This window comes from Phocoena sinus, chromosome 5 (genome assembly GCF_008692025.1).
Source record: "Phocoena sinus isolate mPhoSin1 chromosome 5, mPhoSin1.pri, whole genome shotgun sequence".
Lineage (NCBI taxonomy): Eukaryota > Metazoa > Chordata > Mammalia > Artiodactyla > Phocoenidae > Phocoena > Phocoena sinus.
In genome coordinates, this window is record NC_045767.1 from 52854695 (window position 1) to 52998873 (window position 144179).

The 144179-nt window shown below is 43.8% G+C and overlaps 1 protein-coding gene across 1 annotated transcript; it reads left to right on the plus strand.

The window, feature by feature from the left end:
• Positions 1–52362: 52362 nt before the first annotated feature.
• SLC34A2 (solute carrier family 34 member 2) lies at positions 52363–114205 on the plus strand. Its single transcript, XM_032631747.1, has 13 exons — positions 52363–52526; positions 98143–98257; positions 98361–98495; positions 99545–99673; positions 101139–101282; positions 102711–102822; positions 105530–105725; positions 106500–106595; positions 107031–107151; positions 108314–108481; positions 109918–110034; positions 110134–110258; positions 111821–114205. The coding sequence occupies exons 2-13, from the start codon at positions 98146–98148 to the stop codon at positions 112460–112462; spliced, it is 2097 nt and encodes a 698-aa protein (XP_032487638.1). The 5' UTR covers positions 52363–52526; positions 98143–98145; the 3' UTR covers positions 112463–114205.
• Positions 114206–144179: the final 29974 nt, after the last annotated feature.

A 144179-nucleotide genomic window follows, 5' to 3' on the forward strand; every position in this document is an offset into this window, starting at 1 on the left:
CAAAAGTCCTGCTAACATTTTTTGGGGGGGTGTGGGTGGGGAGGAGACAATAAGTAAAATAAACATGTAAATTATATAGTATAGTAGAGGGTGGTAAGTACTATGGAGAAATATAAAGCCAGGAGAAGTGACAGTTTTAAATGAGGTGATCAGGGAAGAACTCTTTGTGAAGGTAATATTTAAGCAAAGACGTCAAGAAGTGAGGAAACTAGCAATGTCAACATCTAAAGGAAAAGCTTTCCAAGTAGACGGAATGGCAAGTGCAAATGTCCTGAGGCACTTCTTTGTCAATCACAATTTTTAGAATATCAACATTTACTCCCAAGAATCTCTAAATTTCCTTTCAACGTTAGATGGTTCTTGCTACAAATATAAAATTCACACTGTGTTTACAACCAAAAGAGAAACTTCCTGTAATTTGTGAGTCTGTCATCCTGAATGTGCATGAGGGAGTAATTTTGGGTAAAGGAGCACTTGAAGTCACATCGTGTTATTTTATTAATTTACGTCAGTTCCTTTTGGCCAGCATGAATTACCATACAGAACATAAACACGAGACTCTGGCAGACCCAGGTTTGAACTTGAGCTCTGCCACTCTGGGGACTTAAGCCACTTATTTAATCTTCCTGGGTGTAAAAAGATGAAATAATGCCCATCTCGAAGCATTGTTGTGAAGACTGGGAGAAAATACAAGTTCAAGTCTTTGTGTCCTTCAATAAGATTTAAATTTTTTCTTGGGACCTCCCTGGTGGCACAGTAGTTAAGAATCTGCCTGCCACTGCAGGGGACACGGGTTCGATCCCTGGTCCGGGAAGATCCCACAGGCTGCGGAGCAACTTAAGCCCGTGTGCCACGACTACTGAGCCCACGTGCCACAACTACTGAAGCGTGTGCGCCTACAGCCCGTGCTCTGCAATGAGAGAAGCCACTGCAATGAGAAGCCCATTCACCACAAGGAAGAGTAGTCCCCGCCCGCCACAACTAGAGAAAGCCCACGCCCAGCAACGAAGACCCAACGCAGCCAAAAAATTTAAAACTAAATAAATAAATAATAAAATTTTTCTTTACACAGCTTTTATACATTTCTAAATTTATTAATACTCTAGGTGTGCAACATTTTTGGTTGAAAGGGAACATTCTAAAAGTTCTGAATGAGAAAAGGCCAATCACTTCACAAGAAATCTGGGGTTGAAACTCAGACCTGGTGTAATGGCTCCACAGCATCGTCAGTATTTCTGGTCCTTCATATCTCTTCCTCGCCATCCTTAGCAGGTGGATTTGTCCTCATGCTTATCACCTTATGGTTGCAAGATGGCTATTTTACGTCCAGCCTCAGATCCACATAAGGAAGAAGGAAGGTGCTCATAAACACTGTTAAATCTTGCAATAGTCTTCTACAACATCACTTAAACTGCCTGCTGTTGAATACATGTGCCAAAATTTATTTGGTGTGTGTGAATTTTGTATATATATATGGTGTATATATAATGTATATATACATGCACGTATGTGCATATATATTACTAGTAATAACATGTATAATAACCATAATGGTATATATGATAATATTATATATAATTAACAATGCTGCAGTGAACATCTTTGTAATGAAATCTTTGCACCTGTCCCAAGTAATTTTCTTTTTTTTCTTTTTTTTACAATGTATTCACTTAATAGACTTTATTGAGCACCTACTATGTGCCGGGCACCATGAAAACACAGAGCTCACATGCAATGCATGGCCCTCCCTTCATGTATCTTTCCTTTACAGTCAAATGGGGGACAGTATATAAAAATAAATGCACAGTAAATGAGGCAGAGAAGAAAAAAATGGAAAACGAAAGGAAGAGGGAAGTAACAGAAATTCTTAGAGGAGCCTCAACATCGTACAAGTTCATGTATCTTGCATGTGAAAGGAAATATAAAAATGATATATTTGACTATCACAAACAGATATACTGAAACACATTGCATTGATAACTAATAAATTGCAATGTGCTTCATAAAATGTTGATGTGGCTATATGTAATATATTTTCATCTCAAAATTTATCGCTAAATTATTTAACAGTTTTTTTTTAACATCTTTATTGGGGTATAATTGCTTTACAATGGTGTGTTAGTTTCTGCTTTATAACAAAGTGAATCAGTTATACATATACATATGTTCCCATATCTCTTCCCTCTTGCATCTCCGTCCCTCCCACCCTCCCTATCCCACCCCTCCAGGCGGCCAAGTAATTTTCTTAGCACAAATTTCTAGAAGTACCTTTGAGTCAGAGCGTATGCCCATTTCTAAGACTTTTGATGTATTTTGCCCAATTCCTCTTGAGAAAGGTGGAGATTTTTACTCCTTTTTTTTTTTATCATCTTTATTGGAGTATAATTGCTTTACAGTGGTGTGTTAGTTTCTGCTGTATAACAAAGTGAATCAGCTATACATATACATTTTACTCCTTCTCGTGTTGAATGTGAGCACCCTGCCACATTGTACCCACCTCCATCACAACACTAGCCATTGTCAGCATGGTTTATTCAATTATTTAATGTATATAATCATTTAATAAATAAAAAATGATATTTTTTGTTCTAATTTCTTTGATATTAGTGAGGTTGATCACATGACTTTTAACATCTTTCTGTTCAGTTTTTGATATTTATAAAAGATTTATAAGATAGCTTCGAGCACTTACTTTTATCCTTCCAGCTCCAGTAAATCATATGAGAAAAGGAATTAATATATACTATAAGCTGACTTTGCTTCTTAGTGCTGTACTGTGAAATAACTTATCTGTGTTCCGGTCTTTAAAATCTCACCCTCTATGTCTAATACTAGTGTCTTTGGTTAACACCTGTATCATTTTAGTGTATTAAGGTTAGGGTGCTCTCAACTATAAATATAAAATAATAATAGTATACTAGTCATAATGTTTTATGCTTACATAATTTGTTTCTTGAGAGATCAGAGAACTGGGATAATATTATTTTAATGAATCATCTTCGTTAACCCGCCTGTTATTCCATTGAATGGATGTCAGTACTTAAACTGAAAAAATTCTTCCTTGTGTATCTGAAATTCAAATTTAACTGGGGGTTCTGTTTTGTCTTGCTTTTCCCCTAAATCTGGCAACCCTGTGTGAGGAGGGTCTAGAGGTTGAAGTCCTGGGTGGGGAGGTTTGTAGGAGTTGAAAAGACCAGAATCTGCATCAGGCAGAGGTGTGAGCCAATGCCCAGGAGGTGAGGGTCCCAGACCCTTTTCCTCCCTCTTCCACCTGGCTCCTAGTTACCATTCCAAGTCCTCCCTGTGTTTGGGACTCGAGCTGGGGGTGTGATAAAGGATACTGCCAGTGCCCCTGGGGTTGAGCTGGCATATCCCTGTCTGTCATCCATCTCCCCTTATTCCATCCCCAGGGAGATTCCATCTGGCATGGAAGAAAAGAGTTTCGGAGGTAGGCAGTACTGGGTTCAAATACCATCCCTCTTCTAACTAGCTTCACGATTTGTGGCAAGTTGCTTAAGCCCTTTGAACCTTGGTGTCATTGGAGAAGGATGGCAATGAGGAAAGATGGAAAATTAGGAAGACTGATGACAGATGGAACCATTGAAGCAGCCCTGACCTTAACTCCAGACTTATTAAGTGACTTCTTGTAACACAGAAAAAAATAAATGCAAACTCACAAGGTCATTGTGAGGTTTGCATGAGATGATGTTTGAAAAGCTCTTAGCAGACTCTTTGGTGCCTCATAAGCAGCCAGGACATGGGTTTTAATGAAGCCAGGGATTAATGAAGGCAGAGTAATTCCTCAGGGGGGAAGCACAGTACTGTCCCTGGAAGAAGGGACAACAATAACAAAGCATGAGGAGACTGCAGACCAGAGACACCGGGAATTCTAGTTTTTGGTGACACAAGGTTTGGAACCCTTTAAAAAGAAGTTATTTCTGTTTTTCTATGCGTGTTTTCCTCCAGGAGTGAAACTAAATCTGTGAAGGTGATGTTGAATGTGAGTTTGAAAGAGAGCAGCCTGGCGGCTACAAGACATGACGGGTCCTAAGAAACCCAGCTGCCCATCCTGGTTTTCCCAGTCCAGCCACGTGCTTTCCTCCAGGGGAAAACAAACCCGTGACCAAGACTTCTATAGACCTACCAGAGCCTCAACAGCTCCCTCCTGATTCAAGATCTTAACCGAAAAGCTGAAGAGTTACCTATTTGTAAATATTGCCAAGGTAGGTATCGCCGCCCAGCCAAGCCCTTCCCTCTGTCTCTAAGAGCTCTAGCCAACAGCTCAAGTGCCTTCCAACTTCCCGGACAAGGGACTTGTTAACGGTTATGTGGGGAGTGGACTTAAAAGGCCAGAGGAGCCATTAGGGCTTCTGCTGCCTGGGGTCCTATCATTAGTGGGACAGGTGGTGTCTTCTCACCCACGCAGTTATCATCACCTGCCTGACAGGTGTGGTTTAGGGGGAGCTCCCTCCAGCTCACCTCTAGATTAGAGAGTGGGAAACACACCCTTTGCCTCTTCCTGAGGGCATGTACTTGACCCCGGAAACAGCACAAGCTGAAAAGGACAGGCTAGTTTCAGGAAGGGAATGGGACTTCTTTCTTGACTGCAGAACAAGGCAGAGGTGGGCATTTGGAAGAAAGAACAGGGAAGACACCTACTAAAAACAGGCACTGCTTGACCGATTTGGATCTAGAGCAGTATTTTCCAGTGTTTAGGCAGTTATGTTCCACCTTAGTATCAAGAGTTTGTGCTGCAGTCATTTTAAAGTCTATGCTATTGTTTACTTAATCCTTTTTTAAACTGACTCTATATTTTTACTTAAATACCATTATTGTCCTTAATTTAGGCAATAATAGCAAAAGTATATGGTTTCTTTCTAACATGCATTTAATTTTACAAATGTGCACTATGAACTTAAAAATGCTATCCTTGTGAACTTTAAAGTCCTTTCGTGATAGTAGCTAAGACTTATTGGGTGTTGTGGGCCAGGAACTGTTCCAGTTGCTTCCTTCCTGGGTGTAAATTTATTTAATCCTCATGGCGAGGTAGGGGGGAGGGGGAAGAAGAGGAGGTTAATAGCAGTGCTGACTTCTGTTGCCGTGTGAGGATTAGCTGGTTGATACGTGGAAAGTGCTCAGAACTGTGTCTGCTGGGGAGAAATGTATGCAAGTGTTTGCTATTATTATTATCATTATTTCCATTTTACAGATGGAGAGGTGGAGGCAGACATAGGGACATTAGCTTGTGCATAAGGACACAAGCTGGTGGGAGGCTAAGCCAGGACTCGAACCCAGACACTGGGTCTGGAGCCCAGCCTCTTGACCCACGATGCTGTTCACCTTCCATGTTTTTGGAAACATTACTTAGGGATCAATTCCCAACCCACTACAAGAGATGCCTGCTACCTGAATGCAAAGGAGGGAGGGGGTGTGGTACCAACTTCCCTGGCCAGTGAGGGAGGGCTGAGATGTTCATAGAGGAGCGGGGGATGAAGGGACCAGATGTCTGCTCAGTGATGCCAGGACCACACCTACTAAGCTGGCCCATGGAGCCTGGCCAGGGACGGCCAGGGAGGATGCTGTATTCAGCCAAGAGTAAGTCTTCGTCCGTTTGGGACACAGTCTCTAGAGGAAGGATGACCTATTTCGCATCACTGTTCCTGCAGTTCAGAACCAACTGCCCTAGCTTTGAGCAAAGGCATAAGCAAAGAGTCGTTTGCTGGCATATTCCACGTGCCTAATCAAGAAGGAGGTGTGATGGGCCTTTGAAATCCATCCTGCCCCTTAAGCATGCAATGCCAGACTGTCTGAAGGAGGCTGCAAATGAGGTTTTTGATCTTTTGGGGTAGACTCTGGTTTTGGCCACCCAGAGGCAGTCATGTACACACAAACATGTTGATTTGGTAAATAAGACAGTCCCATTTTCTCCTTATAACAAGCAGATCCCTAAAGGATTGCAACCTGATGGTGGAGCCCAGTTTGAGTGACTCTGGGGACCCGAAAGTGCCTCCCTGCCTACATCACACAGTTGGACTTTGAGCTTTCCATTAAGTTAGATTTCCAGATATAAAGTACCATTAACGCTGAGTGCATTTTTCAAAGATTCAGAAAATGCTTCTGCTATCAGAACCCCTGCCCTTTCTCCTCTGCCTTTCAGACAAGAGTATTAATTGTAAACTTCATTTAGAACATGTTTCTAATACAGAGTCATGTCAACACACTGAGTTAATTTTATCATTGACTGGCCCCAAGCAGAGTTGTGACAATGGTGAATTGATCAGAGATCTGATACTTAAAGAGGACTGTTGCCCCTTGACTGGTCCATATTCCCCGTGTCTCCCACGATGGCTAATAAGAGCAGCCTACTCTACACCAGGGATTTTATATAAACTGTTCTAGTTCCTACCAGAGACCCTGCAATGAGGGGACTGTCATGCCCATTTTACAGATGTGGAGCTGAAGCCTGCCACCACTCAGCAGACTGAGAGGCTGAGCTCAGATCTGAAAGCGTCCAGCTCGGAAGCTCTAGCTCTTGCCTTGAAGTGGTTCTGCCTCTCACCATAAGTTTATGAAGGGTATTTTGAGAATTTGGATTCTGCTCTCAATTCACCAGCTAAGCCGCTGCACGACCTTGAGTGAGTCCCTGCATTGCTCTGGACCTCAGGGTCTTCGTCTGTTCTGGCCACTGTAACAGAATCCTCTAGACCGGGTGACTTGAACGACAAACATTTATTTCTCACAGGTCTGGAGGCTGGGAGTCTGAGATCAGGGTGCCAGCATGGGTGGGTTCTGGTGAGGAGCTTCTCACTGGTTTATATATGTTTGTCTTCTCACTGTGTCCCCACCCACAAAGAAAGAGTGTCTCTCTTGTGTCTCTTCTTATGAAGGGACTAGAAAACCCATTCAAGGCAACTGTTTGGGATTAGAGTTTCTACACATGAATTTGGGGGGACACAAACATTCAGTCCAGCACTTCCCTGGTGGCGCAGTGGTTAAGAATCCGCCTGCCAATGCAGGGGACACGGGTTCTAGCCCTGGTCTGGGAAGATCCCACATGCCGCAGAGCAACTAAGCCCGTGCACCACAAGTACTGAGCCTGTGTGCCACAACTACTGAAGCCCGTGTGCCTAGAGTCCGTGCTCCACAACAAGAGAAACCACGGCAATGAGAAGCCAGCGCACCACAACAAAGAGTAGCCCCCGCTCGCCACAACTAGAGAAAGCCCACATGTAGCAACAAAGACCCAATGTGGCCAAAAATAAATAAATTTTAAAAACACCACAACATTCAGTCCATTACACTCCATTACCCTATTTATGAAATGAAGATACGGAATGGCAATCCCCCAAAATGCTCTGACTCTACAATGCTTTGATTCTGCTGAATCTTCATCTGTTATGATGGGGATTCTGCCCGTTAATCTGCAATGCTGAGTGTACTCCTTGGTACCTGGTAGATACTTGGGAAATGTTTACTGAATATCTATAAGGAAAAAGGCAGGAAACTGTCTTCCCCTAAAAGCATAAATACTCCCACTCCCACCAGCCATGGCTTCTTGACAATGGATCCGCTTTTTTGTGTCCAAAAACATGACCTACGGTGGAAATTAACACAACATTGCAAATCAACTGTACTTCAATTAAACAAACAAACAAACACAAACAAAAAAACCCATGACCAATAGTGGGACCCGGAACCCAGGTGAAGGGGGAGGGCAGCCCAGAGGTAGGTTGGTGGAACAGAAGTTTGTAGCAAGTGAGGCCTTCAAGGACGCCTTCCTGTCTGGCTGTCAGGGCAGGCGCTGGCTCCGCTGGCACAGGGAGACCAACATCCCTGCAGTGACTCTGAGAAAGGAAGCAGATGCAGCACGGGCCCTGGAAAGCATTCCTACTATGAACACCCTGAGGAAAACAAGCTTTCCTCTTAGATTTGGTGCTCTGATTTGCTGCCTACTTTTTTTTGCTTCACCCTACCTGTCTCCATTTGTACTCATCTCACCTTTCTTCCCTGTTATGGGCAAGTAGACAAACCTAGGGACAGGAAGGACCCCCTTCAGGCCAGTAGAAAGAAATATGGATATGATGCGAAAAAACAAAGTGTTTCCTTTTCTTTTTCTTTTTTAATCATGCTTATTGAGGTATCGTTTCTAAAGAGTAATATTCACATTTTTTCAGTGTAGAGTTGTAGAATTTTGACAAATGTATACAGTTGTGCCACAGTCACCACAATTAAGATATAGAATATTTTCATCATCCCCCAAAGTTCCCTCATGCCCCTTTGTAGGCAGTATCCTCCCCTGCCCCTTGGCCCTGGCAATCACTGTTCAGATTTTTGCCTCTATAGCTTTGTCTTTAGAATAGGTATTTTTTAAATGACAAGGCAGCTGTGATTTTTGTTTTTCTTTTCTTTTCAAATCACACTTTCCACTGTCTCTACTAAAAATGTCTGGAAAGGAGCTGCTATTTAAAAATTAGCTACACTCCACACTTCTTATTCCAAGAAGGATGTAAGGTGGCAATAAAGTCACACAGGGAGAGAAATCACTGCAAGGACTTACAGGCAGAGAGTCTCCTTCCTTCTATTAAAAAAAAATGTTTGGATCTTCAAATAAATTGCAAGATTAGAACAATGGGCATCCCTATACCCTTCACCTAGCTTTACCAACTGTTAACATTTTCCACACATTTATGCTCTCTTTCTGTATATGTATACACCCTGATTTATCTGTTTGCTTGTTTATTTTTGCTCAACCATTCGTCTTACTTGCAGACATCATGACAACATCATCCTAAATACTTTAGCAAGCATCTCCCAACAGCAGAGGCATTCTCCCTCATGACCACAACATAATTGTTTCATGGAGTGAATTTAAATTAATGTATAGTCCATGATCACATTCCTCCAGTTGTCCCAATGATATCTTTTATCTGTTTAAGTTTTTAAAAAACATTTTTAATCCAGGATCCAATGAAAGATCAGGCATTGCATTTGTTGTCTTAACTCTTTAGTCTCCTTTATTCTTCAACAGTTGCCTGCAGCCTCTCTGTACCTCTCTCAATTTTGCTGTGAACCTAAAACTGCTCTAAAAAAATAAAGTCTTAAACAGTTTTTAAAATAAAAGAATATCTTAAAACTACCGCACATCCATGAGGATGGCTGCTATCAAAAAACAGGAAATAATAAGTATTGGTGAGGATGTGGAAAGATTGGACCCCTTGTACACTGCTAGTGGGAGTGTAAAATGGTACAGCTGCTATGGAAAACAGTATGACAGTTCCTCAAAGAAATAAAATTAGTATCACTGTTTGATCCAGTAATTCCACTTCTGGGTATATATCCCAAAGAATTCATTTATTTGTAGACCCATGTTCATAGTGGCAAAAGGTGGAAGCAACCCTACTGTCCATTGATGGATGAATAGATTAAAAAATGTAGGCGCTGTTGTTAGTTCTCTTTTACAGATGCGAAAAATGAGTCTTAACATATTAGGATATAGCCCAAATCCAGAACATCTGACAACACCAAATGCGGGCAAGGACGTGAAGCAACGGGAATTCTCATTTATTGCTGGTGGGAATGCAAATTGGTACAGACACTTTGGATGGCAGTTTGGCAGTTCCTTACAAAACTAAGCACACTCTTACTATACAGTCCAGCAGTTGTACTCCTTGGTGTTTATTTGAATGAATTGAAAACTTAATGTCCACACAAAAACTTGCACATGGATGTTTATAGCAGCCTTATTCATAATTGCCAAACTTTGGAAGCAACCAAGATGTCCTTCAGTAAGTGAATGGATAAATAAACTATGGTATATCCAGGCAATGGAATATTACTCAGTGCTAAAAAGAAATGAGCTATCAAGCCATGAAAAGACATGGAGAAAACTTAAGTGCATATTACTAAGTGAAAGGAACCAGTCTAAAAAGATTACATACTGTATGATTCCAACCATATGACATTATGAAAAAGGCAAAACTATGGCAAAAAAATGTACTGGGACTTCCCTGCTGGCACAGTGGTTAAGAATCCGCCTGCCGATGCCGGGGACATGGGTTCAATCCCTGGTCTGGGAGGATCCCACATGCCACAGAGCAGCTAAGCCCACAAACCACAACTACTGAAGCCCGTGTGCTTAGAGACCGAGTGCTGCAACTACTGAGCCCACGCACTGCAACTACTGAAGCCCGTGCGCCTAGAGCCTGTGCTCTGCAACAAGAGAAGCTACCACAATAAGTCTGTGCATCACAAGGAAGAGTAGCCCCGCTCACCACAGCTACAGAAAGCCTGTGTGTAGCAACTAAGACCCAATGAAGCCAAAAAAAAAAAAAAGGTGGTGGGGAGGTCTTAAGCCTATCCTGCAGGAAGGTCTCAAAAAAATAAGGAAAAGAAAATGGACTTTGAAAAAAAAAAGTATCATTCTGGTGAGTGATGTGCTGATAATGAGAGAGGCTATGCATGTGTAGGGGGCAGAAGTACAGGGGAAACTTCTGTTCCTTTTTCTAAATTTTGTTGTAAAGCTAAAACTGCTCTAAAAAAATTTCTTAAAAACTGAAACTGAGTCTTAAAAGAGTATGTTTCTATTTGAGCCACACAGAGAGAAAGTAGACTGGTTTCAGATCAAGGGTTGGTTGCCTGACTCTGGAATCAAGTTTCTAAATTCTTAATTGCTTTGCTTCATGCCTTTTCAAGTAAATGAAATATATATATTCATTATTCTCTATATAGATATAGTTCTCTATATAGATAGATAGCTATATACATATGTATGTATTCTTTTTCAGGGAAGATTACAGGGGAACTGGGCATCGGCTGTTGAGATCCCTGTCCGTTCTGGGAACTCAAGCAGGTCACTTTCCTCTTGAGGTCTTAGAATTTCCATTCGTAGGATGCCAAGAATAGACTCAATACCCTGCTTAGTCTGGGCCACTTCATCTCTTCTGGGAAGTCCCCGTTGGCACCCTTTGTGACAGCCTTCAGCAACAGCAGCAGGAGGGATTTATTGTGGATCTATAGGGCTCTGGAAGGTTCTAGGCCAGATGTCGGTTACAGTGAGTAGAGAGATGAAGCCTGGCCTTGAAGAGGGAAGATGATGCAGGCGAGGGTCCTGGATTTGGACCTGCCATATACCTGTGTGACCTTGGGCAAGCCACTTCACCTTGATTCTCTTCAGTTTCTTTAATGTAGGGAAGGAGCACCATGCTTACTTTGCCACGTTGTGGGCATCTGTGAGATTGTATATGTAGAAGCACTTTAAGACTATAAAATGTTACATAGATATAAGCTGTTCTTAATCATGTACATTTTTCTCCCTCATAAGGCAGAAAAATTGATTGGGTCTACCCTGACAAAGTTTGGAGAGCCACACAGGAACTTTCAAGTTTCTTATGACTGATTTGGTCTTAGCAAAATAATTAGTGCTTATGCTGCAGTTCACAGGCCTCCTTATTCTTGCTTGAACCAACCCAGGGCCTTTGCACAGCTTCCTGAACACCCTTCTCCCAAATATTAGCACTGTTTGCCCTCTCACTTTATTCAGGTTCTGCTCAAAGCTCTTGTTAGAGAAGCCTCCTCTGACTACTCCATTTATTTTGATTTAAAATATTTATTTATTTATTTTATTTTTGGCCACGTCGGGTATTAGTTGCAGAACGTGGGATCTTCCTTGGCATGCGGGATCTTTTGTTGCGGCATGCAGACTTCTCTCTCTAGTTCCGGCCCGCGGGCTCTCTAGTTGTGGCTCACAGGCTCCAGAGCACATGGGCTCTGTAGTTGTGGCTCACGTGCTCAGTAGTTGCGGCCACGGACTTAGTTGCCCTGTGGCACGTGGGATCTTAGTTCCCCGGGCAGGGATGAAACCTGTGTCCCTTGCATTGGAAGGCAGATTCTTAACCACTGGACCACCAGGGAAGTCCCATCTGACTACATTTAAAACACACCCCACCAGAAACAAAAAAAGCAACCACGCCCCACCACCCCACTGTACTACCTGCCCATCACTTTCACTCTGGTTTTATTTTCCTTCATAGCATTTAGCACCACCTAACATATTATCTATTGCTCATTACTCCTCTGAGCCTACCTACCAGAATTTAAGCTCCATTAGGGTAGTGAGCAATGCCTGGCATGGAGTTATCTCTCCATCTCTTCAAATACTTATTGAATGAATGCTTGAAAGTTCAAAGACACTGATTCAGTTCTTCAAAGGCATCAGAACAAACAGGCAGGGTCGGTTTTTCAGATGGTGGGGTTGCTAAGGGATTTTCCCTCTTTCCAGCCCCTGTGCTTAGGTTTCTGGAATGAGAAGGCAGAACTGCGTTTGAGTAACTACAGCTTTTTCTCAAAGGATGCCGACCCTCCACTGGTTGTGAATGGCCCTGAGACATCTCTCGACTCTGACCATCCACCAGGCCATTTTAGTTAACTGCCCACTTAGAAATTAGTCATTTCCTTTCCTCCCATGACCCCTGTCATATTTACCAGTTAATACAATATTTATTAATTTCTTACTGTGAATACAGAACTGTGCTAACCACTATGGATGATTTAAAGAAACACGAAGTGACTCTTCACCCTCCGGTAGATAAGAGACAGTATGGCTCAGTGGTTATAGGTGGGGGGGATATTGTTTACTGAGGACAGAAATTCTAGGTTTAAACCCCGGTTTTACTATTTACTAACTGTGTGACTTGTGCAAGTCACTTAAACTCCCTATACCTCAGTTTCTTTATCTAAAAAACGAGATAATAATAGTACCTACTCGCTAAGGTAATGAGTTTATTAAGGGTAAGCTCCCACAATCGTGCTTGGTACATGCTACCACTTGACAAGTTTCAGTTGTTTTTGTTGAACTGCATTGTGAAGACTGGTGATGCATCCATGGAAAGTAAAATAACAATACGTGGGCTGATGACTCAGTACAATATTTATACCCACACGGACACAATGTATACCCTGGTATAATGGAAAGAACACATGCTTTGGGGTCAGCTGACTTGGATAGCAGCGCCCACTTTGTCTTTTGCCAGCTTTGAGGCCCTGAGCAGGTGACCAGACCCCTGGGGGCCCCAGTTTCCTCATTGTTAAAACAGGGATCCGAATTTTTGCTTCACAGGATATGTGTGAAAATTTACTGAGATGCTAGTTCCTTGCCCCATCAATGCCTACTGCTGTTCAGAAGTCCTGCTGCAAAGGCAAGCACTGTCCCGATTCAGGTGGGAAATGGATATGAAGTCAGTGCCTCCCTTGGCAAATCAGGAAGACTCTTTGCGGCAAGAGGGCTAAGAGTTTTGATTTAAAAAAAAAAAAAAAAAGCCCAAGAAAATGTGCTTCATCAAAACAGGAAAAAAGGCAGAAGATAACGATTTATTTAAGGAATGTATAGACCTCTATATTATGAACATCTTCGTCCTACACGCTGATGTCATAGAATTCCAGAAACCCAGTCACTGTGAGGGACCAGAGGGCTCATTGCAGAGACCCTCTGCCATCCCCCTAAAGGGGTCATCCCACCCGCCTCCACCTGAATACTTCCAGGACAGCCAAGTCTCCGCTGCATGGGGTTGGCAATTTTGCTCTTGATCAGTTCAACTCTTAAGATTTGCCCCAAGCTCTCCCTTCACCTGACTTCCACTCGTCTCTGGCAGAACACAGTTTCTTGTTTCTTCTCTCTGTGACTTGGCGGGGATTGGATTTTAATGCTAATCTATGGAGCAGAGTACTTTACAGTGTCTAATAATGGGTCAGTGTTCAGGCAAATCAATACTACTAACAGTTTAAGCTTAAGAAATATTCACAAAGCACCCATTTGTGGTGGTTTAATAGCATTGCATTTGTAATTCTCAGCACGATGTGCGAGGCAGAATGGTGGGACCGGTGGTTAACGCCAGCAATGATAACAGGGATAATATATTTCTTCGTTAAAATATATATATATTTTTAAATTTGGCCACACCACTCGGCTTGTGGGATCTCAGTTCCCTGACCAGGGATTGAACCCAGGCCACGGCAGTGAAAGCTCTGAATCCTAATCACTAGACCACCAGGGAACTCCCTAAAATATATTTCTTAGTATTGCATCTCGAGTCCAGTTCATTTCATCGTTATAGAGCATCCACCAGGCTGTGGAGGCACTAAATCCAACATAAGCCTGCCCAGTGGTTTTCTCCTTCAGTTTCTGTTACCATTGTTCGGAACCCTATTCCCAAGATGTGAGAATAAAATAACATGATTGATGCTTTTAACAAAGCCAGGGGGCAGAGGAAGGCAGCCTAAACTTATGCTAGAAAATCTTGATCCAGGGCCGGCGACTAGGGTGAGGAGAGTGAGGCACCTGGGGCACAAACTCCAAGGAAGTGCTCACTGGGGATTCCTCACCCTAGTCCCAAGCTTGTCTTCAAGGCTTCTTCTAGGCTTTGTGATTCAGTGCATACAAATGAGGTATGTGGTCTTAAAAGTCACTGCCTTATGGGGCTTCCCTGGTGGCGCAGTGGTTGAGAGTCCGCCTGCCGATGCAGGGGACACGGGTTCGTGCCCCGGTCCGGGAAGATCCCACATGCCGCGGAGCGGCTGGGCCCATGAGCCATGGCCGCTGAGCCTGTGTGTCCGGAGCCTGTGCTCCGCAACAGGAGAGGCCACAACAGTGAGAGGCCCACGTACCACAAAAAAAAATAAAATAAAATAAAAATTAAAAGTCACTGCCTTAGAAAGCTTCACTTTCAAGAAATGCTTCTCTGGTTCCCATTTTAGAAACCCTTTCTTGAGAATTATTTTTCGGAGCCTGCAGTGCATTTTTAATTACAGTACATCCTTGGGGATGGCAAATCTTAATCTTTTGAAGGTGGATTTGATTTTTAGAAATAGACACAAACCATTTGTAGTCAAATCTCCAGACTAATAGAGGAGACAAATCATGTCATGCTACTTGGGGTCCAAAGTAGATTTTTATGTGTCTTGTAAATTGGCTTTGAAGGCAGTTGTCAAAGAGGAATTGCAGAATGTGTCTTGAGTTATAACAATACTTTTCAAATTGGAACATAGTCTCTGAAGGTAACCACTCTGAAGCCAACACTCATTCTATTGAATATTATGAAAACTTTGGAGTGTTTAAAAGTCACCCTTATTTCTTTCTAGTCAAACTTTGTATTGTTAAGTTACAGTAAATAGAAACCCTTTAACTTATCTCCAACCTTTTTTCTTAAAGTTTGGAAGTCTAGAGAGATTACATAAGAATAATATATTACAAAATACAGATGTATTTACTTTATAACTCAAAGAGTTGACCCTCAAGCGAAATTGAGCGGGGCCAAAACATCTTAAGTTCTCTCTTAACTTCCCGAACATCTCAATTTCTCTTCAGATTCGACTCAAATATTTAGTGTTGAGAAAATCCCAAGGAAAGAGTCCTTCTTGGCAAATCATCTGAATCAAAACATTTGCTAAGATATTCTGAAGGGTCTTAGAAACAGAGGGGAGAGAGCCCTTCCAATATTCCTACTGCTGATCTGAAAAAAATCTTGGTTGGCAGAGAAATGAAGGAAGAACTGAAGGTCTTGCTGTCTGACCAGTAAGGCAGTTCCAAGAACTCAGACTCATTGACTTCTTTGGGGTCATGCAGCTTGGACCAAATGTTGAAAACCAGAACTCCTGAGGTCCATTTCCTGATCCTGCATGGGGCTCTTAATCTCTCCAGATTTCTAGTCACCTGCGTTCAAGTCCTTATTCCTCCAACTCTCCAGAGAGCTTTCTATCCCTGGGGAGAAACCAGTGGCCTCAGATGTCAATCATCAGAATTCAGTCTCAGCTTTTTCAGGGCCCAATTCTGTTGGCCACTTCCTGGTGGCATGGCCTCCAGAGGGATGTAGCCTCCAGCTGTGCTTTCCTGCCAGTTGGGTTTCCAGGAAACCATTTGGTTTGAGCCTTCAAAGAACTGCAAACTTCTATACCCTCTTATTAGCCTGTAAATTGGAACCCTGAGCACTTGTTTACACTCCTCATAATTAATTGTTTGATAGCAGTTATGGCTAATTGTTTTATGGCTTTGCAACTGTGTGGTAGCTTAGAACTGGTTCGAAGCCAAGATCAAAGGATCATGTGCCTTCCAGATATTTTGAGAAAAGAAATTATCCTTGGATTTCCCTGGTGGCGCAGTGGTTAAGAATCCGCCTGCCAACGCAGGGGACACGGGTTCGATCTCTGGTCCAGGAAGATCCCATATGCTGCAGAGCAACTAAGCCCATGCACCACAACTGCTGAGCCTGTGCTCTAGAGCCCACGAGACACAACTACTGAAACCTGTGTGCCTGGAGCCCGTGCTCTGCCACAAGAGAAGCCACCGCAATGAGAAAGCCACGCACTGCAACGAAGCAACTAGAGAAAGCCCGCGCGCAGCAAAGAAGACCCAACGCAGGCATAAATAATTAATTTAAAAAAAGAAATTATCCTTGAGTAGAGGGATTAATAGAGGGAAGGTCCAAAGGTTTATGCTTGAGGACAAAAACCCTTTGAGCCCCTACTATGGGCCAGGTCCTGTCAAGTGATTTTCTACATTATTCTTTTTGATCCACTGCTATAAGAGCTATGAGCTCCTATTTAACAGATCAGAAAGCAGAGACTCAGAGAGGTTAAGACATTTTGCACAGTCACAGAACTAGTGAGTGGCTGAGCCATGATTTTAACCCAGAGTCCAAATGGGGCTGGGGATTGTGGCGAGGAGGGGGAAAGGAAGAAGTGTCCGATGGTGGAAGTGGAAAGACAGTGGAAATGAAGACTTTCTGCAAAGGTAAGAAGTGTCCTGGGGGAAATGATGCTTTGAGAGAGCAGCCAAGGGAAGAGGTAGACAGTGAAGGAAAATGAAGCCCAAACCAATTCTTATTTACTCATTGTTTTGTTCAGCAAACATTTGTGATTTAAGCTGTTAAAGTTTGTTCCAGAGCCTCAGCGGCACAAAGGTAGATGCAGGAGTGAAAGGCTGTCTAGTTTTCAGATCATCATTAAAACCCGCTTACAAGGTGTGTGTATAGGGCCCCAGCTGTGCTGAGATAAGGGCTCTGCAGAGGAAGTGAAATAGATATAGCTCCTGACTTCTAACTCTTGACCTCTAGTAGCAGATTAGCAGAATCCATATCTCAGCTTCCCACTTCCTAGCTGGACGACCTTGAGCAAGTTACTTCATCTCTCTGGGCCTCAGTTTTCTCACCTGTAAAGGGAGATGATGGCCATAGTACCTATCTGGCACACAGCAAATACTTGTTTTCTGGGCATGAGTTGAATTCCATGGCCTAGAGTCTAAACTGGCTCCTGAGAGCTATTTTCCCCTCACTAACCTACAGCAGGAACTTAAGACTTTTATAATACAGATTCAGCTCACTTCACTCTTACCACTGTAGCAGGAAATAAGGGGGAAGTATGTGCTGGTTTTCCCTAGAGCTGAGCAGAGTAGAAAGCTGAATTCTCTCTACCACATACATCCTGGACACATGAAGTCCAGATCTTGTGTCTCCCCATTCTGGGCTGGTGAGATGTGTGGAATCAATTCCTAGGCGTACCTTGGTGGAAGGAAGATCCTTGGGAAAATGTGTCATTATCGCTCTTCTGGGGGACTCTGGGTGTCTACAGCCCCTCAAGCAAGCTGTGCCTCTGGTGTGCCCTCCTGCACTGGCAGAAAATGAGCCCAAGTCCATGGGCTGCAGCCTCAGTTCTCACCCTGCTGTGGGTGCTGGTCAACTGGGGCCCTGTGGGTGGGGCTGCCTTGGTGTTTGCTGTGGTTTCTGACTGAAAGATTCTCTGGGTCCAGGATGGAAATTTAGGTCAGCTCTGAGGTGGACCCAGATTGTGGGCTTCACCTAGAGTCAAGGACTCTATGGGTGAGAAGGAACTTGGAAGTGTGACTAGTCCAGTCTCCCACTAGGGCATCCTTTGTGGGGAACGCTGGATTATGTCTCACCTTAATCTGATTGCTCAAGGGCCCCTGGTGTGGCCTGGCCTTTGCAGGTATAACTTCCTCTGCTTTGAACACCCTTCTGCCATCACTTTGAGTAATGCCAACTCCCTCTTCAAGTGTCAGCTTAGGTGTTGCTTCCTCCAGGAAGTCCTCCATGATTTCTCCAAGATGGGAATTTGCTTCACCTGCTCTGTGTTTCCCACTACCACAATTTCTTCTGTTAGGCCACATGCCATTGTAATATACTTGCTTGAGTGATAGTCTGTGTCTCCTTCCAGATTGTAGCCCTGTAGGGCAAGGATTAGGTCTGTCTTTTTCACTCCTCTAGCCCTAGTGCCTAGGGTGGTGAGCTTATAGTAGGTACCCAGTGAATGTTTGTTGAATACATGAACCAAAGATGACCTAGGACAGGGTGAGTCTCTGGGTCTGAGGCAATACAGGTGGTCTAGAACAGTACAGAACTTTGGGGAGAAGAAAGACAAAGGGAGAGGGCCCCTGGGCACCCTGCTTCTGCCCCCTCCACCTGGCGTTTGTTTGTAAGCAGACAGAAGTTCAAAAGCAATGGACTATTGGGATAGTTTCTTATTTGGGTTTCCCAAGCCTTGGCCAGTGTGGGTCAGTTTTATCAGGGTTCGAGTTGAGCATGTTTGGCTACAAGAAACAAGGATCCCCTGGAATGCTCCCCAGAAAAGAAAAAGAGCTGGGCTCAGACCTATCTGTGTAGTGATGATGTAGATAGACTCTCCTAGAAAGGTAAGAAGTGGGGCTACATTGGGGTCCAGGGTTCCTGAGAATGGACCTGTCAGGCATCTGTATCCAAGATGGTGCATCTGTATCTAGCATCCAGAAATGCATGGATCTGCACTTCGGGATTGCAGCATCAAATGTGGTGGGGCTCTCCCTCTGTGTCTATTCCTCTCTGTCTCCTTGTGTCTGGTGGGGAAATGCTCTCCCAGGAGAGGCTGGCATTGGCCCAGATCATCATGTCATGCCAGGCATAGACATAGGCTTAGTTCAGCTAACAGACTGACTGCTCTGGGGATGGGACCCATTCCCGGTCCAATGCATTGTGGCTGGTGAGGGGGAGTGCAGAAGGAAGCAGGCTCATAAGGCACAAAATGTGGTCCCCCCGGGCTTCCCTGGTGGCGCAGTGGTTGAGAGTACGCCTGCCGATGCAGGGGACACGGGTTCGTTCCCCGGTCCGGGAAGATCCCACATGCCGCGGAGCGGCTGGGCCCGTGAGCCATGGCCACTGAGCCTGCGCGTCCGGAGCCTGTGATCCGCAACGGGAGAGACCACAACAGTGAGAGGCCCGCGTACCGCCAAAAAAAAAAAGAAAAATTAAAATGTGGTCCCCCATGCAAGCACGAGCTGTGGGTGTGTGGACCCGGGAAACATGCCTGGAACAGTCTGTTAGACCAAACTTCTACTCATCTCCCCACTCCAGGGGTCCTCTCAGAGGCTAAAGCCACAACACAAATTTCACTGACAGAGTCCTCAGTCCCACATCATAAACATCAGAACATAATATTTATTGCCCTCCTACAGACTAGGTGTCAAGATGAAAAAGAAATAATAATTCTAAATCTTACTCAAGGGCTTTGGAGATCAATGAGGTAATTTATATGAAATAGTTTGGGCTCCCTGGGAAACAAAGTGTGACATAAATTTAGGCTTTTTCACTGGATGGACCCCATGTCGATAACTCACCCCATTTAATGAAAAAACTCATTTGGCGGTATAGACCGTGCAGGCAGCTGTCTGAATTCAGAATGTAGTATTTTGACCAAGCGCAGATTTGTTCTAACCATGAGGCAGATACCTGTCTCAAGTCTTTCTCTTCACAGGGTAGGGTAGAAATAAGTGGCAGGCGCCCGTGTTTGGGATGTGTAATACAATGGCCTCTGGGAATGGTGCCTGCGCATCACTCCATCAAATTCCAGCCATATTTTAGTGGCTTCTAACTCAACTCTAGACCCCAAGGTTCTGTTTTTCTTGTGAATCCAAATAGCCAACTTGAGTTACTTGAAACTTATGTGAAAATGCTCCGTTGCCATCACTGTATGGTCCCAACGCCGTGCACGTGCCTTGTAAACTCTGCAGTTCTGGAAAAGGGATAACCATTTATTGAACACCTCCTTTTTGCCAGGAACTAAAACTCTTCGCAAGAGGTGTTTATGCCCACGCTCTCTTACCAGCTTCTTTTGAACCCATTCCAATCAGGCTCCCTCATCACTCCAGTGAAAAGGCTCTTGTTGAGGCCATTGATGACTGATGTGTTCCTACAGCCAACGGCCGATTCTTCTTCTTCATCTGACTCAACTTGTCAGCGGCGTTTGATACCATTTATCCCTCCAAGCCCTTGCAACACTTTGTCCACTTGGCTTCCAGAGCATCCTGTCTTCAGTCCACATTGTGTTGACCAGGGTTTGGCAAACTACTGTAGGCCAAACTACAGGTTTGGTCTGTAGGCCAAATGCAGCCCTTTGCCTGTTTTGCAAATAAAACTTTATGGGAGCACAGCCATGGTCATTCATTTACATATCATCTATGGCTGCTTTCATGCTATAGTGGCAGAGCTGAGAGGTGGCAACAGAGACCAGATGGCCCACAAAGCCGAAACTATTTACTATGAGTCCCTTTATGGAGAAATCTTACCAACTGCTGGCATAGACTCCTTGGGGACCCTGATTCTCCTTCTACCACACCAGCCACTCCTAGTCTTCTTTGCTTCTTCTCTTCATCTCCTTGACCTCTTAAGCCCTGGAGTCCTTGAACTCTTCTCTCCTCCATTTGTTCTTAGTCCCTGGTTGAGCACATCCAAACCCATGGCATTAAAAACTGCCCTGAACTCCAGGCACATATAGGCAACTGTTGACCCAGCATTCCCACTTGGTTGTCCAGTAGACTTCTCAAACTTCAATATGCCCCAGACAGAACTGATTTCTTCTCTGCAAACCTACCCCTCTTGGTTTTCCTCATTTCCGTAAGTTTTGACTCTGTGCTTTTAGGTGTTCAACCCAAGTGCCTGAAACAACCATCATCTCTTGCCTGGATTACTTCAGTAGCCTCTAACTGGTCTCCCTCTTTTTGCTGTTACCCCCTACTGTCTCTTCTTCTTGCAGCAACGTGATCCTTTCTAAATAGAAGCCAATCACATCCTTTTGTTGGCTTCCCAGCTCACCCACAGTAAACTCCAGATTGTCTTTCCTGCCTCCTGGCCTCAAACACCTTCTGACTTTATCTCTTTCTTCACCCCACCTGGGTCCATCTGCTCCAGCTATGTCGGTCTCCTGGTTACGTGAACACAAGCAGGCTCCTGCCCCAAGATCTCTGCTTTGTTGTTCCTTCTGCCAGGAACCCTCTTCTCCCAGGTATTTGCATGATTCACTGCTCATGTCTCTTATGTCATGAGCCTTTCCTGACTGCCTTAAATCAAACAGCCTCCCTCTCACTCCTGCCCATCCCCCCTCATCACCATCTGATCTACTCTGCCTTTTTTGGTTTGTGTGTTTCGTGTTCATCTTGCCCCTCTTGGTTATAAGCTCCACGAAGGCAGACCTTTGTTTTGTTCATTCTGTATCCCCATTGCCTAGAATAGGGCTTGACACATAATAGGTGCTCAATAAATATTTCAATGTCCTTATCTCTTACAACTCGATGAACCCTATTTTACAGCTCAGAACACTGAGCCTTGGAGAGATTAAGGCACTCACACAGGGCAATTAGGGTAACAGTAAGGCAGAGCTGGAATTTGTACCTGGTGCTATCTGACTGCCAATTCAGTGCTCATTCAGCAGCTGTGTGTTGTTCTGTCTCTGATAGCAGCTCTGAGGATTGTTTGTGAAAAGACCATTTTTCCTAGGATGTAAAGAATTCCTGGATCTACTGATGACTCACTGTGAGTCTATGTCTTTCTTACCATACTTATATTTTTGGTTCTGACCACCCTAGGGGTTTGAGGTATGTATGTGTATGTTCTATAAGTTGTCCTTAAAATAAAATTTCCCTTGGTTTATACCGTCATTAAGCGTTTCCCCTCCCCATTAGCTTACACCATCAGTATGTTGGTTTGAGATTCAGTGATCTTGTGTGGATGACCAAATGCCTGGAATTTTAAGGTCTTTTGCCGTTTTGCCCCTCTCCAATGTACTCCATGAGGTCTAAACATATGCTTAAGTGGAAAAGAAGAGTTTCTAGTTAGAGAAAGCTGTGGTAGATTTGAACACTTTTTTGTGTGTGTGTTTTGGGGGTAGAAAACAATATAACTTATTTTTAAACTCGAAACTAACTTCCTGTCTCCCTCCTTCCCTAACTCCCTCCTTCCTTCTTTCCTTCCTTCTTCCCATCTTCTAAACTCTGGTTTCCAGAACTGCAGGATCTTATCTTGCAGCACATTTCTTCCAATTCCTACATGATAGTGTCAAAGTCCCCTTCTTCAGTGTGTCCTGGGAGAAGGAGACCTCTGGGCTCCTGGGAGGTGGGAGAGGGAGCCTAGTACCCAGGCTGTGGGCAGTCAGAAGAGGTTGGTTCCCATCTCCATTCCTGATTCCTGGGTCCTCTGCAGAAAGTTTGGCTGGGCTTCTTTTCATCCTGGCCACCTTCATCCGGGACATCTCCTTTCCCTCCCTTCTGGGCCACTTGAGTCTTCTGTCGCCATCTTGGATCAGGTTCACTGCCAGTATCTTCTGCCCATCACAGCTTCCCACCTCAAGAGCGCCCTCGCAGCACAAAGAACCCCCCTGGGGCACTGCCCGGGAAGACACATTGCCCTCCCTACCCTCTTTCCACATACCAGTGGCCAGGGACAAACAGGCTGTCACAGTCAGACTTTGCTCTGAGAGTTTGACTTTAATCACAAGGGTCACATGAAAAAGCAGGATGTCAGGGAGAGATTATACCCCAACCCTGACCCTGACTTGAAAGTTCCTGGTCTGCTGTCTCATCCCCGTTTGGTTGCTCCTAGTCTTAATTTCAGAGACAGTGTGGATGATTCAGGGCTCATTGTTTATTATCCAATCCTCAGAGTTTTCTAGACTCTTCTCTCCTTCTCTCTCTCTGTCCCCGGCAGCATTTCTCCCTATGACTGTTTGACTAATATTGGGAAGCCGTGTGACGGAAGGCTCACAAGCCCAGGCAGGGAGTCCTGCCCTGGCTGCGCCTCGAACCTGCTGTGTGACTTTGGAGAGATGCTCTCCCAACACCAGTGTCCTAAGATGGAGATGGGGCGTCATGGCACGCACTTCAGAGGGTTGTTGAGGATTAAATGAACAGTGATCACCTACCGCTTCGCCCAGGGCATTGTCATTGCTACTGATGTGGTTCATATTATTGTTGGTGAATTTGAATTTTCCTCCAGGAGATGAGTAGGTAGAGAGGAAACTAGTCTCTAAGCTTTAGAGGCCCCCCCACGAGAATGGGCTTGAACATTGGAACAGAAGCAGAACTGCTGCTTGTTGGGAAATGTCTAAGCCCAGCCTATAGATATTGATTTACTCTGTATTATTATAAGGGATTTAATGTATCATCATGGTTCACAATCACACACGTCTTCTTTTTCCTCTTCACACCTGGGGACCAGAACCTGCAATTGTGTGTGGTCAATGGCTCAGTCCTGACCCTCCCTGAACTGTCAGTTTGGAGATGTTCAGAAAGAGTAGCAATCGTGGTCTTTTGGCTACGACATTGGACACGTAGTAAATGCCACTCAACTGGGCTAAGCCTGGTGCATACTTGATCTCATTTGGTTTTCACCGCAAATCCATGAGGTGTTGCTGTGACTGTCACCATTTTACAAATGGGGACTTGAAGCTCAGAGAGGTTAAGTACCTTGTCCGCGTCCACACAGCTCGTAATGGGCCTGCACTGAGCGCCCAGATGGATCCATCGCCAGAGCCCAGGCCCTTGCTCAATCCTGCTTCCTGCTCAGTCTTCAAGAAGCCCCCTGCTTCGTACCTGCATTCAGTTGGGTCACATTCTACTTTCCTCATAGATCCAGGACTTGTACAACAAGTTACCGAGGAAGAGCATCCTTGCATTTTCTCTTTTTACAAAACACCTCCCAACAAAGTCCTGTCAGATCTTATATTCTTTACACTTTCTGTGGAATTGCCTTCTCCTCTGGCCCACGTTCACGTTCCTTATTCTGGCAGGGTCATGGTACCCTCCCGTGAGGAAGAGAGCCACAATTTGGGCCCCAGAAATCCCGCTGTTCTCACCCAGCCTTTGAGAATCTCCTCAGGTACACATTTCTCTCCATTTATCACCCCTCTGTCCCCCCGCCCAATCCATAATCAGTTCATGAAAATGTGTAGGTGTGGCGCGTGGGGTGCGGTGGCCGTGCATCTAGAAAGGGGCCAGGAGAGAAATACGAGGTCGTCGCCTCCATTTTACAGATGAAGAAAAGGCCATCATGGTGTCATGGGGTAGAAGGGGTTCAACCTGACAAACGGGAGGGGAAAAAAGAGGGACAATCACATGTGGGAGAAGAAGATTTTGAGGCAGAACGCAAACCCAGCAGCACAGCTCACGGAAGACTCGTGGGACCTGAGTTCACACCAGCAGAGTTTTGCAGAGGGAGGTGGGCCTGGTGCCTGGGCAGGAAAGGCCTCACGGCTCTGGGGCCAGGGTTCTAAGAGACGGGGGTGAGCCTGGGTCCGGGGCAGGAGGTACGGAGAGAAGGTCAGAGGAGCTAACCCATCTTGCCCCCATCCTGCACAGGGCTGGAACACAGGGATCTCCCCTTTGAAGCGTCGGAATCCCCTGGGGTGCTTGTTAAACTCAGATTCCAGGCCTCTTCTCTCAAGATAGGGATTCAGTACTTTGGGGGCCAAGACATCTGCATTTTAATGAAGGCCTCTGGGGGTTCTGAAACAGAGATTCCCAGAAAGCATTTGTAGAGACACTGACTTACATCACTGGGCACAGCTTAGAAAAACTTTAAACCTGTTCCTGGCTACCGGGGCCTCCTGACACTGGGCAGGTCATCAGCTTCCACTGGTCACTGCTGGGCCTTCTTGCTCCCGCCGTTTGGGGGGGTAGACGAGCTCATCCCTGGAGTTGGCCACTTGCCTGGATGGATAGAGTAACGGTGGACGATGACACAGTGTGAAGGGCCGAGCTGGGGGACCAGATCTGCCCGAGAAACACCTCCTCCTTCCTGTCTAGGGGGCAGCAGCTGGAAGCCCTAGGCTTGGAGGGCCTGGATGGAGGCTCCCGCTCTGATTCTTCCACTTACCTCCCTAAGCCTTAATGTCCTGATCTGTAAAATGGATCAACGATATTTTTAGTTTAGTGGGTGGTTGAGAAGATGCCATAGAGAAGTATCAGGCACTGCACCTGGCAAGTTTGACAAGGAGAAATCGTAGCCTCCAGTAATAATAGAAGATAGATCAGAGCCTTCACCATGTCCCCGCTGCCACCCCCGGTGCTTTACACGTACAAACATTTAATCGTCACAGCAACCCTGTGAGGCAGCTACTGTTGTCATCTGTGTTTTACTGTTCAGGAAATAGCACAGAGACATGAGCAGTTTGCCCAGGATCACAGAGCTGCGACCTAGGCCATCTGTCCCTAACATTTGTGTTCCTTAACTGTATGCTATTCTGACACTGGGGACATCCCTTTTCATTTACTTTTTTCTCCTGCCCCTAAAATGTGTTTTTGAAGCATCTGTAAGCCATTGACCCTTCCTTTGAAGTGAAATCTGTAAGGAAATCTGATGTAAAAATAGGTACACGAGGAGCAGTTTTGGTTGAAAGGGGATGCTGATGGCCACACTCTGGTCCCCTTCCCCCAGCAGTGGAATCTGGATCCCAGAGGGGCTGCACAGGGCACTGGATGAAAGACAGAACAGCAACATCACCCGAGGGATAACTACTTGAGCTTCGGCCTAAGGAGTTCTTGGAATTTGTGATTTCTTCCTGACCTCAAGGCTGGGACCTTATCTGTCCACCCTGGCGATGAATATACACACACACACAGTCGTACACACGTTCACACATACACACACAGTACTCTTGCCCCCATAAATATACACACTCTCACATGCACATTCACACATGCTCTCACACACACACACTTACACAAGAGCCTAATCTCTGCTTTCCCCCTCACGTCGCCCCATTTCCTGTATCGCACTGGATTCCAGCTGAGTGAGGGAAGGGGGAAGCCCCCAGCCTCCTTAGTCCACACCTGCCCCTGCCCCCCCCCCCCCCAGCAAACTCAGAACTGGCCCCTGAGCCAGACCAGTCAGCATCCTGTCCCATCACAAGCCTTTTCATCTCACGAACTCTGTAAACAAGTAGTCTCATTGACGCCCATTTTACAGATGGGGAAGCTCTCATCATCGTAATGACTTCTCAGGGAGAGTGGCCTTTCATCTGTGGATCACAAAGGACTCTTTCCGCACACTATTAGAAGTCCCAGAGGAAGATTCGCCACTGTTCCTGAAGAGCGACCATGAGTGGGTGTTTCCTATGTGAGCAGCACAGTTGCGAGCAAATGTTACAAATCACAGGATTGTTTTTTCCCAGGGGTAGGGGCAGGGGGCAATATTTAAGCATTTTCCAGTACACCAGCGCTTGGAAGACACTGGAAGTTTCCCAGCCAGTGAAGTATAATGCTTCAGGATGATGGATCTTAAAGGGGTGCATGAGACGGGTTGAGAAGGGCGTGCTAGAAAAGGCTCAGGGGCCATCGTCCAAGTGCTGGCTCAGGCCTGGGGTGACCCAGGTGTGATCTATTTTAGGACTTGGCAATGGAAAGAAAGGTGGTTGTAGAGCTATCCTAAAGCAACACAGCAAATGGATGCTGGGAGCACGGACAAGAAAGCAGCTGTTTGCCTTCACAGTTTTGAGCCAGGTTTTCCAGGGGTCTGGAAAACAGGTGCATCTGACCATACCTCGGGAGATCTTTAAAAATGCTTATGCTCAGGGCACACCCCAGATTCTGATTCAGTAGGCCTGAAGTGGGGTCAGATGTGCCCCAGACGTGATCCCAGACAACAGCCAGAGCTGAGAATCACTGTTCCAAACCCTCGTTGCGCAAGGTGTGGTCCACACGCCGCAGCCTGGCACCCGTTGGAAAGTTGCCAGAAATCGGGTTCTCGGGCCCCGGCCCCTCAAGGTCCACTGAATCCAGATTTGTATCCTAAGTGTTTCTCAAACTTTAATCTACCTGCGTATTACCTGGGGATCTTGTTAAAATGCAGTTTCTGGTTCTCGTTTAGTTCTTTTGAATATTAACCCTGAGATCTCCTGAGCCCAGAAGGTTGTCAGCATGATGACAACTGAATTTTCTAGAGACTTGGAACTCACCAGGCACTTTCAGTGACTTCTTACATTTTGCCCACTTCTTATCTTCATGCTGCCCTTTTGCAAAGCAGGCAGACGAGTCACCTTTAGCTCTGCTTTAGCGGTTCCATTTTACAAACTGGAGGCTGACATTCGGAGCCATAAAAGCACCTCTTGCTCAAGGCCTTACAGCTAGTATGTGGCCAGGTTGGGAGTTGCAATTCCATTTCTTTTGGCGACAGATACCAGACTCCATTGATTAGGGCCCCTGGCCTCAGTTGCTCCTTTGCTAGTTGAATGGCAGGTTATCACACTCTGCAAAAGCAGATGATTAGCATGTGACTCACGCGAGGGGAGGAGAGGTTGTAGGTCAGTGTTTCTCAACCTTAGCTACACAGTGGCATCTTCTGGTTGGGCGGGGGGGGGGGCCTTAAAAAACACCCAAGCCTGTATCCCAGTCCCAGCGATTCTGATTTAACTGATCTGGGTGTGGCCTGTGCTTTGAGATGTTTTTAAAGCCGCCCCTGTGAGTCTCACATGCAGCTGAGATTGGGAACCTCTTTCTGTTTCCCACACAACATGACCCAGTCTTGTACCCTCAAAGGAGACAACTTCTGACTGTTCAAACCCCTCCTCCCAGGCCTGGAATCCACACATTATCCCTGGGCAGCCTAGTGGCAGAGGGGGCCTGCTGAGAAAACATGCCCATTCTGAATCCCAACCCCCAACCTCATTTAAGTTGCCAGATTTAGCAAATGGAAATACAGGATGCCCCGGTAATGTGAATTTCACGTAAACAATGAGTCACTTTTTTAGGTTAAGTATGTCCCAAGCAGTATGTGGGATATACTTATACTACAGATTTATTCATTGTTACCTGAAATTCACACTTAACTGGGTGCTCTGTATTTTATCTGGCCATCCAGATTCTCTTTCCCAGCAACCAGGCCTTCTAAAAGGAGGGTATCTGAGGTGAAGATACTGTCTGGGCCTGGATTGGGGCATCCAGTTTTGTCAGATGAGGCTACTGAGAAGGATTGGTTTTCAGGTTCCTTTATTAAAACTGCCCCAGATGGACAGACACAACACCCTCCTTGTCTGTTTTGCTGCAGAGTCAGCTTTCCATGAATGTGCCCCACTTGAATGAGTAAACTGGCTTCTCCTCTCCCTGGCACCAGGCCATGTACGCCAGTGACGCAGCCCGGCTAGAAGCTGGGAGCTCAGAATTTGGACATGGAAAGATATTTTTCCCCCCTGGAACCAAGTAACACAAACGAAACAGCTATGTATAAAATTTGGTAGAAATGCCATAGATTGCACGTTCTAAGAAAGTTGGTTGTAGGTGATCCTAACTTAAATATGCAGCTGGCACTCACAGCCTACAACAAATGCTGTCTAATAACAATGCCGAGTGAGGTCAGGGTGATGGGAATCTAAACTGCAAGGGTATAAATTAGTATCAGTTGCCTGCTTATTCATTAACTCATTCAAAAAGCATGTCTTGGGGCTTCCCTGGTGGCGCAGTGGCTGAGAATCCGCCTGCCAAGTCAGGGATCAGGGCCCTGGTCAGGCAGGATCCCACATGCTGCAGAGCAACTAAGCCCGTGGACCACAGCTACTGAGCCTGCGCTCCAGAGCCCGCGAGCCACAACTACTGAGCCCATGTGCCACAACTACTGAATCCCATGCGCCTAGAGCCCGTGCTCCGCAGCAAGAGAAGCCACCGCAATGAGAAGCCCACGCACCGCAACGAAGAGTAGCCCCCGCTCACCACAACTGGAGAAAGCCCGTGAGCAGCAACGAAGACCCAATGCAGCCAAAAATAAATTTAAAAATTAAAAAAAAAAGTATGTCTTGTCCATCTTTTATGTGCCAGGCATTGGACAAAGGTGCATCCTGCACTCAAGTTGCTCCCATTCTGCTGGGGGAGACAGATAGGTGGAGACAATTACAATTCAATGAGATGATGCTTTGATGAGGACCCTTGGAGGGAACTTGCCCGGAGGTGGGGGCCGGAAAGGGTCTCTAGAGGAAAACCTGAAACACAGATGTGAATTAGTGGGATGAAGAAGGTGGAAAGAACAGAAAGTACTCCAGGCCGAGGAAATAGCATATGCCACAGCAGGGAGAAGGGAGAGAACATGGCACATTGTGGGGTATAGCTGAAGGAGATGAGACTGGGGAGCTGAGCAGAGGCCAAAGAGGGCATTAGTAAGCCTGGAGTTTGGAGCAAAAAGAAAGTAATGGAAGGATATTTAAGCAGGAGAAAGATAAGACCAAATTTGCCCTGGCAATAGTATGGTGGTTGGATTGAAAGGGGCAAGCCTGGAACAGAGTCCAAGCTGAAGGCTGGTATAGGCATCCATGGGAGAGATGATGGTGGACTTGCTTAGGATGGAGGTGAAAAGGAGAGAGAAGTGCACATGCTATAGAAGCTTCATGGAGGGAGGGCCTCCAAGAGTTGGAGATTCCATAGGATATGAGGGGCCATGGGAGGGGCAGTGTCTAGTATGGCTCCTGGGATAGGAGATGCATCTGGAAGTGTACTTGATGGTGTAAACCCAACCTGGCACGTGAGCTCCAGGCTTGAAGACTCAAATGACTTCCTTTTTTTTTTTTTTTTTTGGCCACACCACGCAGCATGTGGGATTTTAGTTCCCCAATCAGGGATGGAACCCGTGGCCCCTGCAGTGGAAGCATGGAGTCTTAACCACTGGACTGCAAGGGAAGTCCCTCAACTGATTTCTTGACCATCTTTATAGATGACTAACAGGCTCTTCTAACTGCATTTGGCTGTAAGGGAGTGAAAAACTGTCCTCTACCCTTTTAGGTTCAGTATCTAGAGTCCTGCAAATTAAACTGACACAAGACAGATTAACAGGAGAAAGGGCATAAAAATGTTATTGGTTGTTAATATTTTAATTTTTATATGTACACAAGGGTCTCACAGAAAAGGAAGACAGTTAGCCCTGAGAGTTTGTATACCAGTTTAACAAAGAAAAAAATAATTGTGGAGAAGTGATAAGACGAAGGAAAATGGTTGAGGCTTCTAGGGGTGGTAACTTGTGTGAAGGGATACATACGCGTGAAACTAATGGAAGATAAGTGTTCTTCCAGTAAGGTTTGTTAATGCAGATTCAAGTTCTATTATCTCTAGCAATGAGTCATCTCCTCTTCCTAGTACAGAAGAAGGGAGTGGAGACATCTTCACAAAGGGAAATTTATGCCCTGCCTTTTTAGACAGAAAGGAGGAGGATACAGAGCTTTTCTTGCATCTGCTGATTCTCAGTTGCCTTCAGCTCAGAATAATCCTTATGCCAAAATGGTATATTTTGGGGTGGCATATTCTCAGCCCCTTCATGACCAACGTAAGAAGTCTAGGGCTCATCTTCCCACCTCTCCTCTGGATCTCCCTCATCTGTCCTTCTTTTCTTTCCTTTAATCCCAATTCTGCACTCATCTATTTCACCTCAGGTGGGTCACACGACCCCCTGGACCTGAGTTTCAGTAAAACAGAGGCACCAGTGAATTTTCTGTAACTCATCTTCGAGGTCTCTTCTTGTTCTAAATTGTGAAGACTTGGGCCTTCGAGGAAGCAGAATACAGCATTTATAAGGGTGGGATTTCAAGTCTGACCAGCAGGGGTTTATCCTGGCTCTCTCATTGTTAGCTCTTTAATCGAGGGCCAGTCATGTCAACTCTCCAAACCTCAGTTCCCAACATATAGGTATAGAGTGGGAATAATAATAATATGTACCTCATACAGTTTTTGTAAGGAGTGTAAGAGTTAATCTACTTAGTATAGTGTCTAGCACACACTAGGCTCCCAATATATGTTAACTATTCAAACATATGGTATATTAATAATTGCCATTATTATTATCTATGCACTAGCAAATGTGAACAGGGAAGTGAGAATAACAAAAAAAAATTTATTGAGCACCTACATAACGTCAGGAATGTTTCTACATTTCACAGTGTAGTTGTACAATTCATTCTGTACAACTCCTTGAGATGAACACAATAATTATCTACATTTTATGTCAAAGAAGCTGAAGCATAGTGGAATCAAGTAACTTGCCCAAGGTCACATCACTAAGAAGTAGCAGAACCTGGCTTTCAAAACCAGGAAGTCTGGCTTTGAGGACTGCACCTGTATTCAGTATGTGGTACATGGATGAGTCATAATACACTCAGCATCTTACACCCTCTCTCTTTTTATTCTTTTGCAAAACTTCAAGCATTTCCTCAACCAGGAAAAAAAAAAAAAAAATCTGACCTTCATTTAACTTAGGTTACTTTCTCCACCGAGAGCTCCAAATAACCTAGATCTGTGTTACTGCAATTGTGTTCCATGGTCCACTACATCTGTAACAATAACATGTTAATAGAAGTTATGCCTCAAAGGATTCCATGGCCAAGCGAGTTTGGGAAATGCTAGACTAAGCAAAGTTTACTTGCTGAGTAAACTGCAGAACTTCTCAGGGACTTTAAAATGATAGTGTACACTGTGAACCTCTGGGTGGGAAATATAAAGCAGTGTTTCTCAGACACATTTAATTACGGAACCTTCCCTTTTCTTTTCACAGAACATCCCAAAGGGCTTGTATTCCATGGAACACACGTTGGGAAATACTGACCTAGGTGCTAATGGTGAAATAGGATACCAGAGAGCTGGAAAGACTGAAGAGGAACAGGGCAATTAAAATCTCTAGTTGGCAGTAAAGGCCAGTTTGAGTACCAATTCACAGAGATCAGAAACCCTGTGTAACTTAGAGGTCACAGACAAGGACAAACTGGAACAAGGATTGTGTTTGACCTTCACTATTAAAAAAAAAAAAAAAAGGTGGGGGGAATTTTACATATATATCCAATATCAGAGCATTTGATACCACTGGGTTCACATTCCTACCTAACAATAATTGGCTGCCCTACTTTCATTAGGCAAACATTCTCCAGTTTGGCACAGTTCTCACCACTCCCTATTATATTATAATTAGCCCACTCCCATCATTTATGTGACATGGAAGTGTTTGAGTTTGTGACCCCTGGTCCCACTGCATCTTGTAAACATCACAGAAGCTGGAATAGTGGTTTATACTTTATAACTACCACTCAGGCATTTTTTTTTTTTTTTTTTTTTTTTTTGCGGTACGCGGGCCTCTCACTGTTGTGGCCTCTCCCGTTGCGGAGCACAGGCTCCTGACGCGCAGGCTCAGCGGCCATGGCTCACGGGCCCAGCCGCTCTGCGGCATGTGGGATTCTCTCGGACCGGGACATGAACCCGTGTCCCCTGCATCGGCAGGCGGACTCTCAACCACTGCTCCACCAGGGAAGCTCTAGGCATTTATTTTTATAACTAGTTCTTTGTTCTCATTGTAAAGGTACTCCTGATTGCAAAAAGTTGGAAATACAGAAAAGCATGAAAAATAAAACAATGGCATACATAATAATGACAATTCAGAGACCGCTATTGCTAATCTTCTGGTATATTCCTTCTCATATTTTTGTTTGCACTTACGTATCTAAGTTTTCATCATATTTTGGATCATTCTGTATATGTGATTTTGTATCTTCCTTTATTCAGAGAACATTCTATTAGTTACTAAGCATGGTTTATTCTGCTAAATTGTAATAGGTGAGTTTCTAAGAAAACTCACTTTAAAAAAAATCACTTACAATGAAACCAGAGAGGTTAGGGGCTAGAAAGCTTTAGACTCACAATAAAAAAAGGTATTTTTCCTGCAAGAATGTCTATCTTAGAGTCGTTTTTTATAGTCACAAAGGCACAGCTCTAAAAGTTAAACATTGTTGAACAAATCCAACATTACGTAGTTCAAAAGTGACTCTAATAAAGAAACTAGTGCCAAAGTGCATGTGAAGGGCTTGAATGTTATTTCACTAAATGTGAGAATGGAAAAAGCAACTTTTCAAAATTCACATATGATAATTTTATATAATATACAAACATGTAGCTTTATGTAGCTGATATAATAAATTGAAGGTATGAATACACGTTTGAATATTCCTCCATCTTCCTAAAAGTTTTTATCCTCGAATTGCTCAAAACCCCTTTTCAATAGAAAAATCAGAGATACTCTTACATACATATATATTTTTTTAACAAGCATTTTAAAAATTTATTTATTTGGCTGCATCGGGTCTTAGTTGCGGCACACGGGATCTTCGTTGAACCATGCGGGCTTCTCTCTAGCTGTGTGTTGCAGGCTTCACTCTAGGGCTCCAGGGTGCGCGGGCTCAGTAGTTGTGGTGCGCTGGCTTAGTTGCCCTCTGGCATGTGGGATCTTAGTTCCCCGACCAGGGATCGAACCCACATCCCCTGCACTGGAAGGTGAATTCTTTACCACTGGACTACCAGGGAAGTCCCAGAGATACTCTTATATTGAGGGCATAAATAGTAGTAGTTGTATTTGGCACTTTAGAATTCTAGCATCCTGTAAGTGAGAGGGCTTAGTGGTCATCACCATGTAATTGTGCCCTTGAAGTAGGAGTAGCAGTAGGAGTCCCCTCTACAAGAGTCAGTGGCTGTCCATTCTCAACATGATCGTCTCCTGTGATGGGAAACCTCTACCTCAGAGGTGCGATTCAGAGCTTGTTACTAGACAGTTTGTCCTCACATCGAAGCCATGCATCTTCTGCTGATTTCCGCCCAGTCGCCCAATACTGCTCTTCAAGTTGAAGTCTAATTCTTTTCCCTATGACAGCTTCTTAAGTATTTTGAGAAATCTATTATTTTGCCAAGCAATCTTTTCTAAGCTAAGCATCTTTTAAACTTTTATTTAATTTTTTATTGAGGTATAGTTGATTTACAATATCGTGTTAGTTTCACGTGTACAGCAAAGTGATTCAGATATATATTTCAGATTACTTTCCATTATGGGTTATTATATGATATTAAATGTATTTCCCTGTGCTATACAGTAAATCCTTGTTGTTTACCTATTTTAAGTATAGTAGTTTGTATCTGTTAATCTCATACTCCTAATTTTGACCCCGCCTTTCCCCTTTGGTATCCATAGGTTTGTTTTCTATGTCTGTGAGTCTGTTTCTGTTTTGTATATAGATTCATCTGTATTATTTTTTGATTCCACATATAAGTGATATTATACAATATATGTCTTTCTCTGCCTGACTTCACTTAGTATGGTAATCTCTAGGTCTACCAATGTTGCTGCAAATGGCAATATTTCATTCTTTTTTATGGCTGAGTAATATATATATTTACATACTACATCTTCTTAAACCAGTCATCTGTTGATGGGCACTTGGGTTGTTTCCATGTCTTGGCTATTGTAAATAGTGCTTCTATGAACATTGGGGTGCATATATCTTTTCAAATTAGAGTTTTCATCTTTTCTGGACATATGCCCAGGAGTGGGATTGCTGGACCATATGGTTAAGGTAAGCATTTTAATTTTTTTCAAGTTTCTAATATATCATAGTTTTGAGACATTTCTAGAAGCCCAGAATGATTTTAGAATTACATAAATTTTTTTTTTTTTTTTGCCGTACACGGGCCTCTCACTGTTGTGGCCTCTCCCGTTGCGGAGCACAGGCTCCAGATGCGCAGGCTCAGCGGCCATGGCTCACGGGCCCAGTCGCTCCGCGGCATGTGGGATCTTCCCGGACCGGGGCACAAACCCACGTCCCCTGCATCGGCAGGCGGACTCTCAACCACTGTGCCACCAGGGAAGCCCTAGAGTTACATAAAATTTTTAAAGGTGTTAAATGAAGGGAACTCCCTGGTGGTCCAGTGGTTAGGACTCCACGCCCTCACTGCCGAGGGCCCAGGTTCAATCCCTGGTCAGGGAACTAAGATCCCACAAGCCGCACAGTGCGGCCCCCCTCCCCTCAAATAAAAGAAGGAGTTAAATGAAGATAAATTTGGATCAGAACAAGAACAAGGCAGGGAAAGGGAATCTGTTCCATAGTAGGCATCATTCATGTCATCTCAATTAATCCTCACAGCTGCCTAAGGAGACAGTGTTGGTCAAAGCTTACTATCCTGTAAGTGACAGAAAGCCCAGCTCAAACTGGTTTAAGTAAAACAAATAAACAGCTTAATAAGACACTAAAAATCCCAAGAGTTGACCTTGGCCTTCAGTATAACTTGATCTAGGCACTCAAATAATGCCACTAGGACTTGGATTTTTTTCTACCTCTAAACAATGCAGTCTGTTGTATGGCCTTCCTTCTTGTAGGAAGTTTGATGACTCCCTGCAACTCCAGGCTCCCAAGTTCAAGTTTAGCAGGAAAGAGCCCCAGAAGTGCCAGCCAAAGTATCATTGCATCTCATTGACACTGACTGCATCATGTTCCTGCCTCTGAACAAATGGCGAGGACCAGGGCCGTGGGTGATCTTGTTACCCAGGCCTGAGACCCACCCACATCCACCTCTGAAGCAAAGGGTGGAGGCACCACCCAAAATGTATGGACTATGAGTGGGGGAGGGGTTGTTCCCCAGAAGGAAATCTGGGTGCTGTTACCCAAAGAAGTGGGAATGGGCTACCAAGTCAACCACGTCCACTTAGTATTATTTTAATATCCCATTTAGAGACAAGGTGACCAAAGCTCAGAGACAGGAAGCTGTTTGTCCAAAGTCATACATAGAAGGTGAAAGGAAGGGGTGTACTCCACTGCAAAGCCCTGCTCTTTTCTCCTCTCCCCACAGTGCTATGCAGGGGAAGTTCTGCTGACCGGAACTGAATCATAGCAAATGTATCTCCACTTTTTATGATTCAGTAACTCTGGGTGACAGAGTAATTAACTAATTTTAAGCCCTGGGGATAAATGCTCCTGAATCCTTTCATCCAGATTTCCTGGCAAAAGTGTTGGAATTTCTCCATGATTGGTCAGTGAGCTCATCAACATCTTCCCAGAACCTGGGGGACATGGCTTCGGGGACTTCATAAGCCAGTTACCCACTTCATCTTGATTTTCATTTCCTGGTAGCAAGTCTGGTTCTGTCTGTCATGAGGCCTTGGCTATCGTGGACAGCCTCTGGTATGTCTTGGGGACAGCAGAGTGGAACTCCATGATGATGACGCTCTAGAGATTTGCTCAGCCAAGGCACTTTCCTCTAACCTGTCTGTTCTGAAGACATTTGAAATGCCTTAGAAAGTTAAACTATGTCCCTTATCAATAGCAGACTAAACTGTGATAAAATCATGCATGAAATACATTCATGTATGGAATACCATCCAGCCATTTAAAAAATGAAATGAGGGGCTTCCTTGGTGGCGCAGTGGTTGAGAGTCCTCCTGCCGATGCAGGGGACACGGGTTCATGCCCCGGTCCGGGAAGATCCCACGTGCCGCGGAGCGGCTGGGCCCGTGAGCCATGGCCCCTGAGCCTGCGCGTCCGGAGCCTGTGCTCCGCAACGGGAGAGGCCACAGCAGTGAGAGGCCCGCGTACCGCAAAAAAAAAAAAAATGAGGCAACCAAATATCAGTACTGGCAAATCTCAAAAACTTAATGTTGAGCAACAGAAAGTGTTGTGGAAGGACACATGCAAAATCATGCTATATTTGGTGCAGGACTACATAAGAAGTAAAACTATAAACACATGTATAGGCATTTCATGATGGTAGGTGCTTGGGGTAGGAGAAGGGGCTTCAAATGGTAAAAGGGAAACAGGGTATCATCAATTTTATTTGTAATTTTTTTTCTTAATCTAGGTGGTGGATACAGAGATATTTGTCATATTTTTCTCTATACCTTTTTTTTAATATAAACACTTTTTTCTTTTTAATGAAAACACCTGACTTTGTAGGAGAGCACTATTTCTTGTCTTGTTTTATTTATTTATTTATTTGTTTGTTTATTTTTGGCTGTACGCGGACCTCTCACTGTTGTGGCCTCTCCCGTTGCGGAGCACAGGCTCCGGGACGCCATGGCCGTGGCTCACAGGTCCAGCTGCTCCGCGGCATGTGGGATCTTCCCAGACCGGGGCATGAACCCGTGTCCCCTGCATCGGCAGGCGGGCTCTCAACCACTGCGCCACCAGGGAAGCCCTCTCTATACCTTTTTTAAAAAAATATACAATATTTGATAATGAGACATGTTACCCCTCAGTCACGGTCAAGTTTCCACCTCTCTGATGCTGTATTGGTCAGGATTCAATGGTGGAGACATAATTCACTCTAGCTCCCTAGCGAGAGTTTAGGCTGAGGGAGATTTAATAGTGTTTACAGAATTACTCAGGAGGCTGGAGGGACCACGCTGAGCTTTTAGGAATAGCTTTGAGAACCATCCTGCAGTACGGAGCGGGCACCAAGGGCAGCGCTGTCTTTTATAATCGGGACACTACCAGTTGGATTGGAAAGAACACTGGAAATTCCAGACTCTGCAGCAATGGGTCTTGTCAGCAGAAACAGTGGAAGCAGCAGAAGCGTGGCTTTCCCGTCACTGCATCCGTTACCTAAAACTCAGCTTCTCTATTACACCGGTGCAGAATCAAATCCCCAAGACAGAGTCTTGGGTGAAGTAGAAAAGGATAGCTTTATTGCTTTGTCAGGCAAAGCGGAACACACCAGGCTTCTGCCTCGAAAAACTATGTGTCCCAACCCGAGAGGATTTGATGAAGGGTTTTATAACAGTGGTTCAAAGGTGGGGTTTCTGACAAGATTAGGCTGTGAGCAAAGCTTGCACGCTCTAATCTCGTCTCAGGTGGTCGTCTCTTAATCTTGCCTCAGGTGCTCCTCCCTTGATGAGCAGCTGTTCAAATCCACCCTTTGGAACTCAGGGAAGGTCGTGAAGGCTGGAGTCTTGCCTCTGAGAAATGGAGGACTAAAAGAGGCCTCCCTGCCCAGGTCCCACTCGGTTTCACTTCCTTCGGGTTGCTGGAACCCCACGTGCATCTGGGAATTATAGTTCTTAAATTTCAGCTTCTGCAGTGGAGGAAGACACATGAGGAGAAGGTAGGAAAAGCTGATCCACCATATTTCTCCCAGGAGCCATTATTGTTCCATCACATAATCTCTTACTGCCCCTACACCACATGGGCCCAGCCCTTAATTCCCCCCTTTACCTCCACTCTGAGCTCCTATCCCAGCCTCCATAATAGATTGGGGATTGGCAGTCAGAGGACTCTGAAAAACAAGAGGCAATTCCATAGGCGCTGTAATAAGATGGCAGGTTTAGACGTGTAAGACCCAGGCACAGAATTGCAAAGAATGCGTTAGACCTGGAAAAATATCTGGGGTCACAGTGGACCACAGTCAGCTAGATGTTCCCCAGGGGAAGGTGGTGGTACTCAGTGATGAAAGAGCTTGGCTCCAGACTGAGACCATCTCAGGCCATTTTTGATGGCCTCACTACTTACTAAAGGGTGACCATAGGCAAGTTGCTTAATCTCTCTGCCCTTCAGTTTTCTTATCTGCCAAATGGGGGTGATGATGATAATAATAAAACCTCCCTCAGTGGGCTGCTGTGGAGGTTAAATGTTGCAGCATTAACAATAATAGCAAACACAGACAGTGCTTGCCAGGCACTGGGCTAAGTGTAGCATACACTTTAACTCATTTAACTTCACACCAGCCTGGAGATGGGTGCTTTTTGTTGTTTGCATCTCTCAGATATGGAAACTGAAATTCTAATCCAACAGTCTGGAGACAGACTCTGAGCTCATGGTGGCTCCAGGCTGCTCCTCTCAGGACACATGCAGGACTCAGGGCAGACTGAGCACCAGGGCAGACTGAAATAATCCTTAGCTGTTATTACTTAGAAGAGCAGGTAGAGGAAGAGAGGTGAGCTTGGGAACTAACAACAATACCTAATTCCGTCAAATGGCAAAAAATGTCCCGCCTGTGGGCCTGGGGCCAGGGCACTGGGAGGCTGAGTGTGAAGGCGATGTGTTATCTGTCACCGAATGTCCCCACCTCCGATGCTGGGAGTGTGGGTGGGTGAAAAGAAGAAGCTCCAGCAGAAGTGGTTGGCTCTTTCTAGTTCCTTAGGAGGAAGTCTCCCCCACTTCCTCGATAAAAAGAGAATCTACTGGACGTCGGTGGGGCGTCCCCACAATTAGTGGGTGCCCAAAGGTGCAGGCTGGGAAAGCAGGCAGGAGCCTAGGAGGAGCCTGAGAGGGATGGGCAGTACCCTTTCTTCTCTTGCTGAAATCCACTGCCATGGCCGCCCCAAAAGAGCATCTCATCACCCCTTCATCTCCTGGGTGGGAGCTGAGGTGAGCCTGGGCTCCTGGCTCCCAGGGGGTGGGAAATACCAGGGTGTTCAATCCTAACCAGCTGTTTCTGCTTGGGGAAGACTCTGAGCCTGCAGCCCCCTTTGTCCTAGACAAAGGAACACGGTGAGTGTTAGAAAAGTAGTAAAGATATGCTAGAAACCAACTGAGACTTTCTCTTGTACAAACGAAGTAAAATGCTAAAATGCCGCTTTGAATTAGGGAACTCTTTCAAATAAACATGTATTTTATTAAACTCATCAATGACTAAATAGCTTTGAAAAGTAATGGTAGATAGATATGCAGGAAGTATTCACTCAGCCTTCAGATAATGAATGCTTGGTGAATCTATACATCAGAGGACAGGGACTTGGTCTTTGTTGCCAGGGGATAGAAAGTAGGAGGATCTGAGCCCCCAGGCCCCCTGATTCCCTACTCAACCAGGCGGGACCAGCTACCTAATTTGTAAGACCCAGTGCAAAAGGAAAACATCGGGCCCTTATTAAAAATGTGTTAAGAATTTCAATATAGTGACAATAGAACATCAAAGCAAGTGTGGGGACCCTCTGGGTGTGATGTCCTGGGCAACTGCACAGGTCACATGCGCACACAGCTGGCCTTGCAGCTAGGAGATTCTCCCCAAAGAGGAGCAGATCTTGGATGCCTGACAATGGCCCCTCCTCTGGGATGCCCTTTTTTCATCCTAAGAAGTTAGCGGAGAAGGGTGACAGCGATTTGTCGGGGAATCACGACACACAAAACTCAAAGAGTGGGCTTCCCTAGTGGCTCAGTGGTTAAGAATCCACCTGCCAATGCAGGGGACACAGGTTTGAGCCCTGGTCCGGGAAGATCCCACATGCCGCGGAGCAACTAAGCCCGCGCGCCCCAACTACTGAAGCCCACGTGCCTAGAGCCCGTGCTCCACTACAAGAGAAGCCACCACAATGAGAAGCCCGAGCACCACAACGAAGACAACAGCAACTAGAGAAAAGTCCACACGCAGCAACGAAGACCCAACGCAGCCAAAAATAAATTTAAAAAACTCAGAGTTTCCTATTGCCCCTCTGCCCTTCCTTCTTCCTATGAGCAACTGTGGAGCATTTTCTCAGTGTGTGGCGCCCTGGAGAAGTCACGGTTCCAAACTTCAGAGCATTCACAGTCTAGTGAGGGAGATAGTTTTACAAGCAAGCAATTAAGATCCAGTGTGATCCCTTACAAGGGAGGAGGGTAAGGGGTATTTTGGAGAAGGGTCCCTAGTTGGTCTGGGGGAGGCAAGAAGGGATCACTGATGGGTCCTTGAGAGGAGGGACTTCGTAGATCTGGGGAGCTGGGGTCCTGATGACTTTTTAGAAAGTCACACTGGCACAGCATGGAGGCTGGGTTTGTGGAAGGCCAGGCTGGTACTAGGGAGCCCAGTCATGGGACAGCTTGCTGCCCTGGGGAGACGGCAATGGGTCCTGAACGACAGCGGAATACCTGGCTCTCCTCCTGGACAGGAGGGGTTGGAATAGAATCAGCTGGCTTTGGTGATTGGCAGTGGGTGGGTATTAAAGTTGGAAGAAAATCCTAAAAAGACTAATTGACTCCTGACTTTGGGCAGATACACGGACACAGTAAGAAAGCCAGTTTGGAGGGAAAGATTATGCCTATTATTAGTAATTTTGCAAATCAGTAAAGCTATCGGGAGAGCACTATATCACTAAATGCCTTTCCGAACTTCACATCACACCTTTCCTTCCTCCCCATCAGGACCCCAGCCCCAAATCACCGCATTAACAAAAACACAAAAGAAGCACCAACATCTTTTCGTAGAAATACACAGAATCGAAAAACTAGGGAGAGGAATGAAGTAAAAAGATTGGTTATTCCACACCTCAGAAGCAATGAAAGCAACACAACTTGGGAAAAGGAGATTTCAGGTTTATAACTGTTTCTAGTTCTGTAATCAAGGGCAATCATCCTAATACAAATATGCTTTTTTAAAATAGAAATAATTTCCCTGGCTTTTATCGTCAGACTATTTAGTAATTTATTTATTTGTACCTTTAACAGACTGTAATAGATGAACTCAGGTACTTAGTTAAAAGGGATGGGGGTGGGGAGGGGGAAGGAGGATCATTGTCAAGTTCAGCCAAGTCTTGAAATAAAATTTAGGGGCTTCCCTCGTGGCGCAGTGGTTGAGAGTCCGCCTGCCGATTCAGGGGACGCGGGTTCGTGCCCCGGTCCGGGAAGATCCCACATGCCGCGGAGCGGCTGGGCCCGTGAGCCATGGCCGCTGAGCCTGCGCGTCGGGAGCCTGTGCTCCGCAACAGTGAGAGGCCCGCGTACCGCAAAAAAAAATTTAAAGAAATGTACCCCTAATGGGTTAATTGCTTAAGCGTTACCTTGTGTGCACAACATGCATCCCTGAAATGATTAGCAGGAGGAAAAGACCGGTGGCAGCCCATAAGATTCCCTTTATTTAGAAAGCATTTGGGGCAGACTCTATAATGCAGTCTTAAAAGAATTGCTAATCAGATTCTGATTTGGGGAGCTGTAAGGATGTAGAAGCTCAGCCCCGTCACCTGACCAGTCATTAGCATTAAGCTACACCGAGTCCCTTTCTCATTTCACACTTTATAGACCCCTTAGTTCCAGCTCAGCAGTCATGGAGGGAAACTATTCAGGTATTCATATATGCCAAATTACACTGGGTACTCTCAGGGGAAAAATAGACCTTTGATAGAACTTGGCAAGTGAATTCTCGTCTGTTGAAATACACACCAATTTTCAGATTAACCCAGAGTTGGTCTTAAAGCAAGTCCTTCCATGTTGTGATGAGGACTGACACCTTGGGTTGCTACCTCTAAGCCATGTGCTTTCTTTGGCATGACTTCGGGAGATGGCATGGGCACTGCAAGGGCTGAGACAGCTCATCTCGTAGATTCTGAGCTCCCTTTCATAGCTTCCGTGGACGGGGGCTGCTGTGGCACTTGGCAGGGGGAGATCAAGAGAGAGATTTTTCTACTGACCTGTTACATGATGCATAACACACTTTTCATATAAGTGCTTCCACCTGCAAGTCTGGGCCGCTGGGGAGGGTGCATTGCACAATGAGGCCTGATGATACAGCTCCTCCCTTCTCTCTGCTTTACACATGTTGGCTTCTGTCAGAGGCCAGGTGTCTAGTGGCACATGCGGCCCCTTTGGCCGAAGGATCTGAGTTGGCTTAAGAGAATTTGTATGTGGGAATGGCTGTTATTTCTTACAGGAACTCATTTCTGCATGCTTTGAACCAGCCAAAGCAGACTTCTCTGTAGGACAATATTCGATTAGGAATGTTTCCATCTCGTGAACGGGGCCATGCTCTAGGGAATGAAGAATGACCAACATGACTTGGGTTCTAAAGACTTAATCAAGCATCTTCTTAAATGGGATTACACACATTCCTGAGGCATGTGAAGCGAAACAGGAATCTGCTCCAACATTCTTGCTGGAAGCAGGCAGAAGCTTTTTAACCAGCCTTTAAAAGAAGATGCCAGATGCCCAGATGGGAAAGAAGTAACTTTCCTGGGAGGGTTGACAGGCAGAGGACATGAATAGAGTCACAGATTGTACTTTGGAGCCAGAGTGAGATGGTTGCTGGCTCTGGAGGAATTGTTGAGAGGCTTCTTGTCAAAGTGTCAAGCTTTGTGTCCAAGTGTCAGGCCACGAAAAGTCTCTGCCCTAGGTAATTTCTGGATGACTGAGTGTAGAGCTGATCAGGGCTAAACCAGCTTCAAACCTTCTGCTGAATTAGTGACAGTCATTGTTTCGTTATCAACTCCTGGGTGTGTGGGGGGCAGAGCCTTGGTTGCTAAACAAAGGGAGATAAAACAGCCTGCTCTGCTGAGAGCTGGTGACCTGTCGCTGATGTATGTTCTGGGTCATTCATACTTGGACAGCCTTCAGGTTAACTGCAGGATGTGTTAATCCAGGCACTGCAAAAACTTCCTTCGAGAAAGCAGGACTCTTGAGTTTGCTCAAATGCCTCTTCAACAAAAGAATGTGTTTGTTTTGTTTTCTTCTCCCCACCTCAGGGAAGCCAGTCAGTGGCTCCCCAGTCTTCCAGCTGGGGAGGGGCATCTCTGGGAGCCAAGAGAGTGGGATGCAAATGCAGGAAGGGGAGCTGGGAATGACTACCAATGTCCCTCCTTGGTGAGGCCTTTCATGGCTCTCCCCACCCCAGGCATTGTCTACCCCATCATTTTGATACATCATTCTGATCTATTTCCATATATATTATAGCACTTATTTTTTATCTAAAGTTATCCTGTTCATTTAAGTATTTCCTAGTCTAAGGTCTCTTCCCCACTTAGAATGTAAACTCAAGTGGAACAAGGATCCTATCTGTCTTGTTCACCCCTCTGTCCTTCCGCACTAGACAGTTCCTGGTCTATGGCAGGTGCTTATAAATATTTCTTGAATGAATGTATGTGTGCACTGGGTGTGAACGTTCTACAGAGCCTCACTCTTTAAAAAAAATTTAGACATTTGGATTAGAAATTTTACTAATGCTTTCCATGTATAGAAGATACCAGAAAATTAAACCTACTCTGAATGACCTGGAGCGTCACCATCAATGTTGGTTATTATACTGGACTATCATCCAGACCTATTGAATGCATGATTTTGTTTGTTTTGCATCGACACAAACCGTTGTGATTGTTGTAGTTTTGGCTCTGCCTTTAATGACTTTTCTCTCTTCATTTTGGCCAATCAGCTCTTCTATCACTGAAGCACCTACAACAACTCTTCTTCTTCTAGTCATTTGTAATTTTGATGAAACAATAGTTGAGCTTGGGAGACATGAATAGAAAATACAAGTAAATAGGTCCTGCCTAGGAAGGAAGAGAATCTCTTGGCTGTAGATGTGAGTATTAAGACATCCTTGGTGGCATTTACTGAACTTAATTCAATTATTTTTTCTGCCTCTAGCTCATGACTGCAAACGGCAGAAACTGATGTTGGTTATTAGAAGAAAATAGTGGACTTTCTGAAGTCCTGAGGGAGAGCTCATAGAAAAGGATTCTATGTCACCAAAGAGCTTACAGTCTACATGAGGAAATCATACAAAACTAGTTTGAGGCAATGTATTAGGGTTCTCCAGAGAAACAGAACGAATAGACTAGCCAGCTACCTATCATCTATCTATGTATCTATCTATGTACCTATCTATCTATCCATCCATCTATCATCTAACAACATGAGAGGAGATTTATAATAGGAATTGACTTGTGTGACTATGAAGGTGGAGAGGACCCAGGATCTGCCATCTGTAAACTGGAAAGCAGCAGGAAAGCTGTTGGTGTAATTCAGTCCAGTTTAAAGGCCTGAGAAACAGAAGTGCCATTGTCTGAGGGCAGAAGATGGATGTCTCAGTTCAAACATTAGAGCAAATTCACCCTTCCTCCACCTTTTTGTTCTTTTTTTAAAAAATAGATACATATTAAAATTTTTTTTTTTTATTTTTGGCTGCGTTGTTGGGTCTTCGTTGCTGAGCTCGGGCTTTCCCTAGTGGCGGTGAGCGGGGGGTACTCTTCATTGCGGTGCGCGGGCTTCTCATTGCAGTGGCTTCTCCTGCTGCGGAGCACGGGCTCTAGGCGCGCGGGCTTCGGTAGTTGTGGCACGTGGGCTCAGTACCTCCCCCTTTTTGTTCTATTCAAGCCCTCATTGGACTGGATGATGCCCACTCGCATTGGTGAAGGTGGTCCTCTGTACTCAGTCTACCTGTTCAAATGCTAATTATCTCCTAGAGACATCCTCATGTACATACCCAGAAATAATGTTTCACCAGTTATCTGAGCATCCCTTAGTCCAGTTAAGCTGACACATAAAATTAACTATCACAGGCAATAATAGAAGAGGCATCATAATGTCCTTTCTTTTGAGTCTCCAAATTAATTATATAGACCCCAAACAAGCCAGGAATTCTGAGGAAGGAGGGATCCCTGTACATTAAGGAGATCACATTAAGCTTTAAAGAAGAGGTATGATGGGGTTTGGAGCCCAAGGGGGGTTATAATTTATCTAAGTAGAGAGGAGTGTGTGTGAGGGAGGGTGATCAAGGCTCAGGGAACAGCACAAGCGAAAGAATGGGAACAGACCCTGTGCAACATTTAGGGGTAAGTAAGTAAACCAGTCTCTCTGGTGTGGAAGTTTCCAGAAAGGGAGCAGTGGGAGGCAAGCTGGAAAGGGGGGTCAGGTTGAATGAGATGGGGCCACACATGCCATGCTAAAACTTGGGGTGACATCCACAGCTGAGCAATTGACCTGGTAGGACAGAGCAGAAACCGATCAACAGTGTTTAATCAATATCTACAGTCTCTCCCATTGATAATGATCAACAGTGTTTAATCAATATCTACAGTCTCTCCCATTGATAATGAATTTCTCACCCTGGCCTTGAAGGTGTGACTTGCCTTCATTATCTCCCAAATAGAAAGTGGCCACAGGCAGGTCTGCTGTTATTTCTTCCCCAGAATGCCATAATCTTGTTTTGAAACCTCTTCCCCAATTTAGAATGTGCCTAAATTCTAAATCCCAGACAAAGTGAACTTGACCTTGAGGAGCAGGAATTTTTGTCCTTGAATGCAGGCCAGTCACTCCTGATAATAACTATTGTAATGGCTGAACTTTGTTGAATACTGGTTATGTGCCAGCTACTCTTCTAATAGCTGAAGCATGTTTATTTAATCTTCTTTTATATTATTATATTCCCTGGTTTGCACAGGGAGGCCGCAGCTAGTCACTAGCAGAAGTTGGGAATCCAACGCCAAATCCTGTCACAAATTCCAAACTTTTAATTACTGGGTCTGAGGCCCCAGAGTGCTTGAGGGTTATAGCGGGTAACTGGGCTGCTCCCTGGAAGTGGAAAACGGGGGAAGGGGTAGCCTGTTTTACTCCTTCACAGGGCCTGGCACTGGATGGAATTCTATTAATTGCTTTGCAAGTGCTAATCAAGTTCTCTTCAAAGAAGGATATAGGTTTCTTGTTTTTTTTTTTAAAGGTTCTTCATTGGATGGATGGATGGATGGACGAAAGGATGATAAATGATAGATAGATGGGACGAGGGGCCCATTTCAGGTTATAGGACAGCTCACCTAATGTCTCAAGAAAGCACCATAGTCTCACTGAGTAACAAATGCCCTCCCCATAACAATATTTTTTAAAAAGAGAATATAGACCAGGGAAGTAGAGAAAATCAATAACTGGCCCTTCATTCCAACTAATTCTTAGTGGCAGGCACTTTGGGTTTGAATATTCATCCTTTAACATGTTGAATCTTGACTCAGAACTGCACATGCGTCACTCAAAGGAAAAGTTTTCAGTGCTTTTTCACTGTACAAGGTGCTGGAGATACAGCAATGAATAGGACAGATGTGGTTCCTGTCTTCTAGGATATTTCTGCAATTAAATAAGATATTTTATGAGAAAATACTTAGCACAATGCCTGGAAGCTAGTATATGCTCAATCAGTGTTGGTGGAATGAAAAAGTGAGTGAATGAATGAACGATAATAATAAAACTAGCAATTCCTATGAAGTCACCTCATTCAGTGTTTTCCAGTCTTTTGTCATTGCATACCATCATCATGACTTTTACCTTATATACAAACTACATTACCATTATTTGTTCAATATTCATTCTTAAAGTCTAATCACTTAGCTTTTGCCTTAAAACATTTATCTGAAATGAAAACACCCTATAACTACTACAAATGGAAAATTATTGTAACTTGCTATTAAATACAAGTAACTCTTCAAATACATATAACAAAAAATAAAACAGTGATGTTATTCATTTCTAGCCAGATATTTCTGCTTGGCGATGGTTCTGAGCCTGAGGCCTTTTTTATGTAAGAGAGATTAGCAAGTGTTAGACAGGTGTTAAAGACATGCTAGTACCCAGCTGAGACTTTATCTAGTACAAAATATATACAATGACAAAATGCCACTTAGAATCGAGGAGCTCTTTCAATGAATGTGGATTTTATTAAATACAACTTATGACCACAAAGCTTTGAAAACTAGCAATAGAAAGATATGTTGAAAGTACGCACATAGCCCTTAGAAAATGAAGGCTTGGTGGATATATGCATTAGAAAACAGGGACTTGGTCTCATTTGCAGCCTTTAGTTTTCTAGGGCTGCCACACAGCACCACAGATTGGGTGGCTTAAATAATGGACCTTTATTTTCTCACAATTCTAGGGGCTGAAGGTTTGAGATCAAGATGTCAGCAGGTTGGTTTCTTCTGAGGCCTCTCGCCTTGGCTTATAGATGGCCATTTTCTACCTGTGTCTGTCTTTACATGCTCTCCCCTCTGTGTCTGTCTGTGTCCAAATTTCCTCTTCATATAAGCACATCAGTTATATTGGATTAAGATCAACCCTAATGACCTCATTTTTACTCAATTACCTCTTAAAAAATCCTATCTCCAAATACAGTCACTTTGTAAGCTGCTGGGGGTTAGGACTTCAGTATGTGAATTTTGGGTGGAAACAATTCGGCCCCAAACTAGATGTATCCTTCCTAGCATCTAGAACGTGCTTGGCACATAGTAGATGCTCAGTAAATGTTTGTCGAATGGGTGAATGGGGATTGAGTCTATGGTATCAGAAGATTCTACCAGCTTAATATTGTTTAATCTTTTCAGGATTTTTTTTTCCTGATTGCCTGTGAGTAGTTACTAGCTTGATGTCCATAAAGAAAGCTATTCCCAGTGAGTCCACAGTGGTATGGAGGACCTGCTCTTGCCCACTCATTTCATTTATTCCCTCGTTCATTCGTTCATTCACTAAGTGTATATCTAGAAGCAATGACTAATTGGTCCTGAATTCTTTCTCTGTCTTCATTCCCTTGCTTTCACCTCTGATTATGTCATAAGTCTTGATCCATATCCAATACCCAGGAATCCCAGACAGATTATCTACTCATCTGCGGACCTAGATCTGGCCAAAGCCTTTCAAGTTCCAGTGGGCTCCACACCTGTCCATCTCTGGCTGCACATTAGAATCACCTGGAAGACGTAAAAAAATTTTTTCCATTGCCCAGCTTCAGCCCGGACCGATTGAATTGGAGTTTCTGCAGCAAGGGCCTAAGCATCAGTATTTTGTCAACCTTCCCACATCAATCCACTGTACAGCAAGGACTAAGGAGCAAGGGGCTCCATGCCCCTTCGTAGAACAATCAGATCATGTGATTGTGAATTCCAGAGGTCCCTACACTCTTCAGTTTCCTAAAGATATTGCCTTCCTACTTGGACCATCCTTATTAACTATTATTGTCCTACATGAAGACACACTTGTCTAACCATTCAACCAAGACTCATTGAGCACTAATGTAGAAGCTATTGGGAGAAAAACACAAACATGACATTGTCTTTCCTGCTTTTTTTTTTTTTTTTTTTTTTAAAAAAAAGCTTACAGCCTTGTAGGAAAACCAGAAGTATGAGTATTTGCTGAATATAGTAATTGCTATTCATTCATGTATTCACTCATTCGTCAACTATTTTTGAGTGTCTATTATGTATCAGGCTTGGGCATACACAGGTAAGCAAGACAGCCAGTGCCCATCCCCATGGGGTTGACAGTCTGGCAGGGAAGAGAGGGGTTAAACAATAATAAGGTGTGGTGTATGTTATACAGAGAACAAGGTATCCAACGAACACACACCAAGGGACTTACCCTGGTTCAGGAGAGAGGGAACATTTCCTTGAGGAGCTAATATTTTAGCTGAGATCTCAACGATGAAAGCGAATCAACCAGAGAAGTGCAAGCCTCTTAAGAGCAAATATCATGTTTATCTCATTGAACTCCCAGTGCCTGGCTCATGGCAAGGGCCCAGTAAAACTTTGTTGAATTAATAAGTAAGTGAATGAATGGTGAAAACCCCAGGGGAAAGTTTGGCATGTCTGAAGCAGGAAGTGTTGGAGTGAAAAATCTCAAGGTTTACAGCTGGAGGGGTAGGCAGGGGCTCGATCAGAAAGTCCCATAAACCATAAGAAGAGGTTTGGACTTTATCTTGGGGTCAAGGGGAAGCCACTAAAAATTAGGCAGAGCAACAAATGGCATGATCTGTGTTTTAAAAGCATCACTTTGGCTGTAAGATGGGATCAGAGGCGGACGGGAGGTTGGCGCGCAGCAGCTGTGTGATGGGGCAGGAGTGATGGCAGTCTGCTTCAGGGAGTGGAGAGATGAGGATTATCCAGGCAGAATGCATTGAGTCTAGAGGTGGATTGAATGGATTTGGGGTGAGAGAGAAAGCGAGGCGAGCCCTGGGCAGATGGTTTAGGAAGCTTACGGTTGGCGACAACATTCAGTGAAGCAGGAAGTTCTGGAGGCAGAGCAGGCTCAGGGTAAAGATGCAGTGTTTCTCGTCAGCCATGAGCTGTGCTGAATTTGGACGGCCCTTGGGCCATCGAAGCGGAAATGCCCAACAGGCAGCTCGTGGCTGTGCTGGGCTCTCAGGAGAGGCCTGAGCCAGGGGACATAGAGGGGACATTTGAAGCCATGGGAGTGGTGAGGTCACTGGAAGGATTGTGTAAAGGGAGAGGGGGACAGACTGAGTTATTTCACATTTTGCAACAGCCTTGGCCACAGTCAAGGGGCCTGCACAGCCCCACCCTCACACGTGGGATGCTACCTAAATCATAAACTGACTTCTCAGACTCGTTAAATCCTTTGACTAACACACATAATAGCTACCATTTACCGGACAACAAAACATGTATGAGGCACGCTGGCGTTTGTTAGCTGTGTGGCGTCAGGGAAATCACTTAGCCTCTCTGATTCTCAGTTTCCTAACCTTTAAAATGAGGCTAAAAGCATTTACTTCGTAGGGTTGTTGTGAATGAGTTACTATATGTAGGCTCTTTGGACAGTTAATGGAACATCCTAAGCATTTATCTAAAAGTTATTCTTTTAGTATTTTATTACTGTTGCTATTTTATTCTTCCAATTTCTCTGCACAGTAGGAATCAGTAACATCATTTTCAGGATGAGGAAACAGAGGCTCAGAGAGGTAAAACAACTCGTCCAGGAGCTACCCTAACCTATAAGGACTCTTGGTCATAGGAAATGGAAATCCACGCCAGCTCACTGAAGTGGGGTGTATACCCGATGTCTCACGGAACCCAAGCACATGTTTTAACTGCAAATATCAATCAGGACTTCTTACTTGTAAACAAGAGAATGCAGCTCTGGTTTTGCAAAAATGAAAGGAAATTTAAAGGAAGAGTGATGGGGACACACAGAGCTTATGGCTGACTGCAGTTGGGGGCAAAGCCCAAGGCTGTCTGGAAAGACAAAAGCAGGAGGCCCAGCAGGGATAGCCTGGGCAGGCAGCCACCATCCAGTCCACTAGGGTGAACGGTCCCTGTCAGCCACTTGCCACTGTGTTTGTTCAGCTCAGGACATACGACCATACATGGCGGTCCCTGGGAAGAAGGATCTGGCTCCTCAACCAACACAGTGAGGCAGTGCCTGGAATGACGTGTCCCTGCAAGGTGACACAGTGGAGAGAGGCCACTCCTCCAAAGGAAACAGGGGCATAATTTGGAAGGTGATGGGCGCTGGATACTGAAAACACAAAAACCTGCTCTTTGCCAGCTCTTGCACATGAACTGACCAGAGACAGGATTGCCCACGAGACTGTCTCCAACTCCCATTTTGAGCCCTCTTTATATTTCTGCTTCGTTCATTTCTCGCTTTCCCTGAAAACTGACTTTCTCTGCATCCTAGGTAGAAAATGGCTGTCCACAGCCTCAGGATTTCTTGACTGGTCCAGCCACAGCTGGACTGAATCTCCTAGCACAATTTCAATTTTCCAGGCAAGGAACTGATTGGTCCAGCTCAAGTCAGTTGTCTACTTTGCTCCAATCAGTTGAGGCCAGAGGGGCGGAGACAGTCTGAACACTACCAATGTGGATTTGGAGAGGAGAGCACTTTGCAGGACAGGCTTGGGGACTTTCCCTAGGATATGGGTCCCAGTCTGTGGAATTTGTAAGTCCCTGCCTGTATTAAACTGCCTTCAATAGTAGTGCAATGCTTTGACGTCTCCAGGCCCACCCTGGGGGGCTGGCCTAGCCTGGGGTCATCTGTAGTAACGACGGTCTTCAGACAGCCTCGCAGCTCAGCAGGACCGAGATGGCAAGACACTTGTCCTGTGAGGCCAGAGGCAGAAGTGACTGTCTCATTGGTTGAGGCAGCCCCGGAGATGTTGGAGGAGGGTGGGGGGAGGGGGCCGGAGCATGTGCAGAATTTGGGACTGTGTGTTCTGTGGGAAGACGTACAAAAGGAATGAAGGCCCCGTTCCCTGCGGTGGGGAGCCGTGCCCCGGAACACAGCCAGGTAGCTAGGACTCCAGCTCTTGCGGTCCAAGACGGTGAATCCAGGGAGGGAGGAGACAGTCAGAGGACAAGCCCAGAATGAGGTGTGAGAACCCAGGAGGAGACTGAGGGACATCAGCCCAACTCCCCTACCACAGACTCAGAGGTTCAGGAATATGGTTGGTAACAGAGCCCGGACCTGCCCTTAGGTCTCTGGATTCTTTGCCTGGGACACTCCTCACCTCATAACACCATCTCTTGTGTTTTAGTTTAGAAAAATCCTTTATTCTGAGTTTCTCACCCAGCCAGAAGGAAGGACGTGATCTTCCCTCAGAAGGGCTGTGGGTCTGGTGTCACCTTGGATTCTATAGTTAATCCCAAATGTGAGCTATTGGCTGCGGTGTTCCTTTTTCCCCTCCAATGAACCGAGAGAGTGGTCAGGCCAGTTACAGCTCCTCTGCATTCTTCGGGAGCTGTCCTGTGAAGCTTGTTCTTGAGTCTGGATCATTTGGGGCCCTGAGGAAAACCTTCTAGGCCCACTGTCACTCCAGGTCTGTCTGTCTGAGATTAACAGAAACTCATATATCCAGGGAATCTGGAATGCGGCCCAAGGGGTGAATTAACCCGAGAGAGGGTGGTTCCCCTCACCAGCCAGGGAAGACTCTTCTGGGGGACCCACCAGAGATTTTGCTGAAACCGACCTCGTTGAGGGGCTAATCCACTCTGGGATTCTCTTGAAGATAATTCGTAAGTCTTCTTTTTGCTTTTTGAACTTTAATATTAGCATTTATTTTGGAATAGGTAGTAATGATATTCAGATGGCTCAAAGTTCAGAAGTGCAAAAGGGTAGGCAGTACGATGTTTTCCTTTTCCCCAGGCAGCCAGCTCCATCACGGAAAAGCAGCCAGAGGTAATGGGTAATTTGCATCCTCTAGGGGAGAACCTGCCTGATGAACACTAGCTGTTGTTGGTGTCAGGAATTTTCTGTAAGACAGTATGAGCTGGGGTTCATTCCTCCTGAATCCTAGCTGCTCTGGGCACCTCCCAGAGCTGCCGAGGGGCAGGGGGACGAAGATCAGCTCTGAGGGCAGGTGTGGGATCCCTAATCTGTCTCTCGCTCCTTGTGGGATCTCATCCAAGTCCTGGTCTTGCACTGATTGACCCCGTCTAAAAGATCTGGGGGCAATGAAAGAACCTCCTTTACAAGTGGGTTGGGAGGTTGAGAGGGTGACATGACGTCACATGCGTCTATGGGACATTCTCAGGCACGTGTGTTACACAAATAATTCTTTTTTCTTAAACTTGAGTTTAAACTTTATTCTTTTTTTTAAGTTAACCATTTTATTTATTTATTTATTTATTTTTGGCTGCGTTGAGTCTTTGTTGCTGTGCGTGGGCTTTCTCTAGTCACAGCGAGCGGGGGCTACTCTTCACTGCGACACGTGGTCTTATTGCGGTGGCTTCTCTTGTTGCTGAGCACGGGCTCTAGGTGTGTGGGCTTCAGTAGTTGTGGCACGCAGGCTCAGTAGTTGTGGCTCACAGGCTCTAGAGCACAGGCTCAGTAGTCGTGGCGCACAGGCTTAGTTGCTCCGCAGCGTGTGAGATCTTCCCGGACCAGGGATCGAACCCAGTCCCCTGTATTGGCAGGCGGATTCTTAACCACTGCACCACGAGGGAAGTCCCCACAAATAATTCTTGATATTACCTGTTCATGGTCTGACTTCCCCACTAGAACCCGGGCCCCTGCAGGGCAAGGCTGTGTCTGTCACTAGCACCACTGGACGCACTGTCCCCGGCACAGACGTTGGCCCGTGGCAGACACTCAATGAATCACCATCACCGCTAATATTTTGAAGCATTTGCTATGTGCCAGGCTCTGTAACAAGCTCACTACAGATGAGCTCACAATTGCCACTCTCTGAGGTAGTTGCTGCTCCATTCCTGCTGTGTAGATGAGGCTGTGGAAACTCAGAGAGGTTGTCCCTAGCTACAGAGCAGCCACACCAGGATTTGATTTCTGGCAGTCTAGGGCTGACCAACTCTTCCCAATTTTCCCAGGACCATCCTGGTTTTAAAATGGAAGGATCCACCTCCCAAAAAAGCAGAAGGTCCAGGCCAGGGTGAAATGAGTGAGATACTCACCTTGGGCACAAAGTTTAAGGCGGGGGCCGTACACTCGGTAATCAAGAGAAATAATATTTTAATGCAGCATTTTAAAAATAATCAAAATTAGTGTAAAAAATTCAAGATGAACAAAATAACACAATTTAAATAAAGAAAGGATCAGTGTCAGTGAGGGTCACTACTCCCCTGCTGAGGGAAAAGCATGAACTGCTCCAGGCAGGTCAATGGAGACAGGGAGGCCACCCCCTTCTCCCCCTCCCACCAGTTGGGACCTGGGACCTGTCCTTCTGGTCTTACTTTGCTTTGGGCAAGTGGGCGGGGAATCTCTAGGAGAAGTAGGAGTAGCTGCTGCAAAGCAGAAGGAATGGCTGGGCTTAGAGGAATTCCAAGAAGTGGTATTCCCTCCAAGAGAAGTGCATGGCTAGCAAGGGGAAGGCTGTAACAGGAGACAAGAGAGTGTTTTCTCTTAGCATCAGCGGGAGAGAGGACCATCTCTGTTGAGAAATGCTTCAAGAAGCCAGCTTGCTGTACAGGCTGCAGACCCAGAGCATCACTGACAGCTGGAGTCAGAGAAAAGGGAAAGCTGTTGTCTAACAGAGGAAAGAGCGCTGAATTGGAGCTGGGCTGGAGGATCCTGGAGGGGAGAGGGGAGACAGAGAAGGATGCTACTGTGGTAACTAGATGTGACCCCTCCCTATGACCTCCCATCTTCATCTTGAATTATATTGGCAACCATCACAAATTGTTGGGGGTGAGGTCTGTCACAAGACTGCAGAAGCCAGGGTATGTGCAGCCCCCAGTCCACTTCTGGACTTCGTTAACGTCGCATCTGCAGGAAATGGATGCGTTCTCGGAAGGTTGGCTCACCTGTGACTGTTAGCCAGCAATTAAGCAATTCCAGAGTGATTTTGCTATGGACTGGATGCCTATTTTTGTATCCACTTTAGTCCTCTGTAGATACGGGATATCAGTAGTTCTCTCCCAAGTTATTATAGTGGTTTTGCCACTTGGTAGAGATTTATGGAGCTCATTTTGGGGTGCTCAGAAAGTCAATCTCTTGATTTTATCCCTGAACTTGTTTCTCTCTCATCCACCCTATCCCAGTAAACGGCATCACCATCTACCCAGCTATTCAAGCTAATTCCTGGCAGTCTCTGTAGATTTCTCTCTTTTCCTTCCATCCCATCCATCAGCGAGTCAGGTGGTCTTGCCTCCAAGCATGGTGGCCTAGGATGACCAACCACCCAGGCCAGGGATTTTTCCATTTTAGCACTAAAGGTCCCATGTTCCGGGAAACCCCTTAGTCCCAGTCCAGCTGGAGCAGTCGGTCACCCTAATCTGATGTGGCCACTCTAGTCCAGTTTGCACTACTGCATATTCTCCTAGCTGGCCTCCCTGCTTTGCTCTGGACCCACAGCCATGCTCCATACAGTGGCAGAGTAAGCTGACCCGGGATAGCACCTTCTGCTTGACACCCTCCAATGCACTTGAACCCACAGGCAGCCCTCAGCACATCCTCTCAAGGCCTTGTATGATGGGCTGTGGCCTCAGTCTCACCTCTCTGGTACAGCACTTCCTCAGTCACCAAACTGGGACCACCACCTCATTATGACAAGTCCCATCACCCCACGCACATCTGCCCTCACTGTCCCCTCTTCCCAGGATGCTGCCCCCAGATCTCCACATGAAGCCTGCTTCTTATCATTCAGGTCTTGGTGCAAATGTCACCATCTCAGAAAGGACTCTCCCACCACCCAGATCTATACTGGCCTCCCCCCAAAATTGTCACGCTTTATCCCATAACTCTGTTATATTCTCCTTATGTATGTGTCACTACTAAAGCAATTGTATGTGTTTTTGTTTATTTATTGCCTTTCACCTCCTCTCTGCTCCCCCCAAGATGAAACTCCTTGATAGCAGGAACTTTCTTTCCCTCATTCTCCCCAACATGTAGAACAGTGCCTGGCACACAGTCGGTACTTAATAAATGAGTGGAAGCAGGGCCTCCCTTCACAGGTTTCAAATCTGCAGAGGGAATGGTTTCCCTCCTCCAGGAGCTTTGAGTATTTAAGGGCTGGAGGACACAGCAGCAGAAGGAGGACATGTGATTAAGTATTATCTGAGTCGTTCAAAGGAAAAGAGGGTCCCCGAGTAGGCTAAGTCCTGAAGGAAAATGGGATTTCCAGAGGCAAAGTTAAGGACACTCCAAGGGCATTCCCCACATGTGGAAGATGGAGGTGGGAACAGCTGCACACAGGAGTCTGCCCTTGTCTTGACTTTCAGAGTTTGCATGAAGTCACCAAATGCCTGGGTGATTAAATCTCTACTGGAGTAGCAGGGAGCCACAGAAAGCTCTAGAGCAATATACCTGAGAGCTATTTTGGAGAAAGTCACTCGGGATGGCAGGGAGAAGCATCGGTCTGATGCAATACTGATGCTTCTGTGAGGATTGGGAGAAAGGAAAACGCAGGGAACACTCACAGGGAAGAATCGCTAGGGTTTTGGGGGCAGTTTGGATCTTTGTGGCAAAGGGGAAATAAATAGCCAACTAATTACATAATTCTATTGATTTGCAATAGAATCAATTGGAATTGATCAATAGATCAGGCAGCTGCAGAAATCAATAGGCTAGGGAAAGCTAATAGAGAGATCAATAGAATTAGGTAAATGGTTGGATCTTTTGGTAAAGAAGAGGGCCCATGAAGGGTGACAGCATCTGGGTTGCAGAGTAGAGAGGGATCTCTGTGGGAGGGACTGGTTTGGGAGGGTCTCTGATAAAACGGTTTTGCAGACTGTTGCATATGGGGTGCTGGTGGGGTGTCCAGGTGATGCTCCAGGGCAGCCGGATCCATAGGGCTGGGAAAAGAGAGGTACAAGTCACTCCTTCCACAGTGAGAGATTCTTAAACTTTTGGGGTCAAAGACCCTGTGGATATGAGAAAAGATGGGACCCAGTCCCTAGAAAAATGCACAGATCCATATACTCTGGAAAAACTTGCATTCAAGTTCAACTCAGTTGTCAAATGAGTGTTTTTTGTTTGTTTATCTTTTGTGTGCCCTAGAGACTGGCTTTTGTGTATGGAAAGGATTATTCTGAAAAGATTTCAGTCTTTATTTTTATTTTATTTATTTATTTTAAATAAATTTATTTATTTATTTTTGGCTGCATTGAGTCTTCGTTGCTGCACACGGGCTTTCTCTAGTTGCGGCAAGCGGGGGCTACTCTTTGTTGTGGTGCACGGGCTTCTCACTCTGGTGGCTTCTCTTGTTGTGGAGCACAGGCTCTAGGGCGTGTGGGCTTCAGTAGTTGTGGCACACGGGCTCAGTAGTTGTGGCTCGCAGGCTCTAGAGTGCAGGTTCAATAGTTGTGGTGCACGGGCTTAGTTGCTCCGTGGCATGTGGTATCTTGCCGGACCGGGGATCGAACCCGTGTCCCCTGCATTGGCAGGTGGATTCTCAACTACTTCGTCACCAGGGAAGCCCGATTTTTGTTTTTAAAATCTCATTTTAAATTTGTTCAAGTTTCAAATTTTGAAAACCCTTCTTTTTGCTCATCTTAAATTCAGTTTATAAATATCTTTTTACTATTTATAAATCTACCAAAGTTTAAACAACTAATTTTAAAATCACTTTATTTACATTTTAAGCTTCATTTATACTTGCAATATGTTTGGTTTCTTTAAGTTATTGCAATTGCCAAATATAACAAACCTTCCAAGATATTTACGTCATTTTTATAAATGTAACAAATTAAACCTTAAAATGATAGATTTTAAGTACTCTTAAGTGTTCCAATATGATTTATGAACTGAATAAAATTTCAATTTTAGGGACTTCCCTGGTGGCACAGTGCATAAACTCTGCACTCCCAATGCAAGGAGCCCGGGTTTGATCCCTGGTCAGGGAACTAGATCCCACATGCCTACCGCAACTAAAAGTTCGAATGCCACAACTAAGGAGCCCACGTGCTGCAACTAAGGAGCCCACCTGCTGGAACTGAGACAAGGTGCAACCAAAATAAGTAAATAAATATTATTTAAAAAATTATTTTTAAAAAAATTCGATTTAAACTCAAGTCTAAATCAATTATGCAATTACCTATTTTAAATTAAAATCTCTGGGTTAACCTATTGAAAATACTAATATGCTAAATTGTATGTAACACTTCAAGATATTAAAAGAACAGATAGGTACAGATTATTTCTAAATTTATCACAAAAATGTTGCTATTCTAGGTTTGATTTACTTTGCAGCTCTTCTTAATTCTGAACCTCCCCCAGGGTTAATTTTGTTTACCCATCAAGGGAAAAAAATCCATGTCATTCCAGTCATGAGCTTTTTTTCATAGTCATTATCTTATGGGCTCCAACAATCTAGAAGGAGTAATCCCAGGAATCTGTATCTCCACCCACATTGCTACATTTTAAGATTACATTTTTTAAAAAATCAGATTTGATTTCCTGAACTTCAGGTTTTTTGTTCTCAGGATACTTAAATATCTTTTCTGTTTAACCACAAAGAAGACCTTGAACTTGATGGAATTCTTTCTTCTTTTATGTGGTCCACTCTGGTGGCACCCCACAGCTCACAGGTAGTACCAGAATGTCGGATGGGATCCCTCAAGGTTCTGCTGAGTCCACAACAATCTTGGGCCACGCCCGTGACAGCAGCAAGGCTGTAAGAGGCCCGCGCACCCCAACTTATGACCCCCAAGTGGGGTTAACATTGAATTTAGAGAAAGAAGAGAGGAGAACTTGTTCAAAGGGGATGAATGAGTCGTGGGGGGCAGGGGTCAACCAGCACAAATTGAGCCAGAACAGTGCAATGTCATAGAAGCCACAGTCTCAAGAAAGGAGCATTTATCAGAAATGTCAATACAACTAGAAAGGTTGAGATGGATGAGGACTTAAGAACAGAAATCGCTTGGATTATCAGAGCTTGGTTTCCAAAACTGACCATTAGCTGAAGCTTCTCTGGTCCCAGGCACAAAGGTCAGCAGCCTTGCAGGAGGATGTTTGGATATATTAGAATGCCTAGGTCCCACATACTATATTATAGTCCAAGAGGCAGCCTGAATGTTTCCACACAGGCTCCATATTGTCATATCAGGCATTTCAAATTTCTTTCAAACTCCCTTCATCTGTTACCCTGGGTTCTGGAAGAAGAAATTGATCGTTTGACCTTCCTTCAGGTCACTTTCCTATGTCTCTCTTCTTTTAAAAAATAAATGTATTTATTTATTTACTTATTTTTGGCTGCATTGGGTCTTCGTTGCTGCGCGTGGGCTTTCTCTAGTTGTGGCGAGCGGGGGCTACTCTTCGTTGCGGTGTGCGGGCTTCTCATTGTGGTGGCTTTTCTTGTTGCGGAGCGCGGGCTCTAGGCACGCGGGCTTCAGTAGTTGCAGGACGCGGGCTCAGTAGTTGTGGCTCGCGGGCTCTCGAGTGCAAGCTCAGTAGTTGTGGCGCACGGGCTTTGTTGCTCCGTGGCACGTGGGATCTTCCTGGACCAGGGATGGAACCCGTGTCCCCTGCATTGGCAGGCAGATTCTTAACCACTGCACCACCAGGGAAGTCCCTTCTATGTCTCTTGAAGTGATCAATTAATTAATCTTTACACTATGAGCCTCCTAAACAGGAGTAGAGACCAGTGCCACATAGTAGATGGAACAGAGAATTAGGGAATAAGTTGCAGAGTGGCAGTCTCCATTCATTTTGAAGAAAACAGAAACACTCTAGCTTGGGATTTCTCGACCTTGGCACTAATCACATTTGTGGCTGGATCATTCTTCGTGGGGGGCTGTGCAGTGCAAGCTGTTTAGCAGCAAACCTAGACTCTACCCACTTGGTGCCAGTAGCATCCCCTCTTCCAGCTGTGTTTAGCGGGGGAGCTGGCATGAGTGGGGCTGTTGAACGCTGAGGTGGGAGCCGGGTAGTGGAGATTTAGAGAGGCTGAAGGCTAGGCTACATCTTGGCTCACCCTGTGTAATGCCTAATATCTTCCTCTTTCTCGGGTGGCAGCAGTTTCCAGCTCTTTCCAATTGCATCCTTCCCTTTACGAAGACAGCTGTGGGGTCCCAGGGACCTAGAACCACAGTGTGCTTAGTTTCCTTAAGTCCTGGGTGAACAGAGCTGGTCTCAGGGTAGGTGGAGGAGGGTGGGGTGTCAGGGGACCCCATGCTTGGCAGATAGTGATGAAGGAGGTCACGGTGATCCATCAAGGAGGAAGTAGAGCAAAGGGGAGAGTCCCTGTGCCTAGAATAACAGTGGTGTTCTCGTCTGTCACTGAGCTCCTCACTGGGGGACACCTGTTCAAGAGCTTGTGTCCCATTGGAGCAGCAGTTAATCTGGGTCTGAATTCTGATTGGACCGGAAACTAACTTTGTAACTTTGGGCAAACTATGGAAGCCTCTCTGAGCCCAAGCTCTTCATCTGTAAGATGGAGATTAAATGACTGGACTGCCTAGGTTATGAAAATTAAATGATGAGTCTTGTGGTTTGTCACAAAGTTTAGAGATGAAAAGCAATAGGTCTTGGTATCCTGGGTTCCTGTGCTTTGCCATTACTAGCTGTGTGATTTTAGGTACTCTGCAAAATGTGGATGGGATCAAGTTTATAAGCTGATGATGAAGATTAAATGAGATAAATCCAAACCCTGGGCCATCACGTGTTACTCCACTCTTGGCAAATATGGTGATTTCAAGAGCCTCGGGGATATTCTATTTACTCAACAGGTGCTCATTCCCCACCTCCCCCAGGCAGTGTGTGGGAAGGGCCCTGCCTGAGTTGGAGTCTTGGGGTTGCCCCTGGCATTGCCTCCAGAATTACATGACCTCCTTTCCCCACCCCATCCTAAAGCTTTTGGAGATTTAGGATAGGAGGGGAGGGTAGTCCTCCTTAGGGTGTTCAAGGCCACCTCATCCTTAGGGAAGCACTCACAAGACCCTATTAACGCAGGAGAGAACCACCTAGCTCCCCATACACAGCTCTCTTTTTGCAAGATGCAGGGCAGTCTGGAGAGGGAGGGGGAGCTCTCAGCAAGATTGGGAAGAGGCATATGCAAGTTGTGGCCTCAACAACTTCAAAGAAAATTTAATGACAAAGAAAAATGCTCACAACATAATAAAGGGAAAAATAAGAAAATCAAAGCTTCTGTAGAGCGTGATAACTGTTCTACTAACATCTCCATAGCATCTCATTTCCATGCCAGTGGTGCCCAAGTAACCTTTGTTTGCAAGGTCCCCTAATCCAGTGCCATGTTTAGGTTATATATCAGCTCAGATTCTCCCAGTAAGCAGAGGGCAGCTTGAGAATAGGAAGCCTCACTGAATCTGAAGTTATGAAATTGTCTTGCCTTCAAGTACATAAATCTCAGTAAAAGCTGGCTTTGGTTCAAAGTAGAGGATTTATACTAATATACCATCTGGTGCAGGGTGGGATGGGTAAGCCAAGGGCCATCACCTTGCCCCTCCTTCCTGACTGAAGTTTCCTCCACATCTGCTCTTCTCCACAGTTGCCAAGCGCTTTTCTGTGTTTCAACAATTCAATCCATGTAGCCTCTACAGGGCCTCATAAAGAATTCCTATTTCAGGTAGGAAGATGACCCCTGTGCTAGGTTCAGAAAATCCTTGACCTTCCCTGGCTTGGCCCCAAATTACAGTTACCCTGGACAAGTCACTAAAGTTTTGAACATCAGGTTGCCACAACATAATAAAGGGAAGAATAAGAAAATCAAAGCTTCTGTAGAGCGTGGTAACTGTTCTACTAACATCACTGTAGGCCATCTCATTTCCATGCCAATGGGGCCCAAGTAACCACATTTACATTTGTTTAATGAGGAAGGTCTCAAAGATCTTAAAGATCACAACTCTAATGTTCTCTGAGTTTTAAAATTTAGCCCCAGCCCCTCCATTGGTAGCCTGTTGAAGGATTCTGGTTTTGTCATCACAGTGGCATTTTTTGTTAGATTAGCTTTGATTGCATGTGAGCTTCTCTCTTTGCATGAATATTTTAGGGCAGGGCAAGCTCTAGCCATTGCGCCCCGCCCGTAGCCCTGCTACTCCCTATCATCCTCCAGTGGCCACTCCTACATTGACCTGCTTGGAATGGAGCCATTTGAATATCATTTGTTTCAATAAAATGCATCAGATTCCTTTTGGGTATCAGGAATTTACTAGACCCAGTGAACAAGATAAACCCTCCCTCATGGAACTTATGGTCTATAGACAATGGGAAAAGTAAAAAATATACAACAATGTTATGTGGTGATGAGCATGAAAAAAGGAAAACAAGATAAAATAATGTGTTAAACAGCCCCCAAATGGTCAGGGAAGCTTTTTCAGAGGAGATAATATTCGAGCAGAGATCTGAGTGAAGCAAGGAAGGAAGTTGTACCATACCCGTGCCATGCAGGAAGAGGGATCAGCAAGGTCAGTGGCCCTGGGATAGGAACATATCCAAGTTTATAGAACAGCAGGAGGGCTGATGTGGCTGGAGTGAAGGAAATGAGGTTAGACCAGCCACATGTGGACGGCCTGGGAAGACTTTTTTATTTATTTATTTTTTAACATCTTTATTGGAGTATAATTGCTTTACAATGGTGTGTCTGTTTCTGCTTTATAACAAAGTGAGTCAGTTATACATATACATATGTCCTGGTATCTCTTCCCTCCTGCGTCTCCCTCCCTCCCACCCTCCCTGTTCCACCCCTCCAGGCGGTCACAAAGCATCAAGCTGATCTCCCTGTGCTATGCGGCTGCTTCCCACTAGCTATCTATTTTACATTTCGTAGTGTATATATGTCCATGCCATTCTCTCACTTTGTCACAGCTTACCCTTCCCCTTCCCCGTATCCTCAAGTCCATTCTCTAGTAGGTCTGCATCTTAATTCCGGTCTTGCCCCTAGGTTCTTTGACCTTTTTTTTTTTTTTTAGATTCCATATATATATGTGTTAGCATACAGTATTTGTTTTTCTCTTTCTGACTTACTTCACTCTGTATGACAGACTCTAGGTCCATCCACCTCACTACAAATAACTGAGTTTCTTTCCTTTTTATGGCTGAGTAATATTGCATTGCATATATGTGCCACATCTTCTTTATCCATTCATCCAATGATGGACACTTAGGTTGCTTCCATGTCCTGGCTATTGTAAATAGAGCTGCAATGAACATTCTGGTACATGACTCCTTTTGAATTATGGTTTTCTCAGGGTATATGCCCAGTAGTGGGATTGCTGGGTCATATGGTAGTTCTATTTTTAGTTTTTTAAGGAACCTCCATACTGTTCTCCACAGTGGCTGTATCAATTTACATTCCCACCAACAGTGCAAAAGGGTTCCCTTTTCTCCACACCCTTTCCAACATCTATTGTTTGTAGATTTTTTTTGATGATGGCCATTCTGACCGTGTGAGATGATATCTCATTGTAGTTTTGATTTGCATTTCTCTAATGATTCATGATGTTGAGCATTATTTCATGTGTTTGTTGGCAATCTGTATATCTTTGGAGAAATGTCTATTTACGTCTTCTGCCCATTTTTGGATTGGGTTGTTTGTTTTTTTGATAATCAGCTACATGAACTGCTTATAGATTTTGGAGATTAATCCTTTGTCAGTTGCTTCATTTGCAAGTGTTTTCTCCCGTTCTGAGGGTTGTCTTTTTGTCTTGTTTATGGTTTCCTTTGCTGTGCGAAAGCTTTGATGTTTCATTAGGTCCCATTGGTTTATTGTTGTTTTTATTTCCATTTCTCTAGGAGGTGGGTCAAAAGGATCTTGCTGTGATTTATATCATAGAGTGTTCTGCCTATGTTATCCTCTAAGAGTTATATAGTGTCTGGCCTTACATTTAGATCTTTAATCCATTTTGAGTTTATTTTTGTGTATGGTGTTAGGGAGTGTTCTAATTTCGTTCTTTTACATGTAGCTGTCCAGTATTCCCAACACCACTTATTGAAGAGGCTGTCTTTTCTCCACTGTATATTCTTGCCTTCTTCATCAAAGATAAGGTGACCATATGTGTGTGGGTTTATCTCTGGGCTTTCTATCCTGTTCCATTGATCTATATTTCTGTTTTTGTGCCAGTACCATACTGTCTTGATTACTGTAGCTTTGTAGTATAGTCTGAAGTCAGGGAGCCTGATTCCTCCAGCTCCATTTTTCTTTCTCAAGATTGCCTTGGCTATTCAGGGTGTTTTGTGTTTCCATACAAATTGTGAAATATTTTGTTCTAGTTCTGCAAAAAGTGCCATTGGTAGTTTGATAGGGATTGCACTGAATCTGTAGATTGCTTTGGCTAGTAGAGTCATTTTCACAATGTTGATTCCTCCAATCCAAGAACATGGTATATCTCTCCATCTCTTTGTATCATCTTTAATTTCTTTCATCAGTGTCTTATAATTTTCTGCATACAGGTCTTTTGTCTCCTTAGGTAGGTTTATTCCTAGGTATTTTATTCTTTTCTTGCAATGGTAAAATGGGAGTGTTTCCTTAATTTCTCTTTCAGATTTTTCATCCTTAGTGTATAGAAATGCAAGAGATTTCTGTGCATTAATTTTGTATCCTGCAACTTTACCAAATTCATTGATTAGCTCTAGTAGTTTTCTGGTGGCATCTTTAGGATTCTCTATGTATAGTATCATGTCATCTGCAAACAGTGACAGTTTTACCTCGTCTTTTCCAATTTGTATTCCTTTTATTTCTTTTTCTTCTCTGATTGCCGTGACTAGGACTTCCAAAACTATTTTGAATAATAGGTGAGAGTGGGCATCCTTGTCTTGTTCCTGACCTTAGTGGAAATGGTTTCACCATTGAGGACGATGTTGGCTGTGGGTTTGTCATATATGGCCTTTATTATGTTGAGGTAAGTTCCCTCTATGCCTGCTTTCTGCAGGGTTTTTATCATAAATGGGTGTTGAATTTTGTCGAAAGCTTTCTCTGCATCTATTGAGACGATCATATAGTTTTTCTCCTTCAACTTGTTAATATGGTGTATCACGTTGATTGATTTGCATATAATGAAGATATTTGCATATAACAAAGATTGATTTGCATATAATGAATTTGATTGATTTGCATATAATGAAGAATCCTTACATTCCTGGGGTAAATCCCACTTGATCATAATGTATGATCCATTTAATGTGCTGTTGGATTCTGTTTGCTAGTATTTTGTTGAAGATTTTTGCATCTATATTCAACAGTGATATTGGCCTGTAGTTTTCTTTCTTTCTGGGAAGACTTTAGATTGTGTTGTAAGTGGGACAGGGAGACACGGGAAGGCTCGAGTAGGAAAGGACATGTTATAGTTCATGTCAAAGATTTCTTTGGCCTCTGTATTGGAGAATAGACTGTAGAGGGATTGGAGCAGACCCATAAAGCCCATTAAGACACTAGAAATAATCCAGTGAGAGAAGAAGATGGGCAGGCTAGCATGGTAACAGAAGGGGTGAGAAGTGATTGCCTTGGAGGTTTTTTGTTTGTTTGTTTGTTTTTTAATATATTGATCTGTCTGAGTTCTTTACATATTTTGGATATTATCCCCCTTATTGGACATGTCATTTGCAAATATCTTCTCCCATTCAGTGGATTGCCTTTTCATTTTATTGATGGTTTCCTTGCTGTGCAAAAAGCTTTTTAGTTTGATGTAGTCCAGTTTGTTTATTTTTGCTTTTGTTGCCCTTGCCTGAGGAGACAGATCCAAAAAGATACAGCTAAGACCAGTGTCAAAGAGCTTACTGCCTATGTTGTCTTCTAAAATTCTTATGGTTTCAGGTTTTGATATTTAAGTCTTTTTTTTTTTTTTTTTGCATTACGCGGGCCTCTCACTGTTGTGGCCTCTCCCGTTGCAGAGAACAGGCTCCGGACGCGCAGGCTCAGCGGCCATGGCTCACGGGCCCAGCCGCTCCGCGGCATGTGGGATCTTCCCGGACCGGGGCACGAACCCGTGTCCCCTGCATCGGCAGGCAGACTCTCAACCACTGCACCACCAGGGAAGCCCCGATATTTAAGTCTTTAATCCATTTTGAGTTTCTTTTTGTATATGGTGTAAGAAGGTGGTCTAATTTCATTCTTTACATGTGGCTGTCTAGTTTTCCCAGCATCATTTATTGAAGAGACTGTTTTTTTCCCCATTGTATATTCTTGACTCCTTTGTCATAGATTAATTGACCATATAAGTGTAGGTTTACTTCTGGGCTCTCTATTCTGGTCTATTGATCTATGTGTCTAATTTTGTGCCAGTACTATGCTGTTTTGATTACTGTATCTTTGTAGTATAGTTTGGAGTCAGGGAGTGTAATGGTCCCAGCTTTGTTATTCTTTTCCAAGATTGCTTTTGCTGTTTGGGGTCTTTTGTGTTTACATACAAATTTTAGAATTATTTGATCTAGTTTTCTGGAAAATGCCATGGGTATTTTTACAGAGATTACTTTGAATCTGTAGATTATTTTGGGTAGTATAAACATTTTAACATGAATATGGAATATCTTTCCATTTATTTGTGTTGTCTTCAATTTCTTTCATCAGTGTCTTACAGTTTTAAGAGTACTCCTTGGTTAAATTTATTCCTAGGTATTTTATTGTTTTTAATGCAATTGTAACTGCTATTGTTTTCTTAATTTCTCTTTCTGATAGTTTATTATCTGTGTATAGAAATGCAACATATTTCTGTATATTAATTTTTATTTTATTTTAGAGTATAGTTGATTAACAATGTTGTGTTAGTTTCAGATGTACAGCAAGGTGTGTATATTAATTTTGTATTCTGCAACTTTACTGAATTCACTTATTATTTTTTTTTTAGTTTTTTGGTGGAGTCTTTAGGGTTTTCTATATATAGTATCATATCATCTGCCAATAGTGATAGTTTTGCTTCTTCCCATCCAATTTGAATGCCTTTTATTTATTTTTCTTGTTTGATTGCTGTAGCTAGGACTTCCAATACTATGTTGCATAAAAGTGGTGAGCTGGGCATCCTTGTATTGTTCCTGATCTCAGAGGAAAAGCTTCCAGCTTTTCACCATTGAGTATGATGTTACCTGTGGGTTCGTCATAAATGGCCTTTATTATGCTGAGGTATGTTCCCTCTATACTCACTTTATTGAAAGTTTTTATCATCAGTGGATGCTGAACTTTGTCAGATGCTTTTTCTGCATATATTGAGATGATATGATTTTTATCCTTTGTTTTGTTAATGTGATGAATCATGTTGATTTGTGAATATTGAATCATCCTTACGCCCCTGGAATAAATCCCATGTGTTCATGGTGTATAATCCTTTTAATGTGTTGTTGAATTCAGTTTGCTAGTATTTTGTTGAGGATTTTTGCATCTATTTTTATCAGGGATATTGGCATGCAATTTCCTTTCTTTTTTTTTTTTTGTGGTGTCTTTGTCTAATTTTGGTATCAGGGTAATGCTGACCTCATAGAATGAGTTTGGAAACATTCCTTCCTCTTCAGTTTTTAAAAATAATTTGGGAAGGATAGGTATTACGTCTTTTTAAATTTTATGCTGTAAAGTTTTTGATCTGAGCAATTGAGTGACCCATTACTGAGATGAGTAAGACTGGGGGAGTCAGGAGTGCAGTTTAGGTCAGGTCAAGTTTGAAAGCCTGGCGAGATATGCCTATAATGGGAACTGTTGAGAGTCCGTTGGAAATTCATGTCTGAAGGTCAGGTAGGTCCAGCGGGGAGATAATGTATTTGGGAGTTGTCAGTATAGAGATGGCATTTAAAGGCATTTAATGACAAGGGCATGACCTGTGACCTAACGGTGGTCCTGACCAGCATTTTTAAAAAAAGAAAATAGATAATAAAAAATTTCAGTCTGTTGTACATAGTAAGGTCGGTCATTGTTTTGTGAAATATTTTATTTCAGTTGTGTTTGCGTACATGCACAAACTGGGTCAGGATATAAAATGTATTTCTTACTGTGAGTCATGGTCAAAAGTTTGAAGGTCATTGATCTAAGGGCTGAGTGGAAGAGAACTGAGGACTGATCCCTGGGACACTTAGACATGTAAAGGTCAGGAAAGGACTCCAACAAGCGACTCATGAGAAGGAATGACTGGTCATGATGTAGGAGGAACATTAAGAAAGAAGCTAAGCAATCAAACATTCGAGTCAGAGACAGGGTTCATGTGCCTCAAAAATGCTATCACAAGGTTAAGATGACCAAGCACTGAACATGGGATTAACAACATGGAAGGTGGTGGTGATCTTGATAAAGCTCTTTTAGTGGCATACTGGGGGCCAAAGCCTCGCTAGAATGGGTTCAAGAGAGAATGGGTTGGAGGAAAGAAGTAAAGACAGAATGTGGATGACTCAAGGAATTTTGCTAAAAGAGGAGCAGGAGAAATGAGATGGTAGCTAAGAGGGGGATGTGAGGTCAAGGAGGAGGATGGTTTCGAAAGATGGCAGAAAACCCAGCAAGTTGTATGCCAATGGGAAAGATTCCCACGTGTGTGCCAATGGGAAAAATCCCCACTGAGGAAAGAACTAAATGAGGCAGGTGGGGCTCGGGGCACTTTCAGGAAAGTTGTCCTGGAGCAGGTGATGGGGGAGAGGATCTAGTAAAGGGTTGTCTGGGATAGGAGCCAGGAGAGCTCAGCCATGGACAAAGAAGGAATGCAGAGTATATGGGTACAAAATTCAGGGAGATGAGTTAATTTGATGCAGGCATGGGAAGGTCTGTTCTGAGGGCCTCCATTTTCTCATCAAGATTAAAAACATCGGCTTCCCTGGTGGTGCAGTGGTTGAGAGTCCGCCTGCCGATGCAGGGGACGCGGGTTCGTGTCCCGGTCCGGGAGGATCCCACGTGCCGCGGAGCAGCTGGGCCCGTGAGCCATGGCCGCTGGGCCTGTGCGTCCGGACCCTGTGCTCCTCAATGGGAGAGGCCACAACGGTGAGAGGCCCGGGTACGGCAAGAAAAAAAAAAAAAAAAAAAGATTAAAAACAGTATCATCAGCTGAGGGTGAGGTAGGGTATTAGGGATCCCTGCTCCCTTGCTCAACAGAAAATGAGAAAGCCCTCCGGTGGTGTGCAGCCTGTCCCTGGAACGCTGCCCACCTTCCTCCCCCGACCTGTGGCTGAATGCTTGGATGTCCATGTGGTGGCTTTAGCTCTGGTCTTACTTGGGGCTTAGTATCTGCTTTCCTATCAAAATCTCTCCCTAAGGCCCTGAATCTGCCGCTTATGCTCATCCGTGGTAAATAGTGAGGTCACCAAAAAGGGTGATTGTGGTTACAAACAGAATGAAGCCAGATCTGTGGAATGAACCTGGCAGGCAGGAGGTTTGTGGACCTCCAACACAGGCCCTAGTCCTGCCTCACTTTTTCGTATGAATTGGGAAAAGGTGCCCTCGATCTGGTGGCACACAGCCCCAGGCAAAAAACAAAAACAAACAAACAAACAAAACCCCTCTGTGTGTAGGAAATAAAAAAACTGGAAGGAAATGTACCCAAACTGTCATAGTGACTATTCATTGATAGTAACTTCCCTCCTTTTTTTAAAATTTCACAATTTTCACGCAACCGTAAATTCCTTTTGTAATAGAAACCTTCAATAAATGTGTGTTTTTTTTCTTCTTTTTTTCTGAATATGAGAGTGATTCAGGTTTTCAAGCTGCAACTTGGAAATCCCAGGGGTTTCACAGAGCTCCCTCCCAAATGCTCCCCTGTCTCCCCTACCCCCCAGGTTATTAGGGCTGAAGGGAGATTGGGAGGAGGAAAGAGCATGGGCGGCTGGGGGATCAGATCATGCAGTTCTGCTTTTATCTCTTTTATCTATTTGCACAGAAAAAAAAAAATCACTGGAATGGATGATTTCTAAGGTTTGTTCCAAATTAAACATTCTGTGCTTCTGTGTTAGCTGTAAATTGTGGAGGTGATTGCAGTACTGCAATTTTATCTGAACAAAGGTTTCCATGAAGTTATACACAGGATGGTGCCTTAAATTCCTGGGAGAGAGGAAAGTGCTTTGACAGGTTCCCTGTGAGAGGGCTCAGTAGGTACCACAGTGCATGGATCAGAAGGGGTTACTTTGGAAGTTTCTGGAAAGAATTGAAATTTGGCCGGATTACCATTAAGGGCTGGGACTACGTGACTTGTGCAGTGACCCCAAATTAGAAGAGGCTCACTTCCTGAAACAAGATGAGACTAGATTTTGTTTGCTCCACTGTGGCTGCCCACAGCTTTTTTCTGAGTTACATTCAAGGGTCCCACCTCCAGCAGATCAGAAAGGATGAAATAACAGCCAACGGTAGCAGTTAAAAATGGCAAACCTCCTTGCCCTTTCTCAGGGGTTATAAAGCCTCTAGCAAGGAAGGGAAAAGATCTCAATTTTACTGAGTTCCTATAAGGACAAAGAGGCCTTATTGTTCCTGGTAACTAGCGGCTGTTCCCAGGATAAAATCCTCTGGGATTGCCCAGTGCAAACATGGACACATCACAGGGGCAAGGAGCCCCTCCTCACCTTCTGCATTCTGTGATGGGAGAGAGCCAGGGGCAACCACATCGTCATTAGTAGTGGGAAGGCACTGGTGTTTTGGAGAGTCGGGGCAGGAATGTGATGTCTGTGATCAGGTGGGCACTTGGGGGCCTTCCTTCCTGAGATGAGCCAGGTTCTGATAAAAGGGGAACTGGCACAGAGACAGGCCATGACATTGATGGCGTAGGACTGTCCTCTCATTTATTCATTCCACAAATGTCAATTTAGTTCTACTCTGAGCCAGGCACCCCTCCAGGTTTGGGGGACACAGCAATGAGTAAGAGAAAAATATCTGCCCTCATGCAGTGTATATTCTATTGTCATTAAGAACTTAAGTTCTAGAAAGAGCTTAACAGTGAGAGGTAGTGAGAGGTACCTCAGGCAGAGGTAGTGAGCTAGCCAGCAGCTAGTTTGCTGCATTTGGCCTGAGATGTATTTTGTTTGGCTCCTCCAGTTGAGTTTTTGGAGGGTCTTGCTTTTTTTAAAATTTGAACCAACCTCAAAAATTCTAAAATTTTAGCTAAAGGTCTTAATTTCTGGTTTCTGAGACGTGAGAGACATAGCAACACTGGTCCTCACTCCCAATAGCAACAATCAGCTGAAGCTGAGTAGTGGCTGCTGCTTTTAGGAGGAAATAAGTGGGTCAGTTCATTATACTGAGACCTTCTGTTACATCTGAGCTTTTTCACTGAAGACTCACCTGGCCGTGGCATTGGCTATCGGCCAGAGTTTGGGTTCGGGGAGTTGTTGCACTTCTATGGAAACTATACCCTGAGCCCCACTTTCTCATGTCTGCTTTGATTTTATTATTCAACAAATATTCACTGAGAACCAGATCCTATTCTAGGCACTAGGGACACAAAGACTAGTAAGGCACAGTGTTTGCCCGTCCCTGGGAGAGCTTTCCGGAGGAGGTGACAAGGGGAGAGAAGAGATGAGGCTGGAGGTGTAGGCAGAGCCATGGATGTTCTGTTACAGCCGACTTTGGGCTCTATCTTACAAGCTAGCCGTTCTCCAAATTATGTGCATACCAGAATCACCTGTATGACTGTTGTGCCACATCTCCTGACTTTCCCATCAGAAAATCTGGGGTGGGGCTGAGAAGCTGCATTGCCGAAAAGGTCCTAGTGCTGTGGATGCTGCTAGTCTGGGAGCCACACTTTAGGAACTACTGTTTAAATGGCGAGGAGCTATTGTGAGTTCTCTGGTCTCTCCTGCCAGCTGGCCTGACTCTTGCTTTAACACCTTGGAAAGTATGAAACATCCTTGGCTGTTGGAGCTGTGTCTGGTCCTGCTGTTAGACTGCTGCCCTGTGATTTAAATTTAGGTTAACCCAGTGCATGGAGCAGCCTTTCTCTTTAGAAACCACTGGCTCAGAGATTTGTGCTGCCAGAAAACCAGGTATGGATAGGCCTCCTTGCTATGGTTTTGGAGCCGGACAGAGGCCAACACTGAGCTGGGTTGAGGCAAAGAAAAAAAAAGAAAAGAAGAGAAAAGGAAGAAGGAGAAGGAGAAGGAGAAGGAGGAGGAGAAGGAGAGGAAGAAGGGGAAGAAGGGAAAGAGAAAGAAAGAAAGGAAGGAAGGAAGAAAGGGAGGGAGGGAGGAAGGAAAGAAGGAAGGAAGAAGGAAAGTAAGTCTAGGGGTAGAGAAAGAACATGTTAATTTCACAGAAAACCTCCAAGCTAGAATCTTACCAGGTGGAAGACGATGCAGGTGTCAGTAAACGTTTGGGGTCCTGGAGAGAATGGAAATGTCTGCACTTGAACATGAGCGAGAGTCCCTCCTTGAGTTTTGTACTTTAAGTGCTTCATGCTTCCCCCCGTGCCAGGCCCTGGACAGAAGCATAAGCTTTGGAGTTAGGCAAACTGGATTTTTCTTCTCTAGTGCATAAACAATTAATAATTGAGGCACTGTGAGTATGGAATGAGATAATGCATGAGGCCTAGATTTGGGGCTTGGAAGAAAGAGGCTCCCCACCCAGAACTAAAGATAAGAGGCACAATGGAGTCCTATTGTGTGCCGAGCTTTGTATTTGGCACTGTACATGCATCATTTAAGTTAGTCTTCATGACAATCCACTGCTGTAAGCTCTATGAGCGCAGGGATTAGGCCTTCATATAGAGCCTGACACATAGTAGGTGCTCCATAAAGGCTTCTTGACTGGCTGCTGTGGGAAGGTCCCAGTCTCTCTGTTGGCCAGAGAGAAGTGTCAGAGGAGACCTCAAATTCCAGAGGAAAATAAAATTCAGAATAATTTTTCCCCCTAGGAGAGGTGGGAGGAGAAATTGGTTATGATAAATTAAATAACAGTGAAACAAAAGAGGGTAGCAGGGAATTTTAAGGGAACATTTACAACTTAAAAAATGGATTCAAGGCAAAAAAAAAAAAAAAAAAGAAAGAAAGCTCAAGGTACTGAGGCCTGATTCACTAAATTGATAATTATATATTGTACCTACTATGTGTTCAGAATGTGTGTATAGTGTGGTAAGAAGGGTTTGAGAGCAAGAGAGGCCAGGGTTTGAGATCTGGACTTTGCTTCTATTTGTAACAGACCTTTAACAAGAAATAAATGAACTAATAGCTTTTCCCTGAGTCCCTACTATGTATTGGGCACTATGATAATACTTGATATTCATTAATTTACTAAACAACTTATAAAATATGCAAAGTTCTGCAAACTTAGGACCTGTTAGTTATTACTCAAGCAAAGCATCCAAATCTCTTAGAAGTATTAATACTAACAATCATTACTGTGGTTGATATCCTGTGTGTCAGACATGCAAGGCACTTTACATTCACCAGTTTCATAAGGTGTGAGTCTGTTACATCTGTGACTATAACTCTCTAGGGCTTATTTGTTACTAGGCACCAGCACAGTATCTGACTATTGCAAGCACTTAATAAGTGGTGCAATTACCAATTCTGCAAGGCTTCTTGATTAATTTCACATCTTATTTGAATCTTATTGAGCATCATTTTATTTGAATACTCAAAACCACCTTTGGAGTGGGTTGAGTAGACATTATCTTCTTGTTGAGAGATGGAGTGACATTGCCCCAAATCTGAGAACTCAGGGATGGAGGCCTCAGGTCCAGCACCAATTTCTTATAAAGCATTTACTTTAAAAATCTCTGGTTACAAAAGGAAAATATGGTCTTGGAAACTATAGAAGGAAAGTCTTGTGTATCTAGTTTGCTTTTACCTGATGAATGCCATAGGTTTTTTTGTTTGTTTGTTTGTTTATTTATTTTTTTTTGGCTGCATTGGGCCCTCATTGCTGCGTGCAGGCTTTCTCTAGTTGTGGCGAGCAGGGGCTACTCTTCGTTGCGGTGCGCAGGCTTCTCATTGTGGTGGCTTCTCTTGTTGCGGAGCATGGACTCAAGGCACATGGGCTTCAGTAGTTGTGGCACGCAGGCTCGGTACTTGTTGTTTCTGGGCTCTAGAGCGCAGGCTCAGTAGTTGTAGTGTATGGGTTTAGTTGCTCCATGGCATGTGGGATCTTCCCAGACCAGGGCTCAAACCTGTGTCCCCTGCATTGGCAGGAGGATTCTTACCCACTGCGCCACCAGGGAAGTCCCGCCATAGGTTTTTAACTAGTGTTCTTTTCCCCTTCTAGTTGGTGACTAGGAAACTAAGAGCCAAAGTTGCCTTCGCTCCAGTGAGTATAGATCTGCATTTTGTGTTAAGTTGAAGCCCATGAGATTGGGGAAGATCTTTGATTTACAAAAATGGCAATTTCATATGGTTCCACTTAATACATAGCACCTGCCTTTTTTCCTGCCTCAATCTTACTTCCCCACATTTCTCTTTGCGCCTTCTTTCCCCCTTATTTCTGAATCAATTTTCCGTTATCTATTTGTAGGTTTCCTTAAATCTTTTTTGGAGCAGTATACAAAGAGATAGAAAATAAACTCACTCATTCCCACTATCAGAGATATCTACTCTGAACATTTTTATGCATTGCTTTCCAGAATTTTTCTCTGCATATTTATACACATATTTAAGCAAAGTTGAGAACAGCCTACAGTTATGTCAGTCTGTCTTCTGTGCCTTTAACCATTCCCCATTTAAACCTGATTCTTTGAAGTCTAATGCTTTCTCACAACTATGTAGACATTTCCTGAATTCTGGCTGCATCGGAGGGGTTAGATACCCTGTCAGTGGGCCTGGTTGAACAATTCTAAAATTATCAACACTGTCACAGGCCCTGAAGAAGCTCCTAATGGATACAAAAGTTCTAAGTGGTTTTGTTCAGGTGTTATTTTTGGAGCCACTTTTTCAGGCTTTTATGGTACAATCCACTTTAGACCTTTTTCTCGCAACGGCTGCGGCCAGGACAGCGCCAGGCTGCTTGTGCACTGCCCTCTGGGGTTGGTGCCCGAGCAGACAGGCTCAGAATGCAGCTGCCGTCTCTCCAGGCCCAGTTTGGACAGCTGCGAGTCAAACAGGCATATTTGCCATCCCCTTCTTTTCTTGTTTCAGTCACTGGCAGCTTCCTAATGTTGGGGAATTTGGGATGAACAGGGCACGGCCAGGGGTTAGTTCTCCTATCAGTCTAAGTGCCTTGGTTTTCCCAGGCCTGGTGACTCAGAGGGCAGGGCACTGAGCCAAGGAAGAGGAATGAGAGTCTGGCTCCTGGGTACCCATCTCTCATGGCACAGCTGTCTCCCGGGCAAGAGTGTCACTGTCGCCTCTCGGGAGCCTCTTTCTGCCACTTTCAAGAAAACCAGCCCCATTGAGTGGATTAGGAAACCAGCAGGAAGAAGCACCTGGAGGCCCAGAAGACAAGCCATATACATGACTGTTGGAAAGGGCACTGGGCCAAGGTCTGAACACCTGAGAACACATTCTGGCATCAGGGTGAAAAGTGAATTGGCAGTCCATAAACCAGCTTTGTTTGACCTGCCCAATTTTGTTATTATTATCTTTTTTATTTTTAGTGGTAAATTTCACATGAAAAACTGGCCTCTCCAGGAAAGTCCAGAGATCTGGCAGTACCAGTGCCAGTGTCTCATGCAGCATCTGGAGCCGAGCCCCAGCCTGGGCGTTCCCTATCCAGACTAGCACAGAACACACCTGTCTTATCCCTGCCTGGGGCCTGCCCCTGAGGGAGTGACTCCTGTCCCACTGTGAGCTCAGGCACTTTATCTGTGTCCTTAACAACTAAGCAGCGGGACTGATGATGACCTCTAAAAACATCAGTACCGCTTAAAGATAAGATATCTTACCCCTGGTGTGTCTTCCTCCTCCAAAGGCAGGGACATTGGGGTGGGAGGGGTTTGCTGGAAAGCAGGGACATTTGGGGAGGCTGCTGGATTTCTAGGAAATAAATCTTTCAAGAAGGAAACAGTGGGAGAGGACACTACTTATGGGCAAAAAAGTCTGAAAGCCTTTCTCTGTTAGCTGGTAAAGTGTGAGGTAGGTAACAGGGTGGGTGAAAGCAGGATGCATTTCAGAAGGAAGAGATAGGACAGCATCATTTCGGCACAGGCCAGGCTTCCCCTTAACATAACCCCAGGTTGGGTTGTTATATGCATGAGAATAGGTGCCCGAAGGGCTAGAGTTTGTGTTATTATAATTTTTTATGCATTTCAGCAGCTTTTCAGGTAAAGCCAAGGGCATGTAACTGATAGAAATGTTCCAAATGCACTTCCAATCCTTGTCAATGCACAAGTACACGTTTGGTAGAGATTATTGGGGATGTAGAGGGACTCCCCTGTTTTCTACCTATTGAACATAACAATATTTGTGTACGTGTATATGATGTTGAAACAGTCCAACTATCATACATTTGTGTAACTCCTTACAGTTACAAAGCCCTTTCCTTATGTTATCTTACTAAATTTTCATCATCTATGAGTTAGGTAAGGCAGGTCTAAATGTTGGCCCCATTTAACAGGTAAGAAAACAGAGGTTCAGATTAGATGACTTGTCCATGTCAATGAGTGACAGAATAAATGGATGGATGATGGATAAAAATGAAACTTTTATTTCTAATTTCAAAATTAGTATATGTGGATATATATATCCATAAGAATAAATTATTAAATCCTCAGATGATCTCTACTAAAGCTGGTATATGTCTTCCAATCTTTTTCTCTCCGTAGCTATTCTCTGCTTTTTCAGTAGTACCCCAATGGCTCACAGTTGGCTGGATATAAGGATTTCGTTATGTATGTAAATACAGCGTCTAGACTATACTATAGCATTATAATAGATGTCGATGTGAAAATGGTTGTGAAGTTTGAAATCATTATACATTCATTTAAATGGTTTCCAATTATTTATCACCATAAGCATTGTCTTTAGGAACATCTAAATACATAATGCTTTGGGGAAAGGTCATGAGGCCTAGGAGCTAAAGCAGAGTAGGAGACCTTTTTTTTTTAATTAATTAATTTATTTATTTATTTATTTATTTTTGGCCGTGCCACACAGCTTGCGGGTCCAGGGATTGAACCCATGCTCCCTGCAGTGGAAGTATGGAGTCCGAACCACTGGACCACCAAGGGATACCTAGAAGATCATTTTTTAAATTTTATTTATTTATTTATGGCTGTGTTGGGTCTTTGTTGCTGTGCACAGGCTTTCTCTAGTTGCGGCAAGCAGGGGCTATTTTTACGGTGCTCAGCCTTCTCATTGCGGTGGCTTCTCTTGTTGCGGAGCACAGGCTCTAGGTGCACGGGCTTCAGTAGTTGTGGCACATGGGCTCAGTAGTTGTGGCTCGTGGGCTCTAGAGCACAGGCTCAGTAGTTGTGGCGCACGGGCTTAGTTGCTCCGCAGCATGCGGGATCTTCCCAGAGCAGGGCTCAAACCCATGTCCCCTGCATTGGTAGGCAGATTCTTAACCACTGCGCCATCAGGGAAGTCCCGAAGACCATTTTTAAGCCCTACTGTCACACTGTCAGCATTGTCTCCTAAGATAATACATATGCTCCCCTTTTTTTTCCCATAGCTCCACCCACATTGGGTTCTATACCTTTCATTTTCTGAAGGGTGTAGTTACACATGATGGGAATATGAGATGCCCTAAAGGCCTGTTAGGAGATCTTTCTGTGTGTGTGGTGAGGTGCTTGGGAATCACTCACATCTCTTCCTTTGGCATCTCCAGCCAGGCCTCTTGGTCCCAGAATCAATGGAGAATAGAAGAGAGATGAAAGCCTCCTGGATGGCGTTCAGGCTAAAGTTCAAATGTGATCAAAAATTATATATTCTAAACTCTTTTTTTTGGCCGTGCCACGTGGCTTGTGGGATATTAGTTCCCCAACCAGGGATTGAACCTGGGCACTGGCATTGAAAGCATGGAGTCCTAACTACTGGACCAGGGAATTCCCTATTCTAAACTTTAAATCCTCTTCGTTAAAAAATGTTTAAGTCAAAAGTGAAATATTTAGGGAGAAATTTGGACCCCAATTCTAATCCCTCAGCCCAGGAAAAAGCTATCTCTTTGGAGGTCTACTGTTGAAAAAAGAAGCCATACAATAATCTGTGAAGGAAATAAAAATAGGGTGACAATGGTTGTGGACCAAGGAAATGCTCATAGAAACAGAGAAGGTCTCTGAGACCTGAATGATAAGGTGGAGTGTCCTTGTGAAAATCTGGAAGTGTTCCCAGCAAAGGGGATGGCAAGAGCAAAGGCCCTGGGGTAGGAATGAGTGATAGAAGCAGAAAGAAAGCCAGAATGTCAGGAAAGCCACCTGTTTCTCCATCTCCACACTGGTCTCCTGGCCACCACTCAGGCTGTGAGGCTAAGAGTGTGTGTGTGTGTGTGTGTGTGTGTGTGTGTGTGTGTATACACATACATACTTGTCCAGATTGGCACCAACTTGTTAGACTTATTCCTGATATGGTATGTCCTTTGAAAATGAGAGTTTAGTCCCCAAAGTTAGCAGAAGGAAATAAATCATAAAGATCAGATCAGAAATAAATGAAAAAGAAATGAAGGAAACGATAGCAAAGATCAATAAAACTAAAAGCTGGTTCTTTGAGAAGATAAACAAAATTGATAAACCATTAGCCAGACTCATCAAGAAAAAAAGGGAGAAGACTCAAATCAATAGAATTAGAAATGAAAATGGAGAAGTAACAACTGACACTGCAGAAATACAAAGGATCATGAGAGATTACTACAAGCAACTCTGTGCCAACAAAATGGACAACCTGGAAGAAATGGACAAATTCTTAGAAATGCACAACCTTCTGAGACTGAACCAGGAAGAAATAGAAAATATGAACAGACCAATCACAAGCACTGAAATCTTCCAACAAACAAAAGCCCAAGACCAGATGGCTTCACCGGCGAATTCTATCAAACATTTAGAGAAGAGCTAACACCTATCCTTCTCAGACTCTTCCAAAATATAGCAGAGGGAGGAACACTCCCAAACTCATTCTACGAGGCCACCATCACCCTGATACCAAAACCGGACAAGGATGTCACAAGAAAGGAAAACTACAGGCCAATATCACTGATGAACATAGATGCAAAAATCCTAAACAAACTACTAGCAAACAGATCCAACAGCACATTAAAAGGATCATACACCATGATCAAGTGGGGTTTATTCCAGGAACGCAAGGATTCTTCAATATACGCAAATCAATCAATGTGATACACTATATTAACAAACTGAAGGAGAAAAAACATATGATCATCTCCATAGATGCAGAGAAAGCCTTTGACAAAATTCAACACCCATTTATGATAAAAACCCTGCAGAAAGTAGGCATAGAGGGAACTTTCCTCAACATAATAAAGGCCATATATGACAAACCCACAGCCAACATCGTCCTCAATGGTGAAAAACTGAAACCATTTCCACTAAGGTCAGGAACAAGACAAAGTTACCCACTCTCACCACTATTATTCAACATAGTTTTGGAAGTTTTAGCCACAGCAATCAGAGATGAAAAGGGAATCCAAATTGGAAAAGAAGAAGTAAAACTGTCACTGTTTGCAGATGACATGATACTATACATAGAGAATCCTAAAGATGTTACTAGAAAACTACTAGAGCTAATCAATGAATTTGGTAAAGTAGCAGGTTACAAAATTAATGTACAGAAATCTCTTGCATTCATATACATTAATGATGAAAAATCTGAAAGAGAAATTAAGGAAACACTCCCATTTTACCATTGCAAGAAAAGAATAAAATACCTAGGAATAAACCTACCTAAGGAGACAAAAGACCTGTATGCAGAAAATTATAAGACACTGATGAAAGAAATTAAAGATGATAAAATAGATGGAGAGATATACCATGTTCTTGGATTGGAAGAATCAACATTGTGAAAATGAATCTACTACCCAAAGCAATCTACAGATTCAATGCAATCCCTATCAAACTACCAATGGCACTTTTCGCAGAACTAGAACAAAATATTTCACGAGTGGTATGGAAACACAAAACACCCCGAATAGCCAAAGCGATCTTGAGAAAGAAAAATGGAGCTGGAGGAATCAGGCTCCCTGACTTCATACTATACTACAAAGCTACAGTAATCAAGACAGTATGGTACTGGCACAAAAACAGAATTATAGATCAATGGAACAGGATAGAAAGCCCAGAGATAAACCCACACACATATGGCCATCTTATCTTTGATAAAGAAGGCAAGAATATACAATGGAGAAAAGACAGCCTCTTCAATAAGTGGTGTTGGGAATACTGGACAGCTACATGTGAAAGAATGAAATTAGAACACTCCCTAACACCATACACAAAAATAAACTCAAAATGGATTAAAGACCTAAATGTAAGGCCAGACACTATATAACTCTTAGAGGAAAACATAGGCATAATACTCTATGACATAAATCACAGCAAGATCCTTTTTGACCCACCTCCTAAAGAAATGGAAATAAAAACAAAAATAAACAAATGGGACCTAATGAAACATCAAAGCTTTTGCACAGCAAAGGAAACCATAAACAAGACAAAAAGACAACCCTCAGAATGGGAGAAAATATTTGCAAATGAAGCAACTGACAAAGGATTAATCTCCAAAATTTATACGGGGCTCATGCAGCTGAATATCAAAAAGCAAACAACCCAGTCCAAAAATGGGCAGAAGACCTAAATAGACATTTCTCCAAAGAAGATATACAGATTGCCAACAAACACATGAAATAATGCTCAACATCATTAATCGTTAGAGAAATGCAAATCAAAACTACAATGAGCTATCACCTCACATCAGTCAGAATGACCATCATCAAAAAATCTACAAACAATAAATGCTGGAGAGGGTGTGGAGAAAAGGGAACCCTCTTGCACTGTTGGTGGGAATGTAAATTGATACAGCCACTCTGGAGAACAGTATGGAGGTTCCTTAAAAAACTAAAAATAGAACTACCATATGACCCAGCAATCCCACTACTGGGCATACACCCTGAGAAAACCATAATTAAGAAAGAGTCATGTACGACAATATTCATTGCAGCTCTATTTACAATAGCCAGGACATGGAAGCAACCTAAGTGTCCATCGACAGATGAATGCATAAAGAAGATGTGGCACATATATACAATGGAATATTACTCAGCCATAAAAAGGAACAAAACTGAGTTATTTGTAATGAGGTGGATGGACCTAGAGTCTGTCATACAGACTGAAGTAAGTCAGAAAGAGAAAAACAAATAGCGTATGCTAACACATATATATGGAATCTAAAGAAAAAAATAATGGTCATGAAGAACCTAGGGGCAAGACAGGAATAAAGACGCAGACCTACTAGAGAATGGTCTTGAGGACACAGGGAGGGGGAAGGGTAAATTGGGACAAAGTGAGAGAGTGGCATGGACATACATACAGTACCAAACGTAAAATAGATAGCTAGTGGGAAGCAGCCGGATAGCACAGGGAGATCAGCTTGGTGCTTTGTGACCACCTTGATGGGTGAGATAAGGAGGGTGGGAGGGAGGGAGACGCAAGAGGGAAGCGATATGGGGATATATGTATATGTATAACTGATTCACTTTGTTATAAAGCAGGAACTAACACACCATTGTAAAGCAATTACATTCTAATAAAGATGTTAAAAAATAAATAAATAAAATAAAATAAAATGGGAGTTTAGTGCCAGCGGCCTCAACTATTTATTTATTTTTTGGCCTCTGCTATTTAGAACCCAGCCCAGTAAGTATCAATATGTAAGGGAAAGTTTTCTGATTATCCTAAGTAAATGTTGTTAAGTCGAGGTAGCAAAAGGTGAATATGAATAGAATTTTCAGGCTTACTCACTCTTGCTTGACACACGGTTTCATTGACTGTTAGTGGAACAGATAAATAGATGTGGTGACCTATTTTCTTATTCCACAGCAGGTTAGAAATAGCAATGTAATAATGTTGGATGATGATGATGATAAAGTAGCGAGGTTACTGCTACATGTAGTTATAACTCAGAAAATGCCTGTGAATGGCCTAATTGCCAACACCATGCTGCAAAGGAAGAAGCAGAAAAATTACCAAAAAAGTATATATAGGGACTTCCCTGGTGGCAGGCACAGTGTTTACGAATCCACCTGCCAATGCAGAGGACATGGGTTCAAGCCCTGGTTCGGGAAGATCCCACATGCTGCGGAGCAACTAAGCCTGTGCGCCACACCTACTCAGCCTATGCTCTAGAGCCTGCAAGCCACAACTACTGAGCCCATGTGCCACAACTAAGGAAGCCCACGTGCCTAGAGCCTGTGCTCCTCAACAAGAGAAGCTGCCGCAACTAGAGAAAGCCCATGCACAGCAAGGAAGACCAAACGCAGCCAAAAATAAAAAGATAAGTAAATAAATAAATTTATAAAAAAATTTTTAAAAAGTATATATATGTGTGCGTATATATATATATATATATATATATATATATATACACATACATACAGATATATACACACAGATACACATACGCACACAGTAAAAATTTTAAAGCGCAGTAGCAGTCTGGACCTATTTAGGATATAAAAACAGCTCTGAAGTGCTTAAGGAGTTATGGAATTGTCATTGGATTTCGTAAAATGATCATAAGTCAATAAGCCATGAGGAAGTTGTTATATTCAGTTTGCTTCCGGCAGGAAAGTCTGTGTGTTCTGTTTTAAAAGTTTATCACATAATTGGTGTTAGAGGAGGTAATAGAGAGGACGTGACTGCCATTTGACCCACGAGCTGGACCCAGGCAATTGGAGGCTCCTCACCCCCTCCCCTGTCCTTGGAATGTACATTCTGCCAACTGTTCCCACGGTGGGAACTGGTCCAAGGACACAGCCTTGGGAGAGTAAAGTGTTGTTGAGACCATCTGGGTGGTATATGGGACTGAGCCCATTTAAGGCTTCCATATAAACTTTTAAGATTCTGGAGGGTGGCTGCAGAAATCTACTTGTCCTGCAGCTGCCCAAGACAAGCCTCATATGTGAGTTCCCTAGCTTATTAATCCTGCCACCTATCAATCTGAAGGTGGCTGCCTCTTTGGTCTCTCCCTGCTCTCTGTGTATGGGGCCAATTGACGAACCAACAATTGGTTAAGCATCCTGGACAGAGCAAGCCACATAAAAGTACTAGCTCTGCTGATGACTAAACATTTATGTGACATAGCCAGTAAGTGGCTCAAACTTACTGGTTTTAAAAGGATTGGGCTTCCCTGGTGGCGCAGTGGTTGGGAGTCGGCCTGCCACTGCAGGGGACGTGGGTTCGTGCCCCAGTCCGGGAAGATCCCACATGCCGCGGAGCGGCTGGATCCATGAGCCACGGCCGCTGGGCCTGCGCGTCCGGAGCCTGTGCTCCGCGATGGGAGAGGCCACAGCGGTGAGAAGCCCGCGAACCGCAAAAAAAAAAAAAAGTTTTCAACTCAGTGACATAACTCAGAATGTACCCTCTTCCCTGCTTTCCTCCCTAACACCAATGAAATTTTTAATTGTGACATATTCATAGAAAAAGATACACAGGATTAGTATAACTCAAGAATTTATCACAAAACAAACAGCTACAACCAAGAAGATTGTCAACACCTCAGAAATCCCCTAATGTTCCTTCCCTCTTACTCCCTCCTTCCCACCAAAGTGACCTTTACCTGACTTCTTTTTTGGCAGTGCTGTGCAGCTTGTGGGATCTTAGTTCCCTGACCAGGGATCAAACCCATGCCCCCTGCAGTGGAAGGACCAAGTCCTAACCACTGGACCACCAGGGAATTCCCAGTCTTTGCTTCTTTTCTTCAGAGTTTTACCACTTAACGCATGCATTACTGAACACTAAGATTTAGTATTGGCTGGTTTGGGACTTTTCTATAAGTAGAATCAAACAGTATGAACCTTTAGTTCTTTTTTTTTTTTTTTAAATTATTTATTTATTTATGGCTGCGTTGGGTCTTCGTTGCTGCGCGCGGGCTTTCTCTAGTTGCAGTAAGCGGGGGCTACTCTTCGTTGTGGTGCGCGGGCTTCTCATTGCAGTGGCTTCTCTTGTTGTGGGGCACGGGCTCTAGGCATGCAAGCCTCAGTAGTTGTGGCATGTGGGCTCAGTAGTTGTGGCTCGCGGGCTCTAGAGCTCAGGCTCAGTAGTTGTGGCACATGAGCTTAGTTGCTCCGCGGCATGTGGGATCTTCCCGGACCAGGGCTCGAACCCGTGTCCCCTGCATTCTTAACCAGTGCGCCACCAGGGAAGTCCCAAACCTTTAGTTCTTTAACTTAACATTATGTTTGTGAGATGAGACTTATCCGTTTAGTTCCATGGAACAATAAATAAATTGTTCATTTTCATTGAGGCATATTATTTGACAACTTTTGACTACAAAAAATGTCAATTTCCTAATAGTATTTCATTGTAGGAGTGTTTCACAGTTAATATTCCATTCTATGAATGGAAATGGACATCCAAGCCATTTTGTGGGCTATTTTGTGTATGCATTTTGGTGAACATAGGTGCACCTTTCTCTTGGGCAGAGGCCACACTGGGTTTAAATCTCACCGTGGTTCAATTTGCATTCCCCTCAATTGTGATAAATAAACCTTTAATGTGTTTATTAACTATCTTCATTTGTGAAGTCCCTGTTGTAGTCTTGACCATTTTTCTTTTTTTTTTTGGCTGCGCCACGCGGCCTACAGGATCTTAGTTCCCTGACCAGGGAGCGAACCTGCGCCCCCTGCAGTGGACGCATGGAGTCCTAACCACTGGGATGCCAGGGAATTCCTGATCATTTTTCAATTGGATTCTTTTTTCTTGATATACAGGCATTCTTTACATATTTTGGAATAAGCCTTTAGTCAGTTATATGTGTTCCAAATCTTTCCCTTGACTCTGGTTGGCCTTTTCACTCTCTCAAATTATCTTTTTCTTTATGGTTAACGCATCCTGTATTCTACTGAAGAAGTCTTTTCCTACCTTGAGTTCATGACTGCCTATTTTGTCTTCTAGAAGTCCTATTGTTTTGCCTTTTACCTCTAGATAAATTCCTGTGTGGCGGAGGCAGGGTGTGGGTGTATAGGTGGAGAGTATTTCACTTGTTCCCATTTGGATATCCATTTATTGCAGATTTCCTTTACCCTACTGCTCTGCAGTGATATTGTTGTAAGGCAAGTATCCATATGTGTTTCTGGGTTCCCTGTCTTATTTCATCCCTTTCATCACACAAGTCCTCTGGGCAACCAAATATCTGTATAGTATAAGGAAAATGAGGTAAGAAAGTAGCAAAAAACTTTGCTGATTCTGTGATTGAAATTGGTTAACTGGGTTAAGATCTTAATTCTGCCACCTACTAGTCCTGTAACATTAGGGTAAGTTGTTTGACTTCTCTGGGGCCCCGTTTCCCGGCCTTTATATCTAGCTCGTAATATTATAAGGATTAATGACTTTGTATATGTAAAATGTTTACAACAGTAATTGCACACAGTAAGCACTCAATAAAGGACCTTAAAAGTCCTCATCATAAGAAAAAAATCTTGTAACTATGTATGGGGATGGATGTTAGCCAGACTTATTGTAGTGATCATTTCACTTTTTAGGCAAATAGTGAATCATTGTGTTGTACACCTGCAACTAATATAATGTTATATGTCAGTTATACCTCAATTTAAAAAGTAAAAAAGCTACTAATACACACCACATTAGGCTGAATGAGTCAAGTCTTTCACAAGAGAGCGCATATTCTACAACTCCCTTTTTTTGGAGTTTGAGAACAGGAAAAACTAATCTCTGGTGGAAAACAGTTGTAAGTGTCATGTCTTTTGGGGAGGGAGAGTTTAGATTTATTGATTGGGAAGAGGTATGAGGGGATTTCTTAGGATGGTAGAAATACTCTATATCTTGATAGGAGTTTGAGTTCACAAGCATACGTATTTGTCAAGATGTACAATTCACATTCATTTACGTAAATTTTACCTAGAAAATAAACCAGAAAGAAATACTGAACTCTGGTTAATAATATGCATGCTGAAGAATTTATCGCTGAAGTAAACTGATGAAAAATTAAGCCAGAATAGTGGACTAATAGAAGAGTTGATAGATGGACAGCTATCTAATGAAAGCAAGTAGTATAGTAAAATATTTATTACTAAATCTAGGTAGTATGTATATAGGTGTTCAGTGTAAAAATATTTCCACTTTTCTGCAGTTTAAAAATGCTTATGGGGAATTCCCTCTTGGTCCAGTAGTTAGGACTCTATGTTTCCCCTGCAGGGGACATGGGTTTGATCCCTGGTTGGGGAACTGAGATCCTACAAACCGTGCGGTGCAACCAAAAATATAAAAAATTTTTTAAAAATTAAAATGTTTATAATAAAAGCACAGGTAAATGGAACACATGTATAGGTAATGTGAATTACCCTACATATGTAAAATATTATAAATAAATGTAAAATACTTGGCTGTGGCCAAAAAAAAAAAAACAGTCATGATCTCTAATCTGCAGTTTAAAAACCCATTTAATGCCCTAACCTGATGTATAAAATCAAATTTATTCCACTTATTACCAATATTTATACTTTTTTTTTTTTGCGGTACGCGGGCCTCTCACTGTTGTGGCCCTCCCGTTGTGGAGCACAGGCTCCGGACGCGTGGGCTCAGCGGCCACGGCTCACGGGCCCAGCCGCTCCGCGGCATGTGGGATCTTCCTGGGCCGGGACACGAGTTCGTGTCCCCTGCATCGGCAGGCGGACTCTCAACCACTGCGCCACTATTTATACATTTTTACAGTAAAAATATCAACAAGTTTGATTACAGGATGCTGCCCAGGTCCCATTAGAGTATCTGCATCTTTCTAAAAATGTAAATTCCTGAATTCTGAAATACATCTGGCCCCAGAGACTCAGTAAGGGATGTGGACACATATTAGCTCAGAGTGTTGTAGCTTTGAGCAAGACACTATGTGATCTCTAGGTGGGCCTCACATCCACCTTCATAATATCGTGGCATTCAGTCAATTCTACTTTATAGGACAACAGCAGGCAAACAAGGTTATGCTGAAGGAAAGTAGTTTATAAGCTTACGGGTAAACATGGGCTGTACTTTAAAATGCTAAATGGTGATAGCATCAGATTTGGAATGAAGATAGGAAAATATGTTCCGCTAAAGGGACAGATTCTAGAGTTATACGCACATACGCCACCCACCCTTTCTCTTCACTGTACAAAGTAATACGAAACCCGACAATCCCAAACTAGAATCAAACAGATATCATCCCTGATCTATAAATGAAATCCCTTCTCGTTAAAAAAAAAAAAAAGCCTCCTGATTGAAACAGCATTTTGCCTTTCCAACTGAAACATAAAAGGGAGACCTGAGACCTTCTCCAAGTTTTTGAAATTCCCATCTGTCATCTCCTTGTTGGGAGTGATATGAAGGCAATGTGAACACAGTTAGATCCATACCCCATATAAGCCCACAGTTACTGGGGGAGGCTCAGCGGGATGAATGTCCAATTAAGACCTGCCCTAATTGGGAAGGGAATTAAGCCCCCCCCACGCCCCCCCCCCCCCCCCACGCATGCCCCAGATGAATCTGCAGCCTGCCTAGGGCTGGAGGTGGAGCTGAGCCCAGTGAGCACCTGCCAGCGCCTATCACTGGTGGACTCTGCTTTAGAAGTCACTCCCTGGAAAGGTGCTGCTCGCTCACAGTCTCTAAGGGCCGGCTTTTAAGACCAGCGCCCACTGGCAAAATCATTATCCCTCTAATAAGAACAGGCTGACCTGATTTGATTTCTAGTGCCCACTCTCCAAGCAATATGTCTCAGCCCTTGGACTGATGTGACCAGCATTTGAGTCTGTGGAGAATGACCTCAGAGTCCCAAGGTTCCAGATAAGTCTAATCAAAGCTTCCCCCTCATCTCCCAACACGAGAGGTTCCCAGTGAAACTTTTAACAGTTAACGTGTACTGAGGACTCTTCCTGTGCCAAGTACTGTTCTATGTGCTATAAATATTTTAGCTCATTTTCACAGAGAGTGTTCATTATTTCCATTTTATAGACAAGCAAATGAAGGCAGGGAAAAAGCAAGGGGCAGAACAGGAAACTGGTCTCAGGCAGTTTGACCCCAGCGTTAGTATGTGTAACCACTGACTTCTCAGCCTCAGGGAGAGCCTTGCTCTGTGGATCCCTGGAAGCAGCACTCCTGACTTTTTTCCCCTTATGGTGGGGAGAGCTCTTGGTTTTGGAATGAAACCAACCTAGTTCCAATGGGGCACTTCCACTATTTGTTGTGGGCTACTGGGCAACTCATAAACTTGCTAAGCCTCCCTTTCCTCGGATGTAAAATCAAGACCAGTTGGCAGCGGGAGAGTGCCTGGGTATTGGAATAAAACCCAAGTTTGATCCCGGCTCAGCAAATCCTGAGTAATCCTATGTCATGCTCACTACCCACTCTAACCTCAGCTGGAAAGGGAACCACTCTTACCCCAAGGAAGGCATTGTGTGGGCTCTGGAGGAAGTGTTTGCTCCACACATAAATGAGCTGCTGCTTTGATAAGTGTCATGATGGGCTCTCCCTGGGACAGGTCTTCTCAAAGCCAGTATGGAGAAACATGTGTGGTCACACAGGGAATACAGGGCACAGCGGAAGGTGAAATAAGGGCCACCGTTTGCCAAAGCCGGGACAGGCAGGCAGGACGTTCTGGCGGTGAGATCAGCCCTCCTCGCCTTTCTCAGCCTGGCTAAGCCAGCACCGACCTGTCTCAGACCCAGGGCTCCAGCTGGCCAAGTGTCTGACTACCGACTCCAAGCTACTAGGGCAGAAAGCATCCCGGAGCCTGATAAGGCGAACAATCCTGGCTTTGTTTGGAAAGATTTGTCCCTGAGTTTCCAGTTGGCTTCTATCTATGTCTCAACGTCTCTGACCTCTTCAGCCTTAGAGGAGCTAAACTAGAAGGTTCAGGTTCTTGGGGAGGAGGAAGCCGGGGACAGGGAGACCCCCTAAACCGCCTTGGCTGGGATCTCGGGCGGCCTGCGACGGCGCGGGGCGGGCGTGCAGCAGCCGGGGGCTCTGGGCGCGGGGACATTGGCCGCCTTTCGGGAGCGGGGGCGGGGGGGGGCCGCCTGAGCTTTCTCCCCGCAGCCCGGCCGCCTCTTTCCTCGTTGCAGCGGGCGAGGTCACGATGGGCTCGTTAAGCCGGAGAGTAAGTAGTGCCTCGGCGGCGGCCGCAGGCGGTCCCGGAATGTGCGAGGGGCGTGATGACTGCAGCTGCCGCCGGCCTTTTTGCGCAACACCTTCCTGATATATATCAGCGCGCCGCGCTCCACCTGGGTGCCTGCTCCGGTCCATTACCTGCGCAGAGTGCAGGTGAGTACCGCCGCTGGGGTCAGGGCACTTCCTCCTCCCTTCTGGCTCTTGAAAGAACCTTAATTCACTTTTAATTTACTTAATTCTTTTAGATCTCCCTCTATCCTGACCTCAAGGAACTTCGCTGGCTTTGGGCTTGGAAGAGAAAAATATAACCTCCCCCAAATTTTCAGATTTTTCTTTTTCTTCTTACTGTTTCTACTTACTGTTGCCGCTGTTGTTATTATTTCAGCTCCTATGACTACACTCTTAGTAGTGGCATACTTGGGGATTCCTACGCCGTAGAATCAGGACTAGTGGGCTCTCTTTTTGGTCATTAACTAGCTGTGTGATCTGAGGGAGGTCCCTGGACCTCAGTTTCTCCCTCTTTACAAGAAGGGGAACAGAATGGTCTGTCTTTTCTGCTGTCTTTCCTTCGCTGAAAATTCCAGGTTTGGGTGGCTGTCCAGTGATGCCGTGCCTCCCCCAGTGTGACTTCCACGTGCTACTGTTCTAGTTTGCAGGGTTATTTATCTAAAGTGACTTGCAAGATACAGTCCTGGTTTGCTGGTCCCATCGGGGCAGGCAGCATCAGACAACCTTCTGCTTGTATGGAAAACAGAGCCCACAGTTTTTCAGTGTTTTCGGAGTCAAGGTACCAGGCTGGCGGGCTGGGGAGATGTGTGTAAGGTGTGGTTGTGTGGGGGAGCTCAAGCATCTCCAGGTCAGAAAGGGAGGCATGTGGAGTGGAGTGAATTCAGTCTTCAGATGCCCTGGGTAGCTGGTGCTGAGGTGAAGAGAGTCTCTCCTTTTTCCTTAATGAGAAGGCAACTTTCTCAAACTTGTTGGTTTCACGGAGGTGGCTTGTGGATTTCATCACTTCAACTTTCTCAAACTTGCTGGTTTCACGGAGGTGGCTTGTGGATTTCATCACTTAGAATCCCCTCTTCCTGCCTGTTTAGGTTCACCAAGAGATTTGTGTTAGCTCTGCTTGCTCCAGCCCTGTTTGACTTTTTCCCTTCCTGGCTCCTGTGCTGGAATTCTTTAACCTGTTGTCAGTTGAGTATTCTTGAAAAAGTTGTGCCTCATGGCAGTAACCATTGTTTCAGATTGTTAAGTGTCTTTGAATCTTTCGCCCCTGCCAGGCCAACTAGCTGATAATGATCTCTTTCTCTATTTTTGTAACTTTGGGAACTGCATGCTTTGTAAAGGTTTGGGTGTTAAACTGCCCCCTCCAAAATCCACCTTAAGTCACTCAACTGTTTCACTGAAACAAGTCCCCAGTGGCAGGAGGATGGATGTCTGGGTTATTGCTGTTAGATTCGAGTCAGACATAATTGTAGCCTGAATTCACTTTAATGAAGAAAACATCTTCTCAGGATCAGTGATTTAGAATAAAATTTTAATTTTTAGCTACCTTCCACCCCGCCTTCCTCCCGCCTTGCCCCCAACTCCCCCCTGGGGACAGAAAGGCAGTATCAGCTGGGAGTAGTCAGGGCATCCCAGAGAAGTAATTCATCCCAGTGAATTTAAAAATGCAAAACAGTACAGAAAAAAGGCTGCAAAAAGATTGCAAGATGTTTATAGATGCTTATCTTTTATAAATTAGCCCTTTTAAACCTCTGCCCCCCCAAATTACAAAATAATGGATATGGTTATAAGTTAATTGCAGGATTTATTTTAAAATATCATAAATACAGATCGGAAGCACACTATGAAGGGGGGTGTGGTTTGGTAAGAGGGCCTTAGTTTAAAGCAGTAGCGTAAACATCTTTTTAAAATCCTATTAGTGCATGTCTTCAAAAGTCTAAAGCGTTTCATCAAGGTAAAACGGATCCAATTGATTCTCTGTCTCACATGCCTCCCTCCTCCACCACTGTGTTCTCTGGGGATTATTTTGCTTTGTGATGGCTAGAGGAAGCTGAAGGAAAGTAACCACTGCCCTCTTGGGAATTTTTGAAGTCTTGGTCATTCTTTCAAAGTATAAGGTAATATTTCTTGAGCCCATTGAGAACATTGGAGTCAGAATACCCAAGCTGGAGTTGTCTCTGAAGGCTTAGTGCGACTTGAAGCAATTCATTTCTTTGTGCCTCGGTTTCCTTTTCTGTAGAATGGGGATAACATTGGTACTAAGGTATAAATACTTCAAGCAAATTGACAGGAATACATCAAGTGCTTGTGAGATTCAACAGGTTAATTTGTGAACAGGGCTTACTGCAGTGCCTGACACAAATCACTCAGTAAGTATTTGGCTGGCAGACACTGTCTACACTGCCCTGCGTGCTGGGAGCTCAAGGTCATTCTCCCTGTGCTTGTGGAGGCCACAGCCCAGTGGGAAAATGCCAAAATGCCTGCGTATTGAGGTCTCTCAGGAGGATGCCCCGGGCCTCCTTCCTCCTCTCCCCACTTCTTCAGATGGCCTTGAGCTGCTGCTGTTCTGATCGCAGGTGGCCCCAGAACAGGTCCTGGTTGGAGAGGCTCAGACAATGCAGAGCATAGGGGTTGGGTGACTTCCAGGTGCCCTACATTGCCCTGCTGCCCAGGTCTGAGAAGGCTGAGCAGTTTATTTTCCTTGGCCTACGAGAGTCCCTCTTGGCATTGGGTACACATGTGGATGCAGGAAATTGAGCCCAAAGAGTTATCAATACAGCCAGCTCAATTATAGGGAGGAGCTTGGGGCGGGGGCAAGGGAGCAGATGTGCAGTCATAGTCACTAATCTTGTGCCTGGGTATTAGTACCAAACTGCCAAAAGGGATGACTTTACCCTTCTCTCCTTTTGGCAGGTAGCAGGAGAGTGCTAGAGTACAACCTTGGGGGAAGGCGGGGAGAGGGAACAGCTGAATCGGAGGAATAGGGATGGGAGAAAACCTTTGGAGAGGAACACAGGCTCCAAGGACCCCTCGGGCCCGCAAACCGCTTCCCAAGGGAATCGGGTTCCAGACAGGCTAGTGTCTGCCACACCCCTGGGAGTAGTGGCCTCAGATTCAGGCTACATCTTCTGTCTGGCCAGTGCCTACTAAAAGTCTTAGCATATGCCGAATCCAGGCCTCTGCTATGCCTAAGCCTTTTGTAGGGAATCAGCAGCCTGCCGTTAGAGCATCTTAGCTGGCATTTCCAGCTGTCTGAATGACTAGGCAAGAGTGACCCCTGCAGAGGTGTTGAGCCCAGCCAGCTATCTCAGACACCTTCAGAGCCCCCACTGAGCCTGGACCTGAGGCGCCTTGCTGCTTTGATGCGGCCCAGAGCATAACTGCTCCTTCCTGTCTTGGCACCTGGCTGAGAGTTCTATCGAAAGCCTCTCCGGCTTTGGAACCAGCAGTCCTGGGTTGAAATCCTGACTAACCCTAGGTAACTGTGGACTTTTTTTTTTTTTTTCGGCCGCACCGTGGGGCATGTGAGTCCTTAGTTTCCTCAGCAGGCATCGAACCTGCACCCCCTTCATTGGGAGCGCGGAGTCTTAACCACTGGACCACCAGGGAAGTCTCACTGGGACTTTTAAAATTTTTCTGTGCCTCAGTTTCTTTGTAAACTGGAAAGAAGACTTCCTTATTATAAGATTTAATGAGGTCACAGATCACATAGGACACTCCCCATGGCAAAACAAACGTTAGATCCTTTTTTCTTAGGTGCTTTGGATTCATTTGTCAGCGCAAATATTTATCGAGGTCCACTCAGCTGTGCACTGAGATGAAGAGCTTATGCTCTGGGGCAAAGTGGGGTTGAGGCTGTTCATTGTTTGTGATGCAATTCATTTCACAAAGTTCTGAGTGATCACTCTGCCAGGCACAGTGCCCGGGACCTCACCTACACTCATTAATCAATTAGTCTCACAACAGCTCAGTGAGTATTCTCCCCATTTTTGAGATGATGAAACCGAGACTCAGGGTCACACACAGTGAGTGGCAGGGCTCTGCAAGGCCCTCACCTACTGCATGGTTCTCTCTCTCCCGGTGCTATGTGACAAGCAGTGCTATGTGACAAGCGCTAGGGTATCAGCGTACTGAACAGCTGCCTAGTCTCGGGACTAATCATGGGCCGTTTGCTCCAAGCCCTCCTTTACTCCAAATCTGTGGGGTGAGCCTACTTGGAGCGCTGGGTCTTTGCTGGCTGGGGAGTCCGGGAGAATGGGGCTCCACAGCCACGCTGCCTAATGCAGTGGTTGGGTGCCAGGTGGCCTGCATTTCCCCACTTTCCAGGTCCTGAGAAGAGCAACTTGAGCTGGGGCGTGGGGGAGTGGGGAGCGTGGTGGTGCGGAGGTGCGGGGTGGGGGAGGGCTGGGAGCCGGCGAGCGGGGGGGGGGGGGGGGGGGGCGGGGGGGAGCAGCTGCCTCAGAATGTCCTGGGCTGGGTTAGATGACTCCTCGTTGCCTGCCCCTCTGGGGGACAGTGCTTCGGTGTGTGGACCTGCACCTCCTCTCCTTACCTGCAGGCGACTAGCACGGTGAATGCCCAGTGAGTGATGGTGGAGTAGATGAATGTACCAGGAAATGAAGAACGGTGGTCCCTCGGTGTCTGCGGGAATTGATTCCAGGACTTTCCCAGAGTCCCGTGTATAAAATGATGTAATATTCGCACATAACCAATGCGATCCTCCCATATACTTTAACTCATCTCTAGACAGATTATTTATAATACCTAATACAGTGTAAATGCTGTGTAAATAGTTGTAAATACAACGTAAACACTACGGAAATAGTTGCCTGTGTGCTGGAAATTCAGCTCTTGCTTTTTGGAACTTTCTGGAATATGTTTTTTCCCCTGAATGTTTTCCATCTGTGGTTGGTTGAATCCGTAGATGCAGAAGCCAAGGATAAGGAGGGCCTACTGAACTGGATGAGGAGAAATGATTTGCTTCATCAGGGAAAATTTGTAAAGGGGATTTGGGCTTCTGACAAATGGCTGAACTTGGAGTAGGGGAAGCAAGATTTCCAGGAAGGAAGAGTAGAGAATTTCATTAGAAAGTTGCCTTTGCGGGGGCTTTCCTGGTGGCGCAGTGGTTGAGTCTGCCTGCCAATGTAGGGGACACGGGTTCGTGCCCCGGTCGGGGAAGATCCCACATGCTGCGGAGCGGCTGGGCCCGTGAGCCATGGACGTTGAGCCTGCGCTCCGCAACGGGAGAGGCCACAACAGTGAGAGGTTTGCGTACCGCAAAAAAAAAAAAAAAAAAAAGAGACAGTAAAAAAAAAAAGAAAGTTGCCTTTGCTTCTTGGTGACGCTGATTAATAGTAAATGAGGACCCAGGACCTGGAAGGGAAGGAAGCCAGCACAGGCCTTGCACAGAGGAAGCATTCAAGGTACCCTAGCTTGTGGGATCCCTTACAGCCATATTCTACTCCTTTCTGTCCAGTTCAGTGGAAATGGGTGTCTGCCCATTCTGTTGCTGGTATTATTGTGAATTACTTGGATGTCAGACCATAGACGTGTCTGTTTCTGAGTTCGCTAGACGCTTTGTTCACTTCTTGAAAGAAAATGATTCTGATCAGTCAGAAATCCAGTCACCGGAAACAGTTTAAATAATAGCACCTTACTGCTGATGAGAATTTCCCAGGTGGCACTGCTGTGACATCCTGGTTGCAGCTTCTTGATACAGTTGCTCCATCCAGCAGATCTTGGCCAACCCAACTTGCATATGGTAATGAGGAACAGCGCTCATCAGTAAGATTCAGGCTTGATTTGTTTCCTGGTCATGATCAATGTGGGTCTAGGACACAGCAGACCTTCTAGGGTTTCCCTCAGCAAACCCTATATGTTGACTCCTCCATTCACAAATGTGCAGTACCTACTATGTGTAGTCTACTGAATGCTGGGAGGAAAATCCTAACAGGGTTTCTGCCCTCTAAAACTTAAATTCTAGTTGAGAAGGCAGTGTAAGTGTGCATAAATGATAGGAGAACAACTCTAGGGTGAATTAAGATTATAAGAGAGAGAAAGATGGTAGAAGGTTGCAGTTTCCAAATTTTTCCTTCAGAATGCCCCCAAGAGCAGAGAGGCAGATATTTAAATCCTTGGAGGTCTGTGAGTAAGCCCAGAACAGCCAGTTGCAAGCTCAAAGCAGTTTTTTGTGTTCTGTTTTCTTTCCTTTAATTTTTAATTATACATCTTGCATTTTGTACTATAATATGTCCATGCTCATTTTAGTATGATCCTTGATAATCACACAAAGTTTACAATATGTCAGTCACTGTTCTGAGAGTTTTTAAAACATGACACACTTGATCATCACAATAACCCTTCATAGGATTAGTCAAATGTAAATCATCCGCTGGTCACATTATTTAACATGCCCTTTGCCCCAATCGTGTGGATTAAAGCAGTGCTCCAGGAAGATATGTCTGTCACAGCCAAAGATATTGGGGATATGGCCCATAGCCTCACTGACAGGTGGAGCCGTGTTTAAAAACTGGCTCTGTCACTCACCTACTGGGTGACTTTGAACAAGTTGCTTCAACGTCTTGGAGCTCCAGTTTTTTCCCAGTTGTAAATGGTGATGCTCACGACCCCTTTCTTGCCCGAAGACTAAATGACATAATATATGTCAAGCACCAGCACAGCCCCTGGCACCTCTTTGGTACTCATTAAAGTGATAGTTGTTGTTATCAGAAATCAATTGAAAGGTATTGCAGTAATGTGTGATGGAGTGCCAGATGAGTCACACCAGTAGGACACATGCTTGAGTGGCTGCAGGAGACTCTGGATTCAAACTGACCTGTGTCCAAGGCTCTACCATGTGGGACCTCGGGCAAGTTATAAGTCTCCTTGTGCTTGAGTTTCTTCATCTGTATAATGGGAGAATAAAAACACCTCCCCGCGTGGGTGGCAGTGAGGTGGGGCACAGCCTGGCTCAATAAGTATTGGGTTTTGCTGGCGAGGCAGGTCCCGGCATACTGCTCAGAAAGTGCACGAGGCCTGTTGTGTGTCAGGCCCTGTGCTGGGTGCTTCTTAAGCTGAAAGGAAAGACCTGGCCTATGCCTTCCTGGAAGCCAATGACTGCGGGATGTTCCCTGTGATCGCAGAAGTGCGTGCCATGCGCTGCAGCTGCATGGGGGAAGTTGAATAGTTCCCTGGGCCAAACAAATTCACGAAATCCTCTCATGATGGGGACTCACAGAATCAGCTTCTTTTAACTTCTAGCTTTGTCAGTATGAGTGACAGTAACAATACAGGTGTCCTGAACCATTTTACCTTTGTGGGTTTGGGGGTTGGGCTGCATCTCTTAAAAGAATATGGAAAGTTCAGATAGAAGAAAATAATCACAGACAATCCTATCACCCACTCTGAACCCCATGGAACATTGCTGGTTCCTTACTGAGATCATACTGTGAATGGGACATAAATGTGCCTTTTATTCACAATTCATCTAAAACATTTTCCTGGGTTTTTTTTGTTTTTTGGTTTGTTTTGCTGGTTCTTTATAACATTTTTAATGGCATGCTATTATGCTGTATGGATGTTCCATAGTTAATACAATAGTTTCCTGTTTTTATTTTTCACCCTGTAAGTTATATAGTGCATTTTGGCCTGTATCACATTCATTCATCAACCAATATTTATTGGGCACTGTCAATGTCCCAGGCAGAGCTGTAGACGCTGAGGATGCAGTTATGAGTAAGACAAAGCTCCCTCTCTTGGAAGGGCTTACATTCTGGTAGGCAGGAAATAGATCTATTGAAGAAAAATAGGAAAGGAAACGAATAGACAAAGGTTCTGGGAAACCCTCTCCAAAGAGGTGATCAGAGCAAAGCAGGTCGTTTTGATTTTCTGAGGGAAAAAAAAATGTTCCTAGAATCTTTTTTTTTTTTAATTTTATTTTTTTATACAGCAGGTTCTTATTAGTTATCCATTTTTCCTAGATTCTTAATTCCTAGAAGTGAAATTATCGAGTCAGAGATGTTTGAAAAATGTAGGGCATTTGAGGCATTTCGCCAGCTGCTTTCCAGAGCTTCAGCTGTGCTTATTTCACTGCATCTTCTCCAGAGTGACATATTATACTTGAATTTTTATTTATTTTTTGCTAATCTGATAGTTGAAAGTTATCTCACTGTTTTGGTTTGCATATCTTGGGTCCCGATGAGGCTGAACGCCTATTCTGTAATAAGTATTTTAGCCGCTTGTACTTCCTTTCCTGTGAATTGTTCGTTCCAGTCCTTTGGGCAGCATTGTCTGGTGTGTCAGGACAAGGACTGCGAGTAGTGGACGTCCCGGCTTGTCGGGAGCCAGGCTTCCTCTCCATGGAACTGAGAAAGGCTTTGTTCAGAAAATGGGTTATGAGGAAGTCTCTATCAAAGGCTGGGAAGAATGTAGTTCTGACGAAGGGTCGTTAATCCAAGCAGCATGGCATAGTAATCATTGCTACTATTTACCGGGCACTTTCTAGGCATCGCTATTAATCTCATAACCCTGCAAAGCATGAAGAATTGTCCCCATTTTATAGATGGCTCAGAGGCATAAAGGGACTTGCCTAAACACACACCCACTGAGAAGTGGCTCCTGTGGGTTTTGAACCAGATGTAATGTGTCACGCTTCTCATAGAAGACCCAGTAGCAGGTAGAATGTGTATCAGTGTGTACATTAAGTCCACTGGATGAGGTTTGGCGCAGATCTGCAGTTGAACTTGTCCCTTAATGAGCAGCAGGTGGGGAGCCCATTGGAGGGTTGTGAGGACTTGGTGGTACCACAAGTTGATGAAGATGAATGGGTTCGTGTTCCCTTTCAGACTAAGGGAGAGAGTCAAGACAGAGGCCAAGACAGACGTTAGAGCAATCAAAGGAAGATAACTGATGTATATAGATTTGTGGCTTTGGAAAAATTGGAAACAGTGGTTTGACTTAGTGACAGCCTGGGTGAGCGATTGAGGGAGGCCTACAGAGGTGTGAAATATGATGCTTAAGGGTCCATACTTAGAAGGTATAAGGACGAAATCCCTTAACTCCTCCAAATCTTTGCAACCACTGGCCCTTCTTGTGACAGAAACTGAGTGTGCCTCCTTTCAGTGGCTACTTCTGTAAGCTGTTTTCCCATCCACAGACCATGGCTCCTTGGCCTGAGTTGGAAAATGCCCAGCCTAACTCGGATAAATACATCGAAGGGGTCACCGGTCAGCAGTCCACCACACCCGCAAAAGGCAAGGAGACCGGCAAAAGTAAGTGCCACCCCTCCAGCCCTGGGCTGGCCCCCTGGGAGGACACCAGGAGACCCAGGCTTGGTGTCTCATTTCTCATCGTCTTCCCTGCCTGTTTGGGCAGATGACACCGATACCCCTGTCACCAAGATTGAACTTCTGCCCTCTGATTCTACCATGGCACTGATAGAGGAGCCCACGGTGGTGGAAGACCCCTGGAACCTGCCTGAGCTTCAGGACACGGGGATCAAGTGGTCAGGTAAACGAGGCCAGCCGGGGCAGGCGGGAGGGGACTGCCCGTCGGCAAGGGATTGAGGTTACCAGCTTCACAGCGTCACCTCCTTCGTGTCGGCCTCTCCCTTCCATTGTTTGAGCAAAGGTCCTGGCTAGGGGATGCCACCCAGCTTAAGAGTCAAGCATCCTGTGGTGACCGGGGGATGTTTTTGTTCTTTCATTCATTCATTCAACAAACGTGGGCCGGCACCAGGGTTATGACCAGGCCAGACCCTGCGCTGATCTTTATAATCCATCCTGTGCTGAACCAGGTCCCAGGTACTGCTCAGTGCTGCAGATGCAGCAGTAAATAGATGAGGCCCTGCCTCCGAGAGCCCCGGGGGTCGGGGGAGAGGAGTCCCCTCGCCTAAATGTGGGCGTCAGGGAAGGCTTGCAGAAGACAGACTCTACAGACAGAACAGCTGGGGTGCAAGCAAATGCTGTACTTCTTTTCCAGGCAGGGTGTGAGGTCTGTGCGGATCAGACAGCTGGGAGGGTAAAGGAGCTGGGAGGAAGTGAGAACCACTTTAAAAGTGAGGGTCGAAAACAGCCACCAAGGAGGTAGCCTTCCAGGATGCATGAGGGCCCAAGCCGTCCCAGATGGAGTCTGTGATGGCTGCCTTGCGGCCACTTTGTAGAAAGTATTCTGTGTGGTTCTCAAGGTGCTTAGGACAGCCATTATCTCTGACCCCACGCTTAGCAAGGGGCAAGTGCTCTTAACGTCTCATCAGTGACCCGGGTTCAGCCCAGCACAAGCATGTACCCGGCTTGGCCTGTGTGTGCCCCAGGGCCCACTGGCCCCTCGTCCCAGAGCCAAATGCTTTAGAGACATTTCACCACAGGTTTCAATTAAATGGAGTACAGTGGTAATTGCTTTGAAAACTGTAGCCGTGGACACATCCCATCTCTAGGTCTTGTGATCCATAAGATTACAGCTGCCTGGCTGGAAGGGGAGGTGGGGGAGTTCTGAGCTCATTGTCAAACTTCTCAGTGTTTCGGACACTAAAAGCCTCCATGCCTTTTCCCCTCCCCCAGAGAGAGACACCAAAGGGAAGATTCTCTGTGTCTTCCAAGGGATTGGGAAATTTATTTTACTTCTGGCATTTCTCTACTTCTTCGTGTGCTCCTTGGATGTCCTCAGCAGTGCCTTCCAGCTGGTTGGAGGTATGGATGGAAGAGGTCAAAGGTCTGGGTTGGGGGTGGTGTTCTCATTGAATTTGGTTTGGAAAGTCACAGCTCAGCAGGCCCCCTCCAGCTGCAGTCTCCTGGAGTATTTTAGGACTGGAAGCCACCTCAGATCATCTTGTGAAGTCATGCCCCCATTTTACAGAAAGGAAAACTGAGGCCCATGAAAGAGCTATGACTGGCTGGCTGAAGTGGCTTAGGCCAGAGCCAGGGCTAGAGCCAAGGCCAAGCAATCAGCTCCATGTGTTTGTCTGTGAACACTGGACAGGAAGCTGTTTGACCTAAAGATTTATCTGAGGGATCCCCGCTGTCTTTGGGCTTCCCCACCTGAGGGGATTATTGAATAAGAGTGTTCTTAGGCTAAAGCCACTGCTAAAAATCAAAGCTGGCCCTTTGCTGGAGAAGGATAGGGGTCCTGTGCTAGGGGATCTGCATTCAGAGCAGTTGCCTAAACACCTCCCACCACTGAGTGTGGCTATGGAGGGTGAGGGGACCTGGAAGTGTAATCACCATACACTTGGTCACCTGTGCATCCCTGATGGGTGACAACAGTAAGAGCCAACACTTTGAATGCCTACTGAGGTGGGCACTTCCAGGGGCATTGTCTTAAACATTCCATCCCAAAAGTCCTTCCCACTTACAGAGGAATAGGCCAAGGCTCAAGAAGGTCACCGCCCCGCACTGAGTTTCACAGCCATAATTGGCATAGTGGGATTTAAACTCAGATCCGGTGACATGGAAGACCATAGGTTTCTGCACCCCTTTCTTGAGAACTCATCTTTGTGACCTGGGAAAGTGTGAGGAGCAGATGGACTTGCTGGATGCCGCTCTGGTCCCCCTGGTCCAAGGCAGCATCAGTAAGGGGCCTTGCACTCTATCTCAGACGAGTCATTCCACTTTCCATTCTCTGGGCCTCAGTCTTTTTTAACCAATGTATTGGAGGGTGGGTTGATGGTCTCAGAGGTACATTCTCAAAAATGACACTCCTAGAGTTCAATTATAGGCTGGGGCTAGGGGCTGGGGTCGAAGGGGGTAGATAGAAAAGAATGAGAAGATCCACTTGGGTAAATCTTCTGAATTGGGAATATATCCCAGAGACAAGAATGAGGGCATCAGGAGATGCACTGGCACTCATCGGGCCAAGTACAGAGTTGAGGCCAGGTTCATGAAAAGAGAAGACTAGAGGGGGACTTGCTGATGAAAGTGGTTGAAGGATGGGAGGGTGTAGGGTTGAAGGGACAAGAGGAACAGGGGTGGATGGGGAACTAGGTCACAGAGGCAGAGTCAGGGCAGCAGAGAAGCACTGGGGAGAAGCCCGAGGAAGCAAGATGCCCAAGATAAAAGTCTGGAGGCTGGTACCTATGGCCAGCTGGTCTTGACCGGAGACTTCTGTTACTCAGCACCCACCTAACCCCCATCACGTGGCCATGGGTTTGTTTTTCAGGGAAGGTGGCCGGGCAGTTCTTCAGCAACAACTCCATCATGTCCAACCCTGTGGCGGGGCTGGTGATCGGCGTGCTAGTGACTGTCCTGGTTCAGAGTTCCAGTACCTCCTCGTCCATTGTCGTCAGCATGGTGGCCTCCTCATGTGAGTCCAAGAACCCATGAGCCCAGATAACATTTCAGGCATTTCCCTGTTCAGCTGGGGAGGCTGGGATTTACTCTGAATGTATCCGGGCTTATCACCATTACCATCTTATCTTGTCTAATTATGATGTGTTCAGCTTAGATCATAGGCAGTCTCCTGTTTCCCTTCCCATGGCTGAGTCTGAAAATTGGCCCCAAAGCTTGAAGACTCAATTCTGAATTCTCTAGAACTGTGTTATCCTGTCCAGCAGCCACTAGCTACATGTGGCTATTTCATTTCATTTCATTTCATTTATTTATTTATTTTTTGCGGTACGCGGGCCTCTCACTGTTGTGGCCTCTCCTGTTGTGGAGCACAGGCTCCAGACGCGCAGGCTCAGCGGCCATGGCTCACGGGCCTAGCCGCTCTGCGGCATGTGGGATCCTCCCGGACCGGGGCACGAACCCGCGTCCCCTGCATCGGCAGGCGGACTCTCAACCACTGTGCCACCAGGGAAGCCCCCTATTTCATTTTATTTAACCTTAAATTCAGCTGCTCAGCTGCAAGAGCTATATTTGAAGGGATCGGTAGTCATATGTGGCTAGCGACTGCCATATTGGACCACATAGATTTAGAACATTTCCATCACCGCTGTCAGGGCTAAGAATAAAACCGTGTAATCACATCACACACTGGCTTTGGGGCAACTGAGCTTGGGGAGCTGACGTTCCAAACTTGAGCCTGTTCAACATTTGCCCTGGCTAAGTTGAGACAGACCCTCTGGGGTGGACAGTTTGAACTGGTTAATTTTCAGCCCAAACCAGCATTTTAGCTAAAATTAACTAGAACTTTTGGAGGCCAAATTAGAAAAAGTTATTCATTACGTCTTCAAAATACTTTCATATGTTAGAACATGTGGCAATATATTAATTTTGTTAGAAAAAAAAATCATACTGCCATAAATTTGCCATAATAAATACACAAGTCCTTACACATTGTTTCTTGGTCTCTTTTAAGCTACCCTTGCATCTGTAATAGGGAGGACAGAGGAATTTAGAAAGAAACTTTTAAACTGGGGTCCACAAAAGGGCTTTATGGAGACTCTGAATTCCCTGTAATTAAGTGCTGAAAGTTTTTTTTAATTTCACACTGTTTGATTTTATTTTTAATCCATAGGAATTAGAAATTGAAACTGAACAATATTTTACAGAAAGTAAAATTTTTTACTTATTTTTTTATTTTTTGGTACATGTGCATTTTTCTATAGTGAGCTGTCCAAGCTTTTGTCAGATTCACAGCGAGGTACAGACCCTAAAGAGGTTAAGAACTGATGCTTTAGGGGATTGCCAGCCTGAATGTGATCGGCTTGCCTTGGGCCACACCAGGAACATGGCCACGCTGCCTTCCTCAACTTACTAACTTGATAACTTACTGTTTTCCACCCTCCAGTGCTGAATGTGCAGGCTGCCATCCCCATTATCATGGGGGCCAACATTGGGACCTCCATCACCAACACCATTGTGGCGCTCATGCAGGCAGGAGACCGGAGTGAGTTCAGAAGGTAGGAGGCTCAGCATCAGCCTTTGCCACCACCCATTGGGGTTGACCAGGTTGTCCTAACTACCGTTAACATTAGAGCATGTTTCTTATCCCTAGCCCTCTTTAGAAATAGACACAGTGGAGTATGGCTGGGGCTGGGATCACTTACTTACCAGTTGATTAAACTCAGCTCCCTGATATGCAGGGCTGGGATAATAGTATCTATCACTGCCGTGTTGTCTAAAGGAGTTAACACAATCATACAGATAAATGCTGATCAAGGTGCCTGGCACACAGTCACGGGCTGCCTGAATACAAGTCCTCGCTAGAAGCTTGACCTGTGGTGTAAAACAAGGCCAGTTAGAATAGGATTTACTGTCTCACTTAGAAATAATTATTACCTCCTAAAGCTACCATTTTTGGCCAGCTCAACCCATGCCACTTTTTTCTTCTTCACTCACATGCCAATAAAAGGCAACATAGAGCCTCTGTGAATGTGTAAGATCTAAAAATGGGGCAGGATAAATACAGGCAAAGGAAATCCTTTTCTTCCAAAAGTTTCGTGTGAAAATTAAGCACATTTCCCAGCCTCTCTTCTAACTGGTGATGGGCTTTTTCCACAGCTTGTTAAAATAGGGAAGCAGTCCCCATCCAAAAAAACCAGACACTCTAAATTGAAAAACTACGTGCCCCCAAATGGTCATATCATCATTATTTACCAAGATATGGAAGCAACCTAAGTGTCCATCAAGAGATGAATGGAAGAGTGATGTGCACACACACACACACACACACACACACACACACACACACACACAGAGTGGAATACTACTCAGTCAGAAAAAAAGAAAGGTTTTGTCATTTGCAGCAACATGATGGACTTGGAGGGCATTTTGCTAAGTGTAATAAGTCAGACAAAGAAAGACAAATACTATATGATATCACTTATATGCGAAATCTAAAAAATACAACAAACTAGTGAATATAACAAAAAAGAAGCAGATTCACAGATATGAGAACAAACTAGTGGTTACCAGTGGGGAAAGGGAAGGGGGAGGGGCAAGATAGGAGTAGGGGCGTAAGAGGTACAAACTATTAGATATAAAAGAACCTGCAAGGACGTATTGTGGGGAATGTAGCCAATATTTTATAAGAGCTATAAATGGAGTATAGCCTTTAAATATTGTGAGTCACTGTATTGAACACCTGTAGCTAATATAATATTGTACACCTTCAACTGTGGCATCAGACAAATGACTGGCTGGCTGGGGGTCAGCTAACACCATCCCTCATCCATGGGTGGCAGTGGATGTCCTCAGAGACATTCATTTTCCCTCAACCATGGCTAAAGTCTGGACCCTGAAGAAATGTTCGGAGGTCTAAATAATAATACACATTACCCAGGGTGTTTGCTAATTCAATCTTCTCAAGAAGCTAAGCAGACTTTTCTCTGCCCCATTTTATTAATATAGGAACACAAAGAGGTTAAGTAACTTCACTGAGGGGCATAGCTGGGACTTGATCCAGGTTTTCTTATTAGAAATTTTGGGTTCTTTTCACTGTTACGCTAATTTTTACCTCTGGATGTATAAATATACGATCTATGGAAGTGCCTGTGCATAGGAATATAATTGGCCTAGCTCACCCCCTGTTTGGGATATTTAAATAGATTGCTTTCAGTAACATCTTTGGAAATGTGTATTATTCTTTCCTGGTAATTTTTTCCTGGATAGATTACTATATCAAACACACCTGTAAGGCTCTTTAAACATTTTGCCAAACTACAAAGAAATATTTGTATCACTTTGCATCAGCAGTGTATGAAAATGTCTTAAATCACCCTCTCCAGGAAGAATAAGTTAACTTTGTAAAATATTGTAAAATATTAGTTAAAGTGGTATGTGAAAATCTGTACGTGCAAATAAATAAATTGCAAATTTCTTTTATTACTGGTGAAGTTAAGCATTTCCCCCTACGTGTTTAATAGCTTCTGTCCCTTCATGTCCCATCTTCTATTTGTTTTGGGTATTTCTTGACATGCAGAGTTTTTTTAAAGGAACATTTTTTCATTGAGGGAAAACAACTATAGAGTTTTTTTTTAATCTGGAGATAGGTAAGATGGAATTCAGGGGGAATCAGTGAACCTTCTCTGGTAGATGCAAATTGTAGTATATATTAGCTTTGTTTTCTGTAGAGACTGTTCAAATATTTGATCAAAGTCTCAAGATCTTACAGTTAAGAATTCAGTTGTGTAGAAGGCTCTGATGGTAACCTTCATACTGGCCCCTGCCTTTCCAAAATGAAGATTGTCTTCCATATGCATGATTTGAAACTGGTCTTGATGAAGTTTTCTCAAACAGTGCTCCATGAACTAATAATTGCAGCCAGAACACATCTAGTTCCCTTTTCCCCAAGCAGAGCAAACTGTGTACTGTCTGATCTGGTGGGAAAGGTTCTGCCGGACAGTGGGAGACAAGGGTCCTGGACCCAGTGCTTCTGCAGTGGTCTTCAATTCCTGCGTGCTCCCTGGCCTTCAGTTTCCTCATCTGTTGAATGGGGATCTTCATACCACTCACTTTGGGGATTGCTGTGAGAACAAAAGTGAGACTGTACACCTCTATGCACTCAGATAGGTGGCACCTGGCCGGTGATACAAGTGATGACCTACCTAGATGGTGCCCAGTCGCTTGTTGACTAATCTGGCTCGGGATGGGGTTCGCCTCCTGCAGGGCCTTTGCAGGGGCCACCGTCCATGACTTCTTCAACTGGCTCTCTGTGTTGGTGCTTCTGCCTCTGGAGGCTGCCACCCATTACCTGGAGCGCCTGACCAACCTGGTAGTGGAATCCTTCAACTTCAAGAATGGAGAGGATGCCCCAGAGCTTCTGAAAGTTATCACAGATCCCTTCACGAAGCTCATTATCCAGGTAACTCGCCTTCCTGCAGAGAGGGAAAGGCCCCAACACCCTCCCCTGCTCTCCCCTCACCGGGCTGGGATGGAAGAGATGGATGAGGGTCTGTAAAAGCTGCCCTTTGGCTGCCTCTGAAAAAAGCCAAGGGAGGCAGAACTTCAGGGACACCCGATGAGATGGAGTAATTGGCCTTTATTATCTCCTTGATTTCAACAAGTGTATCATCTTTATTAGGATGGGGGCAGGTGGCGGGGGTGAGCGCTTCTCTAGACACAAGGACTCTCTACTGGACACCTGGGCGCTTTGTTCCCACTACTGGCCTCAGCACCCGTGGGCTCACTGATTCAAGTAGCACCCTGCTCCCAGCCAAAGAGGAAGAGTTTACTGCCTTTCCTTCCATTTCACCCCTCTGCTCACTAGGGTCTGTCCATATTATTAAAATAAATGAAAGAAGTCTTTGTTGATGTTGCCTTGGGGAGAAGGGGCCAGTTTGGACCTTGCCCTTTCACTCTTACCTTCTGTTTTTCTTCTGTCATTCAGTCATCTGATGAATATCTACTGCATGCTTCTTAGATACGGGTTCATTGTTCATACAATCATTCATTTATTGAGCACCCACTGACATCTGGGTGCTGTGCTCTGCCCTGAGAGTGCAGATAGAGTGAGTCCCAGCTCACGCCTTCAGTGCACAGTCCGGTTCACAACCTCAGCCCCTTTTAACAGCTTAACATCTGTCCCACATCAGTTCTGAGAATGTGCTGACTCTCTTCTGTCCATTGCCTTCCTCAGCTGGATAAAAAAGTTATCAACCAAATTGCAATGAATGATGAAACAGCCAAAAACAAGAGTATGGTCAAGATTTGGTGTAAAACTTTTACCAGCATGGTAAGTTTCTGAGAATATTGCTGGGTGGGTGAACGCTTGTGTCTATACTTGATAAAGCAAGATCTTGCATTTAGATTGGGCATATAAAAGGTAAGGGGAAAGAAAAATCAGGGATTTCTGAAAAATCAAAACTAGCCAGTGGGAATCCTTAAGTCCTTGAATGCTAGATGGGATGGACAGACATTATCCAGTAGGACAGACAGAACCAGCCCACATCATGGACCCATTATTCCTGGCTTGTTATTTTCATGTCTCCTGGCTTACCTCTGGCTGCCTCCTTGCTTGCATTTATGGAGGGACCCATGGAAGCAATTCATCATACTTACGCTGCACGAATTGTTATGGGTCTCCCCTGACGCCTCGCATTTCCTGCCATTCCCCACCAGAAATGAGTGTTATGGACTATACATAGCATTTCTCATGTTTGCCACCCAGACTGAGAGGAATGTCACCGTCCCCTCGCCTGACAACTGCACCTCTCCTTCCCTCTGTTGGACGGATGGTTTGCACACCTGGACCATCAAGAACGTGACCCACCAGGAGAACCTTGCCAAGTGTGAGTGAAACTCACAGAGCGTCAGCTGCCAGGACAGGCTGTCTGGGGTGATGATAGGTGTTTCCTATCTGTGTGGAGCCCCAGTAAGTGAAGGAAAGAAGGGCAGTGAGATTCACTGAACACCAGTCCTACACTGGCCAATGAGCTGTGAGCTTTCACAGCAGAGGAAACTAAGGCTTAGGGACAGGGGACAGGCCCAAGGTCCCCCCGTAAGGGGCAGAACTAGGACTTGGTATTCAGTTCCTCTGGCAGTTCCAGACGGATTCAGAACTCCTCAACAGATACCAGAATGGCCCTTCTATGTGCTTCAGTATCCCTTTGGCAGCACCTCTAGGGAGATGACAGCCTGATTTGAAGGAGATGTGGGGCACACACACAACACATTCACCCTCAAGTCATGAGTCCCTGCGGTACAGCAGGCCCCATATAGCAGAGCTATAGCACTGAACAAAGCAGTGCACTTGCATGGTGCTCCAGTTCTTTAAGAAGCTATACTGTTGCCTCTGGACTCTTTTATGGCCCTGACGTTAGTTCTTTTAATTATTTATTCCTTATATACCCATTTGCATATCTCTGCTTCTCCTCCTCTCCGTGCACCCCACATTAATTCTGAGCCATATACCTTAATACTCCAGGTGTGCTTTACCTCACAGAATCAAGTGAACGTATCCCCTCTCGTGTTCTAGGTTCTATACATCCATTGATATAAGCATGTTTTTCTGGAATCATCATGGGGACACACAGGGATTTTTAAAAAACACAAAGAGTTTGATAATTAACAATAGCTCCCACTCTGACTTGCCCATCCTACCCCACCTTGCTCCTCAAATACTTTGTTGTAGGCATCCTCATTATCGTGAGTAAAACACAACATGGGATTTAGAGGCAGAAGAATGGGGCTGGAAACCTGGGTCTGCCGCTGGATTTCACTACATCTTCACCCTCATGAGATCCCGTCGGCCAGAACATAGCCTCAGGGCTACACTTAGCTGCAAGGGAGGCTGGAAAGTGTGGTCTTTATTCTGGGCTGCCTTGCTGTGTGTCAAGCTGACAACCAGGATTCTGTTACTCTGAGACGGAAGGATGCTGGGGAATAAGCAGCAATCTGTGGCTGTCAAGGGTTCCATGCCCTCCTAATGAGGGCATTCTGTGGTCTCTCCAGGCCAGCACATCTTCGTGAATTTCAACCTCCCGGATGTTGTCGTGGGCACCATTCTGCTGGTATTCTCCCTGCTGGTCCTCTGTAGCTGCCTGGTCCTAATCGTCAAGCTCTTGGGCTCTGTGCTCAGGGGGCAGGTAGCTGTTGTCATCAAGAAGACCATCAACACTGGTAAGCACACTGCCCCCCATTCTGGACCTTCTAGGGGATAGCGTGTCACTGTGGTCCCTCCAGGGGCGCTCCTTTTGATTCTCCTCTAGCAGTGGCCTCTGCATGGAGTTTCTCTCCGGGCTCTGCTAAGTTGCGGAAGTTAAGATGCCACTCACTCTTGAATCTTCCTTAGTGTCTTGGGTGGAGCCTGGGAAGAAGGCACAAGCTTCCATCAGATGTTTGCAAGGTCCCGAGAGAGAGCCAGCTCAAATCCAGAGAGCTGTGAGATAGGCCTTCCTTCCTGGCAGTTTCCCTGTTTGCCCAGGACTTTACTGGGTCTGTCAGGATACCTTAGGAAAAGGTTAACAGAAGTCCACCATGGTCCCTACTTCGCTTCGACTCTTGGGAAGAAAATGTGGTGCTGGATAAATACGTCAGCATTTTGAGGCAGGCAGTCAGACTCCATTGCTGAGAATGGCATCCTGGCCAATGAAAATATACCCTGTAAACTCTCCCTGTGAAATGGGGCCGAGGATATCTACCTCTCAGGGTTGTCATGAGGGTGAGCTGAGTACCCGTGCCCTGGATGCTTGCCGTGCCCTGGATGCTTGCCGGCTGTGCGGGGCCTGATCCTGTGCTGGTGGTGCCGAGGGTGGGGTCTATAGGGCTTCCAAGCTGCTTCACATCCTCACTGCTCTTTTAGGTGGAAACAAAGGTGGAGGGTATGCAGCGTTGGGAGACCAGGACAGGAGGAAAGATAGAGGTCTGAATGCTCCAAGTGCTTTGTCGTTATTCAGCTGCTGCAGCAAATTCTTGTAGGCTGGGTGGCTTAAACAACAGAAATTTAGTTTTTCACAGTTCTGGAGACTGGGAGGTCCATGGTCAGGGTGCCAGCACAGTTGGGTTCTGGTGAGGACCCACTTCCTGGTTTACAGATGGCCGCCTTCTCACTGTGTCCTCACATGGAAGAGAGAGTGGAGAGGAAGCAAGCTCAGCCTTCTATAAGGGTACTAATCCACTCATGAGGACTCCAACCTCATGACCTAATCACCTCCCAAAGGCCTCACTTCCTAATACAATCACATTAGGGGGTCAGGGTTTCAACATATGAATTGCGGGAGGGGGGAATGACACAAACATTCTGTCCATAACAGATGGGTTCAGCATTTAGAACTCCAGTGAAATGTATTTTTGTCTTCATAACACGTACCCACATCCTTGGTTCTACCATCTGAATATGCAAGGTGAAAGGATGCTGAAAATCCAATCTGCACTTTCAGACTTGGTATGGGGTGGGGAGGATTTTACACAACTTGGTATGGGGTGGGGAGGATTTTACACAACCTCAACCTCTGGCCAAGCCGTGCCCCCTGGGTCTTGTGGAGATGCCAGCTGGGCCTCCAACCCATGCCTTCGCCAGAAGGATTGTGACGCATCTCTTATCCTCTGCATTCCAGATTTCCCTTTCCCCTTTGCCTGGGTGACTGGCTACCTGGCCATCCTTGTGGGGGCGGGAATGACCTTCATCGTTCAGAGCAGCTCTGTGTTCACGTCTGCTATGACCCCTCTGATCGGTGAGTTTCTCCCTGGGTCTCCATCTGGCCGACATTACCATCTTCTGTCATCCTCTGGGGCTAATGCTGTGGGCTTTGTATTTTCACCCCCCCCGCCAGGTATCGGTGTGATATCCATTGAGAGGGCGTATCCACTCACGCTGGGCGCCAACATCGGTACCACCACCACCGCCATTTTGGCCGCCTTAGCTAGCCCAGGCAGTACTTTGAAGAGCTCGCTCCAGGTCAGGAAATGCTGCATGGGGCAGGGGCTCTGTGGGTGGGATCCAACCCTATCCATGGTCTTGTAAGCAGATGGTGTTTAACCAAGAAACCAAGCCAGGCCTTTCTCTGTTATGTCCAAAACTGTGACGTGGAGAAGCCACAGAGAGACAGATTTGAGAACAAAGCCATCTACTCTTGAGAGTGGTAGTCAGACTCCCATCACCAGTGGTTGTTTAGACAAAGGTGGGGTGGCCATTTTACTAGAGGTGGAATGGGTATTCAGGAAGCATAGATAGCACTTCCCGTCTCCTTGCCCTCCTCTTGGTGGACTCTGACTGGGCGCTGGGAGATCACCTGTGTCTTGAGCCTGGCATTGAGAAGAATCAGGGGGACCTGCCTTGCCTGGATCAACTAGGTGCCCTTGGGCAAGATGACCTTTGGTGTTTGAATCACTGTGCCATCATTTACACATGAAGTGCCCTTAGGTGACCTAACCTTTGAGCATCAATGTCTGAAAAATGCGAACCATAATCCCTATCTCATTAGGATTATTATAAGGATCTGATGAGGCACTGTCTAAAGCCATGCTGTTGATAGAAATATAGAGTGAGTATAGAATATGTGAACCACCCACGAAATCTGAAATTTTTTAGTAGCCACAGTTTCGAAAGGTAAAAAAGGAACAGGGGAGATTAATTTTAATAATGTGTTTGATTGAACCCATTATCATTTCAACATGTAATTGATCTAAAAATATGGTGATATTTTACATTCCTTTTTGGACGAAGTCTTTGAAATCCAGTGTGTATTTTATGCTTATGCCACATCTCAATGGATCGTGGCTAATGTATCCGACAGGGCTGGTCCAAAGCCCTTAGCATCATGCTTGGTACCTGGTGGGCACACCTAGCAAAGAGCAAAGTGCCAAGTGCATGGCCTCTGGAGACAGGCTACCTGGGTTTGAATCTCATCTCCCGCCTGTGTGACTCTAGGAAAATAGCTTGACCTCTTGGTTCCTCAGTTTCCTCCTACATGAAATGGAGATAATGCTGCCAACTCCAGGTATTTTTTGAGGATTGAAGTAATCCATAAAAGTGCTTGGAATTGTCACCTCCCCCATAGTAAGCGCTCTATAAACATCAGCTGCTGCTGCTATTATCTTTATTAACTGTAGCCATCTTTCCTTGTCTCTCCCCTCCCTGAAATAGGGCCACTGAGCCAAGAAAGCCAGCTATCTTGCACACCTTTCCTTCTGCCCCACTAGCTCTTAACTGCTCAGCTGGAAGCAGCAGTGTCAAGGCACTGGGTGGCAGCGGGCACATTCATGAAGTTCATTGTTAGATTTGGCCTAAAGGACTTCAGGCCCTGAAAACTGAGCTGTGATTCAGCCTGTCACCTCCCTTGCCCTCCCTCCCTTACCCCCCGCCCCAGACACATAGTAGGACCTCAGGTAATATGGGTCCCACTCTGGGCTGGGCTATGAAGACGAGGAAGACTCAGGCCTCCGCTGCTAGACTCTTCTCTTCTCCCCGACCCCACTGTGCAGCAGACCCGTTCACCTGTCCAACCTCTTGCGTTTCAGATTGCCCTGTGCCACTTTTTCTTCAACATCTCAGGCATCTTGCTGTGGTACCCAATCCCGTTCACCCGCCTGCCCATCCGCCTGGCCAAGTGGCTGGGCAGCATCTCAGCTAAGTACTGCTGGTTTGCCATCTTCTACCTGGTCACCTTCTTCTTCCTGATCCCTCTGGCAGTGTTTGGCCTCTCGCTGCTCGGCTGGCCAGTGCTGGTGGGTGTGGGAGTGCCCATCATCTTTGTGGTCTTTCTGGTGGTGGCGGTTGGGCTCCTGCAGTCCCGCTTCCCGCGCGTCCTGCCCCACAAGCTCCGTAACTGGAAGTTCCTGCCGCTGTGGATGCACTCGCTGAAGCCCTGGGACAAGCTCATCAACAGGTTCACCAGCTCCTGCCAGAGCCTCTGCTGCCGTGTCTGCTGTCTGCTGTGTGGCTGCCCCCAGTGCTGCCATTGCAGGAAGTGCTGCTGCTGCCCCCACTGCTGCCGTTGCAGCAAGTGCTGTGAAGACCTGCAGGAGGTGCAGGACGTCCCCATTAAGTCCCCCGAGGCTTTTGCTAACATGGCCATGGACAAAGAGGCCCAGGACGGGGTCCCCAAGTCCGAGGTGGATGCCTCGGGCACCAAAACCATTTCCAGCATCACAGCCTTGTAGGTAGGAGCTGCCTGGAGGCCGGAGGAGGACCCCACCTCCACCTCTTCCTCCACCTCGGGAGGATTTGTTCCCCGTTGAGAAATGACATCCGTCCCGACTCTCATTCCCTGGCCCAGCGTATCAGCCCCGCACAGTAGTTTCATCTCAGCCCCATGCTCCCTGGGTCTTCCAGGCCTGGAAAGGCACAGAACAACACTGAAAGAGAATTAGATAGTGAAACCTGGCCAGAGAGGTGATCACACCCGCTGCCACACACAGCTGGGTTGGTCAGTAGGACTTTTTTCCAGACCATCCCCTTGCAAAGGAAAAGCCCCAAGGGAGGAATTTATGGCAGCTTCTTTGTCAAAGGTGCATATACACGTACACTTTCCTTTATTATGATCCAGCTCAGACTTCTCTGTTTTACCAAAGACCAGCTTCAACCAAGAGCAGTTGCCCCCATGTGTCCCAGAGCAGCCCGATTCAGGGGAAACGGTGTAATTGTTGGGGACTTGGGTGAAGACCATAGATGTGGGCCTTTCCCCCTTCTCAGTGCTCCCCACGTCCCCTGTCAGGGTTTTCTTACCCGAGCAGGGAGGGTTAGTCCCAGTAGTTTACCTGCTGTGCCCTCAAGTCTCCAGGATGGGAGCCACATCTGAGCTACAGAGAGGGTCTCAGAGAGCTTTGGCTCACCCGGCGCTCCAGTCATAAGAAGAGAGTGGTCCTATCCCTGAGCTGGCAGATGGAGGATGAGAGCTGGGAAATGGGGAACATTTGGGGGAGATGTTTCATCTGCCACAAAGGCCTTGGGTGCTTCTTAACCTGGCTAATTTAGAAACCAAATTGGCAGACATTCTGGCTAAAGCTTAGTGCTGATAAAAATCATCCCTGCTGAGTCTTTCGGAATAAGATATGCAGGTTCTGAGTCCCCTCCACTGTGCCCCCTTGAATCATAGGAAGCACCTGAGCATGGAACAGCTCTGTGCCTCTCTGTCCTGTGCAAGATGACTGTCTGGGTCAGCTTTCGGTGGTCAACTTCTGTCCATACATCCACCCACCTGTCCACCCATCTAAGCCAGGACCTCTTTCCCAGCATTCTCTCATACTCCCATAGATAGAAGAACTTTAATTTTCTGCCCGCTCTCCATGCCTGCAAACCTCAAAACTGAGGGCAGAAACCAGGGCACGTCATCAAGTGGCAGTGGGGTCCTTGTGTGTCTGTGGGACCAAGAAGTGTGCTCCTTCTGGTCCCAGATGCCCTCTCTGTGCCTTCAAGAGCCCCCTGTGGTATGTACACCTCCTCTTTCCCTTGCTTCTCATCGTCAACAACCCCAGGTCTCCCCAGAGACTGAGTGAGCTTCAACCAAGTCTGGGAAAAGGGGTCAGTGCAGACATGCTCCCAGATCCTAGCTTCTCCATCACTCTCATAGGTTGAAGTACCAAACCGAGCCTTCCCCTGACCGTCCCTGTGTAGATACGGATTCCCAAACAGAGCCATTGATACTCTATACTCATGCAATGTGCAGCATTTTTCATAAGTTATATAGTAAATAGTTCTGTGATTTGTGTCATGAAGCGCTCTCATTTGGAAACAAGGCTGGCTTCTACTAAGAAAGACCAACTTTGTATATTTTGTAATCCTGCCTTTTAAACTGCTTCTGCAGCCACACCCGTGTCACACAGCCTGTAAATATGTAAGTTAAACCTGGGCAGGGCTGTGGCCTTCTTTGTACTCTGATGATTTTTAAAAATTGGATCCTTGTACCTGTGCTGATTTTTTTTTTTTTTTTTTTACTGGCTGTGGGAAATGAAAAATAAAAAATGATAATCAAACCCAAAGTGAGCAGGTTGCTTTCAATTACAGGGAAATGAGAGCCTCCTGGATCTATTTCCTAAAAATTTAAGGTCTTTCTCATTTAATATCACTACTGACCAACAGCAGCAGCTATATAATTTGTGGAGCCCCTCGTTCAAAAAGTGGGAAAAGTGCCATCATAAGTACTAAAAATATCAAGCTTTCCTTTCTTCCACGGTTTCTCTCTTGATTTGTCTTTTTTAAAAATTGCTATTTAATGCTATTCTAAGTTGAAATTTAGAAATTATTAGCATGAATTTTTTTTCTTTAAGATCTTTATTGGAGTATAATTGCTTTAGAATGTTGTGTTAGTTTCTGCTGTATAACAAAGTGAATCAGTTATATGTATACATATATCCCCATATCCCCTCCCTCTTGCATCTCCCTCCCTCCCTCCCTACTCCAACCCTCTAGGTGGTCACAAAGCACCCAGCTGACCTCCCTGTGCTATGCGGCTGCTTCCCACTAGCTATCTATTTTATATTTGGTAGTGTAGATATGTCCATGCCACTCCCTCACGTCGTCCCAGCTTTCCCTTCCCCCGCCATGTCCTCAAGTCCATTCTCTACATCTGTGTCTAGGTTGATCAGAACCATTTTTTCTTTTTTTTTTTTAGATTCCATATATATGTATTAGCATACGGTATTTGTTTTTCTCTTTCTGACTTATTTCATTCTGTATGACAGACTCTAAGTCCATACGCCTCACTACAAATAACTCAATTTCGTTCCTTTTCATAGCTGAGTAATATTCCATTGTATATATATATGTGCCACATCTTCTTTATCCATTCATCTGTCGATGGACACTTAGGTTGCTTCCATGTCCTGGCTATGGTAAATAGAGCTGCAATGAACATTGTGGTACATGACTCTTTCTGAATTATGGTTTTCTCAAGGTATATGCTCAGTAGTGGTATTGCTGGGTCATATGATAGTTCTATTTTTCGTTTTTTACGGAACCTCCATACTGTTCTCCATAGTGGCTGTATCAATTTACATTCCCACCAACAGCACAAGAGGGTTCTCTTTTCTCCACACCCCCTCCAGCATTTATTGTTTGTAGATTTTTTGATGATGGCCATTCTGACTGGTGTGAAGTAATACCTCATTGTAGTTTTGTTTGTTTGTTTGTTTTGGTTTTGTTTTGTTTTGGTTTTTTTGCGGTATGCAGGCCTCTCACTGTTGTGGCCTCTCCTGTTGCAGAGCACAGGCTCCGGATGCGCAGGCTCAGCGGCCATGGCTCACGGACCCAGCTGCTCCGCGGCATGTGGGATCTTCCGGGACCGGGGCACGAACCTGTGTCCCCTGCATCGGCAGGCGGAGTCTTAATCACTGCGCCACCAGGGAAGCCCCTCATTGTAGTTTTGATTTGCATTTCTCTAATGATGATGTTGAGCATTCTTTCATGTGTTTGTTGGCAATCAGTATATCTTCTTTGGAGAAATGTCTATTTAGATCTTCCGCTCATTTTTGGATTGGGTTGTTTGTGTTTTTGGTATTGAGCTGCATGAGATTCTTTTATATTTTGGAGATTAATCCTTTGTCAGTTGCTTCATGCAAATATTTTCTTCCATTCTGAGGGTTGTGTTTTCATCATGTTTATGGTATCCTTTGCTGTGCAAAAGCTTTGAAGTTTCATTAGGTCCCATTTGTTTATTTTTATTTCCATTTCTCTAGGTGGTGGGTCAAAAAGGGTCTTACTGTGATTTATGTCATAGAGTGTTCTGCCTATGTTATCCTCTAAGAGTTGTATAGTGTCTGGCCTTACATTTAGGTCTTTAATCCACTTTGAGTTTATTTTTGTGTATGGTGTTAGGGAGTGTTCTAATTTCATTCTTTTACATGTAGCTGTCCAGTTTTCCCAGCACCACTTATTGAAGAGGCTGTCTTTTCTCCATTGTATATTCTTGCCTCCTTTATCGAAGATAAGGTGACCATATGTGTGTGGGTTTATCTCTGGGCTTTCTATCCTGTTCCATTTATCTATATTTCTATTTCTGTTTTTGTGCCAGTACCATACTGTCTTGATTACTGTAGCTTTGTAGTATGGTATGAAGTCAGGGAACCTGATTCCTCCAGCTCCGTTTTTCTTTCTCAAGATTGCTTTGGCTATTCGGGGTCTTTTGTGTTTCCATACCACTTGTGAAATTTTTTGTTCTAGCTCTGTGAAAAATGCCATCGGTAGTTTGATAAGGATTGCATTGAATCTGTAGATTGCTTTGTGTACTATAGTCATTTTCACAATGTTGATTCTTCCAATCCAAGAACATGATATATCTCTCCATCTGTTTGTATCATCTTTCATTTCTTTCATCAGTGTCTTATAGTTTTCTGCATACAGGTCTTTTGTCTCCTTAGGTAGGTTTATTCCTAGGTATTTTATTCTTTTTGTTGCAATGGTAAATGGGAGTGTTTCCTTAATTTTACTTTCAGATTTTTCATCATCAGTGTTTAGGAATACAAGAGATTTCTGTGCATTAATTATGTATCCTGCTACTTTACCAGATTCATTGATTAGCTCTAGTAGTTTTCTGGTAGCATCTTTAGGATTCTCTCTATGTAGTATCATGTCATTTGCAAACAGTGACAGCTTTACTTCTTGTTTTCCGATTTGGATTCCTCTTATTTCTTTTTCTTCTCTAACTGCAGTGGCTAAAACTTCTGAAGCTGTGTTGAATAATAGTGGTGAGAGTGGGGATCCTTGTCTTGTTCCTGATTTTAGAGAAAATGATTTCAGTTTTTCACCCTTGAGAATGATGTTGGCTGTGGGTTTGTCATATATGGCCTTTATTATGTTGAGGAAAGTTCCCTCTATGCCTACTTTCTGGAGAGTTTTTTTCATAAATGAGTGTTGAATTTTGTAGAAAGCTTTTTCTGCATCTATGGGGATTATCATGGTTTTTATCCTTCATTTGTTAATATGGTGTGTCACATTGATTGATTTGTGTATATTGAAGAATCCTTGCATTCCTTGGATAAACCCTACTTGATCATGGTGTATGATCTTTCTAATGTGCTCTTGGATTCTGTTTGCTAGTATTTTGATGAGAATTTTTGCATCTATGTTCATCAGTGATATTGGTCTGTACATTTCTTTTTTTGTGACATCTTTGTCTGGTTTTGGTATCAGGGTGATGGTGGCCTCATAGGACGAATTTGGGAGTGTTCCTCCCTCTGCTATATTTTGGAAGAGTTTGTGAAGAATAGGTGTTAGCTCTTCTCTAAATGTTTGATAGAATTTGCCTGTGAAGCCATCTGGTCCTGGGCTCTTGTTTGTTGGAAGATTTTTAATCACAGTTTCAATTTCAGTGCTTGTGATTGGTCTGTTCATATTTTCTGTTTCTTCCTGGTTCAGTCTCAGAAGATTGTGCTTTTCTAAGAATTTGTCCATTTCTTCCAGATTGTCCATTTTATTGGCATAGAGTTGCTTGTAGTAATCCCTCATGATTCTTTGTAATTCTGTAGTGTCAGTTGTTACTTCTCTTTTTCATTTCTAATTCTATTGATTTGAGTCTTCTCCCTTTTTTTCTTGATGAGTCAGGCTAATGGTTTATCAATTTTGTTTATCTTCTCAAAGAACCAGCTTTTAGTTTTATTGATCTTTGCTATTGTTTCCTTCATTTCTTTTTCATTTATTTCTGATCGTAGCATGAATTTTTATGTTCCTCTTTATATTGTGTGGTACCAGATTTAAATACAAGCAAGAACTTTTTAACTCAAATGCTGTATTGCTGGAAGTACACAACTCATATGTTGTGGCCCATTCACATATTTTGCTCCCACCAGCAGGGACACTGCACAAAGCTCACTCAATTTTTAAAATTTCTTTTCTTGTTTGTGCATATTCTACCGACATTCCTTACCTTAGTGATGAGTAAGGAAGCAATGCAAGGGAGAAGAACTCCTGGATGTCCTTTCCTTCTGCATCAGCATTTTCAACCTTGAGTGGATTGCTAATGCAGGAAAGTAACACGAGTGAGGAAGGATGTGATAGGGCTTCTTAGTTATTTCTTTTGTTTTATTTGGACAAAATTCTGGTTTGAATGGAAAGCATGATCTCTTGGGGGCCCCTGCTTGATCAGTTGTAGATGTAACACACCTGTAGTTTGAGTCTTACTGTACTCCCACTTGTTGTGGGTCTACTGGAGTTCTGTACTCATGAGGCTTTGCAAATGCTCTATGCAAATGAGTGGGGTGGCAAAGAACTGTGGGCACACACCATGCCCATTTGCCTCTGCTCACACGCATGTTCCATTGCCCTCTTGGACTTAACTTGCAAAACTAACTTAAAAGATAAAATTGTCAAGAATTTCAGGACCCCAACAGCAGAGCATTTCAGCCAGGAATGAGCCCCTGCTGTGTGACTGCATGCTCAAGAAGCTGGCCCTGCCCACCACCACATGCCAATCAAAGTGTTAAGGAAAAGTTGACTTAAATTAGGGAATGTGAGCGAGAAGACTCTAAATTGGTAGGAACTCTCTAGGGCAGCTGCAGCATGTGCAGAGGGCTGGGTCAGCACCACCGAGTGATGGTGAATTGGAGGTGGGGATCCTCTGAAGAGTAGTGTTCCATCTCTGGTTGTGTCATTTACTAGTAAACCTCCTAGCCTTTCTCAACGTCAGTTTCTTCTTCTGGAATATGGGACAGAAACCCTTGGTTTCCTATGGTGATTAAAATGAGGCAATGTATATAAACGTTTAGCCCTGGGGTTGGTTTACTCCAAGTGCTTGGCATATAGTTATGCCTCAAAAGTGTACTGGACTAACACGCATGGCAGTAGTACAAGACACACTTCCCACACTTGTTTGCATTTTTCTTGAGTATTTCCTAAGTGTCATACCAAGTTAAGAAAGTTACTATCAAACCCAAGCCACAGAGGCCAAAACTGGCCTTGGGTTCATTATTAGGATAAGCTAGACTAGTGTCATGTGATGAGTCTCCAAATGGACCTGGGTCAGTTGAGGGACAGGGCTACAAGCAGGTGGGGGGAAGGGGGAGACAGGATGCAAAGAACACTTAGCCTTTAGGAAATTGTTGTATTGTCCTCTGACTGACTCACTTTCTAGTACCAATCAAGGACATGGTAGTGGGCATTGTTTTACAAGGATTTTTACATTATTTTTGTTAAAAATCCAGTAGTTGGAGAGAGTTTATAACTGTCGACATTGTCATTTGCCCCATCCCTCCACATATTCCTGTTTGGTTCCCCAGAGGCTACCCTTTCCAATTCTTATAGTGCTTTCTTCTGGAATATTGCTCCATAACCATCATATGACTATAATGGCTTTTTCTTAATGCATCTATTCCTGTTTTTTGGTATATGAGATTTAGCTTTCACACCCTCCCTTCACTGCTGCTCATTTTCCAAACCAATAATCAATATTTATATTATTGTGATTATATGATTATGATAAATTATAGAACTAAATAGTGAACTAACATTACTTTCTTTCTTGAATTTAAAATAATTCAATAACACATCAGTGCTGTCTTACCTGTAAATATTTTTTCTTTATTGTTCCAAAGTTTCTGATTACATTTTGGTTTCTTTTCTTTTCTTTTTTAAAAACTCTTATCCTCTTGACTCCGTCTGGAATAGTGATTGTGTCTGCCTTTCAAACAGCTGTCACCTTGGGCTTTGCCACTCTCCTTACGTCCAGTGCTTTTCCTGAACTTCATTTTCAAGCACCCCTTCTTACTATGTCTGTTTTGGTTTAATCCCTTCAGAGAATGTCTCCTATGTCCGGCCTGGAGTGGTAGGGCAGACCTACAGTTCCACCAGTTGTGCATTATTTACTCATTCGCTCAGTGTTATCGCTGTGTCATATTAGAATAAATCATCCTCCTCAGGTACAGGCTAACTTACTGGCTCTGAATAGAGGATAAATTATGCTGCCATGATATAAAATTATGCTTCCCCAGGAAACTCCCTGGTGGCCCAGTGGTTAGGACTCAGTGCTGGGGCCCAGGTTCGATCCCTGGTCACGGAACTAAGATTCCGTGACCTGCAGGCCACTTGGCACAGCCAAAAAAAATAAATAAAATAAAATTATGCTTCCTTATTTGGTCCAAGTTCATTACATAGGATCCAAAGGGGTTCTGAGATCTGCCCGTTCGTGCTGAGGTTTTAGTTTTACATTCTTCACTGGAGTCTTAGGAGTCAGTAAATAATGTCCCTTTTGTCCCTTACAGAATTTGAAATCAATTGAAAAATAAGACAGAAGATAGAATTATGGAGATGAAAATATCCATTTTATTACTGAGGAAGCTGAGACTAAGTAAGACGTGACTTTTAGCTCTGCAAAGGGGGAAAAATCTTGCTAACATTCCACTCTGGAATTAAACCAATTTATTAACCCAGCTACAGGCAGATATAAATGCCACAGGTGTCCCCCATGGGGCGTTATCAAACCCCCAAGGCCAGCTCCCTAGTCCTCACAGGTGCCCTGGTCCTCAGGTGAAGTATCTGTGGGACACATCATGAATCAAGGCAGCAAGTCGCTCCCCAAACACCCAGGGCTGAGGTGAAAAGGAAGGCGTGTTTCTTCCCCCTGGAGTTTTAGTCCCAGTTAACCAAGAGGGAAGTTTTGCTCAGGGAATGTGTACATTCCTTGCCTTGCTCCTACCCCGGCTCTCCTCATTCTGTCTGAAAACAGTAAAGGAATCTTATTCCTTCTTCGTTCTTATGACTCTCATTTTTGCTCCTCAAGATAACTTCCTTGAGGAAGGAAGGTATTAAGAATCTAGGTGTGGTAGAGGGAAAATATTATCAGGGGACTTTTTTTTAGATAGAGCAGGAAGTTACAGTAGAAGCAGGTCTAGTAGTTGGTGGCCCAGGTGGAAGCTGAGGAGTGTTGGCTGTGACCATTAACTCCTGCTCTCCACCCCTCTCACATGCTTCTGTCTGAACGCTGGTCCAGACTGGCTTGCTTCCTCTCTCACTCAGGTCTGTGAGGTGGCTTCGATGGAACCCTCAGAGAGCGAGCAAGGAGTGTCCCGCAGTTGGGGACGCGTCTTATGTCAGAAAAAGTAGCTGGTGGCAGCAGAGAAAAAGGCTGCGTCTGAGAAATAACTGCAGTCCCCTCTGACAGACAGTTGAATGATGTCCAAGATGGTTCACTCACATAGCTGCTGGCTACCAGTCTAGCTGGGACTGTCAACCAGAGTGCCATAGTTCTCTTTCATGTGACCTCTCCATGTGGCTTGGGCTTTGCAAAACATGATGACTGGTTCAAAAGGGGAATGTGTCAAGACTGGGGAAGAAGCAGCTCTGGATCTCTTACATAGGGCCTTGCTTCAGAAGTTATATAGCATCACTTCTGCCACATTCTGTTGCTCAAAGCAATGCCAGTCCCAATTCAAGGGGAGAGGAATAGACTCCACCATTCCATAGGAAGAATTGCAAAGAATTTGCAGCCATCTTTAATCCACCATGTTAGTTTTGTGACTTAAGTGATCCTAAGACTTATTTGTTTATTTATTCTAATTTTATTTTGTATTTTATTTCTAGTTATGCAAACATTTTCATTGTAGCGTTTATCCAAATATGGCAACCTTTATTCATTTGTTCATTCTTTGAATGTCTACAGCACTGAAAGTGGGCACTGCGCAGAAAGATTATTTTTTGTCTCATTGCATTCTCTAGTTTTTTATGTGTATTTAGACTTTTCATCTCCATGATACACCCCTAGAGACCAAGGACAATATTCGAGGCACTGCTTTGGGTTCCTCCTGGGACGGAGAGGAATGCTAACTAGTGGATCGGTTACATGATGAAATTGCACTAATAGGGGATCTTTTGATTGGACGTTTCTAATCTCAATATTCAGAACACTTCAAGCAAATTTTTAGGTATAGTTTAGGCAGCAGTGAAGTTCACCTTTGTTTGAAAGTCCCTCCTTCTTAATACAGGTTAATCATTTCAACAACATCACAGGGAAGAACGTTCAGTACCTGAGGACAAAGCAAGTGAGCTCAAGAACTTCACAAGTTCTCATTTGTTTTACGGTTGACAGGTCACCACGGCTCACTTAAAAGGGGAGGAAAAGACCCATAGTTTTTTCTAACAAAAATTTTTGGAACACTTTGAGGCCTTCCTCTTTTGAGTGCTTTTCATAAGAAATATCTTACTGAATTTTCCATTTATCTACAAAAGCAATATAGAGTCAGTGCCCCCACGCAAACAACACAGAGACATTAAAGGAAAAACCGAAGAAAATAACTCATTCCTGCCCCTTCCTAGATAACTGGTGCCAACATTTTGAAGTATACTTTTTTTTTTTGATGCTCAAACATATCAAAACTTGTTTATTCACATATAGTTTTGCTTTCTGTTTTGTTTTTGTTTTCTTTTTTTATCATTTAATGGTTAATTTATTTTTTCCCTCTTTTAATTAATTAATTTTTTATATTACTATATATAATATAGTCCTTGTTGGTTATCTATTTTAAATATAGCAGTGTGTACATGTCAATCCCAAACTCCCAATCTATCCCTCCCCCCCGCCCTTCCCCCCCAGGTAACCATAAGTTCATTCTCTAAGCTAAGACTTTTTTAAAAAAGTTGAAGTACTGTTGATTTACAATGTTGTGTTTGTGTCTGGTGTACAGCAAAGTGATTTCAGTTATATATATTCTTTTTCATATTCTTTTTCATTATGGTTTATCACAAGATATTGAATATAGTTCCCTGTGCTATACTGTAGGACCTTGTTGCTTATCCATTCTATATATAATAGTTTGCATCCGCTAGTCCCAAACTCTCAGTCAATCCCTCCGTGGACCTCCCTCCCACTTGGCAAGCATAAGTCTGTTCTCTATGTCTGTGAGGCTGTTTCTGTTTCATAGATAAAGTAGATAGGTTCATTTGTGCTATATTTTAGATTCCACATATAAGTGATATCATATGGTATTTGTCTTTCTCTTTCTGACTTACTTCACTTAGTATGGTAATCTCCAGGTCCATCCATGTAGCTGCCAATGGCATTATTTCATTCTTTTATATGGCTGAGTAATATTCCATTGTATATATATACCACATGTTTCTCCATTCATCTCTCAATGGACATTTAGGTTGTTTTCATGTTAAGACTTTTTTATTAACCTAACAAGGACTAGAAAAATTGTGGGGTTTTAGGAGGAAGCAAAGAAAGAACTTTCCATTGAACAAGTTTTAAAGATCAGTGGGAGGAAAAAAGTAAAGTTACATTCTGTATATTACTCATTATATTTAATTTCTCAGTTATGATCATAAAATTAAACAGAAAATAATATAGCACTGAAATACATAAAGCAAAATACAGGAAACTTTTGATAGAAAAAATTCATAAAGGGGAAATATTTAATCCAAATTGTTTTTAAAAATTTATTTTATAATGAAAATTTTCAATCACTTAAAAAAGTAAACAGAAGGGGCTTCCCTGGTGGCACAGTGGTTGAGAGTCCGCTTGCCGATACAAGGGACACAGGTTTGTGCCCCGGTCCGGGAAGATCCCTCATGCCTCGGAGCAGCTGGGCCCGTGAGCCATGGCCACTGAGCCTGCACATCCAGAGCCTGTGCTCCACAACGGGAGAGGCCACAACAGTTAGAGGCCCACGTATCACACACACAAAAATAAGTAAACAGAAAATTATAATGAATTCCAACATGCCTTTCACTATGCTTAAACAATTATCAGCTCAGAGCCAGTATTTTTTCACCTATACCCCAACCCACTTCTTCCCTTCCCACATTGTTTCGAAACCAAGCTCAAAGTTCATATAATTTCATTCATAAACATTTCCACATGCATTTCTAAAAGATAAGAATGCTTAAAAAATATACACAATGATGGATTTTAACTAGACATTGTGGTGATCATTTTGTCATACATACATATAATGAATCATTATGTTGTACATGAAACTAATAGAATGTTATATATCAATTGTATCTCAATAAAAAATTTTTAAAGATACATACCATTAGCACATCTAAAAAAATTAACAAAAATTTCTTAGAAGTAGTTGAACATTTTAATACACCTCTGTTTAATAGATCTAGCAGTCAAAAATAAATAAAATAAAGGATATAGTCCTGCACTGGCCAGTACAGCAAGTAGCAGCCACAAGTATTGGGAATTTGTGCTTACAGTAACTGGGAAACTAATTTTTAAAATTTTATTTAATTTTAATTAATTTACATATAATTTTTAAAATGATACTTGATTCAGTATTGCTGATTTTTAAAGAATGTTTAGCTCAACTTGAATGTGTGAATCTACTTTTTCAACTGTAAATTTTATGGAATCTAAATATAGAGCAATTACTGATGACAGTTTAGCATCTGAATTGAGACATGCTGTAAATGTAAAACACACCTTGGATTTTAAAGACCTAGTATGAAAAAAAAATGTAAAATATCTCAATATATTTTATACTGACTACATGTTAAAATATTTTAGATGTAGTAAGCTAAATAAAATATGCTAATTAATATTAATTTATCCTATTTTTCTTAACTTTTTTATCATAGCTACTAGAAAATTTAAATCACATGTATTCCTCACAGTATATTTCTATTGGACAGTGCTGATATAAAAAGTCTGAATGGTATGATCAATAAGATCAATTTAATAGATAAATATTGGACTTTCTTTTTCTGCAAACATTAACTCTTCTATTATAGATTATTTTGAAATTAATCATATATGTTCAACAAAAAAAATTTTAATAAATTCCCCAAAGCACAAATTATTCAGAGCACTCTCTAACCAATATTAGTAGCACAACTAGAATCAACAGAAAAACCCAACCTTACAAAAATATACGAATTCTCTCCTAAGTAATTCTTTTGTCAAATATGAAACCAAATGCAACTGTAAGATATTTAGAAACCAGCAGGAATGAGCATAGTATGCAGCAACCCTATAGGACCTGACAAAGCTGTAATTAGAAGCAAATTCAAAGTAGCAAATGCTTTCATTATTAAACAGGCAAGAATGACAGTAACAGAATGAAGCAGTAAATTCAAAAAGTTAGAAAGCAAAGTAGCTTGAAGGAAACCCAGAGAAAGGAAATACAAAGATAAAACAGAAAGAAATTGAATTAGAAAAAAGAAAGGATAAGTAAATAGTCTTAGATTTTAAAAAGCAACAATAAAATAGATAACATTTCATATAAGGCTTATTAAAAAGGCCTTATAATAAAGAAAAAAGTGAAAACTCAAATACCCAATATTAGATGCATAAAATAGCCCACATTTACCAACTATTTCCCATGTACCAGGCACTAGCTAAGCACTTTACCTTCTCCAGCTCACCTCCCAGCATCCTTATGAAAGACAGAATACTAATGGTCTATTTTTAATTTTCTACATTTCAAGAGCCAGGATCAGAGAAGTCAAAGTAACTTATCTAACTAAGCTCATCATAGGAATAAGAAATAGAATGGACACTTAAAGCCAGGACCTCTAAACCTTAGGTCCTGCCATTTTAAATCTCTACATGGTACTGAGTAGTGGATAAAATTTCAGATACAGAAAATTTTATATTCTGGATGCAGCTCAGTGCTAGTACATTTGAAAATCCTTATGAAGGGTATGATTCCTGAGTAAAATGTAAATTACCAAACTTGACTCAAGAAATAGATAACCTAAACAAAGCAATAACCATGAAAGAAAAGTTGATTGCCTCCACAAAAAAATGCTGGGCTAAATAATTATAAAAGAACATTTTTAAAAAAAAGACATTTGAGAAATAAATAATTCCCGTGATAAAGAAATCGTTCTAGGACAAGGAACAGAGGAAACTATGGGTTGTGTCATAATTCAGTTTTAAAGCAATTCAGACAAAAAGTTAAAATAAATAGATAATGTTTTCTTATTTAGAGGCAAAAATTTTAAACAAAACTTCAGTAAATAAGCCAAGCAGTATATAAAATGCCAAATGATGTTATGTCAGAAATGTAAGGAAGGTTTAATATAAAACTTCTCATAAAATTCACATCAATATCTGTCCTCTCGAGTTTTGAAAAAATTTAATAAACTCCAATATCCATTTCTGATTTATTTAAAAATGAAGTTTGATTTCAGAAACATACTTTCTTTTCATGATATAGAACATCTGTCTCAACATCCAACATCTAACAGGTATAAATAAGAATTAATATCATGCTTAAAAGTTAAACACCAAAAGCATTCCCATTAAAATCAGAAACAAGACAAAGATTCAGGTTACCACCGCAATTATTTACCATGATTCCAAAAGTTTTAGCCATTTCTTAATAAAGTGCAAAGAAATATCATTCACACTAGCAACCATGCCATTAGCTACCCAGAAATAAGCCTAGAAATATATGTGGGAAAAGGGGGAATCAAAATTATATGCAATGTAACCTTCATTAAAGAAAAAGTGCATAGATAACAGGCAACTTTTTTATTATACCTTCCTAAACTTTCCATTTAGCATAGCATAAACTGTATGGTCATAAAAAGATAAACCGCAACAAGAAAATTTTTAAAACCCTAGAATTGGAGTTGAAAATATGACGAGTTTGCAATGTCAGGAGAGAGAGGCAAGTTGGGAAAGGGATAGAGTGGGAACCAAGGTGCATACCCTCCTCTCCCCAAGACTCTTTAGGAAATACTACTTCCTGGAATATGTCTCTGTTCATCCAGACCTGAGTGTGACATTCAGAGCTGCATGATTGGGGTTCAAATTCCTGTGAGTCAAGCTGAAACTTGCTGGCAATTAGATGGCTGTAAAAGACACCAGAGGGAAAGCAGGCTGTGTGATAAAATTTTTCCACCTGGTTAAAGTTCTCTAATCCCAGATAGTGTGCAGACTGGGCTTCTGGGGCCCTAGGGCTTCTGATGGCCCAACTATTCTCAATGAGTGCCTGGCCCCAGCCTAGGGCAGGAATGAGTCTTTGCTGGCCAACTTTACTTTTCACCTCCTCTTTCCTAGGGCCCACCTGGAGAGAGGGAGAAGTAAGGGGTGTGTGTGTGTGTGTGCGTGCGTGCATGTGTTTTGGGGGGGGGGTGTGTTGACACACAGGTGTCACTATATTCTCCAGACATTTCCTTTAAAATTCACCCTCAGTCCAGGATAACAGGAATTCTGGTTCATTCCTGTTAAGTTCTATGGATCGCCAGCAGTGCTTACATCTTTGGTTGTGACTGGTCACCTTTCCTTCCAAATTGCACCTTCTGTCTCCTGCCCATAGCTCCAGGTCATGCTACTACTTCCTTACTTGCTGTCAACTTTACCCTTTCCTTCCCACTCGCAAAGCACCAAGACTGTTAAAGTCACAGGCTTTCCTAAAACCTTGAAAATGTCACAGTGCACACAACGCAAAAAGGAAAACTTTCATCTCAACTCAGTCTGTGAGCCTCATTTGGTCACCTGTCTGGCTTGTTCCCTGGTGCTCTTCAAGCTCTTTCCTCTCAGATCGCAGCCTCCTTTCAATGTCCCCTCCTCTGTCCAGGCCCAGGGACCTCCAAACTCCCTGCCTCTCAGGTGTCCACAGAGGAAGCCCCAAATCAGTGAGCACCCAGGCAAGCCAAGGCAGGCACAGTGACCCTGGGCTCTGCAGGACGGTGGGGCTCTTCCTTCAAAAATGCAGATGTCCAGGCCAGGCCCTGGCGTAAGCACTGGAGAGGTTCTCCTCCACCTAAAGCAGCCCCTCCATCGTGCCGTCTCCAGGATGACTTCTGTGGGCCACTTGTTCCTGGAGTGCTCGCAACTTCACAGAACCTGTTAAAATGCAGAACCCCAGGCCCCATCCGAGACACTGCAGCTCAGGAGATGGAGGGCCAGGAGTCTGCATTTCAAGAAAATATCCCAAGTGATTCTGATGCTGGTAATTCTCAAATCATACTTGGAGGGACTCTGCCCTCAGCAAAGGGCAAAAATTAAGACGCTTTTTCCTTTTTGAGTACGTGGCATGAGTGATCTTAGTTCCCAGACCAGGGATCAGACCCATGACCCCTGCAGTGGAAGCATGGATTCTTAACCACTGGGCCACCAGGGAAGTCCCAAGATGCTTTTTCATATAGTTTGTCAAGCCTTCTCTTTTTCTCTCCCTGTCTCCCTCCCTCCCTTCTTCCTTCCTTCCTTCCTCTTCCCTCCCTTCTTTCCTTCCTTCCTTCCTTCCTTCCTCCCTCCCTCCCTTCCTTCTTTTCCTCCCTCCCTCCCTCCCTTCCTTCCTTTCTCCTTCTCCTTTTTCCTACACTCACAGAAATGCTAACAGTCATTTCTGGGTTGTAAGAAACATTTATAAAGAAAATTATATATATTATATATTTGTTTATAGTTATATATATTCATTATATATGAATATATAAGAAAACAGAAATGCTTGTATTTATATTTTTTGGCCTTTTCCCAATTTTTAGAACTTATTTGGTCACTAGGAAAAATATATAATAAAGAAAAGAAAAACTTGAATGACTCTTAGGAAGTGTGTCAACTGGGAAACTGGATTTGACCCTGGAGTCTCTCCTTGCTCAAGAACAAGTCTTCATCTCCTAATATCTAAGTAACCAGGGGGGTTGTTCCTGGGACTCCAAAGAAACCTCCCAAGTGACTGTGTGTACTGCCAGAGCAGGAAGTTCCTGTGGCTTGGGCCTGCTGACCTCCAAGCCTGGAAAGGAAAAATGTGCTGGGGGTTAAATATCACCTGCCTCAGGTCTGCAGGGTACCACCCCTCTCCACCTCCCACCCTCCCGCCTCACGAGACTGTCCCCTGCGGCTCTGAGGCAGCTTGGTGAGTTTGGTCCCACTCTGCCCCTCTCTTGGCTTGAAGGCAAGACTGATGGTCAGTACTCGCCTGTGAAGCCAGCAAAGGGAGCAATCACCTTTTCTTTGCGAGAGGGTTGGGAGAATTAAATGCAAATGCTTGTGGAAATGCTTTGCTCATGGTGCCCAGGAGTCACTCCTGCAGCCCTCGGTGCTTTCCACAGAACCTTGGTAAGTTCTACTGTGCAGCGGGATGCCCTGGACGTGGGCCTTATACACAGTGAAGGCACATTCCTGCTTTCAAGGCACTTCAGCTGCCCAGGGAGAGAAACTGACACTTAGACAAAGCCAGCATGTTGAGTTTTGCTAGGACAGGAGGAATCAAGCCAATCTCATAACCTTCCTTAAGACCTGTGACCCGAGGCAAGTTATTTGGCCTCTGTGGGCTGCTATCTCAGAAATTTGAAGACATCTGTTTCACAGGGTGGTTCTGAGGATTAAAATGCGATTGATCGCTGCAAGCCTCAGGAATTAGCATCTCTCCTGCAGAACACTTGCTCCATCTCCCTGCAACTTCTACATTGATTTCATTAACGTTGCCACCCACTTTTTCTTCCTAAGCATCAATATTTGTGAAATCATGGTTTTGATGTGTGAGTCCTATTTTTTCTTCTAATGAACATTAAAACAAATGCATAGCTGTAAAAATTCAAGTCCACCTAGCAAATTTTCATGTGCCTGCTGGGGCATAAATACCACACTTAGGTAGGGAAATACAGATATTCTTGGATATTCTTAATTATATTGCTTCTCGAGAGGCTTAAATACACGCAATTTTGTTGATTCAGAGAAGCATAGAGTAGGTGAGAGGACCCGATGCCTTAGGGCTGGGGCAGGGGGAGGCGGAAGGCTCCCCAGAGGGGTGACATCTGAACACTGCAAGGAAGCTGGAGCTACCTGTCATCAGACTGGTGAAAGGACTTGAGGAAGGGAGGAGAGGCTAAAGGAGGTGCTTTCTAAGAAAAGGGAGACAAAGGCTAGGAGCAGAACAGGACATTAGAACATTTTCGAGGAATTGCCTGCAGGTTGGGCTATAAGTGGAAGTGTGTGAGAGATGAGCTTGGAAGCGTAGATAAGCTGGCTCAGATACAGATAAAGAAGGGCATGCATGCTCTCTGAGGAATTTGGACTTGATCCTGGTGGATAGGGTGAAACCCTGAGGAGTCACATGTTTCCATTTACAGCCTAAGAAGATCTCAGAATTATTTAGAGTAGCTCAAGATGGAAGGTCCACGAGGCTGCCTGATAAATCTGTAGAAACACCTCTCACACCTCCCGTTTCTTATCCCTTCATTCGCTAACTGGAGCTTCCACATAAATCATATGGAACTATTTATTTCAGCAGAAATGAGCACTTTGTTTCTGAGGTCAGCTTCTATTGTCCCCAAAAGCCGTGGCTGTTAGAATTGTCACGCACCCACCTAGTCGTGAAAGCCACAAACCTGGGAGCTGTCTTCAGTTCCCTCCTCTGCTTCGCCTTCCACAGCCAGGCTCAGCAGCCTGACAGTTTCCCCTTTGCGATACGGATCAAATCCTGTGCCCCCTCTGCCTCCCACTGCCCCTGAAGTTCATACCTTCTTCGTCTCTCACTTCAATGCTTTGTAATGGTCTCCAAACCATCTCACTGCTGGTTACATCTGGATTCCTCCATGTAGGTAGCGACAAGATCCTAAGCAAATTCCTTAATCTTATAGGTCTCTGTTTCTTCATCTGTCACGTGGGGATGATGTATTCATATACCTATTTGCCTCACAGGGTTGCTGTGAGGATTATGTAAGCTACCGAGTGTCAAGCATTTCCTGTACTGCATGGTACACAGAAATTCAATAAGGATTTGGCATTATTCTTATATCCCTCTCCCATTCTGTAATCTATAGCTGCCTTAAAAACCCAAACTCTAGGGCTTCCCTGGTGGCGCAGTGGTTCAGAGTCCGCCTGCCGATGCAGGGGACACGGGTTCGTGCCCTGGTCCGGGAAGATCCCACATGCTGCGGAGCGGCTGGGCCCGTGAGCCATGGCCGCTGAGCCTGGGCGTCCAGAGCCTGTGCTCCGCAGCGGGAGAGGCCACAGCAGGGAGAGGCCCGCGTACCGGAAAAAAAACAAACAAACAAAAAAAAACCCAAACTCTATACATGAATAAATTGGCCTTCTGGTGTTAGTCACCAGCCTCCTGGGCAGGGTCCATGGAGTCCCTGAGACTCATAGCTGCTCTCTGTGTGCAGATGACCAAGCCCTGCAGGGATCAACTGGGACGAGGCTGGGGTGAGGCGAGAGAAGCACCTGGGTTGCAAAATTGAAGGAGGAACTAACTCTCAGGGTCATGCAAATGCTCCCTTAAATTCTGTGCCCTAGTTCCAAAGGTGGGTTTACAACTTGCTTTGTTTTCCTCTAGTTGAGTGATCCTCTACACAGAGAACACTCTCCAGCCGTGGGTAAAACGCAAGCAAGCTCCAGTGCAGCCTTCCAGGTACTCTGAGACCCGAGCGGGTAGAAGGAAGAGGGAGAGCCCAGGGGAGGCTTAGGGTTACAGTGACACCGGTGAGGGCAGTGCCAGGAGGAGATGAGTGTCTCTGTCCCAGGCACCCAGACTGCCCAGGGATAGGGATTTGCCATCAACCCTGAGCAGCCACGGGCTGCCTAGCAGGCTGGTACGTTTCATTATTAAAGTGTGATCTGTAGTTTCTCCCACCCCCAGCTCAGCGAGGGAGCAATGCCCCTGCCTCCCTCTTGGTTGGTCCTGGTCCTAAGCAACTAAAGCGGGTGCTGATTAGCTGAGGTCAGCTTTATATTGCCGATTATCCAGGCAACTCTGGATCCACTGGGGTGTTGGTGCGGAGGGGGGCGGGGCTGAGGGCAGGAACGAGACATCATCCTATGAAGAGGTGACCGGGGCAGACACATCTGTCTTGACTCCGCACACCCAGCACGAGCAGAAGCCGCCAGGTGTTGCGGTGGGCGTGGGGCAGGGGCGAGGTGGAAGTAGAGGACAGGGAGAGGTCTCAGATTTCCCATGCATCTGTCCTGCCCAATATTTTAGAACTCCTTTCAAATCAGCAAGTGGACGTAGCGAGGTGAGACCACATCACGCTGGTCCCAGTCTGGTGCTTGCAAATTAATGCATCGTGAAAGGAATCGAGGATGTTGCCAGGGCCAATTAGAAAGTCAGCGGTGCTGGGAATACCAGTCGGCAGGGTGTGCATCCCACTGCCCCTCCCCCCGCCCCACACCCCAAGAGGGTTTTCCCTTTGCCTTGTGGTTCTTTCTTCCTCTTCCTCCTTCACCCGGGTCCCCCTCCAACCGGCTTGGCTCAGAAGGAATCTTATACATTTGGGTGAATGCCAGACTGGGTTTGAGTTCTGGATCTACCACTGACCATCGGTGAGGTATTGGTCAAGTTATTTAATCTCTTTGAGCCTCAGTTTCCCCAGCTGCTGTATACCCACCCAGAAGACGGAAGGATGAATGTGGTAGTGTCTGCAAAGTACCTGACAGTAGTTCCCACTGATGCTAGTTAACACTCAGGTTAGTTCTGTCTCACCTTTTTTTCAAATGCAGAGCTGTTGATTTTTTATAATCTTAACAGGAAGAAATTTTCGTGTTAGGACTTTTGAGGAAGCTTTCTAGTGGGTTCCTTAAGCAAGAATTATTAATAATGATGATAGAAAACATGTATGGAGTATTTCCCATGCTCACGGCTCTGTTCTCAGTACTTTACAAGGACTAACTCATCTATTCCCCCACCAGCTCTGTGAAGCAGGAACTACTGTCATCCTTATTTTATAGACCAAGAGAAATACCCTCATCCCCTAGAGAGTGGGCTCACCTATCTACTCCTGCTGGATTGTTTGTTTGTTGAAGAATGGCTTTGGACCTCTCATGATTTAAAAAAAATAATAATTTATTGAGGCAAAATTCCTATAACACAAAATTAACCATTTTAAGATGAACAAATCAGTGGCACCCACCACCTCTGTCTAGTTCCAAAACATTTCCATCACTCCAAAGTAAAACGCCTTATCCCTCCCCCAGTCCCTGGCTACCACCCATCTGTGTTCTGTCTCTGTAGATTTATCTATTCTGGATTATTGCATATAAATGGATCATATAATATGGGACTTTGTTGTTTCTGACTTTTTTTCACAAAGCATAATGCTTTCATAGTTCATCCTCATTGTAGCATGTATCAGTACCTTTTTATGGCTGAATAATTCTCCATTTTATATGCCACATTTTATATACCACAATTTGCTTATCCACTCATTTCTTTTTTTTATATATATAAATTTATTTATTTATTTATTTATTTATTTATGGCTGTGTTGGGTCTTCGTTTCTGCGCGCGGGCTTTCTCCAGTTGTGGCGAGCGGGGGTCACTCGTCATCGCGGTGCGCGGGCCTCTCACTGTCGTGGCCTCTCCCGTTGCAGAGCACAGGCTCCGGACTCGCAGGCTCAGTAGTTGTGGCTCACAGGCCCAGCCGCTCCGCGGCATGTGGGATCCTCCAGGACCGGGGCACGAACCCATGTCCCCTGCACCGGCAGGCGGACTCCCAACCACTGTGCCACCAGGGAAGCCCCCTCCACTCATTTCTTGATGTACATTTGGACTGGTTCCACCTATTGATTATTGTAAGTCCTGCTGCTACGAACATGCTTGTACATTTACTCATTTGAGTCCCTGCTTTCAATTTTTCAGGATATATACTAATGGGTGGAATTGTGGGATCATATGTTGATTCTATGTTTAAATTTTGAGGAACTATGAAACTGCTCTCTACAGCAGCTGAACTATTTTACATTCCCACCAACAATGTGTGAGGGTTCCAATTCTTCCCACATCCTCATCTACATGTGTTATTTTCCATTTTTTAAAAATTCTAGTGGGTGTAAAGTGGTAGCTCATTGTGGCTTCAATTTGCATTTCCCTAACGACCAAGAACATCTTTTCATGTGCTTTGGGGGCTCTTTGTATATCTTCTTTGGAAAAATGTCTGTTCAAGTCCTTTGCCCATTTTTTATTTTTATTTATTTATTTATTTTTGCCCATTTTTTAAATTGAGCTGTTTGTCTTTTTGTTGAGTTGTAAGGGTTCTTTATATAATCTGGACAAAATCTTATCAGATGTATGATTTGCAAATATTTTCTCCCATTCATAGCCTGTCTTTTCACTTTCCTGACGATGGCCTTGGATGCACAAAAGTTTTTAATTTTGATAAAATCCAATTTATCTATTTTCGTTGTTGTTTTTGCTCTTGGCTTAGCATCACATCTAAAAATCTATTGCCAAATCTAAATTTATGAAGATTTACTCCAGTTTTCTACTCAGAGTTTTACAGTTTTAGCTGTTACATTTAGGTCATGTATCCATTTGGAGTTAGATTTTCCATATAATGTGAGGTAGGAGTTGAGCTTAATTCCTTTGCGTGTGGAAATTCAGTTGCTCCAGTACCAACTGTTGAGGAGACTATTCTTTCCCCATTGAATGGTTTTCCCCTTGTGATTTTAATCTCTGTGGAACAGGCATGAAGACAGTTAAAGAAGAGCAGGCATCTCAAGCCCTGGTCTGGGAACAAGGGGAGCTATCGGGACAGGTTGCTTAGCATGTCAAACAAAGGATTGGGAAGAACATTTCTAGAACTATAGCCCTGCCTGTAAGTGGGGGGACTTCTCGCTGTTTATGATTTCATCAAATATGAGTTGACTGACTTTTTAAATTGATTTGATTTATCCAATGCAATGGAGAGAAAAAATGATGCAAACCATTGAGGTTACATCCAAATCCCCAATTCAGAACTCAGTGCAGCTGACATACCAACACGCCAGGCTAACCTTTGTACTGGGAGGCCATGTGATTTCCATCACTTGAGTAATTTACTCCCTCTGCTCGCTTTTCTAATACTCCTGAATGTGAAGAACATTATCCTGGTAATGTTCAGGATAAAAGCTGGTAATTACAGTACAATATTTTACAGTTTTCAAAATGTATTCCTATTCTATTGCAGTGAATTATTAACTGAAATAAGATCTCACTGTAATCTGAGAGAGTCAGTGAACTTGAAATTGTAAATAAAACACTTAGGAAGGACTCCATATTTATAATACAGAAACCACAACAGACTTGCTGTTGAACTAAGAGAACGGGAAAAGAGGATTAATGTCTTCTAAGTTTTTACTATATGTTAGATACTCAGATGCACAATCTTTGTTTTCTCATTTAATCCTTGCCACAGCCTGAGAAGCAGATATTCTGATTCTCATTTCACAGATGTAAAAACTGAGACACAAAGAAGTTAAGTCTCTTGCCCCAGGCAGATCTCTGAGAAGCGTAAAAGCCAGGATTTTAGCTCAGGTCACATGGTCTCAACGTCCACCCACTCTCTTTTAAAGACTGAAAAATCATTGGGAACAAAGTTTAGTTCAATTGTAATAAAAAAATAAAAACCCAACAAAGACCCAAGTAATCCAACTGAAGCTTCTCTTGTTCATTTAAGATGATCGAACTGGGATATCATGTTGGCCTCCCATACACTTGACCAGAAGTTTCTAGGAAGCCAGCACCTGTTTGAGAATCATTTGACTCCTTTATTTAAAATCGACAATTTCAAGAGGCAGTTTCATCTTTCTCTTTCCCTCTAACAGTCCCCCAAGAGATCTTCTGAGCTGGTTCTAACCTGGACTTGTCAGTTCTTCCTGAAGGTTCTAGCAGTTCCAGATTTTATTTAGTTCTGGGTTCTGACCCTCTAGAGGTCACAGGGCAAGAGAAACATGGACAGGAGTGTCTGGTTACCTAGAGTTACAGAACCGCAGGCCAGCAGGGCAAGCCAGCTGCTGAGCCCTCAAATGTAGCTTTGCTCCTGGAGGCCACAGTTGCTGAGAACCCTGCTGGAAACCCAAGCACCTTAAGCTGAATGGTCAAGCCAGCCCCAACCTGAGGTGCCGAAAACAGCCAGCCACATACAACAAGTCTTAACCTGTAATTCTTTTTGATCCAACAACTCCACTTCTGTTGATTTATCCCAAGGGAATTAATGTGAAAACTACAGATTTGGCTACAAGGTTTTTTTTTCACCCCCCCAGCATTTATTATAATAAATCAAATATAATATAAATATTTTGCATGTGGGGATTGGATAAACCAAACAAATATATCCATTTAATGCAATACAGTTCAGCTATTTAAAGTCTGGCAAAGAAAAACTGATTTTTTGACATAGGAAGTTGTTAAGTGAAGTCAAGAGCTAAGTCAAAAAGATTACAAAGCAGTATTGTCTGTCGATCTATTATCTCTAGCTCCAAAACCTGAAAATGTAAACCCTACTAGCAACAGGAGAACTCAGCTATAGGAATTATGGACATTTTTGTGCTTTTCCATATTCTCCAGATTTTTCTGTAATTTACTTTTTACTTTTGTAATTGGTAAAAAATATTATTTAGGCAAAAATTAAAACAGAGCCAGAATCTTGTAGCTCTGTTTGGAGAAGAACATAAAATTTCAGCACTTCAATAGAATTTGCTTTCCAGAGGATGAGATTTGCAATTTTAAACACATATTTAGTCCATCTCACTGACCAACCTGGATAGCTGAGAGCAGATTATGTCATGGTTGTGATAGTCTGGGGATTCTCTTTCCCTTTTACCTAGGACCACTCAATCCTGTGGGATCAGGCCCCTGTGATTGGCATGTCCCTGAGTAGCTACAGAGCAGGTACTAACCAGCCAAAGAAGTGTGGGAAGGACCTAGTGCCTTGCACACTATTCCTATTCATTACGTGTTTGTTAGTTGATTGACAGAGCTCCTTGACTCCCTTCAGAGGTCCCTCCAAGAGCCAGGAGGGAGTTCTAACTATAATCTCCACACTCTTTATTAACTTCTTCAAATAATGCATTGCAATAGGTGCAAGAAAAGCATTTGACAAAATTTGACATCCATTTATGATAAAAAAAAAAAAAATCTCAACAAAGTTGGTATGGTGGGAACATACCTCAACATGATAAAGGCAATACATGACAATCCCAGAGCTAGCATTCATACTGAATGGTGAAAAGCTAAAAGCTTTTCCTCTAAGGTCAGAAACAAGACAAAGATGCCCACTCTTGCCATTTTAATTCAACATAGTATTGGAAAGCCTAGCCACAGCAGTCAGACAAGAAAAAAGAAATAAAAGGCATGCAAATTGGAAATGAAGAAGTAAAACTGTCACTATTTGCAAGTGACATGATATTATATATAGAAAACCCTAATGACTTCATCAAAAAACTCTTAGACCTAATAAACATTCAGTAAAGTTTAAGAATACAAAATCAATATACAAAAATCTGTTTTGTTTCTATACACTAATAATAAACTATTAGAAAGAACAATTAAGAAGATACCATTTACAATTGCATCAAAAAGAATAAAATACCTAGGAGTACATTTAACCGAGGAGGTGAAAGATCTGTACTCTGAAAACTATAAAACATTGGTAAAAGAAATTGAAGACAACACAAATAAATGGAAAGATATTCCATACGCATGTTAAAATGTTTATACTACCTAAAGCAATCTACAGATTCAGTGCAATCCCTATCACAATACCCATGCATTTCCACAGAAATAAATTCTCTTCAATAAATGGTGCTGGAAAAACTGGACAGCCATATGTAAAAGAATGAAACCAGACCACTTTCTTATACCATATACAAAAATAAACTCAAAATAGACTAAAGACTTAAATGTAAGACCTGAAACCAAGAAATGTTTAGTAGGAAACATAGGCAGTAAGCTCTTTGACATTGGTCTCAGCAATATGTTTTTGGATCTGTCTCCTCAGGCAAATACTTTTTCTTGTGAAAACTGTAACACATTGATAAAAGAAATTGAAGACGACACAAAAATAAATGGAAAGATATTCCATGCTCAGCGATTGGAAGAATTAATGTTGTTAAAATGTCTATACTACCCAAAGCAATCTACAGAGTCAATGCAATTCCTATCAAAATTCCAATGGCATTTTTCACAGAAATAGAACAAATAGTCCTAAAATGCATATGGAACTGCAGTAGACCCTGAATAGCCAAAGCAATCTTGAGAACAAAGAACAAAGAACAAAGCTGGAGACATCAAACTCCCTGATTTCAATTGATGAAGAGAAGAAATTGTGGTATATATTGATATATACGATGGAATGCTATTCATCCATAAAAAAGAATGAAATCTGGTCACTTAAAACAACATGGATCGACCTTGAGGGCATTGTGCTGAAATAAATGAAATAAGTCAGGCGGAGAAAGACAAATACCACGTGATCTCACTCATATGTGGGACCTAAGAAACAAACAAAAACCAAGCTCATAGATAAAGAGAACAGACTGATGGTTTCCAGAATCAGGAAATGGGAGTTATGTGAAATGGGTTAAGGAGGTCAAAAAGTACAACATTACAATTGTAAAATAAATAAGTCAAAGGGATGTAATGTGCAGCGTGGTGACGATAGTTAGTAAGACTGTACAGTATTTTTGAAAGCTGCTGAGAGAGCAGATCTTAAAAGTTCTTGTCACAAGAAAAAACATTTTGTTTAATTTAGTTTTAATTATACATGGGGATGATTGTTAATTAGACTCATTGCGGTGATCATTTTGCAATATACACCAATATCAAATCATGAAAAAAAATTAGAAGAGAAGTATAACGGCAGTTAAAAAAAATAAAGATGAGGCATTTTCTTTTTTATGCTATTTGTTTTCATACTTGGCATTCTAGGGCTGGTGGTGTTGGTTTGGGGTTACGAAGCCTCATACTCCTGAAAAGTCATGCAAGAGAGTGACTCTACTAGCTCTGGAGTATGTGAGAACAGCAACCACACAACACGGGATTTGGAGGTGGGCAGGCACACACTCACATCACACTCCGCATCCAGCTTGCAAAGTAATCTTGGGCAAATTACTCATCTATCCAAGTCTTGGTTTTCTGCATTTTAAAAACAGGAATAATAATCCTCACTTGGCAGGATTGCTGTGAGCCCTAAGTGAGATTGAAAATACGTGACCCAATCTGTGTCACAAATCATCTGTTCTGTAAGTGTCTCCTTCCCTCCTGGCCTTTATTAGAGTTTTCAGCATAAATAAGTGTGTGGTATTTTAAGATTTTTAAAATTCGTTCTCCAAAGCTAGACTGATGGGGTGTGAATCCCAGCTCTGCCGTCTACTAACTGGATGACGTTGGGCAAGTTAATTTCTCAGTGCCTCTGTTTCTTTACCTATAAAATGGGAATAGGGACTTCCCTGGCAGTCCAGTGGTTAAGACTTTGCCTTCCAATGCAGGGGCCGCAGGTTTGATCCCCGGTCAGGGAACTAAGATCCCACATGCCTCGCAGCCAAAAAACCAAAATACGAAACAGAAACAATATTGTAACAAATTCAATAAAGACTTTAAAAATAGTCCACATCAAAAAAAAAAAATCTTTAGGAAAAAAATGGGAATAAACCAACCTAATAGGGTTTTTCTGACAATCAAATGAGTTAAAATATGTAACATCCTTAGAACAGAGCTTGGCTATATAAGTGGTAACTATAAGGTTGGCCAAAAAGTTCGTTCGGATTTCTCTGTAAGATAGTACAGAAAAACTGGAACGAACTTTTTGGCCAACCCAATATTATTACATTATCATTACTGTTATTATTATCATTTATGTTCTCACTCTTTACGCAAGAGAAAAAAGGCACAGTTTACACACAATATCCACAAAACAATAATATGTCAAATAACAGGTGTAACAAAAGATTTGTTAAACCTTTAGGATAAAAATGATAAAACTTCATTGAGAGCCTTAAAAGAAGATGATGATGAATAAATGATGTATACCACGTTCATGGATTGGAAGACTCAATATCATAAATACCTCAAGTCTCCAATAATTAATCTGTACGCAAACCTGGCTTTAAAATTCTTTTGGAAGAGCAAAGGGACAAAAAGGAGTTAAGGCAATTTTGAAGAAAAACAAAGAGGAGTGACTTGCCTTACCAGTTAAACACCAAGATTTACTACTGAGTATAGCAATAAAGCAGTTTGGTATTAAAGCAAGTAGACGTGACTCTTTTCGATTGTCTTAAAAAACAAAATGCACTGAGATATTTATCCTGTCAGTTCTTGGGGTGGTTAGGTGAGGCCTGGGGCAGCCTTTTCCAAATACTCCAATGCTGTATGAAGATGATCATTTTCTTTGTGTTCATAATGTGAAAAGCTTACAAAGCACTGGAATAGACCAGTGGACTAGAAAAGAGAACTCAAAGAGATTCTCATATACATGGAAATTTTATCATGTCCAAAAGTAGTGTCATTACTAATCTCTTAGGACTGAAATGATTTTTCAAGAAATGGTACAGCTAGTTTTATATGTATGTATGTATATATATGAAATGTATATGTATATATATGAAAATATGTATATATATGAAATGAATATGTATATATATGAAAAAATTTTTAATTGTTTTTCTACCTCATACCATAAGCAATAACCAATTTCACATGAATTGAAGATTAAAATATAAAAAAGAAAAATAGTACAAAGTTTTAAAAGAAAATTTAGAAGAATATTTTGATACCATGAGATCAGAGAAGAACTTAGCAAAAGCAGAGAAAGCACAAACTATAAAATAAAGTACTAATAAATTTGACTATAGACATGACCAAAACAACCACGAGTATAGTCAGATGACCAATGAACCATCTGGAAAAAAATTTACAACTTACATCACAAAGAGCTAACGTCACTAATAAATTAAAAACCCTCTTGCAAATTAATAAAGTAACAATAATTTCATATGAACAGACAGATCACAGAAAAGTATACGTAAGTGGTCTTTTAAAAACCTAAAAATATTTTATTTCTGTGCCAGGAGTTCAACTTCATTAATAGTAGCAGAAATGCAAATTAAATCCACATTGAGATACTACTTTTTACCTGTTAGGATGGTAAAAGTCCAGAAGTCTGATTTATGGTGACATCCATGATGTAGGAAACACACCCTCTTACAACACTGTGGGGTATAAATTCTTACAACCCCTAAGGAGGGAATTTGGCACTATCTATTAATTACAGTCTCATATATCCTTTGATCATTCATTTCCATATCTAGGAATTTGTCCCTTAGACATTTGCACATATGTGTGTAATGATAAAAGAACAAGGTTACTCAGGGCAACATTGTTTGGAAGAGCAAAAGATGGGAAACAACCCAATATTAATCGGTAAATGGTTAAATGTAAGTTACAGTACATTCATACTACTGAATATTATGGAGCTGTAGACTGAGAAAAATCTTTAGTATAGTACTGATACGGAATAATCTCCAAGATATACAGTAAAGGAGAAAAACCCCTCAAGATGTGTAATAGTATATACAGTATGTTAATATTTGGGTTGGGGACTTCCCTGGTGGTCCAGTGGTTGAGACTCCACGCTTCCACTGCAGGGGGCATGGGTTCAAGCCCTGGTTGGAGAACCAAGATCCCCACTTGCCACATGGTGCAGCCAAAAAACCCCCAGAAGAACAGTATTTGGGTTAAAAGGTAAAAGAGACAATTTATCTTTTGCTTTTTTATGTGCATAAAATAATTTTGTAAGGATATTGAAGGAAATTGCATGACTAAGGAAGGAAGAGCCAGAGAAGAGAGACATCACTATATGTTCTTCTGTACCTCTTGAATTTTGAGCAATGTGCATGAAATGAAAGGTTTATTTATTCATTTGTTTGTTTGTTTATTTATTTACTTACTTATTTAGGCCGTACTGAACGACTTGCAAGATCTTAGTTCCCTGACCAGGGCTTGAACCTAGGCTATCACAGTGAAAGCACTGAGTCCTAACCACTGAACCACCAGGGAATTCCCATATTTAAATTTAGCAATTAACTATTAATACATTGAAATTTTAAAATTTTATACAATTAAAGACATCATAAATATATGAAAAGATAAATCACATACTAGGAGGCTGTATTTTCAACAGATGTTACTAACAAAAGATTAGTACCCAGAATTCCAGTTCAATAAGAAAAAGACAAACAAGTCAATATTAAAATGGACAGAAAATAAGATGAAAACGTTCACAGAAAAAGAAACATGACTGGTCAATTAACGTCTTTAAAAGACATGTGTTCTAACAATTAGAAAATTGTAAATTAAAATAAATTGCCATTTACTGCCATGAGATTGGAAAATATTAAAAATTCCAACCATCCCAAATGTTGGTGCGGATACAGGATATGTAGAACTCTCAGGCCTGCTGGTGGGAGTGTAAATGGGTGTTAACACATTAGACGACTACACAGCTATAAAGTAGAAAGTATGCATACCATTTGACACAGTAATTGCACTTTTTGGTACGTATTGTAGAAAACTTCTAGCACTTGTTTATGAAGAGACACATGCAGAAAATAGTCATTGACATACTGTTGGTACTAAAAAGACAACAGGACAATGGATAACTAATGGTATAGTTACAAAGTGAAATATTACATACCAATATTCCAGTTCTAATATTCCTATATCTATGTATATATATATTTGTATTTAGATATACATACATATATATCAACATAGATAAATCTCAAACACACAAGGTGGAATGAAAAGCCAATTTTAGAAGGATACTATTTAAATAAAATTTTAAAACATTCCAAATGATTCTATATAATGTTTGTCCTTATTTACATATACAGCAAGTCTTAAAAGTACACTGGAATTAGAAATTCTAAATTCAAATAGTGGTTCCCCCTGGGCATAGGGGGAGGGCATAGGGGGAGGGAGGGGTACCTGTGAGACGGTTTCCATGTCTGTCATATTTTGGTTTTTGTTTAAAGTCTATCATTGAAAGAAAAAAAAAGGTAACATTTTATAAAGCTGGTTGGTTGTACCTGACTATTATTTTCTGTACATTTTAATGTCTGAAGTAGTTCATTAAAATAAAAAAGAACACAGAGATTTAGCATAGAGCACTAAAGAGCACAGATTTTTCTGGTTAGGGTTGATGTCCCATCTCTATCATTTGTAAGCACTGTGACCCTGGAAAGTCTCATAATCTCTTTAAATCTCATTTTCTCCAGCTGCAAAATGGGGATAATTATAACAGTTATAAGATGGGGTAAGATAAAGATTGAACAAGGTTATGAATGAATAATCCTGGTACATAGTAGGTGCTTAGTGAATATTAACCAATATTACCATCATCTCCATTTGACTAGGGGAAGGGCATTCTTGAGTCACTCTGACTCTTCATTTCTTAACTCTAGAAAGTGAGATTTTGTGCATTAGATCCCCAGAACTTATTCCTCTTCTAACTGCCAGTTTGTACCCTTTGACCTACATCCCCCCAATTCCCATACCTGCAGCCCCTGGTAACCACACTTCTACTCTCTGTTTCTATGAGTTTGGCTTTTTTAGATTCCACATGTAAGTGAGATCATACAGTATTTGTTTTTCTCTATCCGACTTATTTAGCATAATGCCCTCAAGTTCCATCCAATAAAAATGGTCAGGGCTTCCCTGGTGGTGCAGTGGTTGGGAGTCCGCCTGCCGATGCAGGGGACGCGAGTTCGTGCCCCGGTCCGGGAGGACCCCACATGCCGTGGAGCGGCTGGGCCCGTGAGCCATGGCCACTGGGCCTGCGCGTCCGGAGCCTGTGCTCCGCGGCAGGAGAGGCTGCAGCAGTGAGAGGCCCGCATACCGCAAAAAAAAAAAAAGGTCAGATTTCCTTCTTTCTCATGGCTGAATAATATTCCATTATATATTTATACCATGTCTTCTTTAATTCATCCATTGATGGACACATAGGTTGCTTCCATATCTTGGCTATTGTAAATAAAGTGACAACAAACATGAGAGTGCAGGACATCTTTTCGAGATCTTGCTTTCATTTCCGAATACCCAGAAATGGGATTGCTGGATCACATGGTAGTTCTATTTAAAAATTTTAACAATACTGTATTATACACTTGAAAGTGACTTAAATGTTTGCACACAAAAAAGAAATGATAATTATGTGATGTGATGGAAGTGTTAGCTAACTCTATGGTAGTAATCATATAGCAACATATAACTGTATCAAATCAACATGCTGTACACC

Excerpts from the sequence above, each read along its gene's own strand:
- SLC34A2 (XM_032631747.1), top strand. The coding sequence starts at position 98,146 with ATGGCTCCTTGGCCTGAGTTGGAAAATGCCCAGCCTAACTCGGATAAA. Across the intron at positions 107,152-108,313 it reads CCAGGAGAACCTTGCCAAGT|GCCAGCACATCTTCGTGAAT; the intron begins GTGAGTGAAACT and ends TGGTCTCTCCAG. Across the intron at positions 110,259-111,820 it reads CTTTGAAGAGCTCGCTCCAG|ATTGCCCTGTGCCACTTTTT; the intron begins GTCAGGAAATGC and ends CTTGCGTTTCAG.